General features: G+C 48.7%; 1 protein-coding gene across 5 annotated transcripts; it reads right to left on the minus strand.

The window, feature by feature from the left end:
• Positions 1–4,301: 4,301 nt before the first annotated feature.
• Positions 4,302–106,049, minus strand: ABLIM3 (actin binding LIM protein family member 3). Of its 5 annotated transcripts, XM_045821327.1 has the most exons (23): positions 105,337–105,885; positions 67,608–67,745; positions 59,987–60,170; positions 58,075–58,187; positions 52,236–52,362; positions 48,237–48,330; positions 41,722–41,809; positions 29,946–30,004; positions 27,608–27,679; positions 23,460–23,615; positions 21,907–21,936; positions 21,275–21,404; positions 20,475–20,573; positions 19,062–19,109; positions 17,040–17,174; positions 15,337–15,401; positions 13,904–14,051; positions 12,750–12,779; positions 12,094–12,152; positions 10,297–10,357; positions 9,612–9,619; positions 9,014–9,094; positions 4,302–6,426 (listed from the first exon to the last, which is right to left on the minus strand). In XM_045821327.1, the coding sequence occupies exons 1-23, from the start codon at positions 105,347–105,349 to the stop codon at positions 6,313–6,315; spliced, it is 2,052 nt and encodes a 683-aa protein (XP_045677283.1). In that variant the 5' UTR covers positions 105,350–105,885; the 3' UTR covers positions 4,302–6,312. The 5 variants fall into 5 exon arrangements, with proteins under 5 accessions (XP_045677283.1, XP_045677253.1, XP_045677243.1 ...); XM_045821297.1 differs by lacking the exons at positions 21,907–21,936; positions 23,460–23,615 and adding an exon at positions 105,892–106,049 and having other exon boundaries at positions 105,337–105,436; XM_045821287.1 differs by lacking the exons at positions 21,907–21,936; positions 23,460–23,615 and having other exon boundaries at positions 105,337–105,880.
• Between the last annotated feature and the right edge of the window lie 36,779 nt (positions 106,050–142,828).

Consider the following 142,828-nt stretch of genomic DNA (forward strand, 5'->3'; position numbering starts at 1 on the left):
TTTAATTTTCTTTTTCTTAGATAAATCCCTTTAACATTTCATAAAATAAGGGCTTGGTGATGATGAACTCCTTTAACTTGACTTTATCTGAGAAGCACTTTATCTGCCCTTCCATTCTAAATGAAAGCTTTGCTGGATAGAGCAATCTTGGATGTAGATCCTTGCCTTTCATGACTTGGAATATTTCTTTCCAGCCCCTTCTTGCCTGTAAGGTCTCTTCTGAGAAATCAGCTGACAGTCTGGTGGGAACTCCTTTGTAGGTAACTGTCTCCTTATCTCTTGCTGCTTCTGGGATTCTCTCCTTCATTTTAATCTTGGGTAATGTAATTATGATGTGCCTTGGTGTGTTCCTCTTTGGGTCCAACTTCTTTGGGACTGTCTGAGCTTCCTAGACTTCCTGGAAGTCTATTTCCTTTGTCAGATTGGGGAAGTTCTCCTTTATTATTTGTTCAGATAACTTTTCCTCTTGTTGCTCTTCCTCTTCCCCTTCTGGTACCCCTATAATTTGAATGTTGGAATGTTTAAAGATGTGCTGGAGGTTCCTAATTGCTCCTCATTTTCTTGAATTCTTGTTCCTTCATTCTTTTCTGGTTGGATGTTTCTTTCTTCCTTCTGGTCCACACCATTGATTTGAGTCCCAGTTTCCTTCCCATCACTATTGGTTCCCTGTATATTTTCCTTCATTTCACTTAGTGTAGCCTTCATTTTTTCATCTAATTTGCAACCAAATTCAACCAATTCAGCATCCTGATCACCAGTGCTTTGAACTGTGCATCTGATAGGTTGAGTATCTCTTGGTCACTTAGTTGTATTTGTTATGGAGCTCTGATCTGTTCTTCTGTTTGGACTATTATTTTACTATTATTTTTTTTTGTGTTGACGTGCCTGTTACATATGAGGGGCTGTAGGTGTTCACCAGGGCGGGGCAACCCAGTTGCTGGGTTGTGATGCTGTATGTGGGGGCGGGGTCCGACAGGGACTAGTGACGCCTGCTACGTTCTGTGTAGGATCCCAGTACCCTCTGCCACTTCCCCCAAGCAAACCGGGCCCTTCTGGTGCTGATTCCTGTGTGGGTGGGCCTGTGTACGTTCTGGGGGTGGGAACATACATCCACAGGGGTGGGTCTCTGGGTCTCTCCAACTCTCCGGTGAGGCTGGGAGTCTCTCCCTGTGCCTCAACTCCCACGGGTGTTTTCAATCAGTGTTTTGAGGCTTTATTTCATGCCGAGACTCTGTGCTGCAAGGTCTGTCTCACTCCCCAGTTTCACCTGGTTTATCTGTGCATGAGTGTGGAACACCCTGGTCAGCCAGCCACCTTGCGCGCAGTGCCTCACTTCACAATGGCCACGTCCCTGGGTCTGCCTGTTGCCACCCTGCGCCCAGGGTTCACCCGCTGCCCTCTTGCACACCTGGGGTGCCTTGCATGCCTGGTGCCACCGCTTTTTGTGCCATGACCCCTCTCCACCCTGCTGGCTGTCCGACTCCACCCCACCTACCAGTCTGGATGAATGTGTCTATTTTAACTCCTTGGTTGTCAGACTTCCATACAGTTCAATTTTCTATCAGTTCTGGTTGTTATTTTATTTCTAAATTGTTGTTGTCCTTATTTTGGTTGTACAAGGAGGCATGGTGTGTCTACCTATGCCTCCATCTTGGCCGGAAGTCTTGGATTTAATTTATTTAAAAAAGAGTCTTGCTTCAGGGTTCTGGATGGCTTGGCAGCAGCTCATAGCTGTGTGTATAAAGACAAGTGTTTTTCAATGTGCGGTCAAAATTTTCAGGAACTCAGAGTCTGATATGGAATGGAACACTTAAAACTTAATTCCATATGGAGCATTAGCAGAGTTGGCATAATTTTGCTGATAATTGCTATGAATTTTAGCCGTGCTTTGTTCTACTTAAATTTAAAGCCCTTGTGCTCCATGTTTGGCTCTGTTTGGTGACTAGCTGCAGCTGCTGACACCTTCCACAGGCGGTCCCCATTTTTTGCACCAGGTGCCTGGTGAGGACAAGCGTTTCCAGGTGAAGTAGCTCTGGCTGCTGCTCCTGGTCTGCTCAAACACTCAGTGAGCCTGTTTCCTTGGTTGCAAAGGTGGCTGTTGTATTGATGTTGTGCTCTAACCTCCTGTGATTTCTGTTCACCCCCCATGTGTTCTGCTTTATTAATGTAAGATTGCCCCCCAGTGTCCAAAAAGGTTATGTGCATGGGGAAAGGGTACCTTTCTACAACTTCAGAAAGTCTGACACAAAACAGTGTCGTGTTTGGTCATGAAAGGATGGTGGTTTACAGCAGTGCTTCTCAAACTTCACTGGGTGTGTGAGTCATTAAAGTATTAATGATTATTATCTTATTAAAATACAGAGGCAGACTGAATAGGTTGGGAGTAGGACAAAGCACTTCTCAAAAGTGCCCCAGTGACTCTAGTGCTGGGGGCCTGGGGAGCACACTTCAGTAGCGAGGCTTTGAGCACTTCTCTCCATATCTGTGTCCAGTGTGTTAACAGCCACAGTGCAAGTCCAACAATCTACACAAAGTCTGAGTGCGTAAGAAGAGACATCCTTCTAGACCCTTTGCACATTCTGGCCCCTGCTCGCCCTTCCACCTCTTCTAATCTCACTCCCTGCTTCCCTTGCTTCCCTTGCTCTGCTCTGTCCTCCCAGGCACTTTTAGATTCTCTAACACATCAAGTTCATCCCACCCCAGTGCCATTGCAGGTGCTGTTCTCGGTGCCTGGAGTGCTCTCACCCTCACTTTCCCCTCTTCACCCTTCAGTAAATATGTGAAGTGAGGTCCTTTCTGCTCCTCTCTCCAGCACCCTGTTTGTTGTCTCTGGATGGTTACCTTCATGTGCCATCTCTTGTTTTGTTTACTCATTTACAGCCTGTGTTTTCCTCTGGACCAGAGCTACATGAGCGCTCACTCCGCCTTACATGTTGCGGGATCCTCAGTGCTCCTGCCTGGCAGCTGCACCCCATAAGTGAACATGTGTTGGGTGCAGGCATAGGCGGGGAGCGAAGGAACACCCTTGAGCACCTTTCACACATTTGAGTCAGCTGTCTGGAGGCGCTGGGGTGGGGTGATACTTAGAAGACTCATAGAATGAGAGGTCAGGAAAAGAGCCACTTTTGAGCCACATTTCTTCTTCAGAGATGTCAAAGTATGAAAAAAGTGTCTATCTTAGACTAGACAAAATACAGTAAGTCTAACATTTCTTAGGCAGAGTTTTGGCAAAGTAGTATATGAATCACTGGATTAAACAAAGGAACACAGGACTTTTGGCCGTAAGCATTGTGAGTCTGTAAGGGGAGGGACAGTGGCTGTGGCAGAGACACTGTGAGGCACTTACCCCCTATAGGCTATTCCTTGCCTGCCCTGTTTCTCTTCTTTGTCAGCAGGACGCCTGCCTCCCACTAGAGAGGGTGGAAATGCCCAGTGCACAGTCTCCCAGCCTTCTCTGCAGCAAGGTCACAGGTCTACGCCCTAGTTCTGGCCAGTGGGAACTGTGGAGAAGTCTACTGAGGAGTTCTGGGAAAGTAAAATTTCTTTCCTGTTGGGTTTTTTTTTTTTTTTTTGATGTGGTTGTGTGAGGACATGATGGCTGGAGTTATAGCAGCTTTTTGTAAACATGAAGGGTCACACCAGAGGACACAATGAAGAGATGCAAAAGAAAACTTGGGCTCCTGATGGAATCACAAAGCTGCTTAATCCACCAGCCCTGCACCTTGGACTTCTGTTTGTGCAAGACAATCTGTTTTCTCATTGTTTACACCACTTTTAAGAAGGCATTCTTTACTTGGAGCTGAAAACATCCTGACTGATAAGAGTGGACAAGCTGGTCCTTCCAGTCGGGCGGACTGGACTTGGTTTCTGGCTTTACCATGGTAAGCATGCATCCTCTTCAAAACTGTTTCCTCATCTGTGAGCTAGAGATAAGAGTAATGGCTACCTCTTGGGCTGCTACAGAGGCTTAAATGAGATGGTGGGTGTAAATCCCTCTGCATAGAACTTGGCTCATTGTTGGTGCTTAACAATGAGGAACTATTACTATTATTGTTATCATTTTTTGATTACAGACTCTTATTTGTCATCAGAACATCCTCTACCATCTTGCAGGACCCCATTTTCTGCAGGAATCAATCTGGGTGATGCTAACCTTGTTGAGTTTTCTTATTCTACAGAAGGAGAAACTAAGGCCAAGGGAGACCCGCTGTCTGGACTCTTTTATTTTGAAAAAATGTGCATGGTTCAGCCTCTTCCCACTCATTTCCACTCCCACTACAAACAACAGAAGGACACAGGTCTGGGTTGAAATCATGTGCCTTTATGGGAAACAAAAATACCCAACAACAATAACAAAAGCCCTTCAAATCGTGCCAAGTTCTCAATCAGTGATAATGAGGCAGTTTCAATGATTGTGTCTGGCCAGGGACGTTTCTAAAGGGTCAGGAGAGTTGAAAGACATTGGCCATAAAGAGAAGTAACAGAGGGGGTTGATATTTTAAATGAGAACATAGTAGACCTCCTTTCTGGCCTGGCATCCTTTCACCCTTTTGATATGGTCTCCTCCTAGCTTACAAAGACATTTCCCAAAATTTGCTCAAATGCAGTCTCTTCCAGAAAGCTCTCCTTTATCTGTACCAACTGCATATGCCTTTTCAGTAATGTCACAACCATTTTCTCATGCCACCTCCCATCACTTCCGCCTCACATCCATTGTGTTTGAGTACATGCCTTCCGATACCCATTGTTGGCAGGCATGTCCCCCAGACCAGGGCCCACGCTGACCATCTCAGGGCTCCCACCTCCCTCCCCAACTCAGAGCTCAGTATACAGCAAGTGCTCAGCATCAGCAGGTACACAATGAGGGTTTATCGAAGTCAGTTCTACCTCTGCCATGTTACATCACCAGCCTCTTGAGAGTCATAATTGTCATTTCCACTTAGTCATCCTTCCTCCAAGACCTCAAAATTGCCTGACTCAAGGCATCTCCAGGAAGGTACAGACCCTACTGAACATCACCAACTCAGGGTAGAAGGTCTGAAAAGGGGAGGAGAGAAGGCTAAGCATTCGCTCCTGTTCCAGGAGGCAAGGAGGCAGGAAAAGCAGCCCCTGGGGAAATCCAGGATGATTGTGAGTGGTGTTGGCCAATGCTTAATTTTGGAATCTCATAGGCGGTCATTCTTCAGAAAGTTTTTGCAGTGAAACTTGACCAGCTTTGCAGTGGGCATCAGGGACTGGTTGAGTTACCCTGCTGGCCCCAGGACCAGCAGGCACAGACCAGGAACCTCACTTTGGAACATGGCCTATGTAACCTTGAGAGGGGTGTTAGAAGTCATCCGTCTAGTTGTTCAGTTAGAGCTATGGGGGGAACGTTAGCCCTGCGGTGTGTTGAGTTGTCAGGCACATAGATCATAGTAAGGCTGAAGAATACAGCGGCAGTGTGGACCTCCCCTCCAAAGCGGGAAGGGTCAGGAGGTGCTAGAAGCAGTGAGGGAGGGAGGAGGGTCCCAAGAGGTCCTGCAGCTCCAGTTCTAACAGGTGCCCTGCTCTGTTTTCTGCTCCCGGCTCCCACTCCTTCCCCTCTGGTTCTCCATGTCAGGGCCAAGCAAAGGGGCCAGCTGTAAGTGGTGGAAGAAAAGGAAGTGACTTTTCTTTTCCTACTGTGAGTCATAGACTTGGAGCAGGGAGAGGTCAGGATCAAGGACAGAAGAAGGATTGAAGAGCCGAGGCCCTACCCACTTCTGTTTACTGCCATGAGGAGTCAGTCTGAGCCCCACACTTCTAACTGCATCTCCCCCAGAGAGCACCAAGCTCCGAATTGTGGGTGCTGAGAAAATTCTACAAGGGCTCTGAAAGGTGCTCAGTGTCTTTGGGAGGGGGCTGTGGATCCTCCCATGGGAGGGCCCCTCTGGGGCCAACAGGATGTGAAAACCACAAGGTCAGCATCCACCCTAGAGACTGGGGAATAGAGCCAAATGACAGACAGAAGAGACTTCTTCAGGCACCTCCTTTAGGAAAGAGGCTTGGACCTAAGGGGACTCAAGTTAGACGTTAGATGTTTCAGTATAAAAAGGATCCCCAGTAAAAGGATGGGCGTCCCCTCAAATCCCTTCCCAAACCCCATTGCATTTAGAAAAGAGAAAGTAAGGAGCATAAAAATATCTTGATGATGCGGGCTTGCCTGACAGTCCAGAAAAGCAAGTCTCATGGCAGGCAGTGTGTCCCATTACACAAGGGGATTATACCGAGCTTCAGTATAGAGCTTTTACATATATCTTTATATAAACGCATATATATTTATAGAGCCTCTGCCTAGAACAGCCGGGCTTGCTTCTTCAGTTCATTCCTCTTCCAGAGGGCCAGCCGGTCAAACTCAGAGATGGTCATGCCGAAGACTTGGTAGAACTCTTCCTGGGATAAGTGGCGCTAAAATGAAGGGGACAGAGAAAAAACAGCTTGAGGACAGGAGGTGCAGGCTGGGGGCAGGTGAGGCAGGAGGGGTCACGGTGCCTGGCATGGTGTCTGACCCACGGCAGGTATGTGATGAATATTTGTTGAGTGGATGAATGCATGAATGAATGTTTCATCAGAGGGATCTCTGGAGCTGGTCTGGCTGCAGAGGCTGCTCCTGCTCCAGATTCAGGTGCGACTTATGCTTCACCTAAGTGCCCTAGCTGCATCCTGGTTGACCTCACCTTTCTGCATCCCTGCTCCATGCATTCATGCTGTGTTCAGGAGTGTGTGTGGATTAATGCAACTCCTCTGTCCTTCGGAGGAAAAAGGAGGTGTAGCCAAGATTTTAGGGTGGATTTCCTCTTATTAATATTTTTATAAATGATCTGGATGGCTGTTCCTCAGGCTGGTCAATGAAAAACCACTACTGTTCATATTTCTCCAAGCACTGAAATGGCCTTTCATCTCTTTCTTGTGTGAGAACAAACAGGCCATAAAACAAAACAAGGTTCTGAATTCCAGGCAGGTTCCCCGCCCCCACCTCCTGACTGCTCTGCCTATTCTCTCCCCCTTCCGAGCAGTCTAGAAAGTTGGTCTATTGTCAAAAGCTTTGAGATTTAGAAATACATGGCACTTAAAATGTTAACAATTGGTGCATTTAGGTGAAGGGTAGACGGATGTTCATTTTACTGTTGCAACTTTTCTGGAGTTCTGAAATTTTTCAAAATAAAATTTAAAATTATGTTTTGGGAGAGAAATAGATGGCATATATCCTGCCTGAAAACTCGCTGGAATTGCCGAGATGACCTGTGGGTAGCAATTATATTAGCTAATTGACTCAGTGCAGTCCGCTGGTGCAGGGGCCAGGGCAGTGTCCTTCACCCAATGGTCTCAGCTCAGGCAGCACGTGAGACATTCCTGTGAGCCTCTGAAAAACCCTGATGCCTGAGCTCCTTCCGCAGGCTGCAGTTTAATTGGTCTAGGGTGGAGCCCTGTGTTGGTATTTTAAAAAGCACCAGAATTGGTGATTCTGAAGCTTAGGGAGGCTGTGCTTCCCAGGTCTGAGCTTCTGGGTGTCCTGGAGGGTGTAGGAGAGCAATTGGTCTTCCAGGATGAACATTTCCATCCCTTAATGCAGGCGCTCCCCTGAGCTGCCACGGGAGCTGTCCCCTTCAGCACTGCCAGGCTCTCACTGCCAGACCCTGGAAGGAGGCCCCAGTTCCACATGTGGGTGGAATCATCTGCTTCCTTGCTGTTACCCCAGCATGCTAGAGCAGCAAGGACTCATGCAGCTTCCTGAGCCACTGACATCCCCCTCCTACTGCCCCAGCCCTCCCTCTAGGCTGGGTGAATTCCTCGGCTGTCAGGTTAAGGTGGTGCTTGTCCTGCCCCTAGGAGCGCTGAGCCTCCTCTCAGAACTAAGCCTGCATTTGATTTTGCACACATTTCCTGACACCTCTCCCAGTCCAGGCCATGTGGTAGATGACAGACGATCTTTGGCAGGCAGAGGAAATGGATCTGCACACTAGACAGAGGGCTGGGGGAGGCTGGAGGAAGAGATGAGTGACACATCCTGGGGAAGGCACGGGGAGGTTTGGGGCACAGGCATCGCTAACTAGAAGGCAGCCCTGGGGAGGGAGGAGGCTGGCGAGATGGGAAGGTCATTCCGGGGAGAGGTGGGGAGAGGCCCTGGCCTGGGAAGGACAAAGTGTGCTCCTGCGTCAGAAATGACCAGGGACTGGAACTACATGCCAAATATACTGGGCGGCTCAAAAGCCCAATGCTACCACTGTGCCTTTATGTATGCTGTTCCCACTGCATGATGCTGTCTTCCCTCCCTCCATCCATCCAAACCTTCCCGCCTGCAAGTCCAGCTAAATCATTTCTCTTGGTGGAAGCTGGTCATCCAGCCCAGCCTTAGTGGTCTTCTCTGAATCAGAGTGATCCCACACTGGTGGGGTGTTTACTCCCCAGGACACTGCCTGACTCTTTGTGTATTGTTTCATTATGTCACTAGGCTATTGAGGGAAGCATGACAATCACCCCACTTTATAGAGGAGAGAACTAAGGTTTAGAGAGGTTGTCACTTGGTCAAGCTGCCCACCTAGGGACGGCAGGATCAGGGTGGGAAGCGAGGGTGTCTAACTCAAGACCTCCTTATCCTTTTACCTCTGCACAGGGCTGCCTCCTACACCCCTCATTGCAGCACTGGTTTTCTACACAATCCTGCCTGAAACCAGTGCTGAATGTCTTCTTATCAACCAGACGACAGGCCTCTGAGCAGGGACCAAATCTAGCTCTCCCATGTCTGCAGAAGCATCACCTCAGGTGGGACACATTGGACCCGTGCAGCACAGATGCTAACTGAATTGAGGAGAGAGCACAGAGCAACATGGGACAGTCCTGGGCTAAGGACACTGTGGGGGAGCCTCTGCTTTTTCAACAAGCCGTGTGACCCTAAAGCCATTCATATTGCTGGCCCCTCCTGAGCTGGGTTAGACCAGGCAAGGGCTGGAGTCCCTTTGAACCCAAAGGCTCCTTATCAGTTTTCTCCACTGACCTCCAAACGTGTCCGGTCCACATCCTTGGGCAGTCGGTTTCTTCCTCTCGTGGTCACCAGCAGCAGCTCATAAGGGTAGATCTAGGAGAGAGGAAGTGGGTGGGGTTTGCTGGTTGGGTGAGGGTGGTGGGCTCATCCCTTCACCCACATTTTATGTCTGGGCTCCCTCCTCTACCCAAAAAGGGCCAGTGGTTAAAGACTGAAGGGACGGCTGGGTTTGACTTCCTTGGGGTTGCCTGGCAGCCTCAAGCTACCTTTTCCCAAAAGGCAAGGCCCCAGAGTCCCTTGATATGCTAGGGATAAGCTTGGTGGCATTTGGTATGAATGTGGGCAAATATCTCAAATCTGGTGATTTGGAAGCCTCCAGAAAGTCTCTGAGGCCCATGGGGGAACTATGTGATTTTAGGAGGCAAGAGTCATGGGGAAGGACTTAGGGAAAGTGGGCCTCGGAACTGGATATGCTGGCTTTAAGAGGAACCCCGGGGCTGTTTATCGATGTCCCCGTTCCTGCATAGACAGTGCTGTTATTCTCCTGCTGGTCCCCAGTGCGGCAGCTCCCAGTGTCTCAGAGACCTCCCGGGCCTGTGGATCCCTTTACCTTATACTCTGTAAAGAGAAAAGACACACACACAAATGGAAACACATTGGTCTTTGCTTTGCATCACTGTACTGGCCTCTGTCTTAGAGACCCTGTCTTTGCTGAATTTGTCCCAAATCAAGGCTGGTAGGAGTACCATGGGTGGCTGGAGAGAGGGGTTGGGCTGATCTAGAGATACGGTTTTAGGGAAAAAATGACCTTTGAGATATTTAGAGGAGATGAATCTAAGCCACATAGGCAAGACCCTCCATATTCTGGGGGTCCTCCAAGGTGAGCTGCCCTGCCACCCCAGCCTGCTGGTCAGATGGGGGAGGCTGGCAGGAGACCAGAGCTCATGGAACGTTTGCTAGGAAGAATGTGCGTTTGGCTCTGAGTGTTTCCCTGCACCCAAAGCTGACTGGCAACTCTAGCTCAGCAGTACCGGGACAGCAGTGCTCTAGATGGTTCTGGGAACCCAGATGGGACAGCTGGCCTGGAGATCACCCAAGGCCAGGGATTTGAAAGGATGAGGGGTGAGGAGTGGAAAAGGGAGGGTCTGGGAAGTGAAAGGGAGGGGAACTCCCTTCAGGGTTTGGATGGAGCCCAGTGTGGGGCCTGAGTGTGTAGCAGTCATTTGTTGAGGGTCACGCTGCAGCCGTGAGCAGGGCACCTGATGCCCCATGAGTTCTGGGGGGCCCGCACTCACCTCGCATGCCCCAGTTGACGGCGTTCATGCTGTCATAGTGGAAGAGGTCGGCACTGGGTGTCTGCAGGGGAGACAGAGCGGGGCTGGCCTGAGGCAGGCTCACCGCTGCCTCCTGGGGGCACTCACCTGTCTCCAGGAAATGGCCCCGGGCATGTGGGACAGGCGGCCCTCGCAGAAGCCTCAGTCTCAAGCTGGGGTGATTTACCTCACTGCCCAATTTCTAGTGCCCAGGCCAGGCACACAATAAGCACTCAGTAAATGTTTACTTATTGGCGAATTTTATCTCGTGCTTTCTTTCATGAGACCTGCCCTGGTCTCATGACCCTGTTTAAAAATGCAAGTTGCCCTCTCCTCAAATTCCCAATCTCCTTTATCTGGCTCAACATTTTCCTCCTTGTCCCCATAGCACTTACTACTTTCTACATTCTATTTAATTTGACTTGTTTACTATTTACCACTTGTTTCCTGTTTCCCCTGTAAAAGCAGAAGCTCCAAGGGGCAGGGGTTTTTGTCTTCCTTGGTCACCGATGTACTCCAGGCACCTGGAGTGCTGCCTGGTGTGTATAAAATACTGACAATGAGTGACTGCTGTGTGAACGACCGTCCAGGCCTGGAGTGTGCTGGGGACGGGGCCTGTGTGTCCTGCGGCAGGGCAGGCTTATTAACACCAGCCGCCGTCCCCCAGTGGTGCTCACACCCCTTTTGTGTGCTTGACACGGCCACAGAGCAACGGGTCTCTGGCTTCCACTCTGTCCTTCTGTGGTCTCTAGTCCACACAGCGGTGGAGGGACCCGTCACACGTCCGAGTCAGGTCACACGGCGCAGTTACTGGAAGCCCTCCGACGTCCTTACCGGCGTGCAGGGCCCTACTGACCCTCCTGTCAGGCTTCATCCCCACGCTCACTCCATGCCACCAGCCACGCGTCCTCCCCGCCCAGGGCCTTTGACACTGTCCTCCCCTCTCCAGACGGCTCTTGCTGGTATTCAAGCAGTGAGGTCCTTCTGAGCCCTCAGGCCTTGCTTAAATCTATCCCCTGCTGACTGTCTCCTCTCCCTGCCCCGAAGCTTTGAGTTCTGTCTCAGCACTTAGGATCGCCTGACTGCAAATCACACTTTCTTTTGCTGGTTGCCTGTCTCCCCAGCTAGAACTCAAGCTCCCTGGGAGCAGCAACTTTATTCACCGCAGGATCCCCAGCACCTAGAACAGTGCCTGGCACTTAGTAGGTGCTCAGTTAATAAATATTTATTTACCTCAATGTTTATGCTTTCCCCCATCACCTGTCCAGTCACGCAGCCCCTCCTCTTACCAATAAGATATTTTTTATTCCCTTTTGGTCCCTAAACCAGCTCACTGTTTCCGTGAGTTTCATGTTGCAGGCCACTGAAGAGCTCAGAGGGCTCCAAGCCATGGCAGGCAAGTGAAGCAGGCAGATGGGTGTGGCTATCGGCTTGAGTCCTGGCTCTTCATGTACTGGGTGTGGGACAGAGCTAGCCAACCCCCACCCCCCCCGGCCCGCTCCATGCCTCCATAGTAACTACCTCGCAGGGTAAATGAGTTAGCACTTGTAAACTGCTTAGCACAGCGCCAGGCATCCACCAGCCCCTCCCATGGGGGCACCTGAACATTACAGGGAGGAGAGCCACCGTTGCCTTGGGTTCCTTCAGTTAGTCCACCTCTATCCCCAAGGCCTTGGCCAGGGTTCCACCCCTTAGTAATCACCGTAAGTGCCACAGCAGCGAACTAATGCTGGAATCGCCAACACTGTGGGGACAATGGCCCCGCATGGCCTCTCTTACCCTGTGCAGCCCGTTTCTTCTGTAGGCAGGCAGGGAGGCAGACTTGGAGATGAGGGGATCTGAAGAGAAGGAGCAAAACAGTTACTAGGGGCCCCAGGCCATGGGACCCTCTCCCTAAGCTCATCTGGCTGCAAATGGCCAATATTACCCCCTAACTCCGGGGTGAGGCGGCTGTAGCTGGGGGCCTCCAGATCCTTCCACCACTGCTCTCCAGGCTTACAACTGACCATCTTCGGGGTGCCTCCCCCTGGCAGAATTCTAGGGCCACCCCAAGCACCCATTCACACAGTCTTCTGGCCTTGTCTTGCACACAGCTAGCCTTTTATGAGGCACTCCTCTCCTGGCCACAGGGTGGCTCTGGACAAAGGCTCTGAATTGGAGTTGAGCTTGAAACCCAGACAGGTAAGCTCTCACATGGGCGGAAGAGGTGCACACTCTTTGTTTCCTGCTGGGAGCTGTTGGGCACGCCAATCCTGGTTCTAGAACCAAAAGTGGAGGCCTACCAACTGACAAACACAATGGGGTGGACTGCTTGGGAGGGGGACTGTGCTGGGGTATCCACACTCTCTGCTTATCACAGCTATGGGAGACCTGTGCAGGTTCAGTCTGGCCCTCACAGGACACCCTGGGCTGAAGGTAGGGCAGGCAGAACATACCACTGTCAGCCAGGTAGTGGGACCGAGGGGCTGCAAGAGAGAAGAGCCAGAGATCAGTGTGCATGGGGACAGACCGACATGTGGATAGTTCATGGGGCAAACAGACATGACTCCCACACCTGGGCCACCCTGGCTGGAGGGGAGGAGGAGCCTCTTTTATTATCTCCTTTCCCACGGGTCATTTTCCAATCATTGTCCTTGCACCCCATCCCCGAGCCCCCTCTCAGCTCCTAGCCCAGAACCTGGCGCATAGCAGGAGCTCTGTGGTATCTGCTGCACTGGTGCCACCGAGGGGAGCTGCATTTTGAGCAGCACCGGTGGCGCACTGCAGAGAGCCCAGAGGCAGGGATTAAAAACAGCGCCTCAGTGGCCAAACAGGGAACTGGGCTCCTGGGTTCACCCTGGCTCTGCTTTTAGTAGATGCCTAACTTCTACAAGTTGCTTAATCATGCTTCTGTTTCCTCATCTGTAAAGTGGGGAGGGAAGATGAATCCCTTATAAGGTGGTTGTGAAGAATACATGACATAGTACAGAAAGGTACCAGCACAGTGTCTGGCACATGGGAAACACTGAATAAAACTGGATTTATCATCATTGAAGCCCCATCATCTTTAATCTCACCCAGAGTCAGGGTGATTATCCTTGATTAAGTTACTGTCCATTAAGTATTGGTCTGTATCCGCCAAGTATTGACAAGTATGTCAAGGTGCTTTTATTCTTGACCAGGTTATTATCCACCAAGTATTGACTGAGACAGGATTTCCTGGCGGGACTGGATCCCACAGGGGTAAGAGGGAGAGGAGGCAGATGGCACATGAATGTGCCCAGGAACAGGGAGGAGATTATAGTGAGAGACTCTCAGGGCAAAGTGCTTCACCCAATGCTGTGCTTGTGTACCTCCAGTGATAGGAGGCTCACTACCTCAAGAGGTAGTGCCTTATATCTTCGAGCCATTCAAACGATTAGAAGATGATTGGAAGTCACTGCTTCAGAGGCCCAAGAAGCAGAATCGACTGCTCAGGGCAGAGCATGGTCTTACTTAGTGTCCCACACAGCCCCTTGCCAAGTCTGTATTCCAGAACCAGGTGAGACTGAAGGAGTTCAGATTCATTGATGGAGAGGGGAGGTAAAAGCCCCCACCCAGCGGTGCTTACAGCCATTGAGAGACATGTCATAGCCAGCCGTGTGCAGGGCCTCCCGGCTGCTGGTGGAGCTCCTGGGCGGGGTCCAGGGATCTGCGTAGGAGCTGGACCGGGCCTTCATCTCCTCTTTCAGAATCAGCCGGCCAATTCCACTCTGCAGCTGGGAGTGAAGGAGAAGCCAGAGGAAGTCAGAAGGAGGCAGAGTGCACTGGGGGGGAACAGGCTTAGGAATGGCTGAGTGATTGGACTCCCTCTGGTGGCCCTGTCATTTTTCCTTCCCAGTGTCCCTCCCTCCTTGCAGGACCCATGTTTCCTTTTGGGAGTTCATCTCTCTTTCATGAGTGGCCCTCTGGCCTGGCTGGGACTCTGACAGTGGGCACAAAAAGCAGGTCTGGCCAGCGACAGGACTGCATTGCCTCGGCCACAGTGATTGGTGGAGTGATGGGCAGTCGGCCCCATCTGGGCCGGGAGTGCCTTCCCTGAGACTCTGGTTGGAATCACTAGCACCTGTCTTTCGAAAGAAGTTTTGTTTTAGAGAGGTGGAATTCATATAGTATAAACTTAACTACTTTAAAGTGAACAATTCAGTGGCATTTAGTACAACTACCACCTCTCTAGTTCTAAAACATTTTTATCACCCCCCAAAAAGACCCTGTACCATTAAGCAGTCACTTCTTACTTCCCTCTCCTCCTGGTCCCCAGTCATCACCAATCTAGGTTATGTCTTTACAAGTTTATCTATTCTGGATATTTCATGTAAATGAGATTGTACAATGCATCGTAGGCTTTTGTGTCTGGGTTCTTTCACAAATAATGTTTTCAAGGTTTATCCATATTGTCGTATATATCAGGACTTCATTCCTTTTTATGGCTGACTAGTATTCCATTATATGGATATATCACATTTAAAACCATTTGTGAGCTGATGGACATTCAGCTTACTCCCACCTTTTGGCTGGTGTGAACTTTGGCTGGTTATGAACAGGTGTGCACATATGTTTGAAAATCAGTTTTCAGTTCTTCTGGGCATATACCTAGAGATGAAATTGCTGGACCACACGCTAACTCTACATTTAGCTTTCTGAGGAGCCACAAAACCATTCCCCTTTTCTGAGGGGCAGTGGCACCACCTTCCACTCCCAAGAGCCGTGCACGAGAGGCGCTGGCACCCACTTTCCATGAAGTGAGAAGAACCTGCCTGAGCACGAGGCCAATGCAGGGGCAAGCCCGCAAAAGCGCAGAGAGAGACAATGTCCCCATGGCAGTTTCTTGAGCAGCTGGATCTAGTTATACATGAAGATAATCTGACCATTTCACTTTTTGGCTCTGCCATTTCTTCTTTCCATCAAAGCGTGAGTTTGAATTTGGTTTCTGTTACTTGCAAATGAAAATGTCCTCAGTAGTGAACCCTTTAAGCATCTCATTCAGTGATGTGGCTGGCTCACCTTGTGCATACTGCGGTCAAAGTCGTCCTCCTCTCCTCCGGATGAGAACCTTCGGGCTCGGGGCACTGCCAAAAGACAGCTAGGGTCAGCTCCTGCGTGTGCGCCCCTCTCGGCCTGCTCTGGGGGGAGGGCACAAGGGGCAGTAGAGGAGCTGGGACAGGTGGGGGTTTCCTCCACGCGCTACCACTTTCGAGCTGAGTGACCCTGCACAGGTGCACTTGGTGAATGACCTGCCACGACCTGCCACTCCCTGCCCACGGGCCTCCCTGAATGGAGATGCCCAGCACCCCTTCCCATCCTTGGGCTGTGAGGTGCACATGAAGCTGCTGCCCAAACAGAGCTAACCAGCCACCATGCTGGGACTCTGTCTGATGCTGGTGGGAGAGAGAAGCCCTTTTTCTGCCCAGCAGGAGGTAAGCCTGGACCTGCTGGAGCTCACTTGGCTATGACGAGGACAGAGTCAGCTTGAGAATGGAGCGACCCAATGCAGGGGACAGGACACGTCCTGATGATGTCCACTCACCTCTGGGTCCTGTCGTGCCACAAACACTTTCAGTCACATGATCAAGAACGTCCCTAATTTGGCCTCAGCCATTTGGAATTGGTCTTTCTTTCTTTCTTTTCTCTCTCTCTCTCTCTCTCTTTCTTTCTCTCTTTCTCTCTCTCCTTCCTTCCTTCCTTCCTTCCTTCCTTCCTTCCTTCCTTCCTTCCGTATGTTTGTGATTGAAACAGCATCATCTAGGATTGCCCCTCTCCCCCCATGCCTGCTGGGTGTGGTCTTTCCTGCCTGTGTAGCCTCTGAACACTCATCACTTATGGACATTTGTCACTGTCCACTTTGGGTTACAGTTGGGCTGGTGTCTTATCTCCTTTCTAAATGGAGACTTTGTTGAGGGTAGGGAAGGGGTAGTGTCATCTCAACTCCTCAGAAACTTTGCTTAGAATGGACAATTGATAAAGGTATGTATTGAATCAAAATGGCACTTGATGAAAATTCCTCGCCATACTGGAAAGAAACAGCTTGGGATACCTGATTGGTAGGGGTTGCACCTTGAGGACCACTAGGTCCTCTTGTCAGGGCTCCCACAAGCACCTCCCATCTGCCTACATTCTCTCTTTTCAGTCCTCTAAACCAGTGTCCACCCCACAGCCGAAGCGGTGTCTTACAAACACAAGTCTTATCATGTTGTCACTTTGAATGGCTTCCTGCTGTTTAGGGTAAAGACCAGAACCCACAAGGCCTGGTGGGACCTGGCCCCTCATCACCTCCCCCACCCCACTGTAAGCTCGAGGTTAGCTGACAGTCTTTTCTTTCCCATCCTGGGTCTTTGCAGATGCGTTTCTACACTCAGTGGGCTTGTCTCCTCCTTACTCCTCCTGTAGCAGCAGAGTCTGCATCTGGGCAGGCTTTGTCGTCTCTAGGCTGGACTGCATGCGCCTGTCATCAGCTCTCCTACCTCCTGTTTATCCCCTTATATATCACCTCCCTCTCTAGTTAGGACCCAAGTCTTTTCCACAAGGGCAAGGACATGGCCTGGTCTGTTTGTCAGTGCCTTCTTAGGGCCCATGGCTGGCCCTCAAAACATGTTTGCTGAATGAATAAATGACTGATAAAGTGAAGGAGTAGGTGACTGTCCTGGCCCCTTGCATCCCTGGTGTAGGTGACAGGGCTCTGGCCTTGTCTCCCCCATGGGGCACACTACCTTTGGGGGAGCCATGGTAGGTCCAATACTCAGACTCTGTAGCATAGTAGGGGTCTGGCGAGTAGGCTGGACTGTATTTAGAGGCCTGGCTGATGTCTTCACTTGTTTTGCTCTTGGTTGTTGTTGACAAATCACCTGCAAAGGACCAAAAAGAGAGAGCTTCAGGGAGGCAGAGCATTCTAGACTAGCATCCTCTACACTCTTTCCCATGTCTCAGCCGGCCTCTAGCCCAGGGGAGTGAGGCCACTCTGAGGCCAGGGTCTGGGGTGTGGAGCACTGGAGCTGGAAAGGCACTGAGTCCATGGCTCACACTTGCCACTTGGAAAGCTGAACACCATAGAGGGGAAGGTGCTTGCTCAGGACCACAGAGCAAGTAAGACCAGAACTGGACCAGACTCCTAGCTTAGGACTCCTTCTACCGCATTCCATGGACTTCCCAGTGTACTCCTAAGTGAACAAATACTAAGGCCGTGGCTTCTCCAAGTAAGACTAGACGTGTCCCAGGTGAGCCCTTGCCCTAGGCTTCCTTCCCCTCTGGAAGCCTGCCTTGCTGTGGACTGGAGCTACATCTGTGGTGGGAGTTGGCCAGCAGGGCCGTGCAGCATGTTGAGTCAGGTCAGCCTTCTCAGCCTGAAATGCCAGATCCTTCCTGAGGAGATTATGTGGCCTGAATGAGGGAGCACTGGACAGGGAGTCAGCAACACTAGGTTCTGCTCCCTGCTCTGCCACTTAACTCACTTGTAACACCAGGAAAACCCTGCCCCTCTCTGCCTCAGTTTCCCCTTCTGTGAGCATTAGAATTGGTCTGTTGGCTCAGGTGCCATCCAGCTTCAAGCTTCCATGTGAATTCCATAGCATGGGGTGAACATCAAACCTATCAAAGCCACAAAACCTTCTGGACGGTGACTTCAGCATGTGCCGAAGACTGGCAAGAGGCTGACCTGGGCAGAGAGAGGCCTGGGGAAATGAGCGCGGCTTCAAGATAATTCCTCAGGGGACAAGCTATAGGGACAAACTCTACACTCCAGGCAGCCAGGGCTGCAGAGTCCTGGGATTGCCCTCAGCCAGCTCCGGCTACACGCCTCCCCCTGCCCCAGCAGCACTTGCTCCCAAAGCTCCCATTCTCTTTGATGTGGGTCCCACCCCAGCTAATCTCACTCAGCTCTTTCATCTGCCCTCTAATCCATCCAAACCACCTCCACCCCAGACTCCCTGCTTTGGTGCTGCCCCTCAGGGCCATCTGGGAAGTCCCACGCAGTCCTGAGGGGTTTGGATCTGGGGGCCTTTTCTGGATATAAAGTCAAACTAACTGTCAGGGTTGGTGACTTTCTGTGTCCACTTGGGGCACATGGTATGACCTCTACACCCACACATAGATATGCACATGTTCACAGACCCTCCTCGATCCCTGTTCAGCCCCTCCAAAATCAAGGACATTTGTCTAAATTATCAGTACCCAGAGCTGCTATTAATACTTGTATTGCCCCTTCCATCAGGTTGGTGAGTTCAGATCTCAACACATAGCTGCTTCTGATGGCTCATGCTCCACTAACTCTGTTATCCAGTGGACCCATAGGCACACAAAGGTGACAGGGTGGCTGCTGTGCCTCTGCATCCTCAACTAAGAGATGCGCTTATTCAAATGAGGCTCAATAAATGCTTCTGCAAGAGCCATCAGTTTTCAGTGCTGAGTGACTGGGTGTCAGCGCCCTGGGTGCGCCTCTCCCAGGGGTATGCTGAACAGGGATTTAGGACACTAGAAGCCATGGGACTTAGGGAAGGGTAGGAGGTTGGGGAGATGGTAGCAAAGGATTTAGGGGATATGAGATCTTTCTTGTCCTTTTAAAATGTCACCAAACTCTTCTCTAATGTCACTTGGAGTGATGGGAGGGCAGTCAACAAGAAGGACCAAGGTGCAGCCTTGCATGTGTCCCTCCTGGTGACCCATGCAGATCCATCTGCACACACGGTAACTGCCCCACATCCCTTGCCTGGCCATGCCCTCTCTGCCTCCAACCGTACCATGCCGTTTGTAGATCGGGGGTTTCCGGTAGATGTTACTTTCTCCAGCTGCCAGACAGACCCAGAAGGGACAGGAGGGAGGAGAGAGAGAGAGACAGGAAAAAAGGAGACAGCAGTTGGTCAGTTGATCTCAGAAGAGAGAGATGGTCAGCAAGTTTTCCCAAGTGTCCACCATCTTTTCCCCGGTGGACTTCCTCTTCCAAAGCTGAACTTCCAACCTCATACCATTGGGTTCCAAGAAGGGTGAGAGGAAAGGAATGGGTAGATTCAGATGGTCCTGAGGAAGGGATTTGGGGCTTGAATGGTGGGCATGCAGGCAAAAGGTGGGCATGTGCTCAGCAGGACCCCATGCAGGAAGGTGTTCAACGCCTCCACCCAGCGGCCACGCATCATTCCACGTGAAAGTGCCCAGAATGCTACAGCCATGGTTCAGCATGATCCCCCTCACTTCCTCAAAAACAGACAGGATGGGACCTCTCTGGGCAGCTGAGAAAGGCACAGATGAAACAGCAGGACGAGCTCCTGGGGAAAAGTGGGAGAGGAGGGAAAACCTGGGCCCGGAGTTGGGAGACTAGTCTAGGCCCAGCTCTGCTGTAATTCAGAACGAGATCTTGTCCAAATCACACCTGCAGGGTCACCCATCACTGTCCCTCGTGCTCATTACCTCTAGCCACACTGGCCTGCAGCCAGTTCAGTGTGTCAGGGCCCTTGTCCTTGCTCCACCAGGATGTTTTCCCCTGGGATCTTCACAAAATGCTTCCTCCTCATCTTTTGGCTTCAATGTCACTGCCTCCAAGAAGCCCTTCCTGACTACCTCACCTAGCCCAGCCTCCCCCACCCCAGTCTGTCACATACTCTGTTTTCTTATGTTTACAGAGCCTGTCATTGCCTGAAATCACCCTTTCACGCATTTGTTTACTCATTGATGACCTCCCTCCCCACACTGGAACATAAACACCATGAAGGCAGGATCTGGGCTGGTTTAAGCACAACTGCAGCCTCAGGTTCCAGAGGAGTGCCTGGCTGTAAAGAAGGAGTAACAGGCTTACAGAAGCTGAGTAACTGGCCTGAGGTCACCAGCTTACACATAAGAAGCAGGAAGGAGATTCGGTTCCAAGAGTTTTGATGCAGAAACCCCTTATTTGCAGCCTGATCACAGCTGTGTCCCACCACGGCCCCTAGACATCCCAGACACTTCCCTGGGATGCTTCCTGGCAGCTTTCTGACCAAGACGGATTCTATCAAGTGAGTGGACCAAAGACTGTAGGTATGTTGGGGCCAGAGGGTGGACTACTTAGAGTGACTGGTTAGGGACGGTCCCTAGGACCCGGATTCTCCTCGGTGCCAGTTCAGGGTGCCTGGAGATCCCATGAAGCATGCACCCATGCCGGGCATTCCGGGCTGGCAGCCTACCTGGGATGTGAAAGTGCTTGGGAGCCTGGTAAGAGGTTGGAGTGGAGGACCTCACATCTAACTGGCTATGGTATGGAGAGCTCCGGCCGCTCTCGGGCCCTGGAGCACGCAGGCAGTGGTCCCCAGAGAGAAGAGAGGCAGAGAAAACAGGCATTAACGTGGCGGTGGTTCAGGCAGCAGTGAGGTGGTGAGGGCCGGGATGGCAGGGAGACGGCTGTGCGCTCATGCACTGTCGGCAGGAACAGGCTCAGCACTGTTTTCTTGCTCCACCCCAAAGTCAGGATTTGTGGGTTGCAAGAGTCAACCCCACCAAGCTTCAGGAAGGCATTTTCACCCCACCCTCCCCACCTGCCTCCTCCCTTCATTGTTCTACTTGCTTCACCTGCAACCTCAGGGCTGGCTGTGGACAGCCTGACTGGCCTGGGTGGGGCTGGGCTGTTGAGTGAAGGCCAGGCCACAACCCCACTTCTGGTCCTCTGGTTCCATCCTCTGGACGGACAGGCCTAAGGATGAGGACTGAAGTGTCTTCTCCCAGCTAGGGCCATTGGGCTGCCTGCCACTCCCCTCCCCTAGCAGCTCACCACCCATTTTCCTACAGCCTGCCTTCCTCTCCCCTGCCCAGGGCATCTGCAGGGCCTCAGCAAGGCCCAGCTGGTCACCAGGGTGACCACAGGCCTGTGGAGGCCATTCTGCGATGAGATCTCGGGCAAGCCCTGTTCTGTCTCTGCAGCTGGGGACATCAAGCCACTGTGTTGTCCCCTGGCTCTTCCTGTCCCTTTGGGGGCTTCCCCCTTCCTTACCAGAGCGGTAGTAGTGGTGAGGTGAGCGGGAGAAGGTGGGGGACATGCCCTGGCGGCTGTAGGTGGGGGAATCGATGTATCCTGGGCTGGAGGCCCGCCTCTGCCGGAGGTCCAAGTTCTCGTAGATGTCCTGGGGGAGGAAGTGGGGCTGTGAGCAAGGCCACCAATGAGGTGGGCCTATGGCCCAAGGGTCTATTAGGCAGATGAGGGAGTGACAGGGAATCCAGGATTCTAGGGGCGTGGTGCTGCCCTTCTGAATACACAGGCCCCCACCCTGGGTTACATGCACAGCCCAAGGAAGGGTGCAGAGAGTTTTCAGGGCCTTCACCCATCGCTCAGAGGCCCTTGAATGGAACCTGTGGGCCAGGTCCCTGGAATCCTGGCCAAGGTTCTCAGAAGCACTGGGGGTCATCTTTGGGTAGAAAGGGCACATCAGGTTCACTCCAAATTGTTTCTGCCCTTTATGCCACCACCACTTCCTCCAGGTCATGCTCCTGTCTGCCTATCGCTGCCCTGGTCGGGTCAAGGGCTCAGGTCCCTGGGAGGGCTAGGGAGGGGTGAACCAGGGGCCTGTTTGGTCAGCATAGAGGGACACCATTATATAAAAGGTCTTCCCATGCTGGCTTAATTACCTGGGAGTAGGGAGATAATGTTCCCAGCGACTTAGAAGCAGAAAGTTTGAAGGCAGTCATGAAAGAAGAGAGAAGAGGGCGGGAGAGAGGGACAGACAGCAGTTAAATGGTTCAGCAAAGAGAGGTTCTCCGCCGCCCCTCGGCCTCCCTCTCCAGGCAATGCCCTCAGAGTTCCAGGATATCGGCAGTGCTGACAGGTAGTAGGAAACCTTGAGACTGTGCCTTCCTTTTGCACATGGGAAACCCACGGCCCAGAGGGGGAGTGGGATAGCTCGGGACCCCTCAGGGAGGAAGTGGGGTGGTCTTTCCCCAGATCCAGGCTTCTCCACTGCAAGCTCGGAATCATTCTGACACTTCTTTGTTTCTTTACCAGTTCATGCCCCCTCTGTGGTTCATGAGGGCAGTGCCCAGGGCAGCGGATACAAAGGTAGGGCCAAGCAAGGGCCAGCATGGTGCCATCGACACAGGAGTTGGCCCAGTGGGTGGTGTGGCAAGCTGGAGATGGAACGTCCCATCTACAGAGGGCAGCTCAGCCCCAGCACCTCAGGGCCATGCTGGGATGCCAGCCCTACGTTAACACAGCTCCTTAAGTTTCCAAGACAAGTTGGAAAGGCAAATTCTTATGTGAAATCTCCCAATGTTGAAATGTTGGAAACTAATTTACATTTTTAAAAGGTATTTTGTGAGTGAAACAAAACAAATTTCAGGGCTGGGTGGGGCTTGTGGGGCCTAATGTGCCATCTCTGCGCTCAGGAGAATCAGCTTCCACCAAATGTGCAGTCCCCTTTCCTGGTCCAGAACCCAGAGAGTCTCGGCACTGGCTCTCAAACCAGATGTGAGCCAGTCCCTTTAGAGAGGAAGGGGACAGTGGTGGAACAGGGACAGGAACCCGGGTCTGTGCCCCCCAGGCCTGGGATCCTTTGGCTGCAAACAGTCTCAGCTCAGGAGTCTGGGATGGAGGAGGCCGCTCTGCCTTCTTCAGAGAACATGCTTTCATCCAGCAACCACTTATTTATTTCAAAAGGCAGCCGATGCCGAGCTTTTATAAGAGTTTCTCTTGTGTCCTGAGCACAGGGACTTAAGGCCAGGTGCAGAAACCAGAGAACCTACTAACCAGGGATCACCAGTCCAAATGATCACTGAGTGTGGCAGAGGACAAGAGCCATGGGCTGTGTGTAAAACTTCTCCGGTGTGAGAAAAACAATCGTTCCAGTGATGAGTAGTCACAGGTTCTCGGCTTCAAGGCCGGGCTCTCAGGGAGTGGTGGGCACTCGGGAGAACTGGAAGCCCACCTCCAGTCTATAAAGCAGGGCACTGCTCCCCACCTCTGGATGGCGGAAATACTGGTTGATGTCATCACCTCTAATGTTTCAAAAAAAGCCCAATTTTTGGATGAAATCACCTTATTTTTAAATGTTGATTGTAAGCTCCAGCTCAAAAGAGTCCCAGGAGCAACACTGGGGAAGGCAAGGTGTCTGCGATAGAGGGGACCGGGGACCCCATGGGCCCTCCTCTCCTCCGACGGCCCCAGAGAGAGGGGCAAGATGCCATACCTCTCCATAGCCACATCTCTCCAGCATCTCATCAGACGTGTATCTGGAATGAGGCTCGTAGGAAATGAGGTCGGGGCGTTGTACCTCGTAGATGGATTTAACCTTGGGGAGAGCTGCCAGGTCTTTGTAATTAAGGATCTCATTATCCACTTTAGCCTGGGGAAGAAGGAAATGGATAGGAAAGAAGCAGAAAGATAAGAGGGAAAGGAGAGAGGAAACAAAACCCAGGCACAGGGAGAAGGAGCTTCTTCAGTTTCCACTAAAAACAAAGCTTTAGGATGGAAGACTCGCAGAGTGTTAGAATAAGGCAGGTCTGAGAGGCCATCCATTCCAACAGGGCTAACACTGCTTGTGTGCATTTGATGCATGACTCTGTGAAGTGTCAGTATTATTTCTATTTTCCAGATGAGGAAACTGAGGCCCCAAGGGTTCTGCAGCTCTCAGCACTTAGCCATTAGGTTTGAATCTAGTCTGAACTGCACAGCCAGGTGCTGACAGTCTTCTGACCCCCCAGAGTGAAGACACCCCATTCACAGAGTCCTTAAAGAAGACAGTGATGATGGTAAAGACAGAAACAATCATGATGGAAAACTCTAGCTAACATTTGGTGAGAACTTACTATGAGCCAGACACTGTTCTAAGTCCCTTATATGGACTAACTGTTAGTCCATACAACTCACAACTCTAACAGCAGGTACTAATATTATCTGCACTTTTGAACAAGGAAACAGGCACGGAGAAATCAATGAACTTGCCCAAGGTCACATAGCTAATGAGTGGCCAAACCAGAATTCAAACCCAGCCAGTCTAACCTGAGAACCTGCCCTCCCTGGTGGCCTCTTCTAGTTCTCCAGGGCGGGGCGTTCACTGGCTCACAGCTGTCAAGGGGCTGCGCCCAGAAAGCTGCTCCTTACGCCGAACTGAACTGAGCCTCTAACTCCTTCCTGGCTTCGCCTGAGTTCAGTTCTCTAGAACCGCATGGATGAGGAGGCCACTTCCTCTAGCGTGGGTCAGCGTGTCTCGTGGTTCTTGAAGCCGTGTTCTTTCCATGTCTGCATCCTCCTGTGGTTCCTTCCGTGGCCTGGTTTCCTCTATGGTTAACCAGGGTCACTCCCCCCAGAACTACTGTGGCTCCCAATGTCCTGACGCGAGGAAGGTTAAGAGAGGCCATGACACAGGGAATCCAAGGGGACTATGTTATCCTCATAATGTTCTCTCAATGCTTTGAGGGCCAGGTAAGTCTGAGGGCCAAGACTACTTAGAAAGCAATTTTTATAAAGACCTTAGAAGCGCTGGTATTTCAAACACTCTCAAAGCCCTTCACGGTTCCATCCCTGTCCCATCCCACAGCTGTTTGGGCACTGCGCCATTCACTCCCCTTTGCCCCAGGCCTCCTCCTTGCCCCGACCCGGGCTCTGAGGCCCTGCGGACTGTACCACAGGCTCCTGTGGTTCAGTTGGGTTTGGCCAAAGTGGGGCATCTGCAGAGTGAGAGGTGAGTGAAGAGGCTGTGTACCTGGCCCCCTTGCACCTGCTCTGCCTGGTGGTGACTGGGCACGACTCCTGTCTGGGGCTGCTCTTCCACAGCTCCAGCTCTTACCCACCTTTCCCTTTGCACTGAGGGTGGTGATAGCTCCCCACTCCCGCAGTCCCTGGTGCCGCCCTCCGTCGGCATCCTCTGCAGATGCATCTGTGCCAATTTGGGGTGTGGGTGTAGAGGGCACCTTATTGGGAGAGTCTACTGGCTGAAGTAGCTGCTGCCTTTCATTCTGGGATGTTAGATCTTGACCTTGAGAGCTCTTGGCATCTTGCAAACTTGTTTCAACCCATCAATATTCATCTCAGCACTTTACTACACACGTCAGAACCACTAAATTTACATTTCTTCCTCCAGCTGCCTTGCTGACAGGTTATAAATGAGTTTGCAGCAACTGGACACAGGTGTCCTAACACAATTGGCCAGAAAGGAAGGAAGAGACCAGTGCAGCAGGTCCAAGTCCAGTCACCTGGAGATGATTCTGGTAGTCAGCAGGGTACGGAGCCAGGTTTGGAACCTGTCCCCTCCAGGTGCATTAACAATTCTATTTTAATACCAAACCTCAGTATCTGTGAAAGTTAAACCAATACTCTATCTTTCTGCCTGTTATTACCTGTCCCAGAAGTGGTCGGATGGCTTCTTCCCTAAATTTGGAAGCCATGTTTGGAATGGTCTGACTTAAAACATGGCTCGCAGGACATGTGCACTTGTCCCCCAGGGTAGCTGGAGATGAGGTGCTATTAAGGGGAGAGCAGAAGAATACAGACAGGTAGACACATGCCTGTGCTCGGATGTGGGGGTGGCTGATCTCAGTGTACAAGCCCCCAGCTGGAGGGCACAGTGGCAGGTGTCCCTGTTGCTGTTCATCTGGAGTGGAGGTGCTTCTCTCAGGGGCAGCCCTACAAGCTCCCCCCCAGGCCTCCAGGGTGAACAGCATCAGTGCTGAACCTACTTCACAAAGGTTAGCAAGGCTCCTCCGCAGCCCAGGGGAGACCAGCCAGGGATGCAAGGCACTGCAGTGCAGCCTCAGCATATCCTGAGCTCACATCCCTTGGCAACTCTCTCCTGGAGACAGCCCCACTCTGGTCAGTAATCTTCTCACGGTGGAGGCCCTGAAACTAAGCCTGGTAATCCCGCTGTGGTCTGGCCCCATCCATAACACCAGGGGGATGATCATCTCCCCTGTTCTGGACGGGAATCTTCAATGAGGACAGCCCATGATCAAAATCACTTGCCTTTGTGGGAGCCACATGGCAGCATTGACCCATATTGAAGTTACAGTCAATGACTACTGTTACATCTTTTTCTTTCTTTCATTTGAACAGAGGAAGAAAGGAAAGGAAACAGTTCCATCAATAGTATTATCCAGTGATGAAGGAGGACACTGGATGTGCATTTGGAGCAAAACAATGATCTCCCAATGACGGGCAGGGCCCACCTGGGGCTGGCGGGGTTGAGGACTGTCTCCAGGGCTTTTCATCAGGGCTTCCTGCTCCAGACACCTCCCTCCCCGCCTTCTGGTCTCCTTGGCTCCTTCGGCTTGAGAAGGGCTGAAACAGTCTGGAGTCAGCCAGCCTGAGGTTCGTTTACTCTCAGGACCCTCCTCTGCTCTTCGTGGTCCTCTGGCTCTGCCTCCCCCACCTCCTTTATCTTACTTCTGTTTATCCCTCATGTTTGAGCTTAAATGTTTCTTCTTCCGATTCTTCTCCCAACTGGTCCTAGATTGTCAGGTCGCTCTGTTCATCTGCGGCATCGTCAGAGCACCCTGTACCTTTTCTTCCTAGCACTTTATCAGAACTGCCCCTGATTATCTGTGGAATTACGAACTCAGTGTTATGTTGCAGGTCGGTGCAGTTCACCACCATCAACGCAGTGCAGAGCACAGCATGCAGGGGAGTAGACGCTCACTCAGCATACATTTGCTGAGCGAATGAAGGAAAAATGAATGAATAAATTACATATCCAAGGGACCTCTGAGGTCCTCTGACTCAACTCTTGCCCCTTTTGCCACACCCCTGGCAATGAAGAGTGTCTGTGTTTGAATGCCTCTAGGGATGAGAGTTCAGACTCACGCCCAAAGGGGACTCCATCCCTGGACTTCTTATATGATTAGGAAGCTGTTCTTTATGTTTGCCAAATCCTTCACAGCCTCATTTCCACATTCATGTGGCTCCTTCCTCCTTTCTGCCTCTCTATCACACACCACTGTCTCCACATTGACATCCCATCCAATACCCACTCTGGATAGAGCTCTGATCCCAAATTTTTCCCTGGCCCTTCTGTCAGGCAAGTAATGGGGGAAGGATGTGCTGTTTCAGAGCTTGCCAAGGGCTCCTGCTGTTGCTGCAGTTGTTCGTGTTCCTACTGATCCCAACGTTATCCCTGTAAGTCTGTGTTTACTAAGCTGTGTGCTCCCCAAGGGCAGGAGCCGTGTCTCTCCCTGCCCCCCACTGTATCCTCAGGACCCAGCACAGAGCCCAGCATGTGACAGGCCACAATAGATAACGGTAGTTGTCATTTGGATGAAAACCTGACAGCTGCCCTTGGAACCTCTTTAGATTCCAGGCTGGGGGATAAGGAAATCCTTTCAGTGGCTGCAAAGCGATACATACGCAGATGACTCTGTTGGGTGACCCAATGCTGGACCCAGGGGGTGAGATGGAAGTTTCAGACGTCCGTCGGTGCTGTGGGGGAGACGAAGGCAGAAGGGTGAGAAGCTGTGCCCTGACCCGGTGGGAAGGGGAGGCAGGGTATATGCATGCAGCTTTTCAGGGGGTGTTAGCAATGCTATTAAAGCACTCTCTGCCTATTTCTGCACTTATTCTTTATCTTCTGCCTTTTAAAGTGATGTCTGTGTGAATGTAATCAGAAGTGCACAAGATTTTAGGCTGTTGGACTGAATATGAATTTGTTTGAATTTGTCTTGTGTGTGTGTGTGTGTGTGTGTGTGTGTGTGTGTGTGTGTGTGTGATTGCCCTCTTAGATAGGAAGTTACTCATAAAACTTTTTATTCGGGTTAATCCCAGTCAATAATGTATTTACTTTAAATGAATACAATTGGTTAGTTCTCATTCCTTAGTAGTTTGCTTGTATTGTACAAAATATAAAGGTAGGTTAAACTTCATGTAATTGCCTAATATACTGATTATTTATGGTATATCCACTGCAAATTGACATCAACCTAGTGATAAGCTTAAAAAATCTCTCTCCAAACAATGGAAATGATGGACTAATGGCTTCTTTAGCAGAACAATGCTATGTCAATCCTAGTGCCTCTCAGAGAGTGGCAGCATGTTGTGGTTAAAAAGTAAACAGACTGGACAGCAAGGACAAATAGTGTACTGTGTGGTTTTAGGAGTCTCGAATTCCTGGCCTGTACAATGAAGGGGCCGATCTAAACTCCTTTTCAGATCTCTCGTCCTACCATTTAAAGCATCCTAAGCAGGGCTACATAGCAACGTTTCCCAAAGTGTGGATTGTGAACAAGTGTGTCTCTGGGGAGATACATTTAGGTGGAACATTTGATAATACAGAGTCCTAGAGTGAGAGAGTAAAATGTAAAATTCTATTCAATCCTCTCAGATCAAGAAGGAAGTCTTAGTTTGATGCTAATACATTTCAGCTCTGCCTTAACAATTGCTAATGCCCCAGCGTGCCACCCTTTTCTTTTGTTAACAAAGAGATCACAGGCAACAGGATCTAGCTAGACTTTCCAAGATGTATTCCTAAGAATTGTTTCATTTTCATTGAATTTATTTTATGGTTACCTTCTATTTACAACAAGTAATACTGGTTTTCCACTTGGTGATATAAAGTTGTATTTTAAAATAAATTTAGTTAAGTAAAAAGCAGCGAGTTGATTTAAAGAAGGAGAAAAATATTAAGTATATAATGATACAGGTAGTACATAGACATGGCAAAAAGCATCAGGGCTATAGAGGGATGACTGAAATTTGAGAAATGCCACCAAAGAGGAGGAAATTGAGGAAGAAAGGGATGATCAGGAGTTCTTACACCTTAAAAGGGAGAGAAGCCTTGGAAGAAACAAGAAAAAAACCCCTCATGGTTCAAAAAATTATCTATCAATAAACTGGCTCTTTCCCAAAATTTACAGTAGATGGATGAGATGGCAAAGGAGACGACATTTCACCAGCTGGTCAGACATTGTACACATGTGGTTTTAGCTGAGACTCTAGAAGGTAACTTTTAATATAGTCCCAAGGGACCAAGTTGCTATCTGGGGGCCAGAGTGTAGGGGCACCTTAGAGGTCTCTGAGAGTCCTCCAACCCACACTTCAGGTGTCTCCTCCACAGCACCAAGGACCCAGGAACTCCGTGAGCCCCTCCTTGCAGTTCTTGGATCAAGAATCCGGACTCACAGGACCCTCTGGTGCTTGTCAGAGCAGAGTAATTCTGAGGGATGCGGGACCTCTGCTGGCCCAGCGTGTGCCTGGGGACTCTGGCTGTGTTTCCGCCTGGTTGCATTACTGTGGGCAAATCGCTGCCTTCCTTAGACCTTGGTTTTCTCACAAGCAAAGCAAAGATAAAATTCCTTGCCCCACCTACCCCACATGGCTAAAGAAATCAAATCAGACAGTGACTGTGAAGATCTTTTGCAGACTCTCAATCCCTGGGACAATATTAACCATCACTGTTAATAAATGACCTTAGGTTGGGGCACATCAGGGAGGCTGCCATCTTGGGAAGCCACGGTTAGGGTATAGCCTCGCCCCAGGAATACTTAAAAACTCACATTAAGACATTGTTGTACAGTTTTCACAGTGTTATCACATCCATATTAACTCCCTCAAAAGCCCCCTGAGGTGGATGTTACCATTAAGGAAATCTGAGGATATAGGCACACATTGTGGGAGCGTGCACACTGAAGAATGAGTTCCTACTAAGCACAGTGCCCCCAAACCATGGCAAAAAGTAGGCGGGCTTGCTTACCTTTAACTTCTTCTCTGCTCGGGCTGCCTGTTTGCAGATTGGGTGCCAAACCTCAGAACCTAGGGGCCAGAGAAATAACAGAGGCTCAGACCTGTCACGCCTATCAGCACTCTCCTCACCTCCCCCACCTCCGTTTACTCCCTCAACAGCCTGTGTGTCCTACGCAGCAATCAGAAGTGTCCCTGGTTTTCCTGGCTCTCTGCTGCTGCATGGATTCAACCACCCATGCAGTCTTTCTGCCCGTGAAAATCCTACTCATTCCTTAGGGGTCACGTCTCCTGTGACATCTTCTTGCAAACTTTCTTACCTGCCAGCTGAGAGTGACTTCTCTCTCCTCTGTGATCCATAGTTCTTTTGTATCTGTCTCAACACATCTGGCCTTAAATCATAGTAGCCTGTGAATTTATCACCCCCACTAAATTAAGAGCTCCTTCTAGACAGGAGCTGGGCTTTATTCATTGCTGGGTCTCCCGCAGCATCCAGCACAGGACGTCTCTGATGGAGGAGTCTGCGTAAATGTTTGTGGGTGAACAGAAGAGTGGACGACTGGCAGTGAGTGACACACAGCAGGTGGTCAGTAAATGCATGCTGAATGAATGAATGGCAGTGGAGGTGAAATAAAGTGACAGACTGTGGTGAATTCCAGCCATCCCTCTTCTTCAAAGACTTCTGACAGTCTCCCAGAGCTATCACATTTAAGGGGAAGAAGTGTCAGGATGTACATTCTGCTTAAGAGCATTGCCTTGACCTGCTAATTCCTAAGAGACTCCAGACTCTTTAAATTTAGTATATTGCATTTTGTTGTGGGTGAGAAGCCAGTTGGCCAGCCCCAAACTGAGAGGCCAATTTGGGAAGGCATGAACAACAGGTGGCCAGTCACATGTTGGGAAGGAGCCCCAAATATTACACATTCCCCAAAGAAGGAACAGGTGTCCTGGATTAGAAGAAAAAAATAGGAACATATTATCCCATTGGTGCCATTCCTTTTGTAACCAGCCCTCGAAGGAAAGGAGCCAGCAAATGGCTAGATTCCTGAGCACCCAGATGGCATTTGTTTGTCTGACTGTTTTAGGGTACACTCACCATTGTGGTTTGTTGCCTGGAGCCCCAGGACTGGAGTACTGGTTGAGTGACAGCGGGTGGTTTAAGGCTGAACAATCAGACCCGAGAGTGCAGTGCAGGGAAGATGGGCCTGGAGTCGGGAGCCCTGGGTTCCTGTTTCTGCTCTGCCCCAACACCTCCTCCTTATGGGTCCCAGGTTTTTCATTTGAATAACAATGAGGTGGGGTTTGGATGGTCTTGGAGATTATCTTTATCTCTAAAATTCTAATTTCCAGGCCATTTTGTCGTTTGCGGGATAGGGATCTTAGATTCTTGTTTGCTGGCGTTCTTGGGTGTTCCCTAATGATTCCACTTGAGTTGAATTCCTTCCACGTGAAATGCAGTGGCTCCCAGAGCCCAGTAGGGGGACTCTGAGTCTGCAGCTCGACCCAGAACCTCAGGGTGTGTCTACTACAAAGCAGTGGGTGGGGACCCTTGCTTCGGGGAGTTATCAGAGAGAGCATTTCCGGCCCTCTCAGAGTTGCGGCTGAAACCAGGAGTGGTTGTTTACACTGGGGCTCCGGCAGGAAGCACATGTTTCAGGTCACTGTAGGAAGTGTACGAGGTGGACACAGATGTCTGAGGTCATGAGATTAAGGAAAGAGGCATAGGAAAGGTAAAGGGTCAGGCACGAGTTCTCACGGGGGGTGGGGGGAAATCACGTGGGAAGGGAGGGTCAGATGAGATGGTCTCTCCAAGTCACGGGCATCTCTGCTCTGCAATAAAGCTGAGCCACAAATGGCTTCAGCACTCTGCACATGGGAAAGCAGGTTAGTAAGATGTGAGGGCTGAGAATCGAAAGGGAGAAAGAAAATATAATTGAATATGAAAAAAAAAAGAAGTTTGGGAGTTGGCAGACTATCATTTAAATTAAAGAGGGGAGGAATTGGTTGGTAGTTAGCAATAAACTTCGATAAATGAAAGTAAGAAAAGACGATTTGTTCACGAAGACTCCTACGAATTGCAGTCTGCTGACTTCTGCCTTTGGTTAATAGCTCTCCAGTGTGGCATTGACAGAAGGGAACATCCAGGGTGAAGGGGAGGTTCTTCTCTTCTAGGGGCTTTATCCCCGCAGCCTAAATCAGTGTCTGGCCCACGCGGGTTTAATGAAGAACCAGATGAATGACTGATTGGTTCCCACTTTGTGTTTTAAAAAAAGAGTGATGTGTACCCAGAATATGATGTAACCATAACAGAAGAGTTAAAAGGATTTTTAAAAAATATTTTAATGCTTCTCTGTGGGAAGAGGGATGAATTAATTCACCATGTCTTGTAAAGGAGAACAAGGAGCAAAGGCAAAAGTTTCGGGGAAAGAAAATTTAACACCTGAAGTTTGAATGGGCTCACGCCGCAAGTGGGCTTCCTGCCCCTGGAAGTATTAGCGCGCACTGGGTGTGCAAGTGCTCAGCAGGGGCGTTGTTGAAGAGATGCATCACGTGGTGCTTACTCTCATGGACGTTTACAATCCCTCCCAACCACGGACATTTCATGTTTCCGTCTTAACAGGCTTCTCTGTATAGAAAGATAATTATTTACCCCATCTAGTGACCTTGACTAGAATATAAGTTCTATAAGCAGCAGGATTCATATCTATCTTATCTACAGATATACCTGCAGGGACAGCAGATCTTTAATTAACAGACACTGAGTGAATGAACAAACAAAAGAAACCTAATATACTGTTTTGGGCCAGTTGAATTCGCTAAGCTGGGCTCAGAGATTTGGACAAGTGGTAGAATCTGGACTCTGATTCAACAGCTACGATTTCAGACTGAGTGTCTACAAGAATATTCACTAGCTTGGGGTGTGTTGCAGCGTGACTCGTGGACTACCTGTCCAAGGCAGCCTGGTAAAATGCAGATTCCTGAGTCGCCAGAGGTGCCCCTATAGCCAATTTCCTGAAGGTGGGCCCCGGGAATCTGTGACTTTGCATAAGCTCCCCAGATGATTTATCACTGTAAATTGGAGAGCTGCAGGGTTACATAGTGGTTAAGACTCCAAATTTGTTCCCTTGGGATGCCATGGGATAAAGAAATCAATTTTACAAGACAGGACTCTTTAACTTCCTGTAAAAACTCAACACTTTTTTTGCTTGTTTGACTCCTGGTTCCATGAGTCACTGAGACTGTCACCCACATTTCCAGGTTCTGCAGTTAAAACCGTCTGTAAAGGTTGTGGATGTGAAGGATTAGCCATTTCTGCATCAGCTGAATCGGAGATAGAGATCTCATTCTCTGAAACCGTCCCTGCACCAGGTCCTCAGGCTGCTCATGATCCCCAGCAGCATCAGCACGCAGCCTTATCTGACTGGCTACAGCGCCTGTGACATTTGGGACTTGCTTCATGTTTGGGAACCCACGCACCTCTCTGTTGGACACTGAAATTCCATTTGCCAACTCTTCCATTTTTTTGCATTAGTGGATATTTCATGCCCAAACTGAAGCTGGTGCCATGGTCTCCCAGAATGCCTCTCTGCGGTTACACACAGAGCAGTGACTGAAGCTGGCCCACTGAGGGTTCTGTTTGGGCCACACAGTGTTTTCTTGAGTATCTTTTAATGTAAATGCTCTGAGATCCTGCAGGTGGCCAGGGACCCTCCCTGCTGGCTGCCCCCCAGCCCTGATCCCTCACTTAAGCAGTTTAAAGCAGGCGGTTGAATGTTTAACCCCTAATCCTCGTCGGCTTGTTCCCTTCCAGCAGGTTTCTTCTCTGGATTTCTCTTGGCCATAGTAGGGTGAAATTTCTGAGTTTTGCTTCCTGTGGGCAGCACCACCTTTGTGCATAGACTTGCTAGGACTTTGGGATGGCTCCTTTAAAATCCCTGCCCAGATAAACAAGTGTGGTATATCCATAGAGTCAAATATTATTCCACCATAAAAAGGAATGAAGCATTGAGACATGCTACAATGTGGATGAACTTAGAAAACATCATGCAAAGTAAAAGACGCCAGATAAGAAAGGCCACGTATTATATGATTCCATAGATATGAAATACCCCAAATCGGTAAATGTATAGAAACAGGAAGCAGATTGGTGGTTGCCAGGTGTTAGGGTGAAAGCAATTGCATGATGGGTATGGGTTTCCTTTTGGGGTGAGGGAAATGTTTTTGGGACTAGCTAGTGGTGGTAGTTCACAGCACTGTGAATATACTAAATATCACTGACCTACACACTTTAAAATGGTTAATTTTATGTTTCATGAATTTTTCATAGGTATGTATGCATAGAAAAATAGTATATATAGGTTTCCACACTACCCGCAGTTTCAGACACCCACAGAGTGTCTGGACGCATGCCTGGCAGATAAGAGTGGACCACTGCACACGCAGAGCACTTAGAATGGTGCCTGCCTTTGGGTGGGCACGATGGAAGAGTTAGTTGTTTTTGTTGCTATTACTTTCTCTCCCCTACCGAAAATCTGTTTGCCAGGATCCAGTGTGGGGAAGGGGAAAGCAGTAAGGAAAGGCTGCTTTCCTGTGGTGGGTAGTGTTTCTTCTCCGACTCCAGGAGCTGGGGCCTGGGTGAGTGAGGGGCTTGTAGCAAGCTGTGCAGGTGGAGTCACTAAGCAGAAGCCTGACTTGGCTGCCAGCGTGCCCTTCTGGGAGGTTGGGCTTGTGCCCAGGGATGAGGGCACCTCGGGAGAAGTGGAGAAGACCAGCTTGCCTGCAGCTGACATGATCAAGAGGGCTTGAAGCTTAATGAAGAGGCTGAGGGGCAAACCTGCTTAGCTACAATGAAGCTGGTTACCATGGAGGACATGAAGTGGGACGAGGAAAGGAGAATGGCGGCACCGAGTAACTCACAGGAAACAGTAATTGCTGAAAATACCCATTAGGACAGTCAGCAAAATGTATCGAGTGCTTAGTATGGTCAGGCACTCAGTATTTTTATTATTCTTATTGTTATTATTATAACTAATATTTAGAGAGAGCCTATGCCAGCCCTTATGCTATATACTTTATAACAACAGTACTTAATTAAAAAACAATAATGTTAATTAACATGATAATAATGATAAAAATAATCTTGATAAATAATAGCAACATTTATGAGCACATATGCTGAGCGTTATTAATAATGGTGATACTATTAAAAAGCCAGCATTTATTAGTGCATGGTACCATGGGGAATCGCCATTTCGGCATTCCTGGCTGTTGATCATGAGCTCAGACTGGCAGGGCTGGTGGGGCCGGGCTCTGTGCTAAGCCTCCACCGTGCATTCACTCCTTAAACCCTCCCAGCAGTTCAGTGACACGGGGCCTGGGATTGCTCCTGTTCTCAGATGGGCAAATTGGGGTTCAGGGGGCTGAGATGCTTGGCTGCCCTGTCCCTTGCTCTGTCCCTTGCTCTGTCCCTGCCCTGCCTGGGTGTGAGTGTATGACCGAAGTCAGGCTTCTTGGAGTCTCTCTGGCGTGTCTCTGTTGAAGCTTGCAGGGAACGCTGCCCCTGTGCACCCACTGTGGCTGGGGCTGGCCAAGCCGTTCGTCCCCCCACATGGAGGCAGCCAGTCTGGGGCAGGAGAGCGTGAGGCCACACACAAAAAGCGGCAGGGAGAGCCACCACCTGCTGACCCCATGGGCCTCTCGACCCAGCTGTGCCGCTGCTTTGGGCTTCTCGGTTCTGTGAGCTGTTTAGTCCTCTGTTTCCTAATATTGTTTGCGTTGGGTTTCTGCCACCTAAAAAGTCCAGACTAATAAAACATCTCATTGAGCCAAAACGCCAGTATCTGACAGGTTCTTGACTTGCCCAGCAGGCAATTTCGTTTCCCAGAAAAGAGAGGAAGCAACCAGGGAAATTGCTACTCTGGACCTAATTTTGATCAACATGGACAAACTGGCTGGTGAAGTGGATGTGACATGTAACTGGTAAGAAAACGGTCACATCATCCTGAGTCAGGGGCAGCTCGGGAGGGGCGAGTTGGACACAGACTTTAAAATACAAACCTAAAACTACTGTGCTATAATATTATAGGATTCAAGATGTTTGGTAACCCTAAAAATAAAAAATGCAGCTCATTAAAAATTAAAATATACCCTGTCTAAAATGAAATATGCTTAATTAGTAGAGTCAGACTTTAGGAAATACCACTTTAGCATAGTAGCAGGATATATTTGAAGAATCTTAAATTATTGCAGGATTGGGAAAACATAAGATTTAAAGTTTTTAAGCATAACTCCTACAACCTAAGCTGTCAGTAGAGAGATCCAATTCAAAATAACAATGCTAAATTAGTCAATTATTGCAACCAATATTACGCTAGTGCCTTTTAAAGTGTGGTGGGACGCATAGGTTATGACTGAGGGCTGGCACCTCACGATCCCTAACAATGGGCGACACCACTCCTGAACGCCTGCAGCTCCCTGAGCCTCCTCTGCTGTGCTTGTCAGAGGACGATGAGGCCCCAGCAAAACACCGATCCGACTGTGCTGGAGAGACACACCTCCTGGTGCCAGGACCTTGCACTATCTGAACTGTTAAAAAAACATGCGGTGTGAAACAGGCTCAGTTATGCAAGAGCAGGGTTTGGTGTACTTATCAAAGAAGGCTTTCAGAGCACCGTTTGGGATTCGCATTAACACAGAACTAAGGCCCTTCACTTTATTTTGGGCTGTAGACACCCAAAAATTGGATGAAAGCTAGGACCCTCTGCTTAAAGAAACACGCCTACATGCAAACTTTGGCAAGTTATTTCGGGGGATTCATCGAGTTCAGAAGGCCAACTGTGAAACAGGTTAAGGATTTTAATAATAAATAAAAGAAAACTGACTTAAACAAAGCCTAGCAAAATAGGCTAGCTCACCTTGGCCCAGGGACATGAACCTCTCTAAACTTTCTTATTCTCTAAAATGCAGATACTGCTGTTTGGTTCACACAGTTGAGATGATAAAATGGGATATTGCATTTAAAACTTAGTGTGGCACATAGTAAGTGATCAGCAAATATCAGCTGATGGCATTTTACCTATTATTATTCTTAGCAGGACCTATAATTTGTTATAACACTTCCTTTAGCAGAACACAGTTTGCCCCTGGATTTCATAAAAGACTTTCTGGCTGGTGTGATGAATTAACTACACAAATGATAAAAGGGACCTGTTTAAATGGGCAGCTGACTGCCTGTTTCCAGTGTCACTCTTTTCTCCGGTCTCTGGAACAGGGGCATTTAGTGTGGACAGGAGGAGGGAAAAAAATCCTACCTCCCCTTTCTCCTGTGTACAGGCACATTTAGCAGAGGAGAAAAGTCTCTCATGAACCACGTTTTGGGTTTAGAAAAACTGCCACTGGCCCAGCCACTGTAACCTTTGTGACTCCATGTAAGCGTTGCCCGGAACCTGCAGCATTCGGCTGTTATTTTGCTGCACTAAATTAGGGACTTAATTCCCTGGTCAAGCCCAGATGAAGGGTTTGGACAACAAACAGATTAGAAATTTGGCATCTTTACAAAAGATGGAATGCACAACAGAATTTAAATCAGGGGAAACTTGCTCTCGTCTCCTGGGGCCTTGGAGGTGCTCACCCAGACAGATGCCAGACTTTTCCCAACCAGAGCCCTTCAGAAAGCCATTGCACATCAAGCAGAGCACAACAAAGTGGCCAAGAGAACCTCCCGAGGCCCAGTTGCCAGCGCCGTACATTCGGTGTCTGGCTGTGGAACCGGCAAGGCTGGGCTTATGTGCCCTACAGACTTCCTTGCACGGCCTCTCCCGTGTCAGCACTCTCACAGTCATCTCCCCGAGTGTTCGCGAGGACTCTGTGGAGTGTGCTTGTTCTCGGAGCACTGGGTGTGTGGGCCTGCCTCAGTTTCTCTTCTATGCAATGCTCCCGCCCACCTTGGGCCTTTGCACCTGCTATTCTCTCTGTCTCTACAATCTTCCTTCCCCTCTTCACCATCCCACCTCCTACTCACTTTCAAGATCTTGACTGGATCAGGAGCCTTAAAACACGCTCCATTGTTCCCAGATTCCCCCTTCACAGCACTTGTCACAGCTTGTCACTGAATATTTGCACTGTTGTTTGAGTCAAGTCTGTCTCCCCTTCCTGACAGGACATTTCACCCTGGAAGCAAGTACACCTGCCTTGTTCACCTCTGAGCACCCAGCACGTCACGGAGAGCTTGTCACATGGCAGGGCCTCAGTATGAACGAAAGACTGTAATTACCCTCATTTTATAGGTGAAGGAAGAGACCCAGAGAAAGAAGTTACTTCTTAAGGTCACAGGCCATTAGCAAAAGTGCTGACCCTTGAACCCAAGAATCCTGGCTCTAAGCCAGTTTGCACCACTCCTGTGCTGCCTAGGAGGACAGTTTTCTTGCCATTTCTGGGGAATATCATTTCAGGTCCTGGGGCCCCACCGAGGGAGAGTGTCCATGCCAATCACAGGCCCAGCTCTCAGGAGCAGCAGAACCTGCCCTCCCCCCTCCCCCGCCTGTGGCTGACACCCCTCCCCCAAACGCCCACAGCCCAAGGAGCACAACTCTAGCATTGGACAGCCTCGCTCCCCTCATCCCAGGACCACTCAGCATCTCTCAAGTCAGGTCCTTGAAGGCCCTGCAATTACTCCCACTCTCCCCAGAGCCAGGAAGGTAGGGATGGGGATAATTAAGGGGGAGGGTGACAGGCCTTCTTCCTCACCAAGAATATCTCCTGCCTCCTGGAGGCATTATGCCCGAGGCTTTGTGATCTCTCTCATGATCACAAAGCTGTTCACTGCACCACTTAACTCTTTCAGCATTCCGTGAAGCTCTGGTCAGAAGCAGGGCCTGGAAGGCGCCGATTCCTGAAGCCAGGAGCTCCAGGAGTGCAGGGAGCTCGCCTGACTTGCTCACTGCTGCAGTGCTGGGCGCTCAGGCGATGCTCGATAGGTATTTGTTCCATGAATGAACTAAGAGGTTACCACGGGTCAGGAGCTCAGCAGACCTCTCTATGCAGGGACTGTTAAAAGCTGATTTGACAGGCTAGGAAGCCTAGGTTCGGAGAGTTAAGAGACTTGCTGAAGGTCAAGACTTAGGAAGCAGTGGAGCTGGGGTTGAAAGCACCAAATGGGGAAAGACTAGGAAAGATGGGAAATTCAGGCAGGAAGGTAACGACGTTAATTCTCTGCAGATGTAGATGGGGAGGCAGTCTCAACCCTAGGAAATACGTTCACCAGGGAAGGGGGAGAGGCATACCACGCAACAAATTTTCAAGCCAAGTGCAAAGTCCAGATTCCCAAAGTGGTCAGGGTCCATAAACATATCATGCTGTTTGTGGAGACTCAGATGGGCTTCCTAGCATGTAGCACAGGGTCCTGCAGCAGAAACCATTCAGGGACCCACGCACTGAGGATCGATGCTCACGGGAAGGGGGAGGTCTAGCCCTTGCAGGGACCTGAGAGAGCAGACAGGACCTGGGTCCCAGGAGGCGAGATACAGAGACCCCTGGAGGGGGAGTTATAAGGCCAATCTGGCTCTGCCCCTGTGTGCTCTGGTTCTCACATAGCTGTCTTCCTCCCTTGGGGCCTCACTTTCCCGTTTAAATAATGGGGGTTGTTACCTTACAGTCTCAAGTGACCTCTCGGATCCTCCCACCTCTAACACCTGTGTGACTATACATACAAGTGCTGGTAAGCCGTAGAGTCACAGCGTTTTAGGGATGGCCACCTAGCCCAATTCAACACAGGAATTTCTGCTCCAGCCTTTGAGCAGATGGTAAGAGATTCTGTTGAATAGCTCCAGGCCTGCAGTTCCTAACAGGACAATTTTGCCTCTGGGGGACACTTAGCAACATCTGAGATGTTTTTGGTTCTCACAGTGGGAGGGGGTACATTATTGGCATCTCATCGGTAGAGGCCAGGGGTACTACAAAATGCCCTGCAATGCACAGGACAATTCCCATACCAAATAATTATCTGGCCCAAAATGTCAACCGTGCTATGGTTAGAAACCCTGCCCTAGGCAAAGGGACTCATTCCATCTTGCAGGAACTCCCAGATCTGAGTGCTTGCAGTTACAAGCAGCTTGGTAGGAAGACACACTCTGCGATCGCCTGCCCGGCCTTAGGTCTGCACTGTAGGGAAACGGGAAAGAGGGGCCCTCACTCCTTCCCAAGACAGCTACTTGCACATCTGGAGATGGCTAATCATAGCGGTTCAGCCAACAATGAATACCTGAAGAGCTTGTGGGGCCACTGTCAGGGCTGAGGGGCCCATGTCAGGAGCAAGGACTCTGGGGGAGCTGCCAAGACTCTAATGCAAGCTGGAGGGGACCAGGTGTGAACAAAGGGGTGTGGGGAGTCAGGAAAGAGGGAGCGTGTTAGGTTGTGGGTGGGGTTGGGGGCACCTTGGGGTTTATGAAGTACATAGTGACTAAACTGGGTCTAGAATGGTAGGGTTCTCAAAGCGGGCATGGGAAGACAACTGTTCTATTGAAGACAAGGCATGCAAGCAAAACCCAGAGGCATGTGGGCTGTGAGTTCATTAAGGGGCTGAACACCAGGCCAGTCGCAGAGACAGGCCTGGTGCACCCCTGCCCACCTACCTCTGCACCCCAGCCACACTGGCTCCCCTAGGGCTCCAACACTTCTTTACCCACCTCAGAGCCTGGTGCATTCTGTCCCCATATGTCGGCACACCCCATCCCTCCCCTCTTTGCCCAGTTAACACCCACTCACCCTTCAGATCCCAGGTCCCAGCTCTTCCTCTGGGAGCCTTTCCTGACACCCCTCCTCACCCCTGTGCTGTGCTCTCATTGTCCCATACTTCTCCCCTCCATAACACTTTTCCAGGGTGACACTTACTTGTGTGATGATGGACTGTGACTCACCCCCACTGGACTGCAGGGCAGTGGGTGCAGGGTTGTGGGTGGAACTCACTATGCACCCAGCACAGAGCCTGCACGTGGTGGTGGGGGCTCAGGAAATAGTTGTTGAATGGATGAAGAAACTATTGAAGTTTGGCAGCTTAAGTGTTGGGTTAGTTCAAGGCTAGACAGGCAGTTCGAGACCTCATGAGAAGGTCCTAAATGCGAGGTTAAACTGGTGGGTGAGGAGGGGCCCCGCAGACCTTCGGACAGGGCTGGGCGAATAACACTGTGATGTCCCCCAGTGATGGACTGGGCAGAGGATGGAGGACTGAACAGAGCCTGGAGACTCGTTAGGAGACTGTTGCAAGAATCTTGGAGCCAGAGGGCTGGACCCTGGGAAGGGGTGGAGGGAAAACAGCCCAAATTTACTTCCAAGAGACTGCTGTTTTTCTCCCATTCCTTTCTGTACCTCCTGAGAGTCCATGGAAAGAGCAGGCAGCGGCCTGGTGTGAGATACCCAGGGGTGTGAGGAGAAGGGAGGGGAGATGCTGCAGATGCTCTGCAGCTCGGGCATCCCTCTGAGGTTTTCTGACCCCTTGGCCTTGTTCAGCGCAACCTCCCACCCCCAGGCAGAGCCGGCAGAGCCTGCTCAGAGCGCTGCCAGGGAAGCAGGCCAGCCAAGCAGCTGGTGGAGGCGCGCAGCGATGGAAGGCAGATTACATGTCACTTCACATTAGCCACACCGGCACCTTTCCCGAGCCACCCAGAGAGGGGCGAGTTAATCGCACATTTGAGGATAAGCCAAAAGCAAAGGTAACACTGAAACAAAAGGAGATTGTATCTCCTTTCCAGTCACGTGTGGGTCGGAATGCCTTACAGAGTGCCAGGTTTGCTTACCCGTGAGGTACATCTCCTCCCCTTCAGTGAACATTTGGTGGCAGCGTACGCATCTGGCACAGGTTGGGTGGTAGTGCTTCCCTCCTGCCTATGGAAGTAAAGAGGAGAAGTAGGAGGTCAGACCTGGGGCTGTTGCCCGCTGGGGCAGGTTGGGTTTGAACATTTCCTGGGCACGTTAGTGTGGTGTCTTCATGGCCCTGCGGTTGGATGGGAGTCTGCCCAGGGGAGTCCAGCGCTATCTAAAAGTCCACCCTAGAAACTTGGTAATTCTACCCCATGGGTCCCTTATGGCAGTTCAGGGGACTTCCCTGGACGCCTGCAGCACTGTTCTTGCTGCAGAAAGGCCCTTGGGAGGCCACTGGTCCTACCTCCTTTCCAGATAAGGGAACGATCTTGCTTTGAGGACATCCCAGGATGGGCCCCTTCTTGGGGCCCGTACCACTAGTGGGACAGCAGATGATTTTAAAGAGCACATGAACCCAGGATTTAATAACACTGGATCAATGTAAAAAAAAAACCCTTTTTTTTCCCCTCAAGGAGAAAGTACCAGTTTGGTGCAGTATGCCTTTAACATCTATCCCAAATTTACTAATGTACCTTTTTAAAAATGAGAACAGGTGTGAGACTTGGAGCCTCCACAGCAATAGAATCTAGCTAGAACTATATTTGGTTTTTTTGGTTATAAGCAACAAGGTAAGCGATCCTGGTTTTCTTGTTATGCTATATAAGTTCAAGTTTTCTTACATGCAAGGAGCCGACTTAAAGACAAGTTGAAGTGTTCATTAAGCAAGAATACCTGGGGTCCACAGGCATGACATACATGGTGAGAGTGGCGTGAGAAGGACAGACTTGGAGCACGCAGTGGACAGATAAAGGGACCTGCAGAGTCAGGGCCTGCTGGGAGTCTCTGACCCACAGGTCGCTCCCGTGATCGCTGTGCCTGGGTGCCTCCACCCCCGTCCTCTGTGCACCCCAGGCTGGCCTCCCTTCCCTATTCCCACTTTCCTTCTCTGCTCTCATTTAAAGCAAAAATGAAAATGACTTGCAGGTGCAGGTTCTCCTACAGGAGAAGGAATAGCTTCGGAGAAGGCTGTGACTCGAGGTGACCCCGAAGCCAGTAGCCGTGGTGGAGCCGGACTCTTGCGGCCCAGTCGCCAGCCCAGCCCTCGCTTCTGGCAGAAGGTTGTGGCACTGCCGTCCCAGCCAAGAGGGCTGGGTGGGCCTGGGGCCTTTCAGGGGCAGCTCCAGGATTTCCACAGGGGAGGGGCTTGGTGCCGTGGTTGGGTTACAAGGTGGGGCTTGTTTTGAAGGTATGTTTTGCATGTTGGTGCAAGGGTTTTTTTGGTGGGGAAATTGATGGCTGTTGGGGGAGGTTGTTAAGTCACCTCCCTAACACCCAAGACATCACTTGGTCTGATACTAATGAGTTCTTCCAATTCAAAAATTGTAATTGCGTAATGCTGAAATGAAGGCCTATTTCCAAACCTTTTTTGGGTGGGGGGGGCGGTGCTTGGGCATAGGCTTGCCTATTCTGGAAATACTTGGTTTAGTCTAAATACTTAGCAAGAATGTGAAAAGGGCAGATTTTTAAAAAAGAAAAAAGACCCTCCAGTATTCCTTGTTTTAGTCTCGGCGGTTTGTGTGGCCCTGGCAATGGGAGAGCGTCTCCGTCGTCATCACAGCAGACAGCGCGCATACTCCGGAGGGAGCCTGCTGCTCCCCGCAGCTGGGACGTCGCGGCACTGGCTGCCCCGCACCACGGCAGGGGGAATCGGCTTAAGTGGTGGCCTCTTCCCACTTTCTGTCTCTTTTTCACTTGAATAACAGACCTGTTTCTCCAGGGTGGCAAGAGCACATTGGCAAAACTGAAGCTTGGCATTTTCCTAAATGTCATGCCCGGCCACCCAGCCCCCAGGAAGGAGGCTTTGCGCCCATCTCAGCGTGGAAACAACTTGAGGTGGGGGGAGGGGCGGCTGTGGGGCGGGGCAGGGGCTGCCAGAGCAGCTGGCTCCAGCACAGGGAGACCAAGTTGGTGAGACAAGACGAGATCTTGTCTGTTAACAAACTGAAGTCATGAACACAGTGAAGAAACAGGGTGAAGATCTAGCACCTGAAAAATGGGGCCATGTCAGAGAGGATGCAGAACCACCCTCAAAGTCAGGAAAAGCAGCACACGGGCACAGGTGTGTGGTTCTCCTTGGCGAGGGCACAGACTAGGAGGGAAGGAGTGGGACAGGCGCTCAGCGCACGCAGCTCTGTCACTGAGGAAGGGATTGTGGGGGTGGCCTGGGGAGGGCATGGGAAGGGGAAACGGAATTTAATTAAGTGCCTATTGTGTACCTGGCAATGTGCTGGGCCCTGTAGTGGGCAACTGTTGTTTTTTTCCTGGCCAACATCCTTCCTCCTTCCAGAAATAGCAGCAGGCCTTTCCTGGATGGGACTTCCCATTCCCCATGTCAGGCCCTGGGGTTACATGGGGCTGGCCCCACCAGTAAGTCTGTTCCAACTCTGGTCCCAGATATGGTTCAGGGATGAGCCTGGGATTGTCTAATAAGAGTCAGCCCCAGGGTGTTTGTCGAGCTATTAGGAAAGAGAAGCTCTCCGTCCACTGGGGATGCTGGCTAACGGGAAGGAGGTAAGCCTGGAGTGCCTGATTGGTGTTCCAGCTTCCCCATCATGAAGGAGAGCCTTCCTGAGAATAAAGCCAACAGGGAAGAAAGTGGAGCCAAGATGGGGAGGTGGTCCAAATGCATTTGTTTGAGCCCTGGATCCAGCTGTGCCTGAAGGCAGAACTACTCCTGGGCTCTTTATTATGGGAGCTGATAAATTTCCTTTTCTTGCTTGAGCCATTTGAGTATATTTCTGCACTTGCAACAACAAAAAAGTCCTGACTATCTATAAAGGAAAAACACACTTGTGTGTGTCTCCTTTACTCTCACACTGCTACCACACTCATAGATGTGTGAGGTATTTTTTCTCTCCATAGAGCAATTCTTTGTGACATCAGCCAGGTGTCCTACAATTAAACTCAATTCTGACACTATCTACCTGGAGAGGGAATCAGACCCCACAGGTTAAGGGCTCAGTCCCACAAACCTGACCCCCCACCCCTGACACACACTTCTGACACCATTCTCAAGTCCTAGGTCATCCCCTGTGCTTTTGACTATAAATAGGGGTGCTCACAACCCCCGACTTGGGTTTTATAATTTGCTGGTATGGCTCACAGAACCCATGGGTATGTTCACCAATCTATTATAGAAGGACAGGATAAAGGGTGCAGGTGAACATCCAGATGGAAGAGATACCTAGGGCAAGGTCTGTGAAAGAGCTTCAGTGCCCTCTGTGGGCCCCACTCCCCCAGCACCCCCACGTGCTCACTGCCCTGCACGCTCTGGGCCCTGTACTTGGGGGACACTGGAGGCTTCATTGCTTAGGCAAGGCCACTGAGTTAGGGACGATTAACTTCATCTCCAGACCCTCTCCCCTTCTGGGAGGAGGTGGGGTGGGGCTGAGAGTTCCAAGTGTCAAATCATGGCTTAGTCTTTCCGGTGGCTGGACCCCGTCTGAAGTCCAGTCAGGGGCCTCCAACTGGGGGCCCACCAAGAGTCACCTCATTGGAACAAAGCCCTTCCTATCTCCCAGGGAATTACAAGGGGTTTAGGAGCTTGGTGTCAGGAATCAAAGACCAAATATTAGAACAAAAGCTGCTTCTAGTGCTCTTATCACTTAGAAAATAACAAGGGTTTCAGGTGTTCTGTGCCAGGAATCAGAAGCAGATATACATGTATTTTCTGCTGTTTCACACTAACATATACATTATGTTAATGTGAAATAATATATATATATATTGCCATTAAGAGTTACATAACTATAGTATTCTCCATCGATTGATAAAGGCTCTAAGACTCAGAGAGAATGACTTGCTTAAGGTTTCATGGCTACACATGGTGAAATTGGGATCTAAGTCTGTTTCACTCCAACGATGTATTTTTCATGACACAACGTCACTCCACAGACCCCCGAGAGGCTGAGAGCTGCGGGCTGCGGTGTGGGACACAGGGGCCTGGGGTGCCAGATTTTGCTCTCTCTCTGCCAGAAACACTGCCTATGACCTTGGAAAAGCAGCACATGTATCGGGGGCTCACTTTTCTCATCTGTAAAATGAAGAGGGTGAACTGTTGATTGCTAAAAGTCTCTTCCAGCTCCAAGAAAAAAAATCAATATGTCCAAGGTGCTAATGGAGCCTCAGACAAGTGGAATCAATGGAAACACAGTCACAGCCGCTTCCTGAGAAGAGGTGGCTGCCATGGCGCTGAAAGACAGCAACAGGCAGGGAAGGGGACACCGCTGACAGTTTCAGAGCAGCCTGGAAGTGCTGGGACGAACCCCCATGTGTGGCCCTGCGTGTAATCAAAGTTTCCTTCCTCCTTGAAAGGAAAGTCTGCTTTGATGGTCTCCCATCCCACTGACCCTTGACCCCACTACCATCTGGACGCCTCTCTGCACACCCTGCACACCCAGCACATGGTCCTCCCACAGGCAGCTTTCCCCACAACCACAGCTTTTCTGAGCCTGCACAGCCCTTCACTGCTTTGTAGAATCTGACCACCACGCAGAATGGCCTTGAGTGGCCTCTCATTGCCCCTGCCCAGTTCTCCACCCCCAACCCCTGACTGCTCTCCCTCTTTGTCCGATAACTCCTCAGTCTCCTTCTGCCACCTGTAAGCCGCTAACTCCCACGGCTGCCTTCAGCCCCCTCCCTCTCTCTCCAAAATCCTGATGACTCCCATGGTGCAAATCCAAACCTTTTTCGATTGGTCCCTCCTGGCCTGAACTTTGTCTCTGAGCTCTGATCCACATTTCTGACTGCCCTCTTGAAACCCTCCTGGAATTTTGATCACAACTGGTCCCGAATGAACTCACTGTGCTTCTGCCCAGACCAGCTTCTTTCCCTGCTGCTCCCCCGGTTCTGCAGAGGGCAAACCACACTTCCTCTCATCCAGGCTTGACACTTTGGTGCAACTATTGGCCTCTTCTCTTTCCATCTTCATGTCTACCAATTGCTTCACAGTTGCAGAGTTATTGGAATTCAACTTCCGTCATCTTGGAGGCAGGGTGGTTGGCCTTTCCACCGTCACTATGCCTCCTGAGTCCTTCCTGTGGGGTCACAGCCTCCCCACTGGTCTCCCATATCCAGTTTCTTTCCTTCAGACTTAGCACATGTCCATCCTCTCCAAGGTGCAGCTCTAAGTAGGTCACTTCTGCTAGGTCTTTTCACAGTCCCCTGTGGCCAAGTGATTTGTGCACAAACTCCCCACCCTGATACTGAGACTTCAGAAACCTGTGCTCCTGTTTCATGGCTTATCTTCCATGTTGCACTCCTGTGCCTCTTGGAAATGCTCAGTATCAGCTCTGTGCATTTGTTTGTCGTATGCTCTCTGACTCCCTACAGTCTTTAAAAAACACAATCTTACCATGTTGCTCCTTAGGTTAAAACTCTCCCAGTGGCTTTCCATAGCACACTGTCCTTTCCCCCTGTTCCCTGAATGGCCCAAGCTCATCCTCCCTCTAGTTTTGCACATGGTGGCCCCCTCATCCTTGGGGCTCAGCTCCAGTGCATCTCTTCAGAGAGTCCTGTCCTGGTCATCCGTCTTACTGAGCCCAGATGGGGCCGTAGAGTCCTCCCTCACACAATGCTGACTCCACATAACCACAGCCAGCTGGCCACATCTATCAGAATGCTCGCAAGGGCTGACCCAGTGTGCTGTCCCCCAGCCACTGTCAGATGAGAAAACTGAGGCCTAAAAAAGCAAAGATGTTCACCCACAACCTGAGCATGAGTTAGCGGTTGAGTGAATATTAGAACCCAACTGTTCCTGCTATTAGGCTATTGTTTTTCCTTTATACCAAACTCTTTCCTGTTTCTAATTCATTAAGGTAGGTGGTCCCAAAGCACAGATGACTCCTGGGCCCACAGGTATGGGGAGGAAGGCCAGGAAGGCCAGTGGACAGGGAGCTCAGACAGGGGCCCAGCAAGGGTGATGCAGGTTGTCTCTCACTGGCAGAGCAAGCTGTGCATTGGAGGCAGAAGAGAGCTGTTGCCATGGTGATGGACCAGCCAGAGAAGGGCTTAGGGAGCAGGCTGCTAGACAAACTGGTTCTTAAATCAGCACATTTACCAAGTGCTTAAAAAAAAATGCTCCCATCCTCTAGCACAGTTGGGAAGAAAATAATTTTCACTCCGTAGTAATCTACCTGTGTCTCATAGATTACTCATATTCTCATCACAGTATTTTTGAACTAGGAATAATTTTGTCCAGTTTCTCATTTTGGGGATGCCCACAGAAGTAAAGTTATATGCTCAAGGTCAAGTGGCAAGCTTACCTGGGGCAGAGGAAGTGGGGGAGGGGGGAGAAGGGGGTGGAGTGACTTTCCTCACCCTCAGTGATGACATTTTCGGAGCCACAGGCCATCCTGCTCAGACATCTGCACAGTTACTTGTACCCACTCACCTCTAAGACCCTGCCGCTGATGTATCGGTCACACGTCTCGCATTTAATGCCAAACTGGGAGTGGTAGTCGGACTCGCAGTATGGAACACCATCCCTGCAAGAGGAAATCCACACAAGAAGAGGAGGTTGGGGGGCCTGGGGGTGATGTGGAGATTCCAAGGCCTGTACCTGAGGGGGACTGGGCCAAGATTAGAAGCACTGGAGAGCTCATTGAGAGTGCGAACTCCCCAGACACCCCTCAGATCTATGGAATCAGATAACCACAGGGACCCAGGCATCTGCGTTTTGACAGCCCCCCTGAGTGTGCCTGGGAACCGCTGGTCTGCTGCTGGCCAGGCGCTCCTCTTTCACTCTCCCTCCTCCCCCTCCCCATCCGTTCTCCTGACCCATTCTCTTCCCTTGGCCCCAAAGGGCTCTTCTAAAAATTATTTAAAAATTTATTAAGAATTATTTTATTTACCTTAGATAATACTCGTATTTGCCTTCGGTACATTACAAAGGCATACAAGAAAACGTCTTGGCCCTCCTACCAGCCCCTCCCAGTTTCTCTTCCAGGAAAACCAGGAGGTAATCAATGTGATCAATATTTTGCATATCCTTAAGGGCTCTTCATATCAAGGATTTCACCTGTGATGAAAGAACCATGTGACTGCGCTCCTGGGTCAGTAGGTAATGGGAACCTCCCACCCACCTCCTCTGCGCTCCGTTTTTGCCCCGTGCTTATTATAACTTGTCAGGCCGTAACAAGACTGTTGTTAATTATTCTTATACTACCCACCCCCCACCCACGACTAATAGCCACTGGCGTGTATCGCTTGGTGTGTGGCGGGCCCTCTGATGGTGTTTTACAGAGGTTATTGCATGTGATCCTTAAGGCAGCCCTGTGAGGTCGGAACGGTCAGTCCCTCCATTGTGCAGAGGAGAAGAGCCAACTCGTTGGGCCTACAGCTGGATTCGTACCCAGGTGGTCTGATTTCTCAGCTGGATTTTCATGAGGATCAAAGGACACGACTCCAGTGTGTCCTAGGGCTCAGCACAATGCCGGCCTGTAGTGAACACTCGGCAAGTGGCAGAGGAACCCCCGTGGTGGTGACAGAAAGGGGTCTCAAGGAGGACGTGTGGGGCTCAGCTCTCAAGGGCCAACATGGAGGTGGTTGGGCACATCCGGTGTTCAGTTCAGCTCCGGGCCCTCCCTGGCTCCAAGGACTGGACCTGCTGACATCTCTGAAGCGCTATGAGAAGAGAGGGACATTCTCCCACTTTGGGTGTAACAGTACTGGCTCACACACGGAAACACCTAAGGGACAAGCGTGCCATTGTTCCATCTCCAAGTTGCTGCCCTGTCAGGGTGGCTGGGAGCCCGCCCTGGGCAGCAGGGCAGTTGGGGTTTTCCTGAAAGAGAGGCAGCAGGGAGGACCGGTACCCAGCAAGGCCTGGAGGTGAGGCTGTTGCTTGCGGGTCCGTGAGACAAGCCTCCGTCATCCCCTCCAGCCCTTCTACCCTCCGTGGGCGTGGGAGGTGACCCTGCAGGGGGATAAAGTCATTCGTCAGGAGGTAGGAACAAAGGGCCAGCCAACTTTGGGTGTAAATGCCAGCACCACCTCATTTGGGTTGGTAAAGCCTTGGGGAATTTGAAATATACATAATTCTAAAAAGAAGCAGCAACTAAAAATAATATTACTAGGTTCTTATTAGGTATGAAGCACAGATCTCTGAGCCTTTGCACAACACTACCCTATGAGGTAGGTCATGTTCTTATCTCCATTTTTCATAAATGAGGAAACTGAGACTCAGATTAAGTGTCTGGCTGAGGTCATGCAGGCGGGGCTTCGAACCTGGGCAGCAATGCCAGAGTCAGTGTCTCTAACTCCCTGCTGCTCTGCTGGCGGACGGATGAAGGGCCCCGAGCCAGGCTGCAGAGGCCCGAGGTGTGGTGGCCAGTCCAGGCTGGGCCTCCTTGAGAGGAGCTCTGAGCAAACCCTTACTCCCCCAGAGAATTCTGACTTAGGCTCCTGGACTCAAGGACGACTGGCTCGCGACTCACTAAGGGCACTCCTTACTTGGCAAGCACAGAGGGGAATGCTAAAATCTTACTAACATGGCATTCAATATGGTCTCAGCGATGCCACCTCAGTTTACCTCTGCAGCCTTGGACCCTGCTGCACCTGAGCACTCGCCTGAGCTCCAGCAAACAGGATGGGTGTGTCTCCCACCGCCCCATCCTTGCCTGGGCTGGCCTTCCTGCCTACAAGCTTTTTGTTCTTTCACATTTTATCCCCTTTTCCAAGGTTCAGCTCAGACACCACCATCTTTCATGAAGCTCTCACAGACTCTCGATTCCACTTCCTGCTAGTTAGAAGTGACCCCTCCTTTCCCTGAACATTCCCAGCCCTTCCCTTGGAGCTCTGACACAGACCAGTGCTGTCTGGCCAGCATCCGTCTCCCCTTCTGCTGGTAGCAGTGCCTCGCCAAACCTCTCCACTTGCAGTTGCTGGGGCCACAGAGGGGCTGCCTTCTGGCTCTCGGGGTCACATCCTCCTGGACAGTGATTGGTCAGAAATGGGAGTGTGGCCCAAGGGTGGCCAAGTAAGAGACAGCTGTGGGACTTTTGCTGGAGCTCTTGTGAAAGAGAGCTCTCTGTGCTGGGCTAGCGAAACTGATAGAAAGAAAGCTTAGAGTTGCTGCTGGTCATCTTACCACTTGGGGAGGGCCTGCTTGAGAATAAATTCAACACAGAGGAAAGCGGAGAAGAGAGAGAGAGACAAAGAGACACAGACAGACAGACAGACAGACACAGAGAGAGAGAGAGACAACGAATGAGCGCTGAAGTGCTGATGCCATCTCATAAGGCCCTGGACTCGGCCATGCTGGAAGCTAGTATGCCTCTGGCCTTCCCATTGCTATGAGTCAGTGAACTTCAATTTTTGCTTTTAAGTGAATTTGAGTTAGGTTTCCTGTCACTTTTGAGCAAAAAGGTCACCAAGAATACAACTTCTCTTGAGTGCTCCCTACTACACATCCCCTGGGGTCCTAGTTCTTTACGTATGTATCTTGTCTCCCCTGTTAGATGCCAGCTCTCCTGACAGCAGAAAGCGTGTACGCTGGACTTGACTTGCTCGCTATGTCCTGGCATCGGGCCAGAGACTGGTATCTAGGAAGTGTCTGGGCTGTAAAGTATCAAAGCTGTGAGTGTCTGTGGCCATAATTTCTTTTAGGTACTTGAGTGTATAAATGTGGTCACTAGGCCTCACAGGGAGGGGACTTGTCCAGTGCTGGAGGTCACTAGGAGCTGGGCCCTCTCTCCTGAAAACTTGGTGTGCCCATCATCTCTCGTCTTGATTAAATCCCCTCAACAGCTGCATTATTGACTGTGGACTGGGCCCTGAGCTAAAAGTGGCAGTGAACAAAATGAAGTCCCTGCCCTGGTGAGCACACACATTAAATATCATTACTGGGGCCAGTTACTTACTCCCCTGAGCCTCAGTTTCTGCAGCCTTTAAATGGGGGTAAGTACCTCATAAGGGCAGATATGGGGTTTAATGTGATAATTCATAGACAGCAGTGAGTAAGTTCCCAGTACATAATAAAAACTCCATCAATGGTAGCTAGTATTATTATCACCATTGAGAAGTTGATGTGGATAAAATATAATTGCAAATGGTGTTATCCTGGATGAAGGAAAAAAACAGGGTGCTGTGAGGGCCAGCACTGGGGGGCTGGAGGTGGTGAGAGATGGTAAGAGGCCACCTCTGAGGAGAAGGCGGGTCCCGAGACCAGAGGGAAGGAAGGAACATGAGAAGAAGGGAGAAGAGCATCTCAGGCAAGGGAAACATGGTGGGAGGGCCCAAGGGTGGGTGAGGTGCTGTTTGTGGCTGAAACGCGGTAGCTGGATGGAAATGAAAGGGGCTGCTATGAGAGATTCAGGCGAGGGCCAGATGGGGCAGTCTGGCGGGCAGCAGAGGCCCAGGAAGCCAGGCGGGGTGGGGGAGAGAGACCCACTTGCTGATGTACTCCCCGGTGAGGATCACGCTGCAGGTCTGGCATTTGAAACAGCTGACGTGCCACTGCTTATCCAGTGCCAGGAGTGACTGGCCGTGCTTGATCTCCTCCTTGCATCCAGCACAGTCTGCAAACACAAGAGGACGCTGCTGAGCAAAGCATCCCGGGCTCCTTGACCACTGCCATCATCTAAGCCCGAGTCAAGGGCACCTCTCTATGAACACGTTTTCCCATGACACTCCCACCCTGGCACTGGCACCTGTCCACAGCACCCCTGGGTGAGAGAAAAGGCCCCTGGAGCCCTGGCCTCTCTACAGTAGTATGAGGGTTCCTCCAGAAAGTTCCCTGCTTGTCATCCTGATCTCTGTTCATCCAAAGAGGACCCTGCGCTACTTCTGGCCTGCTCTTATGTAGCTAACGAAGCTCCTGCTGCTGCCCGGGACTTGGGGCCCTGCAGCACCTGCAGCACCTGGGAGCCTGCACATGCACAGCAGCGAAGGCCCACCCAGACCTGCTGCCTCTTGTCAAGATCTCAGTTCACAATGAAGTCTGAGAAGCACTGCTCCAGGAGACAAGCTTAGCATCTCTTTTTCCTCTTCCTTAGGCTGGATGCTCAATGGCAAGAACTCTGTCTAAGTTTTGTGGTTCAATCTATTCTCTTGCCTAGCACCATGCTCAGCATGAGGATAAATGAGTGGGGCTTACAGTACCCAGGCAAAGGATAGAATTTACCATGCCCGCCCCTCTCCCATGTACTTCCAAATAGCATACATTTGTCTGCCCGAGCAGCAAAGGTGAAAAAGTCCGATGGGACTGTCCCAAAACAAACAGGTGCCCTTACTCTTTATTCCTATCACCCTGGAACGTGTCCTGGGGCCAAAGAATGTGGGGAGCCCAGTGGCTGTCTGTGGATCAACCAACGTCTGGGAAGGGGCAGGGAATGGAGCCAGCATCCAGGGTACTGGGGAGATGCTGGGAATCAGGGCCTAGCCAATCGGATGGCCTGCTCTGGAGGAGGAAAGGGTCATGGGGCAAAGTTTACCGGAGGACAAGCCTCCCTTTTGGCGCCACAAGACAAGAGCGTGCTTCGGAGCAGCGGGGAGAAGACTGCACACCATGTTGGGAGAGCCTGGCTGGAAGCCTCACATCCAGCTGGGAGCCAGTCCTGGGAGAAAGGGTGATGAGTTGGCGTGTCCAGGAAGCGGGGGTGTGCCGCTGCAGGCTGCGGGTCGGTCTGGCCCTGATGAAGTGGTGGGTGAGGCAGCTCCCACAGCACCTGCCTTTTGGCTACTTAGCCCCTTTCTAACGTTTCTTAGTGGGACCATCTTAAGTTGCAAAAGGCTTCAAGTCCCAGGCTTTCAGAGGGGAGCTGGGAAAATATTTGGGGTTTATTTGTTTTCCTTCCTTTTCTCCTGGGATAAATCTACTCCTCTATCCCCATTCCAGTAATTACAGGTTTCAGAATGTAAGAGTTTAGAGAGGTTAGGCACCCCTTCTCCTTTTAAGGACACACAGGAGTCTGAAGTGACTTGCCCACACTTGGCGTAGAAGAACCTGAGGGTTCAGGTGTCTGGTCTAGCTTTCTAGGCCACAAATACTGTACGGTGTCTCCAGAGGCTCCTCAATAGGGTAAATAATTCCATAGGGGCTCAGAGTTCACAGCCCTTTGGTCTCAGTTTCACCCAATGCAGGAATCTACAGAATTCTTGACAGGTGGGCACCACCCTCTGCTTAGATCACCTCCAGGGGAGGGCAGCTCAGCCCTTTCGAGAAAGTCTACTTTGCCTCTGGACAAGCAAGATGGTCAGGACCACCTTCTTCATATGGAGCCGAGACCCAACCCCTTGTGACACCCTCTATTTCATGACCAAGAGTAATCTACCTCTTTTCCCACATGACATTTCCTTCAAATATTTAAAGACAACTATAATTCCTCTCTTATTCTCCATTTCTCACACTTCACTTTTCCTTGCTTGAAATGGCCATCCACCAATCAAGTCACTGGTGGATCCCATGGATGTAGGCATGTTATTGGCTGATAAGACAATTCTCTCTCTCTCCAAAAAAAAGAACTTATTTGAAGAGCTCCATCATTTCATGGCTGCATTCTAGCAACGAGTCCCACCTCTCTAAATTGAAGAGATCTATCTGGGATGAACTGAGCACCTCAAGGTAAAATTTAGGAGGAAGCACAGTGTAGTGGTTAGAGGTTGGGTTGAGAGTTTAGACTGAGGGGTTCACAGGCAGAGGGGGGAATCCCAGCTCCCGCACTTACTAATAGTTGTGTGCCTGCTAGGCCCAGCTTCCTCACCTGAATGTTTTCCTTGTAACACTGGTGTGAAGGTGAGCTGAAATTAGGCCTGTAAGGACTGAGCAGTGTGTGGACAAATGTGCTCAGTATGCGGCTGCTCTCATTATTATTATTCCACGTCCTCATGTCTGTAAGCCAGAGTGTCTGCCTTCTCCAACCTCTGACCTGGGGCCAGGACCCCTGCTGCAGAGAAGGCCCGCGGACCCCGCTGAGAACTCTGGGGCAGCTCTTCCACGCAGTTTTTCTTTTCATGTTAAACTACTTGTTCTCCATTGTCTGGCTTCCTATTTATCAGAACCTCTCCCCCCTTTTCTTTTTCCGTTCATTCTTGGCCATAGGCGGAGCCTCAGGCACCCCATGCAGGAGCCCACAAGTCTCATGTCATCACCACACCCTCTCCCTGGCTGGTTTCTGCAGAATCAGCTGTCCACCCCTCAGATGTTAACTCAGTACTCCAAAATTACAGCCTCCGGCTGGCAGAAGGTGTGATGCTGCCACCTGTTCCTCCCAAACCTCTCAGTTTATTGAGGTCTCTAAAGACCCCAGCCAGCCATTTTTAGTTTTTTTTTTTATTACTTCATTCATTTCGCTTAGATCAGTAAAAATGACTGGGTGATGTGAGTCGTAGCAAGCTCCCCACCTCGTTTGAGGCAACAGATCCAGGGGCAGACCCCTTCCCAGTCACAAATCGTGTCTTCGGTCGAGGTGTTAAGGGAATAGGCTCCAGGACCACACTGCCTGGGCTCCCCTCCCAGTTTCGTTACTTACTGTCTGTGTGACTTTGGGCAAGTTACTTAGGCTCTTTGAGTCTCATTTCTGTCATCTGTAAAACAATTACTCTTATTTCCCTCATGGAGTTGTAATGGTTAACTGAGATGTTATATGTAGAAAACTTAGTGCATTGTCTGACAACAGTAACAGTTGATCGGCATTAACAGTGGGGATGGTGGTATTGGTGGTGAGGGCGGTAGTGCTATTGGTGGTGATGTTGGTGGTTGTGCTGGTGTTGGTGATGTTGGTAGTGGTGGTGGTGATGGTGGTGCTGCTATTGCCACCGATTTTTCTCAGTGAGATCTGTGCAGGGCCCGACAGGAATAACAGCCCACTGATGTGAGCAGTGGTGATGCCGTTCATGATGGTGTCAGTGATGGTGGCGATGGTTACAGCAATGATGGTGGTGGTGGTTGTGGTGGATCAGGATGGCTGTGATGGTGTTGGTGGTGATGGTGGTGATGTTGGTGATGTTGGTGGTGATGCTGCTATTGTTGCTGATTCTTGTCAGTGAAGTCTGTGGAAAGTTACACGATTTTTCCCTTAACAGTTCCTGAGTATTCTTCTTAACCACTTTTGAGTAGATACTACTCCTGCTTTCCCAGAAAGTCTTTATTCACTTTCCAGAGAGAAGACTTCACATTCCTGTACATCAAAAATATACCCTGTTTTTTTCTCCTTTTTCCTTTCCTGTGATATACTCCTCATCTTAGCACTGTCTAGAATCTGATTTTTGTTCCCTCTGTCCTTTGGGAACTCAGCAGACCTCCCAACATGCCCTCTAGTGATGTGCAGCATGGACCGTGACAACTTTCGGGCAGAAAACGTTTCTGCGAAGTATGTGCTCAGTAGATCCACAAATTGATGTCTTGACTTCGTGAGTAACAAGATGAGCCATGGTCCTGGGTACTCCTCCCAGGGTAGTGCCCATGGGCTCTCTTGTTTCCCACTATTCGTTCTCCTTCACCTTCCTCTGCCCCTGATTTGCAGAATTACGGTGGAGGCACCGAGTAGCCAGCCTCTGCTGGAGCACACTCTCACATACAAGGCTCCCACCTCAGCTGGGGCATCTCCCACCTGCCTGGAATCTGATGCATACAGCACACACAACACAAGCTGAGAGAAATAAGGACAGACTCGGGAATCTTCTTCTTAGCTCTCCTTGACATGTTTCTAGATTAAACCTCTAAGTCAACAGCATACCTCATTTTATATTGAGAGAGCATTTTACACACTGTGATGTATGTTAGTCTGATTCCTGTATACTAATACATTTGCTTTCTACAAAGATGAGCCTCGGGGAGGCCCCGTAACTGCTTTGCATCTCCCAGAAGGTTGGCAGGCCCCTGACTCCCAGCTTCCATCCACTGCCTCACAAGCGGTTCCATTGGTCTCTAGGCACCTCAGCAGCATCAGTCACGGGGCTGTGGTCCTGCCTCCCAGCATCCCGGCTTTGCTGTCATTCTGCATGATGCTTTCAAGTAGTTAAGAAACATAACAGTGTGTGCACTCAGCCCTTGAAATGAAAACCTGCTCAGAGCAGCACCTGCTTTGAGCATCACCAAGGACATCAGAGGAAGGGCTGGCCATATGGATCCGATCTGACTGAGAAGAAGGAGGGGTGGGGCGGAGTCCTTCCCACGGTCTTTCTCCCCAGCTCACAGCACTGGGGGGACTCCAGTGGGGCCCCCGGGAGCCAGCCCTGCTGCCACAGGGTGTTCTATGCCCACCCACCGCAGCAGGAGGTGGCCCCAGCATGTTAACTCTGCTGGTGCTGTGGCTGACAGCCCCCTGCGCCGACACAGTGATGCAGCACGGGAGGCTAATGGGTTTTCATTGATTCTGCTGACAAGGCCAAGGAATATCATGTAACATGGAAGAACACTGGAGCTGAGCGTGGTTTACTGATGCTGGGGGCCGGGGCTGTGTGTGTGTGTGTGTGCGCGTGCATGGGCGCATGCCATCAGCAGCCTGACAAGTGCCTGGGAACAGTGATTTAGACATCTTACTGCCAGACACACTTGAGTGGAATGGACATTCCCCAAATTAGAATGACTGTTCCAAGGCACACTCCTGATCCTCAGTTTTCCCGCAAATCTCTGGTTCAGTGACAAAACATAATGTTACCACAGCATGGCAGATGTCTCCCTAATCCCGAGATGGTGACTCTGAATCTTAGGAACAGGGAACGAATCACCCAGGAAGCATGTTAGGAATGAAGATTTCTAGGTTCTTTCCTATAAGTTCAAGGTGGGCCTGGAAATCTGTGTCCTTACCAGTTCTGCAGTGAAGCTGATGGTGATCCACAGAACCTGCTCTAAGAGACGCTAGCACAGCCCTTGTGGTTTGCTCCCATATTTTCTCTTTTGTAAGACATGTCTGAGTATTCTTTTTTAGTGGATTTTATAAAAATGGAGAACGACTGGTGGCAAACACTTGGTCAGCTCTGTTGGGGTGCCCTTGGGCACGTGGATCCAAAGGGGAGATAAGATTGGGGCCCAGCCTGGCGCAGAAAAGCCCCACCCAGTGGCACAGGCCATCACTCTTTATAGTCAGGCAGCTGCTCTCCCTGCATTTGTGCTTAGGGAAGCTTGTCAGTCTGGGCTGTGTGCCAACTGGGTCATGATTCAGAAGTCCTCCAGGGTGGGAACCTCCCCCACTTCCCTCCAGGCCTGCAGGAGCCATGGACGGAGCTGGGACAGGGAGCCCTGGGAGGCAGTGCCTGCAGACAGGGAGGTGCCCAGGGGGAGGACTCACGGCTTGGTCCTCGGATCTTGATGGGCTTACTGCTGGTCATGGACTGGGAGCACGTCTGACACACACATTCCTTCCCGCTGAAGGTCACTTTGTCTCCGATGGGGAAAGGCTTCCTGCAAGGGGACGGGGGACAAATTCAATACCTCTTCTCAGGAGGGGCTCTGTGCCCACCACCGGTGACCTGAGGACACATGTGCTCACCGCACCAGCAAGTCAAGCGCAGTCATAGGCCAGGCTGACTGACCACCCAGTTAGGGCCAGGACCAGGACCAGGACCAGAGGCCCGCCGGGGCTGTTTGCATGGTTTTAATGCTGGGAGAATCATGGCACTTTGTTGAGCTTACATTTTTCCTCAGTAGAACAAAGTGGTTAGAGCTGTTCCTTCTCCCCAGAAGGACTTTTTTCTATTCCAACCTGATTTATCCATGTATGTCTAAGACAACTCATTCAACACTCGAACTTCCCACCATCCAGGAAGTTCAGAAGTCATCAGATAACGTCTCCCTCCCCTCCTCTGCCTCTGTGCTGTTTGAGTTCCAGCTCATACGTGGCCTGCCTCCCTAACTAAGTAGAACTGCATTCAGAATCCCTACACTGTCGGTCCCATCGCTCAGCTGCTCTTGCACATGAAGTTTGGGATGCCTGTGATATAGACTCTGAACATAACCCCTGATATGAGCTGCCAGTAGCTCCACTGCCCCTATCTTAGCAACGTGGGCCAACGGAGGGTGTGCTGGGGGCAGGAGTCAGGGCAGTGTTTGCCTCATAGTTCAGGCACTGACTCATGATAAAAGGACCTGGCATGACCTTGGGGAGGCACTGAATCTCTATGGGGCTTGACAGAATTTTATACTTTACGGACCCTACTGTGCTAACCTCTGGTGAATCTGCGAATACAGGACGCAGGGCTCAGGTTTTAGGAGGTGGATGAATGAATGAATGAACGAATTCCACTTCTTACACACTGTGCTATTGGGCTCAGTCAGAAACTCTAATTGATAACTAACAGGTGGTTATTTTATGGGGAGAATAATTAATCTATAAATTCCCTGTCCATTTAGAAATACATATTATATATATTCCAATCATGTTTTGCTTAGGACTTATCACTTAACCAAAGCAGTACATTAAACTTTAACATATTTGTGGGCAGGGTTGAGGTTTTGTTTATCTTTTTATCTCCTTAATGTGGTACTTGGCATACAGTGGACCCTTAATGTACATTAGGTAAGTTAACAAGTGAGTGGGATGCTGAGGGTGGGAAGGAGGGAAGGGTTGAGCTGTTCACCTATCAGATACTTTGAGAGGCTAGATGATTATCATTATGATAATGAAAAGAATAATAAAAGCAGACACTATCATGTCCCAGTCATTGAGCTAAGACCTTTGCATGCATCATCCCATTGATCTTCATGAAAATCCAATGAGGTTGGGATGGTTTTGATGCCCATTTTACTGATGAAAAAGCTGAGGCTTAGGGAGGTGGGGTCACTTGCCAGGGTCATGGAGGAAGGCTATAAATAGATATTCCCGTAGCTCACATGGCTGAGGTGTGGGAGCCTGAGCCAGAGGCGTGGTTTCCAGACTGAGTACTGAGAGGCCAGGCTGCTCAGTGGTTCCTTTGGGCCTTTTGCTGGGAGACGGGAGGCTGGGTGTAGGGGCTCAGGTCCTCACTATGCCTTCACTGCAGGACAAACTGGTGTTTTACATTAGATCACATTTGACAGAAAGGGTTCAGCTGTTAAAAGGTTTGAAAACCACTGGCCTGTTGGATCCTTCTGCCCCTGAGATTCTAGATATCCAAGTGTCCAGCATAAAGCCCTGGAAGCCCCAGAACTGTCTGGGAAAGACCATTTGTTCCCTCCCCTGGGGTTTTAGGCAGAGGACCCGGCTTGGCTGCCCACCCACTCACCTGCACAAGCTGCACACGAAGCACTTGGGGTGGTAGGTACGGCCCAGGGCGGAGATGACCTCACCCGTGATGAAGTCCCGGCAGCTGTCGCAGCGGGTGCCATAAAGTTGCTGGTAGTCCTGGGTGCAGATGTACTCCTGGTTTTTAAAGAAGAAGCCAGACTGGGCCAGGCCACAGCCACACACTGGAGGAAACGAGGAGGGAAACAAGAGCAGACCAAGTCCAGGGTTGGTTTGCAAGCATGAGGTTCTTGTTCGATCAAGATCAGTGTCTCCCTTGGTCATGAGTGGCCAGAGAATGGTGGCACATCAGACTCATGGGTCTTTGGGACCAATGTTCTTTAAAGTGTGGCCTGAAGACTACTTGCATCAGTATTGCCTGGTGGGCTTCTTAAAATGCAGATACCTGGGCCTAAATCAGACCCCTTGGGGCTGGGGCCTGTGCATCTGCATTTTAACATACTCCTCAGCTTATTCTGATGCACACCAACTGAGACCACTGATGTTGTACAGTTCTCTCAATACATGGATGAAAATTTAAGGCCAGGGGGCTCACACTATGTGACATGGCCGGTGGTATCATGAATTGGATAAAGAATCATTCAGTCAAAAATTCCCTGGGCACTTCTTACATGCATGACTCTGTGCTAGGTGAAGGGCAGTATGGGGACCATGTACCCTGAATCCCAAACTGGACTCAATTTAAAATGGCAAGGGGGTGGATGATTTGAAGATTATAATCTGTACTTGTCATAGCTACAAAGGGCACATCTGGTCCCAAATACAAATGACAAAACACAATCCCCAAACTGAGAAGCACTAATAATGTATGTTGAGAGAAGACCGTGTTGAACATAAATCAATGGATGACAGGCCATGGGCCGGTGCAGGCAGTAAACTCCGCAAGTGGGGAGGAGCCCTGTCCTCGGGGGAGGGATCACGAGAAGATACTTGGAGGCAGCAGCATTTGAGTTGAACTTTAAAGGAACAGAGTGAGCTAAAGCAGAGAGGCAGGAAGTTAGAAGTGATTTTTGTGTGGAGATAGGGCTGGGCCAGGGGTGGTGATTTTAGGGATTGGAGGGCAGTAAATACAGGAAAATATTGCCAGGCCAGTTGAAGGAGGGCCTAGGTCTAGCTGAAGAAGTTCAGGCTCTGTGGGATACTGGGAAGCCATGACTGGTTTTCTACCCAGGTTTTAAAAACCTTAAAAAATCATTAAAAACAACTTAGACATATATAAAAGTAGAGAGAAGATTATAATGATTCTTCACCATTTAGTTGCAAAAATGATCAACTGCCTTGACTGCTTTTGAATAGAGAGGCAATGTGATTTTATGAGGTATTTCATTAGGTCTTTTGGGATATCCTTGGTGGACAATGTGAAGATGTATAGGACAGATAATAGAAGAGCAGGTGGATATAATCATAGGTGTCTGAAGAACTGAATCATGTGCGACTCTCTTCCCCCAAAGGGCTTAGAAGTGTGGGAAATGAGATTTCCTCCTGAGAGTGGAGTTATGAAATCAACACATCAGGAGCAGAGCAGAGAGAGGCAAAGTTCCTTTCAAGAGACTGAATGGCTCTCACAGCCAACAGAACTGCTGAGTGTATTGATCCGGCAGCTAAAGCGAGGAGGGAGCAGCCAGGAAGGGGCTGGTCAACAATCAAAGGATGGCCACTGGAGAGCCCGTTGGAATGAATCTGTGCCTGGCTCTCTTTTCTGAGTGCACTCACCAAGTGGCTGTCTGATAGTTTGACTTTCTACATGGATTGCCTTTGGGAGAGAAGCAGCTGGTTAAAGCAACATGTATAGTACAATGGAGAGTTACAGCTCTTGTTTCCATCAATAAACAGGCATTCTGGTTTTCTGCATTGGTTTCCTAATGACTTTGTTAGCACGAGTCAGCTTTCTTGAGCGTGATTAATGGTGGGGAAACCAATGAGACAGAGTTTCCAAGCCTGTAACTGTGAGGATCTGGCCTGGAAAGGGTGACATCATGCCAGTAAATACCACCTCATCTTGAATAAGGAAAGTTGTTCTGCAAAAGCAGCCAGGTTAAAATAGAAGGGACTTCCAGGTTGTTGCCAGAAATCTTTCGCAAGTGTTTGTTCACCTTGCCGGCTAGAGGAAGGCTTAAAGGGCCAGGGTGAGTGAGGAGGAGGGCAGCCCCAGGTGTCACAGTTACCAGGGGACCATGTAGCACAGCAGGAGATATGGTGGTCTGGGAGTCAGCCCATCCGAGCTTTGGTCTTATCACTGCCACTAACTCTCTGGTGACAATGAACTTGGCCTTCTCTTATCTGGGGCCTCTGTTTACTTATATGTAAAATGACCTGAGCTCTTTGACACTACACCCTGTGAGTCTAGGGAGAAGGAGAGCTTCCTTCAGGGCTTACCATGTGCCTCAACATTTTAAACTCAATGTGAGGTAGAGCTGAAGGCCCCTGGTGCCCACCCCCGCAGAGACGCAGGGCAAATGGGTGGAAGTAGTGGTAGAGGTGGGAGATGGGGAAGGGTTCTTCTCCCATCAGCTTCATGAAAATTCCTCACATCAAACAATGCTGGGTCTGGAGGGCAGGCAAGGCCAGAGTACAGGCTGTTCTGAGGTGTGCAGGTGGTGGATCAATTGACTTCATGGCTGTGGAATTAGTTAGGTCATGGCCTACGACCTCATTGGAAACAGTGCCTGTTTTTTCCCTTCTTTTCTCTCCTTTGTTTCCCCTGCCAACTCCACCCCCAGAGCCACCTCTCCCCGTGGAAACCAGGAGGCCACAAGAAAACCTGGAACAGTCAGTTCCTCCTTTTCCCCCAAGGAGCTGAAGGAGGAAGTTTTTGGTAGAAAGGATGTTAAGATTGATAAGAGTCTCAGAGGCTCCTGGAAATACTTTACAGTGGGGATCATGGGGATGGAAGGCAAGCTGGCCCCATGACAGATGTCTCTGAGGCTGAACAGAGCCCTGTATCCAAGTAATAGGAAAGGCCACGGAGAGAGTCTGCCATGTGGAAATGAGGTAGATCCAACATACCCAGGAAGGTCATTGTTACTCTGTGAGTCAAAAACAAAAAGTCTACTAATTTAAAAGAAAAGCAGGTCATATGGTTTGACAGTGGGACTGAATGTGGAAAGTTGTATGTGCTCTGAGGAAATCCAGAATGAGTGCTCACTGTAAATACAGCGCCTACAAGGGGGACCTGCACACAGTCCTAGCATGTTTCAGTGGAAAATGGGCTGGCCTGCGGGTCACTGGACTCTGCCCATGTTCCTATCCTACCACTCAGGTGCTGCGTGACTTTGAAAAAGTTGCCTTGCCTCTCTGGAGTGGGGTTGCCTCATTTGTAAAATTAGGGGGCTAAATGGTAACTGAGGATACATCCAGATCTGAGAGTCCAGGATTGTTATAGAATTCTGTTCATGTTCAACTTTGCAAACAAGACTGAGTTTTACGAAATTTCAAAATCTAAGCATTAGAAGGGCACCTGAGGGTGATCTAGCTTAGTATTTTAAATATTTAAATTGTGAACTATGTTATGCATGCAGAAAACACATAAAATATGTATGTACAGTTTAAAGAAGAATAATAAAATACACTCTCAGGTGTCCACTGTCAAGTTTATGAAATAGAACATTACTAGCACCTTGGAAGCCCGTTTGCCTCTCCCTAAAGCAGCCCCTTCCCGCACTGTCCCAAACTGTGAGTTGTCATAACTGTGCTTTTCTTTAGACTTTTACCACCTGAGATGCATCTATAAACAATTTAGGGTGGATTATGGGTGGACATTTTGATACAAGTTTTATTTTCCTCTACCCAGTGCCAGAGTTGGTACAGGAGTGTTTCAGTGGCGTCTCCTTCCCCAGAGCCAGTTTATTTCTCACCCATCTATACTTTGGGAGTGAGGCTTTTTAAGGGGAAATCTCAGGCCTCCTGTTAGAGTCCCACTTTGGCCAGGATCTCCATGATCCATATACCCATTAAGGTAAAAGCTCAAGGTCTTCAAGGTTTAGCATAAACCGTGAGAATTAAAGCTGGCATTGGCAGTCACAGTGGGATTTCTGCTTTTGCTTTTGCTTTTCATCTCTTCAGATTCCTTCCTTTCATTTCAGCACAGTGGTGTGTATTAGAAGAGTTGTAAAAGACATTCATAGAGATTTTGGATTTTTCAAATGAGCAGGTTATTTAGGGCAACTAATCCCTGGAACAAACCCCCCTCATTTGTTTTATCTCTAACTAAGCAAGTTGACATTGAAAATAATAGTCTCTTTTTTCCCTCCTCAAAATCCTCATTAAAAAAGATTCTACCACCTCCCTATGATAGGCTGTAAAAATGGCCAAATTCTCCCCTTCTCTGCACTCACACCCTTTAAAATTCGGTGCTGCAGACCCTCCCAGAAAAAGCAGTTTATTTCTCTGTTATTGTGAATCTGGGTTGGCCACTTGACTTATTTTGGCCAATAAGATGTGAACAAGCTGAGTCTTGAGAAGGTCTTGCTTATGCACTTGAATTCTGAGACCACCACGCAAAGTCGTGCAAGCAGCCTGTTGGAGGGTGAAAAGCCATCTGGAGCCACTCAGGTCAACAGCCTGCCAGCCACAGCCAGCTGGCCCGCCATGTCATCATGATGAGGCAGGGACAGGCAAGCAGAGCCAGCTCTGACAAGGAGAACTGCCCAGTTAACCCAGAGAATCATGAGCTCAAAGATTGAATTATTGAATCCTGGCATAAATAAAAGGTAGTAAATATACTCCCTTAAGACTAAAATTACAGACTTCTGGTCAAGATGGAGGTGTAGGTAGACACACTGTGATTCCTTGCACAACCAAAAGAAGGACAACAACAGTTTAAAAACAAAAAACAACCAGAACTGACAGAAAATCGAACTGTATGGAAGTCTGACAACCAAGGCGTTAAAGAAGACACATTCATCTAGACCGGTAGGAGGGGTGGAGATGGGTGCACGGAGTGGACTCGTGGTAAGGCGGTGGCTGGAGGACCAGGGCAGGCAAGGTGCGGATGGCAGACCCAACTCCGGATTGTGGAGCTCGGCATGCAAGGTTGCAGCTGGCCGGCAAGGCTATAGCGGCAGCTGGTGGAGCAGGTGGTCCCACATTCACATGCAGATAAATTGGGGGGAACAATGGGGGAGTAAAACAGACTTCGCAACCCAGAGCTCTAGTGCAGGGAAATGAAGCTTCAAACTACTGATTGAAAACACTCGTGGGTGTTGAGCCAGCAGTGGGAGAAACTCCCAGCCACAGGAGAGTTCATTGGAGAGACCCACAGGGTCCTAGAATGTACACAAACCCACCCACCTGGGAGTCAGCACCAGAAGGGCCCAATTTGCTTGTGGGAAGCAGGGGAAGTGACTGAAAGCTGGCAGAGACTGGAGCAAGTGCCATTGTTCCCTCTTAGACCCCTCTCCCACATACAGCATCACAAAGCAGTGATGTGGGTTACCCCTCCCAGGTGAATACCTCAGGCTCTGCCCCTCACTATGTAACAGGTGCGTCAAGACAAAAAAATGGCCAAAATCAAAGAACAAGTCAAAGCTTCAGAAAAAATACAACTAAGCAACAAAGAGATAGCCAACCTACCAGATGCACTGGTTATCAGGATGCTCACAGAACTGGTTGAATTTGGTTGCAAATTAAATGAAAAAAAAATGAAGGCTATGCTAAGTGAAATAAACAAAAATGTACAGGGAACAAATAGTGATGGGAAGGAAACTGGGACTCAAATCAATGGTGTGGACCAGAAGGAAGAAAGAAATATCCAACCAGAAAAGAATGAAGAAACAAGAATTCAAAAAAATGAGGAGAGGCTTAGGAACCTCCAGGACATCTTTAAAGGTTCCAACACTTGAATTACAGGGGTACCAGAAGGAGAAAAGGAAGAGCAACAAGAGGAAAAGTTATTTGAAGAAATAATAAAGGAGAACTTCCCAATCTGGCAAAGGAAATAGACTTACAGGAAGTCCAGGAAGCTCAGAGAGTCCCAAAGAAGTTGGACCCAAGGAGGAACACACCAAAGCACATCAGAATTACTTACCCAAGATTAAAATGAAGGAGAGAACCCTAGAAGCAGCAAGAGAAAAGGAGACAGTTACCTAAAAAGGAGTTCCCATCAGACTGTTAGCTGATTTCTTAAAAGAGACCTTACAGGCAAGAAGGGACTAGAAAGAAGTATTCTAAGTCATGAAAGGCAAGGACCTAGATCCAAGGGTGATGTAAAGGACCTACATTCCAGGTGATGTAAAAATGGTCACTCACCAAGATACTCTTGTAGGTTAATTTGCATTAAAGGGGTTTGCAAATTCTCAATGTAAAATTGAAATCACAGCAATTAAAATATATCCCATATTTGCTTCCACAAACAAATTAAGGAAGCTCAGTGCTGAGTCCAGTTAGATCTCGAGGAAAGAAATTTTTCTCAATGGCGCAGGAAGTCAATCACAAATTGGATTTTGCTCAATGGCAGAGGAAGTCAATCTCAGATACATGAGGCGTGGCTGGCAGCAGTTACTAAAATGAAAAGATCTGGGGATTTTAATTGACCTTAAATTCAATATACATCAATGGTGTGGAGTGGTTCCTCAGGAAGTATCAGTCACATCAGTGCAGTGCTTGCTGTACTGCAGACCTTGAGTGCTGTGGTCTGCTTTGGGCAGAATGGATCAAGGAAGATTCTGGAATGATGATATAAACTGGAATCATTTCAAATGAGCCCCAATTTAAGGACATGCAACATAATGGGGCATGAGGAAGATCTGGCTATCAGTATACGAAGGGCAGTGATAGGGAAAAGCACACCCAAAGTGCTCATCAAACTTCATGAGGACAAAACTAGAACCATCAGGTGGAAGTTACAGATTTGGGGTCAAACCCAGAGGACAGTCCAACATCAGAATGGCTGCTCTGTGGAATAAGAAGCTTGGAAATGAATTCAAGACAGGGAGGTGGAGAGCCATTTGTCAGGGACACTGAGGAAGGGCCAGAGGTATCTCTGGGCTCTTTCAGCTGAGTCTCTCTTTCTTCCTGCTGCTAGCTAACCCACTTCTTTAGGAATTCTTAGCTCAGTTTTGTCTAGGACTCTGGAAATTAGCCACAGGTAAGGTGTAAAGATCAGAGGTAACCCGATCTCCATCTGCTCCCAAATTACAAACCTTACTGAAGTCAAGATGAACCTTCTTTCCTGTTAAACTTAACCTTTGAGGACTGTCACACTGTCATAGAACAGGTGTTCACCTCAGAGCCATGTCTAATTTTAGGCAGGACAGCTTGCTCTTTCATTCACTCTCAAACTGATTTTTAGGCTTAGGGCAGGATTCTTCAGAGAGGCCTTAGGTAAGCTTGCAGGATTGCCTTTTGCCTTCTGGGTCAGCACTTCTACCCTGGGATCATCAGGCTCCTTTCTTCCATATCCCAACACTTCCTGCCCCCTTCCCTCCCTCTTCACACCACACCACTTAAGGGAGAATTATCATAATGGGCTCAAGGAAAGTCTCTTTCAGTCTTTACAAATAACTCAATTGCCTCTGTTTGTTCTGCCTACCTCTATGGCATGTCCCTGGGGCGGGAGCATGGCCAGGAATCTGAGAAGGGAGCTAGGAAATCGAGCCTCCTACCTTGACAGGTGAAGCATCTGATGTGGAAGTGGTTATTGTGGACACGAACCACTTCCCCTTTGCAGGTGTCTCCGCATCGGTAGCACTGGATGACGTTGGAGCTGCCCCGGGGATTGTAAGGACTCTGCTGATAAGGAACTGCAGAAAGAAATAAAGAGACTCACCATCCAGAAGGCTCTCATTCTTTAAAAAGTCTTCCATAAGACAGTATTATAATCTTAACTTGAAGAAAAAGCAGAAAAGGTGCAAAGGATTAGCAAAGTACCTTCACTCTATCACCACGCTGAATATGGCAATCTGAGGCATCATGAGAAGGGGGGTGGCATTAAGATGTGAGTCCCTAAATCTCCTTAGGTGGGCAGAGACTTATGAGTGAGCATACACTTTCCTTGCAATGAGAGAAGCCAAATTCAAAGTGAAGAAAAAACAGGCAGTAGAGCACTTCAAGGGAAATAATCCAGAAACACCATATCTTGGGTGATCTCTGGATCAAGGCCAGGCCCCTGACATCTCAAAGAGGGTTTGGGTCCTGCAATTGACTTGTGGGTCTCTAAGAACTGGGTAGCTGATGCTACCTCCAGCGGGCCTTTTTGTTAGGCAAGTTACACCCAATCTCTGCACCCCAGTCTTCACACCTAGGAAACGAGTGTGGTCAATGGCAGTATCAACTTCCCAGAAAAGGCACTCTGGTTGGAAGGAGGTTAGCAAGGGGACTCATCTTAAAGGTGCCTTTGAACAGCACTTTCCATAACATTGAGAAAACGTCAACAGAGGAAGAAGAGGTGGTGGAGATGTGAGGGGCTGAAGCCACACGGGGTGAGCTCAGTGGGCGGCATCTCTCTATGTATAAGAGCTCTCCTGGCCCGTTGAGTCTGTTGTGCTTTTGCTTTGACCTTCTCGTGGCTGCTTTTCTAACTCTCCCTTCCCTGAGGTAATACTTTGCTTGACTATTCTAAAATATGGTCATCTGGGATTTAATCGTGGTAGGTACCTGCCTAGAACTCAAAAATCTTAGCATTGGGAGGGACATTGGCATCTGTGTGGTTCAACCTCACCATGTGTAAGCTGTTGGGACAGCCATGCCGGTAAGGAATCACGTTTTCTCTCTTGCAGGCAGACCCCAGTGGCTCCACGGAGAGAATGCCTCCGTGACTCCATTCTCACTCAGAGTGGAAGTAACGGCCCCAGAACTTCTGCTCATACTCTGTTAGGGGAAGGCTCACTATTGTTCTGGCTATAAAGATGACCACCTGATCAAAGGGGAATTGCTGTTTGTTTGTTTGTTCATTTATAGAAAAGCAAAGGCTATTTATTCAGAGCTCTCAATAGCCGGGAGCTGGCCCCTACGGCTGGCATTTTGGTAGAGACTGAAAGGCAGGTGGAGGAGTGAGCAAGCTTTCTGGTGGGAAGAGGGAAGGACCCAGGTTTTCCCTGGCTGGTGGATATGGGCCTGGGGAGTTCTAGGTGGCCAAATACAAGTGGGGTATCCTGTGTGACTGGTGAGGGGTGCACATTTGGCTCTCTCTAGTTGGCCTAAGTTGAAGCATAGACAAAAATTAGGAATGAGACCTGGGTGTTTCACTGATTTTTTGACATTCAATATTATTTTATATTAGTTTCAGACATACAGCATAGTGATTAGGCATTTATACAGTTTATGAAGTGATCCTCCTGATAATTCTAGTACCCACCTGGCAATACAAAGTTTACAATATTATTGACTATATTCCTTATGCTGTACTTTGCATCCCTATGACTATTTTGTAACTACTAATCTTTACTTTTTAATCCCTTCATAGTGTCTATCATTTAGACATGTAGACTTACTGGCTAAACTCTCGTATTAAAAGTTACTCTGGACCCACAGGAACCTTGAACTGCAAAGGAACTTAGAGATCACCTGGTTCAGGGGCTCTTGGCCTGGTGTGGTAGTTGTTATGTCTGTTCACTGAAATTTGAATCTGTTATTCTAGGCACGTGAAGCATTGCACACAGTGACTTGCTTGGCAATGACATGTAAACAGCAGTTGTGTGTCACGTCCAGTTAAAGCCCTATGCACCAGCATGTGATGTGCCATATAGCCTTCCCCGTGGCCCGGCATCCAGTGATACCCAAGGTGGTGTGCAGGACGCATCAGCTTACATCCCTGACAAGGAATCAGAGTCTAACCCATGATGAACATCTATCATGAGCAAGGAAAAATTTCTAAGATTTTTTTTTTTTACTGCAGCATATCCTGACTGATACACCTGGGGTTTAATACTTCTCTTTAATTAAATATAAAATTTGGTGTTGTGTACATTTTCCTGTAGCTTTCTTCAGGTTTTCAAAGATGACCCCTGTGACCGACTTAATCCATCCTCATTTTTTAAAAGACAAGGAACAGGAAAGCAGGACTTTCGATTATCTTCCACTTATAGGGACCTTGAGTCACACATGTGCTGTAGGGCAAAGAGCCACTTCCTTAGCCCTGACTGCTGCTTCTGATGCTTCCAATGACTGTGCTGTCTGAGCTGAGAGAATAATATCTGCACAGTCTTTCTCTCACGGGGTTCCTGCCCCTTAGTCAACTCAGTTTTCCTGCTTTAAATTTAAGACAAAAGTTAAATGAGTCAGCTAGTTAACTAAATCATGAGTTAACTAAATGGATTAATACACATAAAGCATTTCAAAACGTGCTTTAAGTGGTCCACAGGTACCCTGACCATCCCGCCCTCCCCACAGCCCTGAGCAATCCTTCCTGGCTCCCCAGAATGTCCACAAGCGCTCTCTTTAGTCCTATCTCCTCTTCTTCTTTGCCTGGTTCCTGCTCAACATCCTTGGAAAATATTTCATTCTCCCTTCTCCCCCTAATTTGTGGGAAAAATATGACCCTGTTTATGTGGGCAGGGCAGCGATCTTCTATTGCTGAGGGAAACAAAGCTGCAGGTCTGAAAGTAAAACAAGAACAAATAGTACAATCATCATCAGTGATCAGAGCTCTCGAAAGTATCCAAAAGTCTTCCCAGAATCACTCCACAAGTTTTCATCTACCTCTTCTAACTCAACTGTCTTATTGCTCAAGAACCAACTTCCAAGATCAGTTAGATTTTTCCCTGATTTGATTTTCTGGGGAAATGAATTGTGTTCATGGTCTTCATGTGAGACCATGTTCATGGTCTTCAGTGAAAACTCAGCCTTTGAACCATGCAGACAACAAGGCAAGAGATTAGAGTGAGGGGATGGATTGGGAAAATGGGCTTTCTCGGGCCATTTACTGATGGGGTCCCTGGCCTTGACTTTGTTGCGTTCCTCAGGATGAGGGCACTGCTTTGGTGATGCTGACTATGACCGGAAACCCACAAGTGCCTGGTGAGTGTGAAAAGTCCCATGGACAGAAACACACACATCGTTGGTGTGAGCTCTTTCGCACTGCTGATGGAAGCTGTGATTACATAAGGGCAGCAGCGCAGCAGCGTGAGCGCTCAGCCACCTGAAGACCTTTCCCTCTCCAGACAGCACAGACAGGAACTGTGGGGGCAAGGGAAGCCATGCTGAGGGATGGCACCTCTGCTCCTGCCCGGGAAGCCACCTCCTTTCCAGTAAGATTTTGTATCCTTGGCTAATTAAATCAGCCACTTAATTCTGTGTGTGTAGGTATGTATGGAAGATGTCTTTCTTCCCACCAATCGATATCCTTCCCCCACCCCAAAACACTAAAGTTTTATTGTTGATTTTCTGCTGGCTATTATTTCTACTAATTTTTAATCTCAGAAGGTATTAAGTGATTCATCTCAGAAAGGCATGTGATTTATGACATTTGTCTTATGGGCAAACATCTTTTGAATTTTAAGTTGACTTACACATGAATGTTCAAACTGCCTCGTGTTAGGATCTGCCTGTCCTCGAGAGCAACACCTCGGGGCAGCCACAGGCTCAGGGGACATTAGCTCTGCTCACCCGTGAAACAATCCATGCAGTGAAACAGTTCAGACACATGGATCCTGTGGTGTATTTATAAAACGTGTGCAGGGAATCTCCGGCTTCTGTTACTTGGCCAATAAAGGGCAGCTAGGAGAGACACTCCGGTCACTAGTCCATGAGCAGTGCTGTCCAATAGGACTTCCCGAGTTATGGAAACGTTCTACATCTGCGTTGTCCGGTGTAACAATCACATGTTACCGTTGTGGCCACTGGGTACTTCAAATTTGCCCAGTGTGATTGAGGCACGTAACTTTACATTTTATTTAATTTTAATTAATGCAAATTTACACTTAAGAAGCTGCATGTGGCCAGTGGCCGCCATAGCGAACACCGAAGCCTTAGAGTTTCGCAGGTGGAGCACCATGCCCCGAGAACAGGCGATGAAATTACACCTGCTGGAATTCTATTTGCAGAAAGATAACAAGCACATATTAATTCAGGAATTTAGTAATTTTTTGACCCCTGAAGAGTTTAAAAAAATAATGTGCAGTGGAAACCACTACACAGACACTCCCCCATCCTGAATTCGATCTGGAAACAAAAGGTTCTGAGCAGTGAAATAAATACTGATTTTTTTTTAAATCACAAAATTTTAGGCACTGCAGGACTGAACAATCTTAATCTTTCCAAGAATAAAAGCGAGAAGACCAGTCAGCAATAGCTGTCAGTATAATTTTTTAAGGCAGAATATCAGCTGGTCAATGCCTGAGATTAAAAATTAAAGGTCTGAAACACAGTCCTCTTTCACACGCCTATCTAATCTTTAGCATTCTAAAAGCAAATACAGTTTAATTCCATAACTGATTTGCAAGCAAAGCTCTCCCCAAATGCTGCAAAGGTAATTTAAAATTGCCGGAGCACAGCAACATATTGGAAGGGGAGGGCGGCCGGGCCTCCTGTTGGGTTGAGCAGGAGGCGAGTGCGGCATCCAGTTCCTCCACCTGGTCCTTCCTGCTCTTCCTCCGTCACTCGGTCCTTCATCTCCTGTGTCTCTCTCATGGTAGAGCTGGGGGTGACCTGGGTTCCAATTCTCTCTCTGCTGTCACCTAGTTTTACAACCCTGGGCAAATTGTCAAACTTCTCCTGGACTCAATTTCCTCTGCAATCACCGAGGAGCTTGGACACAATGATTTATAAAATTCCCTCCAGTTAAAAATTGATTCTGGCTCTGGAAGTCCTTTCCCTGTGCCTCTTTCTCTCCCTCCACACTCTCTTCTCTCCACTAACTGATCTCACTTTTAAACTAACTGTGTTGTATGTTATCAGATTTATTAGTCACTTTTAAAAGCAGATAATGGCATACTTTCTCTCTCCGAAACAATATGACCTAAGTTACATTCTCTTTACTGATGTGGTGCCTGCACAATACTTTTTCCTCCCCTGAGGATCATTGACCTTGAGATAAAAATGTTCCCACATTCTAATAGAGCTTTCTTTAAACGAGTCTTTAAAAGGTAGAAGCATCTATGCTATGCTGGGGTATAATTAAAAGAGTGACGAAACTGACTTGGAGACAGTATAAAAACTGTGAATAATTGGCTCGAAGTGTAATAAAAACAGTGGGGCTCCTGGTTGAACCGTGAAAGTCAAGCAGAGAATGAACTGATTCAGCAACGAGTGCACGACAGCCTGGGGCCCAGGAAAACACGCACGTGCGGCTGCTGCCACACGTCAGCTTCCCACCGCTTCATTAGAGCCCCAAGTAGCCTGGGTGTGTTCACAGGGGTTCGGCAAACACAGAGGAGGAGACTGCAGTGTGGACCCAGGCATCTCGCAGGTAGAAAGCTGCCTGCCGGGAAGGTTAGGGCGGGGTCTGTGTATACAAGTAGTTACCGACAGCGACCTTGGGTTTGACTTTGGAATTGAATCATGGCCCGTGACCCTGATCCTGTTTGCTGTAGTAAGAACACAGAGACGTGGGACCCCGCACTGGGCGGGGTGAGAAGCACGAGCACAAAGGTTAATGGTGTGGATGCTGCAGCCAGGAGGGCTGGGTGTGTGTTCCACGCCTGCTCCTTGCTGGTTATGTGACCCTGAGCAAATTAAGTGTGTAGTACCCATCTCAACTTGCCCATGTCTGGAGTGGGAATAACTCAGGTCATTTGTGAGTACTACATTAATTAAATTACACAAAAGTGCTTCGTACCCTGCCTGCCATGTAGCTCGGCCTTAAATATTAGCAATAATTAAGTAAAGGACCTCTGAAGCTGTGCATTCCTACCTCCAATGCAGTGTAGGGATTCTTTTCATATTACCCCCACCACTTGCTACTGAGCTTGGCTTGAACACTGTCAAATCCATTTTTGGACCAGTCCATCTTGGGCAAATGTTCTTTTGGTTTTCCCTCCTTGGTGACCGGCAGGAAAACGCCCCCCTTGGCTGGTTGCAGCTCATTCGCCACCTTAAGCCACTTCTTCCCCTCTCTCTGAACGCTCTCTGTTTATGGGTTTCTGTGGGCCGCAGAGGTGGGCGGCTGACATGCTGCTGATATAGCCGGCAGAGGAATGTGTGATGCGTGTTTCCTGTTGTGGGGATGAGAGGCTATGATTTATGTTGTCCCGGGTGGTGTATTTTGGGCACATCTGCTGTTTCCAGAGAGACATGCTCGAGTGTTTGTTGTTTGTGCTTACTTATACCAAGTGAGTAATCTTTTCTGAAAACTCTGATAGGGAGACACTGAGAGCTGCTTTTGGTAACCTCGAAGGGTCATACACGTGTCATTGTGTCATTACATCTATGTTTGTCCTGTGCGTACCTAGAACCAGGCTTTTAGAGCAGCGAGGGACTAGGAGCTTCTCTACACGCTGGACTATGATCGACAGGAGGGCAGGAACCATGTTTGTCTTGTTTGCTGCTGCACCCGCAGTACCAGGCATACAATAAGTGCTCAATAAGTACTTGATGAGTAAATTAAAAAATGAATTAAACAAGTCCAATGGTTTCACTTAACAAATGAGAAAGCTGAGGCCCGGGAGGGAGAAGGAGTTCATCTGAGCACACACAGAAATTTCCGTTTGCATCAGTGCATGAGGGCACCTGTTCTAGAACAACAGGGTGAAAGACAGGGCAGACCTAGAGGGCAGCTGGGCTGGCACAGGGTCCCAAGGCCGTGGAAGGGTGGAGAGAGCATCCATGAGAGACTACATCACCGTAGATCTGGAGTCACGCAAGGTTTAACATTAGAGTAGGTGGGCTGGGGAGTCAGCGTTTCAAGATGCAGAAGCAGAGTAGGGTTTAATGAGGCCATACATGAAGAAGTAGGAGGGGTACATGCTTAAGGAAATGTCTGGAAGGATAAGACATAGTATTTAGAGAGTGGTTACTGTCAGGAACTGTGCCAAGCCATTTGCATGTGTCATCTCATTGAGTGCTCGTAACTCCTGAGGGGATATTATTATTAGCCTTATTTCACGGAGGAAACCGAGGCCCAGAGAGCTGAGGTCACTCGGGCAAGGCCCCAGTCAGTGAAGGGCAGAGGTGGGATCTGAGCCCAGGCAGCCTGACTCCAGAACCTGTGTTCTCGCTGCTAGGCACCACTGTCTGCCACACAAAAGTGCCTCTGGGGAGGAAGTAGGCGTGGGGGAGGCTCGAGGGGGTATCTAATTTTTCTGCCAACAGTAATCCTCCATCCATTATCCAGATGATTAAAAATGTGTGTGTGTATATACTTCACAAAGATATAGGATAATGATGGAGGGCACTACAGTGCAGACCAGGAAACTGGGAATGGCCATTTGGCATCTACGGCAGATGGTGGAGAGGCAGTGATTGCCGCCCCCAGGCCCTGCCCCGAGCAGCTTCCCTGGCACCGGCAGGTACAGCCTGACAGGTGTGCATGCTGGGTCCCTGGGAGAGGTGGGCTCTGCAGGTGCTGGCACCTGCAGCAAAGCAGAGGTAGGAGCACCCTGGGAATCCCCTGGTCCTCGCACAGATGGCCCCGGCCTGGCCACAGTTTCCTGTGTCAGCAGGTCACTAACACAGTCTGTCACCCCAAGACAACATCGTGAAACCTTTGCTGCAACAGAAGCTCCTCCACAGCCGCTGTCTGCCAGGCTCATCAGCCTGTTCCATGGCATGGCGTGCGGCTGGCAACATGGCTTACGCTCCCTTCTCCAGAAGTGTGTTGTCAGGACATGTGTCAGAACGGCACGCTCTTGGCCAGACAGACTGCTGTTGCCTGACAGCCAGCTGCCACGCTGCGGCTCCAGCAAGAAGGCTATCTGGGCTAGACCCAAACAGCCCTTCACCACCACGGGCATCGCAGGCAAGGAAGCCGAGCTGCCTTCCATGACAGGAGTGATGCAGTCTTCGCTTGTGTGAAGTCACTTTGCTTGATAAAAGGAGAACTGCATTTTGCTGTCCAGATACAATGCCATAGAATTAATTTTTCACTTATTTCTGTATCAATCTTATGATTGTAAAAAAGAAAGGTATATATGCCTGATTGCATCCAGTGAAAGACTTTAAGATGAAAAAAACCCATTTCTTTCATATAACTTAACTATTCATTCCTACTTTGAGACCAGCAGAAAGAAAGTTTCAGCCGGCCTGCCCTGCCCGCCCGCCCTGCTGCAGCTCCCTGGGGGCAGGTCCGGCTCAGCGCAGGGCTGCCTTCTCCAGACCCACACAGACCCGCGTTCTATCTTTCTTCCCCCAGGCTCCCCTCCCCGCCTCTGGGCCAGGGAATCATTTCTGTTAGCCGGGGTCAAGGAGCCCTTTCTGCCTTCTCTACTTAAGGCTGTCTCTAGAATATTAGCTTGTAATAAATCCTTCCTGTTCTGAGGGCACAGACTTTGGAAACTGAAAAGCCAGGAAGCGACCCCGCTTGTCCCTGTCCTCCTCTGCTGCCCGTCCGGCCCTCAGGCCCCACTCACTGAATAGAGGGAAGGCGGCAAGAGGGGTGGGTGAAGGAAATACCAGCTAACATTTCAAAAATATCATCGTCATGGTCATTGCTGCACTTCGTCATGGGGCTTTCAGAGTCTGATACACAGGACTGTGTAAGAATGACGGGGGAACAGGCAAGGTCTGATGGGGCAGTCCCCAGGGTATTCTCTTGTCTCTGTTCTGTCCTTACTGCCCTTACAGAGCCCCCGGGCAGGGACCCTGAGGGGCTGTAAAAGCAGCTAAAGACCGCTACCGTGGACGTGGCGACGACTGCATGCCAGGCCCCGTGCTAAGTGCTTCCTACCTATCATCTCGCTTCATTCTGACGACAACTCCGGGGTCAGCCACCAAGTGACCCCTATTTTAGAGACGGGGAATCTGAGTCACAGAGAGGTTAATTCATTTTCCTGGAGTCACACCTCAAGCCCCTGTTAGAATGAGGGTTCGGCTGGGCACCAGTGAGCCTAGGAGAGATCCTTTCCTCCCTCCCTTCTCCGCAGGGGCCCTCCCAGCAGGTCCTCCTCTCGCCCAGCAGGTCGTGAGGTAACACAGGGGAGCTGCCCGAGCACCCCAGCAGCGAGAACAGGGCTGCCTCGCGTGGGGCTTGTGGCGCCCTTTCCAACATCTCTGCAGCTTATCAGAAAAACACTATTTGGGTTTCGTCTGGGGTCCTGGAAACCGTGCTGGAAATAAAGGAACTTCAGGAAACCAGCAATTGTCTTCACGCTGCAAGTGACTCAGTCCCTTGGCCTCTGCGCCAGAGGTTTTAATACTTATACAGTGTTTGCTCCCTGAGACGCTGCCAGGCCATCAAGCCCTGCTATGTCATGGGGAAGTCCAAGGCCACCAGTTGTCTGTCACCTGGGCTCCCCTTGGCTTACAGGTTTTCGGTATCAGAGTGGAGGGCATAGAACAAACATCTAGTCTAGAGGTTTCCACTTTTTTTTTGTAAAGCTATGAACTTTTTCTTGAAATGATGAAACGGCCTCCAGGTTATATCGATTCCACTGCGAACCATGCACGGAATGCACACACACACACGATGACATTCAGGGAAATCCCCTAGACCGGCTGCTTCCATTGGAGGTGGCTCCCAGTCATTCTTTATTCGGGCGGCCTGGTGTTTGTTTTTAAATCCTTCCAGATCGCCATGGTTCCTGCCTCTTCCACCGGCCTCACCCCTGGCTGGCTTCTCTCCTGCACTGCCAGGTGCTTGAAGGCACTGGAGCTGTGATCCCAACACCGAGAGCTCAGAGAGCTGCAGTGGGTAGGGCCTGGCATGTCACTGACTTGTGACCCCCTCTTTCCCCAAAGCAGGAATCCAGGCACCTTCTGCCCCATGTCATCTACATCCCCACCTTTACGGATACAGCCCTGAGGCTCGGTGAGGGGAGGAACTCGGTCAGGGTCCCCTTCATGCTTGCCACACCAGGACCAGGAGGAAGCCACCTTCTTTTCACAACAGGGACAGTTTGCCTGGGGGCAGCCCGAAGTGAGGGGTAGGTGACACAAGTCTGGGAATGCTCAAAGCTGTCCCAAGCAGCCTCAGTTCCTGGAAGCCCCCTCTTTGGTGTCTAAAGTACTTGTCCCACTGCTCAAAGTTCTTCCGAGCTCTTCTCGCTGGCCTCTGCCGTCACCCACTCCCTGGGAGCTCCTACAGCAGGACTACAGCGCAGTAGAGGCTCCCCTCCCAGCAATCTGACCTGACAGCCAGGCCCAGGCCTGAGAGGGTAGCTTACCATCATCCTGCTACATCCCATCGCCCTCTTCTCCTCCTCCGAGCCTCCCTCCTTTCCTTGCCTTTGCCTGCCTTCCTTCCTTCCTTCCTCCCATCCTTCCCCCTCTGTCCTACTAAGATTTCTATTAATATCTGGTTCTTCCTGGTTCCCTGAGAGGGAACCAGTTCCTTCTTGTCTTTACTCTGCTATCAGCTTCTTATGAGACCTCAGGCAGGACACTCCCTATTTTGGAGCCGCTGTTTTCTTATCTATAAAGTAAAAGGGTTGCATTCTGTGATCTTTCAATTTCCTTTCAAATCCAATAGTCTATGTATCTTAAACACGGTTTTGACACAAAATACTTTCAGGGGCCAGGCAGATAACGTCAGTGGAAAATTGAGCCAAGGGGACCAAACTGGCAAGTCTGGTCTACTTAAAGAAGAAGCTACTGCGCCCCAGCAGATTATTGTCTTGCAAAAACATGTCAAGGTCCCCAAAGGCCTGTCTCTGGGGACTAGATTCTGCCTGTGGGCCACCAGTGGGGGATCTCTGCATCCAGACAGATAGATGACCACACAGTCACTTCCAATTACCGTCAGAGAGAAGTCACATGCTCCCCACATGCCTGTAGGGTCTGGAAGAACAGAAGACTCCTGAAATGAGGCCTTGCGGAGCCCCAGGCTGGATAAGAGAGCGCCATGTCAGCATGTCACTCTTAAGGCCTCCGTGCCATTACTCAGGGACCGAGTTTTTTAAACTTGTTTTTGGACCGTGACCCACTGGAAGAAATTAGCTTTGCCAAATGGCCCTGCACACAAACATGTGAAATAAAAGTTTCACAAACGAAACTTATTCTAGGTACACATGATATGTCCTGATATTTTTTCGATTCCACTCCATTGCAATACTTTATGCCATATCATTAGAAATGTTTGTAACCCAGAGGTGAAAAGAATGATAAAAATTATTCTAAGTTTATACTGTCCAATGTGGTACCCATTAGTTATATGTGGCTATTCAAATTAAAATTAACATTAAATAGAATTTAAAATCCAGTTCCTCAGTCATACTAGCCACGTTTCAAGTACTCAGTAGCCACATGTGGCTAGTGGCAGCTGTATTGGGTAGCACAGAAATAAAACGTTTTCATCAATGTAGAAAGTTCTAGTAGACAGCCCTGATTTACAATTTGCCAAGGAAGAACCCAAGGCCCCAAGTCCCTCAGAAAGATGTACTTGAAATTGTGAGTGTATGGGTTGGGAACAAAGGGATGTAGCCTCAGAGGTGCCTGCCAGTGTCCCCAGGGGGAATAAGGAGAGAGGATGGGCTCATGCAGATTTATGCCCCCCGCAGGATTCACAGCTCAAAGCCTGCGTCCTGCATTCCGTACGCAAGGCGGTGGGTCACCCTCCTCGGAAAAACGGGAGCAAACTTTAATTGTGCTGTGGGGTATGTGCAGAGTAGTTTCTGTGGGCTGGTGGGAGACCAGATATGAAACCTCTTAGATCTGGATTCAGATCCACTCCGTGCCTCTCACGGGCTTTGCGGGATTGAGCGAGGAGCTGTGTCACTGAGCTTTAGTTTCCCCACAGGTAGAATGGGGGTAATGGTATTTACCTTTCAGAATTTCTGAAAGGATCAGAAGTTACATTCCTACAGCACCTAGCCCACAGTCTGGTATATTGTCAGTGCTATGCCAAAGATTGCTATAATAATGATAACAACAATAACAACAACAGTAAAATGAATCAAAATATCACAGAGATATAAAGATAAACATGCCTCCTACTTCAAAGGAATTCCAGGACGGAGTAGGGAGATTGTTTTTTACTGTATATTTAATGCTGAGCCCAGTACATGGTGCTGGCAGGCAATCAATTGATACTTTCCAATAGAATGAATGATGAATATGTCCCTAAATGCAATAGTCTAAGGCAGAGTTTGGTAAAGGAACCAGAGCAGTCAAAACATGGAGTGCTAAGATTTCTGTGAATTATTCCTGATTAGGAAGGGGAAGGAGAGAAAGAAAAAAAATAGGGAAAGCACCGTGGAGAGATGGCGTTTTAGTATTTTTTAGTAGGTTGTCCATACATGATATGTGAGACCAAGAAGTCAGGACACGATGCCACCAAGAAAGGATAAAAAGACCGAACAACTATAGGAAGATGAAAAATACTTCTTTTGAAATAAAAGATTTTATAAAAACAAAGGTCCTCCCAAAAACCAAAGGACAAAAGTTAGTCGTTATTTTTTTATCTTTAGGAGACAAAGCATCATTCAGTTTCAGATTGAATTTATATAGTCTGGGGGAGCAGGGGAAAATATTTACTTTCTTGTTTGGCCCATGTATGAGGCCCTGCAAACAGCTTTTTTTCATCCATAAATGCAGTAGACATCTGTTGTTTTGCTTGTTCAGCATCTGCTTTCTGCTTCTTCTGGCAAAAGAACCTCTCTTTCCCGTGGGGAGCCCATTCCATGGGGCTTGGGTGGGCTGACTTTGTTTCAGCACAGGACTGGAAAGCAGCCCGTGCCTAGCCCATGAGAGAACCCCAACCCCGATGTGATTGGCAGGCATGTGACCTAGTCCTCTCTGGGGTTTTTCTGCAGGAGCTTTTGGAGAAGCCTTATGGGTTGCTAAGCCAGAAGAAGGTAGTCTGGGGTGCCAGGTGCCACATTGTGCCCCCACGATGAGAGAGCCTGCTACAGGCGGAAAGAATGAACAGGTCCCTGAATGCAACACTTCAGTCTGTGGATCCTGACTGGCCTGAAGCCCTTGCGCTTATGAACTTCCCAATTATACCAACCAATATAGAGTGGTCCCTTTCTAAAGAAATGAGTTAGTTTGACTTAGGGTTTTGTCACTTGCAACCAACTACTTACATCTTAACTAATCACAGTTTTCTATCTAAATCACACTTTATCAATTTAAATTAAACAAATATTCATGGACCACTTTATGCTGGACCTCATGGATCTAACATGACCCAGAGCATCTGGGTGAGGACACAGCCGTGGATGAGGTGCACGGGCCCCTGCCTTCATGTGACTCACACTCCAGCAGAGGAGAGGGTGGGAAAGAGCTAGGAGAAAGGAAGGGGAGAAAGGCAGGGGATGCTATTGCTTCCTTTCCAGCAGACATTCATGTCTTCATCTGCTAACCTCTCTCCTGGGGGGAGCCCATTCTTATTTATCCTCCCCCGAGCAACCATATCTCCCGAGAAAGGCTGTGACCTCTCCCAGACTTCGGGAGGGCATCTTGATTGGTGAAACAGATTCTAACAGTCTCATTCTTTGACAACTGTTGACTTAGACAAAGGCATGTGATATACTCCTGGTCAGTGAGGCACAAGGAAGGGAATGGAAGGTTTTCTTTCCTTTTCTTGGCTCCTGGAGGTTGCTGTTCACCTGGAGTGCTGTAACTGCAGCCTTACTGCAGGTCTCTAAGGGGAGCCACCTGAACTGGAGAGGATTCAGGTGCTTGAGGACGACACTGAGCCTCTGAATTAAGCTTCCTTGGATCTGTCCCTCTGCGGACTTTCTGATTTGTAGACTAGACCTGTCTAGATTGTTCAAGTCACTCTTAGTCAACTGTGGCTGCAGGCACTCTATGAACCAAGGGGACTACGCTATGGGAGCATCCCGGAAGTTAGGGAAAGCTTCCTGGAGCTTGGAGATGAACAAGGTCAGACAAACTGAGGTGGGTGAGACGGAGTGGTCCATTAGCAGAAGTCAGTGGTGGAAGTGAAATGGGAATAAACTCCTCCATAGGGGCGCTTTTTGATGCATGAATGTTTCTCGAAGTCATCAGCTAACTCTCTATTCCAGAATCACCTGGGGAGGAGGTGTGGACGGTCAACGTGCAGATTTCTGGGACCCACCCTAGACCTATCGAATTGGACTTTAGATTTTAAAGAAGCTCCCATGGAGGGTCTTTTGTTCTCTAAAGGCTGGGAACCCTTGTGTGAGTGATCCACAAACTCACATAATCTTTGGCAATGAGATGAGAATTTTAGAGATCTTGATATCTTATACTAATGTGTGTTAAAGTGCTGTTGGAAAACATGCCAAAATCCTGAGTATTAAAGTATATTTTCACTGATGTCTTTGCCAGCCTTCAGAAATGTTTGAAAAAGTCGCCTGGCACTGAAATAATGTACTAATAAGGTAATTAAACACACATTTAATTCACTCAACCCTGGCAGATGGTTTTTGTTTTCTAAAAGTTAGTCTTTTTCTCCATCTCCACCAGCCTGGTCCCAGCCACAAGCATCTCTCACGGGGTCTACCACAGTGGCCTTCCTACCACATGGCATTTCTAGATCAGCAGCTCTCAGCAAGGGTCAGTTTCCCAATCCCCTCTGGCCCCACCCACCGGGGTCATTTGGCAATGACTGGAGATGTTTTGGTTGTCACAACCGAGGTGTGTGTGTGTATTACTGGCACTAGTGGGTAGAGGCCAGGGATGCTACCAAACACCTTAAAATGCACACAATAGCCCCTCCCCACTCCCCAGAAAGAACAATCTGCTCCAAGATGTCGGTGGTGCCAAGGCTGAGAATTCCTGCTTTAAATGGGTCCCTGCACCCCACAGATCTCAGGCCAAAGGCCCTTCCCAGACTCCCCCGCTGTGTCTGGTTCGCACAGTCCTGAGCACTGTCCCTTGGTTGCATTTTTCAGTAAGTACTGATATCATCAGTTGTGATGATTTGTTGAGTCTCCATTTCCTTCATTAGACTCTAAGCTTGATGAAGGCAGGGATGGCATCTTTGAGCTCACTTCTCTAGTCCTAATGCCAAGCATGATGTCTGGCCGACAGCAGGTTTACAATAAACATTTTTAATAAATGAAACTCTGTTGTATAAATTCCTGTGCAATCATAAAACACATTAGTTAGCACAGCTCCTGTCTACAAGAAAATTACAGACTTGCAGGGAATATTGGAAAGGTCCATATTACAACAGAAGCGTCCTGTAGGGCAAGAAAAGCACAGTAGCAGCAGTTCAGAAACTGTCTGGTCTTAAGACTCCTCTACACACTTTACATTTACTGTGAACTTCAAAGAACTTTTGTTTACGTGAGTTGCATCTATTGATGTTTACCCTATTAGAAGTCATATCTGAGAATTAAAAATTAACAAGAATGCAGACATTCCATTGGCTGTCAGAATGACGACTTCACCATCCATCAGCTCTGGCAGACCCCGCTCTACCCTCATGAGAGAATGGGAGCAAAAGAAGAAAAAAGTTCTTAGGATTGTTACAAAAATAGCATTGATCCTGTGGACCACTCAACGGGTCTCAGGGATTCTCAGGGGTCCCTGGAACAACTTTGAACATTTTGTACTAAAGTAATTCTAATGCCACAGAGATAACTTCCTACAGAGGAATCAGGGCAAGCCACTTGGAAAGGCCACATGTGAACTGGCCCTTGCAAGATGGGTGTCATCAGGACACCCAGTGCGCTTGTGCACGCACACACACACACACACACACACACACACACACACTCTCCTGCTGGCCCACTGCAGGGCTACACAGCAGGAGTGGACACACTGTGGCTGGAGAATCAATTCTGGTCCATTGCCTGTCTTTTTAAATAAAGCTTTATTAGAAAATAGCCATGGCCATTCATTAATGTATTAACTATGGCTACTTTTCTGCTAAAATTACAGAGTTAAGTAGTTGACCTGCAAAGCCTAAGGTATTCACTATTTGGCCCTTTTCAGAAGTTTGTGTTAACTCCTATTCTTTAGAATATGTATAAATGTAAATATTTCAGTAAAAAATAAACTTGATTTCGAATGACTATTTTTTAAAAATGCACCTCCCCACTCTTCATCAGGTGGGGTAAAAGCTCATTTAGCTTGGTGAGCCATACTGACACCTTTGATTCCTAACCCTCCAACACGATAGGATACTTAGGGCAGGCCACTTACCCATTTTGGGATGCTAAGGAGGATGGACTATGCAGGGAAACTCTCCCAACAGTCAGGGCTACCCAGAGAGGAAATGGGGTGCCTTTCTAGGTAGCAAGCTTCCCATATGTGGGAAGCTGGCTGGGGCTGCATGATCGCCAGGCTCTCCAGAGAGGAATCAGATCCTTGGGAATCAGATGGAAACTGTATTAAATTAGGGAGTGCAAACTCAGTGCTTAAGAGGGTAGGTAGGTCATGCAAATGAGCGAGTGGGCTGGGAAAAGATGAAGGGAGTGGGAGATGTGACCAAACAGGCAGGGACAGCCCCACCTTGGTTTCATCTGGTTCCTGTTGCATGGGGACGTGAGCTCAGTGAAACCAGAAATCTGGATTTTAAAGTAAAATCTCCCAGTTTTTATAGCATGGCTCAAATATTAAACAAACAACAAAGAACACTATGTGAGTCAAATAAAACACATTTATAGATCATTTTGTCACCCAGACCACCAGGATGAGATGAACTTTTGTGCCTTTGCCAGCTTAAATGTGCTTTGATTCTAAAATAAAAGCAATCCCCTGTATTTATGGAGGGCTTTTTGATTGTCAGTGTCTTGACATCTTACCTCGTGTTTTTGTATTTAATAGCACAGTAAGGACTAGAACCCAGGACTTCTGATGCCCAGTCTAGTGTCATATTATGGGTGCAGGACCCACCACACCAGAACAAAGATCTGAACTCCGCAGAGTGGACTCAGTGCAGTGAAATGGAAGTGGGCAGCGAAGGCCGAAGGGATGGTCAGACTGAGTGGGCAGGAGGAGAGCTCGGAAACACCAGGTGCAGTGGACATGACAGAGCAGCGTGCTCAGAGAGAAGACAGCCCTTGGATCTCAAGAGCCGCTGCTCCACCCGGACCTTCCCTCGACTTCAAAGGTCCAGAAGCCAATAGATTCTTATTTAACTTGAGTAGTTTGAACTGCGTTTTGGTCACTTGCAATTTAAGAGTTTTTATAAATACAAAGTCTTAAGGCAGGGGTTAAAATTTTGTACTTTCGTTAGTACAAATGCAGCCATAGACAATATGTAAATGAATGTGCTTGACTATGTTCCAATAAAACTTTACTTACAAAGACAGGCAGTGGCCAGAATTGACCTTTGAGACATAGTTTGCCCACCTGTCCCATAGAATTATTCACTGGGCTGGCAAAGAAGCGTGTATCTATGCCGAGTGTCCTGATGCCACCCTGATTTCAAGGCCACCTCAGAGGTTATGTGGTAGAGGGTTATCAGACTACATGATCCCTCCCTACCGTGAGCTTTCAAGATGCTTTGGCCTGATTTGTCAGGCCATAGGATATAGAGGTAGAATCTCCACCTCCAATTCAAGCAATGTTTTGAATGGAACATACCCTCCAATAAAATTCCTCCAACCACAATTGCCAGTTCTATAACTGAGCATATGTTGGTGAAAGCCTCAACTCACACTGAGCCAGTTAAAATGCAAGAAGGACAGCTAGCAGATCTTTCAAGTTAGAGTCCAGGCTGTTAATTACTTTCGCAAAAGAAATACATAAACACACAGATGGCAATTATAGTAAACATAATAATCTACGTATAAATATGAAAATCCAACCCAGTTCTCAAGGCCTATCTTCTATGAAACATACTTCTAGAAATATTTCCAGATCCCCCTCTCCTCACTCCCCTCCGAATATGAGCTTTCTTTCTTTAAAACCTCTGGGCGTGTACTTGTTATGCCTAAGCAGTGGATCTCAGACTTGAGCATGCATCTGAATCCTGGGATATCTCGTCAAAACAGGGTGCTGGGCCCCACGCCCAGAGTTCCTGATTCAGTAGGTTTGAGTGGGGGCTGAGCTCTCAGGTGATCCACTGGCTTCGAGCCTAGTGTACCCTTTAATATCTCACTTTTGTGCTTGCTTTATTGCCCAGGCAGACTGGAAGTTACTTCAGGAGGGATGCTACCCATGTCTATATACTCTGGAGTGTTCTCGTGGCCATTAAACAAACATTTAGACATACCATGGGATGACATGAGGAGTAAAGTTTTGGTCAGGATGAACTTGACAGCTGTTTCCTACAACAAGAACTTCTTGAGCCCACAAGGAAGGCAAATGCAACAGATATGTTCCCAAGACTTGTAACCAGTAACCAGTACAGGAAATTTCTGTGGCTAACCCACGCTGTAATAGAATCACAACACAGTCAAGTTCAACAATCTGGTGGAAGACCAAAACCGAAATGAAATCCATCAAGTGGTTATGTAGCTTTTCCTATCCGTAATATGGTTACTGGGTGTATGTGAGTATGTGTATGGGGAAATAACAGAAAACAGAAATGCTAAAGGTTATCCAAATGCCTTTTGTAGGGAATCCAAGAAAAAAAGTGTGTTGGGGACCAGAATGTCACTGTATTTGGAGACAAAGTCTTTAAAGAGATGACTAAGTTAAAGTAAGGGCATTAGGGTTTAGGGTGAGTGCCAATCCCACACAACTGCTGTCTTTATAAGAAGTGGAGATGAGACATGCACAGAGGGAAGACCCTGTGAAGACACAGGGCGAAGATGGCCATCTATTCTACAAGCCAAGGAGAGAGGCCTCAGAAAGATCCAGCCCTGCTGACATCTTGTTCTCAGGCTTCCAGCCTCAAGAATTATCATAAAGTAAGTTGCTGTTGTTTAAGCCACCCTTGAGTGGGATTTTGTTATGGTAGCCCTAGCAAAATGATACAGATGCCAGATTATTATTTTAAATAGTACAAAGGGTATAAAGGCTATCAGAGGATCAAGACCGTGGCATACCTCTGGAGCAGAAGATGTGCTGTACCATCTACCCTTGGCCTCAGCCCTATCATGTTATGCCTGGAGGATCCCAACAGGTCCTAACTGGCCTCTTTCCCCACCCATTCTCCACACAGGAGCCTGAGTGACGCTTTCAAAGGCAGATCTGATGATGCAAATGCGATGCTGCTTAATCCTGCTCCCACCTCCTCCAGCAGCATTTAACAATATTCAGTGCCTTCCTTTTGGTCTTGGGGCAAAGCAGACTCCTTGTCAAGGTCTGTGAGGCCCTGCAAGGCCTCTCCCTGCCAGCCTCTCCCATCTTATCTCAGACCCACCTCCCCTCCGGCAAGATGACAGCCATACTGGCTTCCTTTCTTCTCCCTCGGATACGTCCTGCTCCCTCTCAACGCTGGGAGATTCCCACTTCAAAACGTACACATGTGTTGCACCTGGAAAATGCACGTTGAGGCAGATGGCTTTGGCAGGAAGAAGTCCTGGGGGCTCCTGTCCCACTGCCTCTGCCACGTTAGTCACTGGTAGAAACTGTCTAAGGGGCAGCTGAAGTGTCAGGGCATTGAATGAGGGGAGCAGTAAGGAGCGAGGCCCACCGAGCTGTGCGCAGGCTATTCTTCCCAAACTAGACCTGGCGGGTCCTGGTGATGGGCACTATTCACCCGGGAATTGTAAAAGGAGCTGAGGGGTGAAACTCTGGGCCTGTCAGCCAGAACGAGTCACCTGCTCTGATGGGCATGATGAAAGGGCTCTTTCTTTTTGTCTGGGTTGCTCACTGTCCTTCCAGACTCAAAGGAGGGAGAAGAGCCTCTATCCTGTGCTCACTGCCCTACCTGTCTTTCATCACCATTTAATTATAGAGACAACACTTTCTGGGCGAGATACTGAAGTACACGGGTGAACACATGACCTAACAATGGGGTGAAATACTTGAAATGAGGACGACTGCATGTAAGGATACTCGATTCACAATGAACTGACCCTTTTTACCTCGCCCTGCTGACCTATAACCCAGATAAAGCTGGATTTGCCTTGTGCTCAATTTTTTGCCTAGAGCTATATTAACTTTTAATGAAGAAACATAGCCAGCAACCAAAAGCAATAAAAAAACCCCAATTCAAATATATGCTGGCTTCTCTCTCAAAGAATAACCAAGTGAAGAACACATCTACTTAATAACTAGCAAAACAGAGGCTAACTCAAAGGCTTTTTCATTCATTGCCTCATTTGATTATCATTAAACATAGGAGTGGGACAAGAGGACCTTCTTCCTGTCTTACAGATGAGAAAACTGAGGCTTAGGGAAGGGAAGAGAAGCGTCCAGACTCCAACCCACGCCTTCTGACACCTAGGTCAGGAGCTTTCTTTCCTACACTTACACACACCCCTCCCCCCACTAGACTTCCCACCATTCTGCATCCTAAAATATTGTTTCTATTTCCTGGAATGAATGTCAGCAAAAAAAAAATTATTGCCAATATAAGTTCACAAAATCCCAAGAGAGTCATTAACATTTTGATTTTCAAGCCCTAGTTAAGAGCTCAGAAAAGAAGAAGCAAACATCAATGAAGCATATAAGCATTTTCACTCTCTCAGCCTCTCTAAGCTAGATTAATGCTAAAAAAAACAACAACAACCTACCAGAATACCACTCTCCTAGCCAAAGAGGCGTTCTGTCCCCATTCGACTCCCAGAACCCTGGTACAATAATTAACGTGGGCCAGAGGCCCGAACTCATTGGCACAGGGCAGATTCTCAGATGAGAAACAGAGTAGACCCAAATCCCACTCACATAAAGGGCTTATTGACATTATCTGTTGAAAAGAATACAGATTTCAAGGGAGACAGCAAGGCAGAGAGAAAGCAGAAGTTTGGCTGTGGAGGAAGTAGGAGGGAGAAGGGGTGCCTGTCTCCCCTATCTCAAAGCCCCTACATTTTCACCGGAGCATTCCCTAAGTTCATACCCTCAAGTGGACTTTGCTGCCACCAAAGAGCATTTCCTCAAAGTGCTGACGTCACGGAAGCCAAAATGATCCAGGTCAGCCAGCACATTCCAGTTTTAAAACAGAAGGTTTCAGAGAGTTCCTGCAGGCAGATTAGCTGTGGGTGACGCCCGGGAGCCCTGGACTCAGGGGCAACTGCTTGGCCTGGGGCTGACTCCATGGAGAGAAGTGGCCTCAGTGAGGGAAACGGCTTACAGATCCAGAACCTCCTCCCCAAAAGGTGGTGTGATTATTAGAGGTAGAGAGAGGGAGGGGATTAGGCCAAAAAGCTCCCCAGGGTGGGTCAGAGGTCTGCAAAGTGCCAAAGAAGAAGGTGGATGTGGGCACAGGCATTCATTCTGCTTGCTCCCGGGCCTGTGCTGGGCATAGGTGTGGAGGGCCCTAGAGACAGAGGAGACTCTGGTATGTTAGATAGCTGGCCTGTTTGTGCTGCAGAGTCTTCTTGACCTAGAGGAAGATGCAGAGCCCCAAAGGAGCCATACAGTGCAGCTACGTAAGACGTCCTTGCCTTCCTGAGGACAAGGTACCCTAAAGTTTCCCTGGACACAGAGGCTCTTCCCGAGTGGGCACACTACCTGAGACTAGCAGTACCCGAGCGTCACTTTTCTGGCGCCCACCAAGCCCCAGGCAAGACCTGGCTGCAAGCAGAAAGTACCAAGGCAGCACAAACAGGTAGAGTCCACGCAGTAAAGCTCATGCCTGGTGGCACAGTTATTTATTTGGCAACGTTTACTGGCTAATTTCTATGTGCTGAGAACTGGGGATGCGCGTCATTTGTTGAAAAGAATGTGGATTTCAAGGGAGACAGCAAAGCAGAGAGGAAGCAGGTTTGGCTGTGGAGAAAGTAGGTGGGAGAAGAGGTACACATCTCTCTATTTCAAATAAAACAAGCATGTTTCCTCTCTGGGAGTTTACAGTTCTGTGGGAAAGATCCATAGTAAGTGTATAAACAAATAAACAGGTAATTACAAACTGTGACAAGTGCAATGAAGGAATAGAGTAAGGGCTGGGGACAGGCAATCTGAAAGTAAAACGTTTCAGCCGAAATGTTAGTTTTGCAAGGAAGCTATGGAAGACCAGGGGCAAGAACAGTGCAGGCAAAGAAAGAGCATGTGCAAGGGCCCTGAGGCTAGAAGGCACGGGTGAGTTCAAGGAGGCCAGGGCAGCTGGAGTTTCAGGGCCAGGGAGACACCTGAACAAAATAGGTTGGAGAGGAATCTCTTGAAATGAACAATGATTAAACATTTACCAAGCATTTCCCCAGTTATTATAGTTATTATAATAGTTATAGTGTTATTATAGTTGAAATAGCCATTTGAGGTAAGCAAGGCCCATCAGATGGGCCCCTAGACTTGATGAGGATACTAGCAGAGGTCACAGAGCTAGCAGGAGCGCTGAGACTTAAATGGAGTCAGTTCTTCTGTTTCCACGCCTAGGAGTCTCTCAAAGGCCACCCCTCCCCACCCCACCGTCTCTGTGTATGTGTGTGTTTAATTTACTAATAATGAAATATATAGATTATAATTACAATAAGTTTTGACAAGTATATAAACCCATGTAAACAGCACCTCAGTCAAGATAGGATGCATTTCCATCACTCCAGAGAATTTGCTGCCATGTTTTGCAATTAATCACTCCTCCCCCAACCAGAGGTAAACTCTTACGGTGTCTATCCACAGATCAGTTTTGTCTGTTCTTGAACTTCATGCAGTGGAATCATATCGTATGTGCTCTTTTATGTCTAGCTTCTTTCACTCAGCATACTTTTGTGACTCATTCATGCTGTGGCATGTACCAACAGTTGGTTCGTAGTATTCCATTGTGCAAATGCATCACAATTGGTTTATCCATTTGTCTATAGAGGAACATCTGGGTTGTTTCCAGCTGCAGGATATTATGGGTTAAGCTGCCAGGGACATTCCAGCACAGATCATTTTGCAGGATCTATGTTTTCATTTCTCGTGGGTAAATAGCCTAAGAGAATAGTCACTGGATCACAGGTGGGTTTGTGTTGCGTTGTGAAGAGACTCATGGTTTCCCAAAGCTGTGCCACTTTCCATTCCCACCACAGTGTATGAGGAATTTTGGCCCTTTTGGTGGGTGTAAAAAGGTGCTTTTAATTTGCATTTCTCTGATGACTAATGACATTGAGCACTTTCCATGTGCTTATTGAGCATTTGCTTGTGTTCTTTTGTGAAGTAGCCCTTAGAATTTCTCACCCATTTTTGGTGCTTTAAGTGTGCTAAGAGGTCATTGCCTCCCTGAAGGTTCTAAGATATTCTGTATTTTTTTCTAGAAGTTGCATAGTTTTTGCTTTAGCTTACTTAGGTCTATGATCTATCTCAAATTAATGTTTGTACATTGACATGAGGGACAGGCTTATCAAGGATGAGGACTCCTTTATTTTTATTTCAATTTTTACTTTTTATTGTGGCATAACTTGCATAGAGTCAAGTATGCAAATCTTAAGGGTAAAATTCAAAATTTTTTACATAGGCACACGTCCCTGTAGCCACATCCGTGTCATCTGAGGACTCTATTTAATTTCATAGATATTTGTTAACCTCTTTATATTGGTGTTACATTTAAGTCATAGTTATGGCAGCTTTTTGTGGTGTTGAATTTTCTCAAACCCATGCATTTGACAGAATATTATGCGTTTGAACTTGGTGCACATGTGGACTTGTAAGCTCCGGCAATAATTCTCCGGCTCTCCAGTGGTCTGTGGCTTGCAGGTGGGGAGCAAATACAGTATACCCTGTGCTAGGGAAGCACATGAATAAACCATGTTGACTTACAGCAAATGACCTTGACGGTAAGAATGTTTTCAATGAGGGCCAGGGACTGCAGAAGAGGGAATAAAATCGCTTCAGGAGTGGATATGAGAAAGCTGGAGTAGGAGAGCCTTTTAGCAGGAAGATGGCTGGGACTTTGATAAATGGGGGTGGTTGTAGGAGGTAATTGCCTATGGGTAGAAGAGCCGTCCTTAGAATCCAGCCGAAGCTAGTTTAAGCAAAAAGGGAATGTTTTTAGTTCTTGCAGCCGGGAGGTCTTAGGGTGGGGTGTGGTGGGTCGCGTCTGGCCTCAGGTCAGGCTGGGTGCAGGGGCTTTACTACATCATCAGAGAGATGATGTTCTCTACTTTCAGACAGTCCCTTCTCACATACTGGACAAGTATGGTCACTAGTGTCCCCCGACCCTCATCTTCTCAGCTCAACAACCTTAATCGAATGACTAGTTCTCTTCCTCAGTATCTCCTCATCCAATTTCAGGAGATACTCTGGCGGGTCTTTCTTGGGCCAAATGTCCACTAATGAACAAATCCCTGTGGCTAAGGTAGAGAGGAAGCATGGATTGGCTAGTCTAGGTCATATGCTACCCCCTGGGGGAGGCGCAGAACACCACAATTGACAGCCCATTAGTATTACATGGAATTGGGGTGGGAGGGGCGTTCTTGCAAAGAACCAGAAGGAGGGATGATAAAACATGCTGGACTGACAATATGGCTACTGTCTTTCATTACAAGGGAATGCGGGCTTCGAGTCGGAAATGTGAATGGGGAGCAAAGCAGGAGGAGGCACTAGCCTGGAATGTCTGTACTTTCCCAACTGGGAGAGTTTCAGGCCTGAGTATCATTCTCTGCAGCCCAAGCACTGTCTACTGAACAGATCGATCCCAGGGCAGCCTGCATCGCCTGGCATTTAGTGACCGCTTGAGAAGAGTCATGTAACACTAGAGTGTGACTTATGGGCGTGCTGAACATGAGGGCAGCAGACACAGAAACAGAGACAGCTCTGTACAGCCTTTCCATGCCTGCATTTCCAGTGCACCTTCTCTATCGTATTTGAGGTAGACTCCCCTTGTAGTTACAAAGATGAACTAAATAAGAATTAGGCATTTCCGTGTCATCATTTTGGACTGGAATGTCGAAGTTGCAAGAGATTGTAGAGGTCACCTAGCATGGGGCTCAGCAAATTTGGGCTCATGGACCAAATCATTTTCCATCTTCATTTTTATAAGTAAGTTCTGTTAATATTGCAGCTTCCTCCATTTGAGGACACACCGTCTAGGGCTGCTTTCATTCTATAGAGACTGTACAGCCTACAAAGCTCAAAATACTTACTACTAGGCCCTTTCCTGAAAAACCATGTCAGCTCTGGTCTAGTATAACATGCTTCCTACTTCAATTAAAAATGTCCTCTACGACATTATTTTCACCTCTCACTTATGCCTAGGACCACAAGAGACAATTCATGGGGAGTTTAGAATATAGTCTGATATATAAGTACTTCTTAATACATACCTCTATTCCCCTCTCCCAATGGAATGATCAAGAAGTGACTGTTTCCTATGTGCCAAGTATTGAGCTAAGCATTTTATGTCCAGCCCCTCACTCAGGGCCCCCCAATAATACCCTCTTGAGAGGAAACTGAAGCTCTGGGGGTACAGCGAGTCTCTGGAGGCTGCATAGCTAGTCCGTGGCTGAGCTGGAATTTGAACCCAGGCAGCCTGACTCCACAGCTCTCGGGCTTATCAAACACACTATGTAGGCGTCTCGATTTGGTCGGTAACCTAGTTTTCAAAGTATCAGTTCGCACAGTCCCAGAAATCAGATAACAGGCCCACCTGGGGGCATGCGCGGCAGTACAGACATTAATGCACAGTGGGCTGTGGAACCACTGCCATCCTCTCCGCAGGCCACGCCTTCCCCTCTTCCACTCACACCTGCACCACTGCACTTAGCCTGCCTCTCCCTGCCTCTGGGCTCTCTCATCCATCAGGTATGTGTTGCCGGGGAGATGGTCCTAAATAATGCACAGCTCTGGTGAGGTCACTGCTCAGCTCAAAACCTCTCACGGCTCCTCATTGGCCATAGACTGTAACAAACACTCTCTAGCCTGGCATTTAAAACTCTCAATGATCTGATCCTCCCCAACTCCCCAGCCTTACTTCCTCGCGCTCCACCTACTCATACCCCACAGAATGTCGGCAAGCTGGACTTCCTGACATTTCCCCAAACACTCTGTGTCTGTTTATTTCACCTTCCACCCAAGCCAAGAGCCCAGGATATAGAAGTTGTGCAACAAGGGGTCGTGGAATGCTCGCTGGGAGAACGAGCGAGTAAACCCATCTGGAACGCCCCTTCCTGCCCTTCTACTCCACCTACCGCAAGTTTATTCACTTCCCAGGGTCTTTTCCATGCAGCACCCCCCAGGCTCCCCAAAGGCATCTGGCCTGTCTTCCTCTTCATTCTCCCCTCACGACACCCATGACAGTTCCTTCTGTCCCTCGGGGACACTGGAAGGAGGTGGTCTGAGGTCACACCCCCTGTCCTGGGCATCTCCCATCCCACAGTGACTGGCACATTGCCATACATGGGGCAGGGATTTGTGTCATTGCACCAGTGAGTGGGAGAGCAGTGCCGGGACATCCAACAGCCACCTCAAATCACAGTAAAATGGGGAAAGACAGTGAAAAGGAGGAAGCAGGATGGGGTGAAAGGAGGCCTCAGAGTCAGATCCACACGGTTGCAGTCACCTGCCCCACCACTTCCCAGCTCATGTGACCAGGACCAGGTGACTTCACCTTTGAATCTCATTTCCCTTTTATGCAAAATGGGGATATAAATATTCCTCATTAACTTCATCTAGTCATATATTCATTCAAGGCTTCAGTACCTATTAAATGTGAGATTTGGGGCCAATGACCTCTTCTCTGAGCCTCCGTTTCTTCTTTTGTAAAATGAAGTTAATATTAGTGTCTACCCCCTAGGACTTTTGTGAGGGTTAAGTGGGTTTATGTCTGTGAAAAGATTAGCAGGGCATTGGATACACAGTAAATGCTCAACAAACATAAACTCTTATTAGCAATCATCACTGCGCCAAGCGCTGTGATGCATTTGGAGGACTCAGCAACGAACAAAAATGACAGACATGTCACAGAGTCATTATGTGGCTCATTATCAAACGGGGATAATAGACAGAAATGAATAAAACAAGCTATTGGGTGAAACAGTTACTGACTGTGGAAGGTTCTTCGAAGGATGGTGCAACACAACATAACATAGGGGCCTTCCTTAGCTACGAATGCGGGCGATGCCCAGGTAGGATTGTTGGAAGCATTTTAAAAAATATGTCAAACATTTACACTCAGACAGGTTATAGCTGGAAAAGAATGTCTCCTGATTAGCAGGAGGAGAAAAAATTGATCTGAGGCTAAGGCATCCGGGATGTGGGTTGAGCTTCTCTTTGTTCCTAAAATGCTCCCTCCCATGTCCCTTCTCCCTACACATAATGGGCCCAGGCTCTGTCTCTGCCTTTGAAAGAGGGATTTGTGGTCACTTGAGGTTCTTGTACCATATAATGCTGGCATCACAGGCAATTCTCCTTCCAGAACAGCACACGCTGACTGTGAAATTATCTATTTTTATGGTTGCCTTAGATCGTCCTTGGACTGGCAGGGTCTGGATCCCTGGGCTGTTTCCCCAGATTTCAAAACGTAGACACAGGCCTCTGGCGGCCCCTGCTCCTGCATGCTGCGAGTAGCCTGCTGGGGGAAGACTGGCACTCGGTGGAGGGTGCTTCAGGTGCTTAAAATAGATCCACTGCGTCATTTGACTATTGCAACGCGGTTGTTTCATTGGTGCTGCTGGTGCTGGTGAGAGCAAGAGATAACAGCGCTTGAAGAAAGACCTGTGCTTTGTACAAAATTAAACAGATGCGAGGAAGAAGCTTTGGAAATGATACAGGCAGTAGCGTGTGGAATTCTGCCAGGAGAGGGAGTGGGGCGGTTGCAGGAGCACGCAGCAGTAACCACAGCACTGGGAGCAACAGGGCAGCCAAGTGGAGCCTGTCTGGACCCCTTGTTTGCCTGGTGATACACTTATGAAGGAGGCTAGAGACTTCGGGGTTGCAGGACTCATTCCAAAAGCATTGTGTGAAATTGTCACGATGCTACTGGACTCTCAGGCAAACACAAAACCAACAAGAGGGCTGATCTGGCATCTCCCTACTGCTCCTTCAGTGCCCTGTGCCTGCCACGTTCAAGTCCTTCCACCATCCTGGCCACTCTTTCCTGGGCATGCTCCACTTGATCACTGTCTGCTCTGAACACAATGCTTCGGATGCACCCTAATCAGGGTTCTGTGGAGCAGTGCCACAGCCTCTTCCTGTCCACGCAGCCTGGAATCACACTGTACAGCAGCCCACACGGCTCTGTTCCCTCCTACTGAACTCCCGATCAACCCGCCCCTCCCCCACCCACACTTTCACTCCAATGGCTGCCGCGCCTGTTGTCACAGACACTGAGAAGTCACGGCAGTTGAGGAGGGGAAGAGTTCAGGTAGTGTCTGAGAGGCATGACCAGGTGTGGACACACACTGGACACAGGAGAGTGAAGGAAAGGAAATGTAGACAAGAATTATTTTCTGATTACTAACTTAGGTGACTGGGTCGATGGAGGTTCGAGCAATCAAGTGGAATCAGAAAGTTGAAGCAGTTTTTCCCCCCTTTATTCTCTTTAAAGGGAATGAGTTTATTAAATTGTAGGTTTATTTAAGTTTATTATAATTTGGGGTGAAAGGCCTTGGAATATCCAGGTGGGAGACTTAGCAGATGGTCTAGAAAACAAACCTAGAGCTTAGTAGGGAGGTCTGTATTGTAAAGGAAAAGACAGCGAGCTTTTCATGAATAAATTAACTCATAAAACATCTTTTGAGCACCTACTATGTGCCAGACACTGTGCATGGCTTTCTATGAATATTTGCTACCCTGATTTCGTCCAGAGGAATGAAGAAAATCTGCCCTCCACTGAAGCAATGGTGTTGGCATTATCCACCTTCTCACCTCTCTTTCTCAACAGGGGAACGCCATATTGACAGAGAAGAGGTCTTGAGTAGCTGTAAGAGGTCAATGTGTGGTCTTTCAGTAACCACTCCTTAGCTGGGTGGGTACAGAAACTGACCTCACTGTTATGGCACTCATGCTGCTGACTAGATTGTCCTCAACTGAACCAGGCTGTCTGACACCAGAACAATCTCTGGAACAGTTCAGCCTCCCACGGTACCTTCCTGTGGGCTGGAAAAGGAGCCCAGAGCTAGAACCAGTTATCCAGAATTTCCTTCCTTTGGTCTGTGCCTAACCCAACCCCCGACCAGCTTCCCCTGGAAATAAAACTGACCTCTAGGACATGGGGTGGGACTTTGTTTGCCCAACTGTATCCAACAGGATATGATATCTCCCTTCTGGGAATAGCTCAGCTGGGGAAATACGGACATGCAGTAAGGCTTTGAGTGCTTCAAGAGGACTTTAGTAACGTGGCAGTGTTAATCAATTGCTAACTCCAAGCCGGACTTTCTTTCATAATAATTAACAGATATGCTGCAGTTGCCACTTCTCAGTGTAAAGAATCACTTCCCCATGTTTGATGTTATATGGATCATCTACTAGACAGGGGTTTAAAAATTCAAATGCTTAACATAAAAATATGAAGCTGTTCTTGTGCAACTACATAGGAAGTGGTGGCAACCATGGCACACTAGAGACCATTATGAGCCCCACTGAGAACAGGCAATCCTCCTGACTGCTGTCACACAGCAAAACAGGGCCAGGGATGGGAGATCCTCCAGCTGTTTCTTTAAGAGAAGCTGTAAATCCTAATTTTGGTTTCGCAATATCCCAATGTTGGCAAATGATTCAAATTCACTGAAAACCCGGAATGGGGCAGATAAAATATGTCCTGTCATGCTCTTCACCAGCTGGCCTGTTTGATCCATGAAGGCAAGAGCTGTGTCTGCTACATTCACTGCTGTGTGCCCAGCATCAGGTCTGGGATGGAGTTTGGGGGCAGTAAATACTTGTCGAGGGAACACATGAGCAATCCAATTCTTACTCCCCATGTTGGATATTTCCAGGGACTAGGCAGATTGAAAACCAATACCATGATTGTACATTCCATTACACTACTGACAAGTGACAGTTGTGTATAATGACCTGAATGGGGGTCCGGTGGGGAGTGTGGACTACTTAGCCACGGCACTCCTCCCTTCTGGGGACCTCCTGCATGTGAACTCTTCCCCTCAGGTTCTCAGAGGTGGTGAAATTAGGGTTTAAACATCAAAACTGGGCAGATAACCTTTGCAACTTGCGTGTTTAATAATCAACTATCAGCACCCTACACTAGCCCTGGGGAATGGCTTAAATTCAGGGGAAACCAATCCATAGCAATGTCTTCTCCTATGGGAAGACTTCTCCTGGGGGAAGACTTCTCCTGGGGTCATTTACTTAAGAAATGCTATGCTATGGATTGAATTGTGTTCCCCCAAATTTGTACACTGGAGTCCTGATCCCAGGTGCTCCAGAATGTGATCTCATTTGGAAATTGGGTCCTTACAGAGGTAAGCGAGTTAAAACGAGTTCATTAGGGTGGGCCCTACTCCAGTACCACTGATATCCTAATCAAAAGGGGGGATATGGACATAGTCACACACTTAGAGGGAAGGTAATGTGAAGACTCAAAGGGGCAGGACTGAGGAAGGGGCCCGAGGGCTGAGGGAGCTGATGGAATAAGGGAGGATGGATCTTGGTACCGCTGTATGTGGTGTGTGTGATATCCCTAACCTCGAGGATGAGCCAGTGCTGGGTTTTGTGCCTAGGAAAGCCACTGCTTTCCAGAGCTCTGGGAGTTCTGACCTGTTGGGAACCGCCCTCCCTGGTATCAGAAGCTGTAACCCCTGCCAAGGCTAAGGCTGAGGGAACGACCTTGGACCGTAAGCCAGCAAGGAGACAAAAGCTTATCTCCCTGGCAGGGGTGCTGCTTCTGCTCCTTTTACTTCACCCTGCCTGGCCCTTGTTGCTTAGTCGGTCAGCCAATGATGGGTAAGATTCCCCAAGGAGGGAACGACCTAAGACAGGCACAATCGTGTGAGAGGCCCCCCAAGGAAGGACTTTGGGGGCTACAGCAAAAGAGGGTGATGGACCCCCGCCCCTCGGCTTTGACAAAATCTGAGTCCTCATTGTCTGCGAGAAAAATCTCCTAATCTCTTGGCTGCCTTACTTCCCTTTCTCCACCTAAGCCTGAAACAATGAAAGAGGGTACTGCAGCCCTGTGCTGGAAAGGGCGGGTTCCCCGGGTGATCAGGCCTAAGAAAGGATATGTAAAATTCTGTGAAACCTGCTTTGTTTAGAATGCTCTCAATGAAATGATAAGGGTCCAAGAAGAAGTAAGTTTGTTCCTCAAAGTTTTACAGCTCTTTAGCTATTTGACCCTGACTGAAAATAGGCTCTCAGAGTTCTTTGTTATCTATTGTTTGATCCTTACTTCCTGGCAATGGTTAATGAGCTTTACCTGAATTCCTGTGTAAACGAACCCAATAAAAACCTGCTTGTGCAGGAGAATGGGACGCTCTCCACTAGAGAGAGTGGCCGTTTCGTGCCTATTTCCCCACAGGACTCGGTTGTCCATGTGTATGTTTTTCTCATGTTTCGATGAGCATCCGCAGCTGAGATGGATACCGCTGGCCCAGTATCCTCCTCACAGACCCAAGTGAGAAGCCCAGCATTTATGGGACACAGAACTGACTTTGGTGCTCAGGACCTCTGGCACTCTGGGGTCAACTGAGTCTCCCATGGACCAAGCAGAAAGGCCTGGAACAGAGTTTGTTTCCTCATGGCCCTCAGAGGGAACTGATCCTACTGAAACCTGGATTTTGGACTTCTAGCTTTCAGAACTGTGAGACAACACATTTCTGCTGTTTAAGGCACCCAGTTGTGGTACTTTGTTATGGCAGCTCTAGCAAACTAATACACACTATTTTATGCATTTTATAGACACTTGCTTCATGCCCGGCACTGTTTAGCAATCCACAACTATGAACTTATTTGTTCTCTGTAACAACTCTGTGAGAAAGCCTCTATTATTATACCCCCTGTGATTATTATTAGAGCTGAGGAGCTGAGGTACAGACAGAGAAGGTAGGTGACTTGCCCAAGGACACACAGCAAGGAAAAGGCAGAGCTGGAATTTTAATTCAGCTACTTAGTCCCACTCTGTGCCCTTAAGAACTACAGGAGAACAATTTAATTGGCAAAGGTGCTCACATACTTCTGGTTGTTTTCTGTTCTTTTACAATGATATCTGGCTAATGTTGGGTATCAGCCAGGTGCTGGCCATTCACCACAGCAGATGTTATCTGAGTGAGATAAAGCTTTGGCCAGACAGGAAAGTTGGAGTTCGGAATTGATATCACTTCCTCTGTCAGACATGAGCACTCTTGAAATCACATTGTGATTTGCAGAGCTGTGTTATACTCATCACCCCATTACATGGTTTTTCAATTGTTCCTTACATTATTCCTCTAACCCCCCTTTAGCCTCAAGTAATCATTAGTCAACAACTGTTTCATTTGGGAAGCACTGTTTTTTAAAAAAGTCTCTGTCCTTATAAAGTATACAATCATCTCTATTTTACCAGTTTTGCAAATTTAGAATTTCTTTAGAGGGCATCGTCCCGTGCTTGTGTTTGTAATAGCACCTTTCCTCAAGAGTCCCCACCTGGCAGTGACATTAGAAGAGGAAGGTCATCGTGCTCCTCGAGCTGCTGTGTGTCTTCAGTTCTTAACTCCCTGCCTCTCCAGACTCACTCCGCTCCCTTCCCTGCTCTGCAGGGTCCCCTAGGAGACAGACCACAGTGGACCCAGGTAGGATCTGGGATCCTACCTTCCTGTAATGCCCTTTCAACCCATGACAGATACAACACCAGGGTAATAGTCTTCCCGAAAACTATGGCTTTCCTATGTACAGAACCTGGTGCTGGCTACGATCCCAGCAAAACAGGCTAATTTTCAACCAGAGGGTTTGGCTCTTATGATGCCGTCACTACAGGACTTCGCTCCACTCAGTGGCCAGCTCAGCTCCGGGCTCAGTTCCATTCCCTGAGATCCGATGCTAGTGAGTTTCTCATGTTATTTCACTTAATCCTCACAACAACCCCACACATTGGCATTGCTGCTCACATTTTATATATGATAAAATCCAGGCTCAGAGACATGATCCGCCCTGTCCAAGATCACAGACAGAGTACACCACGGGTCTTATGTTTGAACTCAGGAATCCATACCCCAAAGCTCAGGCTTTTACTGGCCCAGTATGGTGTTGCTTATCTCATGACATCTTTGCGGGGTTGTATGACCCCCCAATACTCTCTGCAACAAAACTTGTTGGCATGCCCGCCCATGGTAGAGACCCAGGAAGGGGCCTGAGGGCAGGAAGAAGCTGACGAAATGAGGGAGGATGGCTCTAGGCATCATCGTACATGGTATGCATGATGCTCCAACCCCAAGAATAAGCAGCACTGTGTCTTGTCCCAAGAAAAGCCATAGCTTTCAGAGTTCTGGGAGCTCCGACCCAAGTAAGGAACATAGCAGTTTATGGGACACAGAGTTGACTCTAGTGCTCAGTGCCTCCGGCACTGTGGGTCAGCAGTCTCCCCTGGCTTTGGACCTGGAGGCTTGGAAAATCCTGGGGCCAACACAGGAATGGGAGACACAGGAAATAACCTAAAATGTATTGTTGCCTGAAAACGTGCACTTCAGGTGGTGGTGTCCCTCCCCATGGCTCTGGGATTGTGTGAGAGGAAGGGATCTGGGGGAAGCTCCCTCCTTGCTTTGTGGGTTCAGGAAAAGGTCTGTGGTCACATGGATGAGTGTGTGATGACAGAGAGGAGGCTCTGGAGGAACAGGGTCAAGGTGCATGGACAGCATATCTCAGGGGCATGTTTGCTGGCCTGGGGAACTGAGAGGCATCTGCCGCTCTGACAGGAGAGGAGGCCAGCCTGGTTGCAGGGGGTGGGAGTGGGCAGAGGGGCCGGTGCCGGAGCGGGAGGACTTTCCAGGAGGAAGGAATGGCACATGCCAAGTTGGCAGGAGCAGGCGCTTAGAGGGAATGGAGAGAGGCAAATGGGACGGGCACATGGAGAACGGTGCGGTGTGGATGAGATGGGGCTGTGAGCAAGGTCAGGCCAGGCCAGGCCACACCACTCGGGACCATGCAGGTCTCACTGAGGGGTTTCCTCTCACATCTCAGGAGCAATGGGGTCTGCGTGTCAAGCAGAGTGTGATGCAGAGGGTGGATGGGAGAAGGGAGGGGCTAGAGTGGGATGATGGGAAACCAGCTGGCGGGCTGCCTCAGTAGGCCAGGAGACAAATGCCAGATCCTTGGAGTTAAGTCGGGCACGGGCCGGGGGAGGAAAAGCTGGATGGTAGACCCTCCCAACAGAGGCCAAGGTAGAGAGGTTGCTCTTTTCCCTTCCATTCCCGGAAGCTCTTTGCCCTTGGGAGAGTGCTGTCTCAGCGTTAGCCGGGCTTCCTGAGCCCCGAGTGTCCCGCTCATGCCTCCGGTGTCTTGTTCTCCCCACAAGGAGCCATCCTTCCCCTCCCTGATTGGCTCCGAGGGCCAAGCGCCACCTGTTACATTCTGCCAAGTCTGAACCACCAGCCCATTCCGTCATCTCCAAAATTACTGCTTTCTCCCAAATTCCTGCTTTGTGGTGTCCTGGAGCTCAGCTAGATTTCAGAGGAAAGGATTCTGATGAAACAAAAACACGCACTGAGGTGTCTCTGACCAAGGACTCCGCTGTTCTTGCCATCTGAGACATGCACTTCTTATTAATAAAAACAATATACACATGTTTGCAAAGCATTTTCCCATAATCCAGTTTAATCCTGAAAATCACACTTCTGGAATTCCTCTCAATTTATGATGAAGGCATGACGTTCAAGAGGTTGAGTGGTGTCCTAATACCATAATACTTGCTGGTGCTGTGAAGTCAACAGCCAAACAATAACCGCAGTGAGATGATGGTCTGACTGCCATCAGCAACACGATGCCAGCTATATCCAAGGTGCCACGTTCCAAATTTTACACAGCACATCACATGTGTCTCCCTCCCCCACGGAGGGAGGTCCCATCATTCCCATTTTGCAGATGGGACAATTGTGCTGAAGACCACACAGCTAATAAATGAGGAAAGGAGAACTAGAACCCAGGACCACCTGATTCCAGGGACCAAGCTCTGTCTACTCTTACACGTTGTCCCAAGACTTCAGCCCCTCGCTCCTCTTCTCCAGAGGAAGTGATTAGGGACTCAGTAATAAGCTCATGCTTTGCCCCCACTTCAAAGGTGACATTTGAACCCTGGACTGGGAATGGCATGCACTGTCAAAACGTCACGCATCCGAGAACCTTTCATAATCCAGCTATTAATTCCATGACTTGCAGAAGTTATTGTAAACCTTTCGACAATTCGCCTGTAAAACTGGAGTACTAACGCCAGTCTCACACGCTGGGTGTGACAGTCGGGGTGATCGTGCAGGTGGAAGGCTTGGCCCAGTGGCTGGTGGGGAGTGAGGACTCAGTCAAGGAAAGTAGAAGAAAAACTAAGTAAGAGTCTCTCTTAGGCCCAATTTCAGGCATGAGGATTAAGTTAAGAAATTCACATCCCAAAGCGGAGAGCCGTTTTGCTTAGATCAGGTCACCTCAGAGGTATCCCGCCAACACCCTGTTCCCACGCCCTTCTGGCCTGTCACACCTTCACTGCGGTGAGGTCTGATGTCCACTCTGTCCGTCTGCAGGGACCCCGGGTCGGGAGGGGCCTCCGCGATGATGGAGCCCCACCCCTGAGCCCCGAGAGAGCCTCCCCGATGTTGCCCCAGGCAGCACTTCCTGTAATGGGGACCGCAGGGACCCCCATTATATTCCACTTATTTCCCACCATTCCTGGAAAATAAACACATTCCCCCTATTCAGAAAAAGTGTATGAGGCTGGAACGACTCACTTTTGTCAGTGCTCAACTTCTGCAGTATTTAATTCTATTAGTTGTTATTTCTTAAAAAAAAGGTAAAAATGTCTATTTTGTTCTTTCAAGAATACCCAATGTTGCTAACAGGAGGAGAATTCCTTACAAGTCCAGAGAGAGAAGAGGGCAGGGTAGTATCTTATTTCTTAGCTCCTTGAAAAAAAGATAAACCACCCTTTTCTTCTGTCACTTAGTGAGAAAGGACTCCAACAAATACAGTTTTCACTAGAGACAGTGAGAAGTGACAGGCTGCTCCCATCTTTATTTGTCTGAAAGCACCCGATGCAAACATGTGGCCCACTAAGCGATCGGGTCGGCAGCATTTTGCTCTTTGCCTGAGCCTGGTGTGAAGCCAGAGCACTGTGCCAGACTGGCAAAACCAAGACGCGAATTCTTTGGCTAAAGGAGGCAAAGGGAGTCCAGCTTGCTTAGCAGAGCTGTGCACTACACAAAGGAAGGCAGCGAGAGAAGCCACACAAATACGTAGTGAATAAATACGGTTCATTGCCTGTCAGTGGCTTGCGTTCTGTTTCCTGTCCTCCGTGCCTTGAAATGGAGGGAAGGTGAAGGAAGAGTGGGTTTGGCCTGGATGTAGCCTCAGCAGGTGCTGATTTTTCTGGTCTCGCTGCTCAGCTCTAGTCCCCCCCATCCCCCCCGGAGAAACTTGTAGATTCTTAGGTTAGAAGGGTCTCTAATCAATCCCTCTCATTTCACAGAGGAGCAATCTGGGACCCAGAAAGGAGACTGATAGGGAAGTCATAGACCCGAAGAAGCGATGTTCCTAGAGGCCCCTGGTTCAGTGACCCCACCTGCTGCCGACAACCCAGACAAGCTCAGCTGATGAGGGAGCAGGAGGGGGCACCTGACCCAGACCTCCGGTCCAGGGCGATGCCACCGCAGGTGCCCATGGACACAGGGACTACACCGACAAGAAACAGACGGAGCCTCCTTGTATTTCTGACTGCATTTCTCCACCGCTGGGGCCCAGCCCAGTGGCAAAATGTCTGGCCCTGGCTCTGCAAAGCAGTAGTGGCTTCTGGCACGTTAGAGACCTTGGCCAAAGGGCTTGTCTCTTTTTCTCTCCTTCTGGGGACAGCCTATAGCTATGTAGCTAAATTAGCTCGGGCCCATGGGGCTGCAAGAACTCAGGAGAGGGCTATATTACAGTCCCCATACCCACCCACTGGGGGGCCAGTCTCCTGCTCCTCCCAGCTCCAGGGCAAGGGGAGCTCTCCTTGGCTTTCCAGCTGTGTGCAGAGAGGTCTCCTCAGAGCCCCCACAGCCAGACAATGGCCACACTACTGCTTCCGAGGCCTTCCCAGGCATTGCTGGAAGGAGACAGGCAGTCTTTCCTTACAGAGGCAAGTGGCGCTGCCGATAAAACATTAGCAAAATTATCATGAAAAGCCAGACCCCCTAGTCCTCTGCCGGTGAGCACAGAAAGGACCGAGCAGGAGTCTGGGGGCCATGTGTCCACCCAGATGCCAGGTTTCCTTCCTCCTTCCAGGCAACCCGGGCGCAGGCTCCTGCACCTCCCGCCCCCACCCTGTTCCCATGGCAAAGGAGAGGAGGACCCACTTACTGCTCGTGTTCATGGTGATGCCTTTGCACTGGGTCTTTCATTCAATACGGAGGCTCTGGTTGCTTGTAAAATCTTCCGATCTTCTGACCTCACTCATCACCTGGGGGGTTGAAAAGGCAGTCCAGCGCCAGCTCTGTATCCTCAGGTGCTCGCTCTCTCTCTCTCTCTCTCTCTCTCTCTCTCTCTCTCTCTCTCTCTCTCTCTCTCTCTCTCTCTCTCTCTCTCTGCGTTCCCCTCTCAGTCTGGGCTGTAGCCACTGGCCTTGAAGGCGAGTGGACTAATATGCGCAGGTGAGAGCGAGGAGGAGGAGGAGGAGGAGGCGGGGAGAACACGGTCGCCCGGGTCTTGCTCCCCTCAGACTTGAATCAGAAGCAGAAGCGGGCTGGCAGCGCCTGCTCGCGCGCTCCCCCAGCTACTCCAGCCCAGCGGCTCCGGAGCCCAAAGGGGGTGTGGACCACAGGGAGGCAGGGCGGGGGCAGCGCGCAGGGCGCCGGCTCCTCTGGGCAGCGTGTCCCCGCCCGGCTTCGGAGAGCAGTGACCCGCCCTGGGACCCACCTCTCGGCCAGCGTCGGGAGCCAGAGGCCCCTGCCCGGGCCCCTGCGACCGGTTCATGAATCCTGGTCCTCGTCTGGGGTCTCGAATACCAAAGCGAGCAAAGCGAAATAGGAGAACTCGACATCCATGATGCGGGCTCGCTGGGTGGCAGCGCGAGGGGGCGCGGCTGCTCCCTGCTGCCACCTGCTGGACGCGGCGGCGCGTGTCCAGGCCCCGCCCCACCCTGACTTCTCCGAGTCCTAAGTTGTGATCCCGGTTGGAGGGGCGGGAAGACCCTTGTGCATTGGGGCCAACAAGTGGGTGTTTGAGGTCTAGTTTCCCTCCCTTGATCTTAGGGTTTAAGGGCTGGACGATGACGGGGAAATAAAGTAATACTGGGAGAGGCTGTGAGGAAAGGACTGGCTCTGTAGGAAGACCGTTTTCACATCCAACTCTGCTTCTAACCAGGTTGGTCTGCTAACCAGGTCACTGCTGTTTCTGGCTACTCTTCCTCGTGTATAGGAGGGGGCAGCTGGACAAGCCGGTGAGACACTGGGGGATTCTCCCAGCCTCCTAACTTATGTTCCTATCTCTCCCTTGGTGCCCCTCACCACTGATTCATTTGTTACCATTGTATATTATCTATCTTCCCCACTTCAAGTGGGGAAGTATGGGTCTTGTCACATAGTAGCGTTCACTATGGGAGCCCTCAATACCTAGAACAGTGCCTGGCACACAGTAGGTATCAATAAACATTTGTTGACAGAACGCCCCAGGTCTTCTCTAGACCTAATATTGTGCAGCCCTCAGAGCAGCAGGTCAAGGCATCCCCGCCTTGAAACTCTTCCCTATCTGGGGAAAACAGCAGGCACGTGGCCTCGTGACTCAGTCTCACAGGTCCACCCAGTTTTTGTAGGGCCGACCAGCTCTTGTCCAAAGTGTTTTGTTTTTGAAATTAGTTCTCCTGGGTGTGTATTATAGAAACCTATGATCTGATTTTTGGGGTTGTGATTAATTCAATGGGGTGGGGTTCCTTACATTCCCCTGACTACTTACCTTGTCCTCTGAACCTAATTCATGGTTACAGAAGCATGACTTTTGAGTCCAGAAAAACAGGACTGAGAAGACCCATGATCCTTGTCTACAGAGTGACTCTGGTTATAGCATGTGTCTAATCAGAAAGCTGTGAACACTCAAGCCCCCAAGTTACAGACAAGGCAACAGTAGGTCAGAGAGGCTGAGATACCTGCCCTAGGATGCACAGCACCTCGAGATAGAACTGGACCAGGTCTTCTCATTTCCAGCTTGGTGCCGTGAGAGAGTGGCTTAGTGTGAACCAGAGTCTAGGATGACAGGGTAGGGGTAGGTAACTACCCTAAACTTGGAAAGAACACTTTTTAGGTAAATATTAGGTTTCTGAGTTCCATAGTGTTAAAAAAAAACCCTCATATGGCCATGACCCCAAAATATGATTGTGATTAAATACTCTTCATAGAAGCCGAAATGTCATTGGATTTGAAATACCTTGTGAAAGCTTAATAGGATTTGTTTCCAATAGAGGGGGAATAAGCCTGAACTTCCTCACAGTGGTTCTCAAAGTTTTGCTTTTGCAACAACCACCTGAGATTGCTGCAAAAACGCAGCTTCTGATGACTTGCTCTGCATTTTAAACAAGCATCCAAGGTGACTCACAGACCACTGTTTGCTGCTGAAGAGGGCAGAGGCCTAGAATAGCTGTGAGAACAGAGTAAGTAATTAACAAGTATTAAATCACTCCAAAAGATTTCTTCAGAGACCCCGTACATTTGCAGATTGGGATTCCTCATTCGATTCTCCTGTTGAATGCAACTTGCTAGGTTCTAATGCTTGGGAAAAGATACAGCTTTTTTTTTTCCCTAGGAGGAAGTTTAGGTAAGTTGTACATAAATATGTAAAATTAACAAGACTGTTCAGTGACCATGTTTAGTTGCCACTCAAAGTTTCAGGGCCCAGAAATATTCCAGTCATAGTCAAATAAGAGTGTGGTGTTCATTTGTTAATTCATTCGCTCAACAGTCATTTACTGAAGATCTACCTTGTGCTAAGCCCCTGGTAGCTACTGGGGACAGAGTGGTGAATGGTACAGACAAGAACCATGCCCTCCTGGAGAGTAAGTTTTATTTTGGGTGGGGAGGGGTGGACAGTGGTTAACTAAGTGAAGCATGTATATCAGGTAAACCCGATAATGGCTTGGCTGAGAGGTCAGGAACTGATTTTCAGTCCCAACTACAACACTTACTAGCTCTGTGAACTTGGATGAGATACTCAGCCTCTATGAGCCTCAAATTCTTCATCTGTAAAATGGGTCGAAATGACACCTACCTCATGAGTTGCTGGGTGTGTTCAAATTGTTGGGTGTCATGGTGAATGACAATGTGGATGGTAACTGTATGATTCCTCACTTAACCTGCCCTCAGAGATGGTCCTGTCATACGTACACCCATGGGTCTCTCCACAAAGTGGAGGCCATGAAAATATGCCTCAGAATTTTCCAACTACAGGGAGCTTAACTGACTAGTTTTTTTTGTCTAGGGTGCTCTTTAAGTGATAAATCCAGCTGGCTGCTGATGAATTCAGCTCTTTGGAGAGACGGTTGAGTCTTGGGCCACTCTAAATGCCCCAAATAGCTTCTGTTGGGGAAACTCTCTGCATAATCATACAGGCAGAAAGAAAAGGGTTAACAGAAGCTGAAAAAGCTGCACCGGTGAGGATGTGCACAACAATCGGAGGCAGGCGGGAAAGACGCAGGAGGAAGCCGAGGGTGGGATTCTCGGTGGAACTGCCTGTGAAAGTCATCAGGAAAGCAGAATCTTGGCTCTGTCCTTGCAGGAGAATGGAGCTCAGAGCGCAGAGCAGAGGGACCCTTTGTTTGGAAGTTTGTTTTAAACTTCAAGACACCAGAGTGCAGATAAACAAGTCTCACTTGGAAACAGGCAAATAGACCAGGTGGCAAAACCATCTGGAGGCAAATCTTCCACCGTCTTCAAGGGGAAGGGGGGAACCTTTGAGGGCCAGCTTCACCCAGGCTGCCCCTGGGCTGACTCCACGGTGCTTCTCTTCTTTCCAAAGGGCCCCCGTCTTTCCTGACTTCCTGCCCCTACCTGCATCATCTCCAGAGCCCCTCCCCACATTCGCCCCCTCAGTGTTATGACTTACTGACGCAGGCCTAGGCACCCAACTCTTCTTTCTCCTTGCCTGTCTCTGGTCCCCACACAGCTCCATCCTGCGCTCTGTTTCCCACACGGGCTGCTCCGCGCTCGCCCTGCTCCTGCGCGGCCCCTGCCCATTCGTGAGTGCGCTCTCCTTCTCCCTCGCCTTCAGCACAGAACTGCCGGGCGAGGAAACATGGGCATGGTGGGAGAGGTGCTCGTGTCCCCACGTTTCTGCTGGCCTTCCCTAGACTACTGAGTGTCCCATCAAGGATGAGTACTTTTATTTCTGAAAAATGATATGTGGTTGTTAACATGAGACAGAACTACATGTGGCGATTGAGGGGAGATTTTCATGGTATGTGATTAAATAAGAAAAGAAAATTCCAGAAAATTATATATAGGATATTCTTCTTCAGGATCATGTATATTTGTGGGCATACGTATTTATGCAACATAACCCATTTAATATATGATATGTAGAACCTATAGAATATGCACAATGTAATATATAAAATAGTTAAATCATTTTTCCGTAGAGGGGACCCCATATACAGATACACAGGCACTGCACATACAGGTAACTGTAACGCACAGAAGGAGGCCTGGTAGGGCGCACTTCCGACTACCTCGGATCAGGGTAAACTTTTGGATTATGCAGGTTTAGCGAAATCACTTGGACAAGGTCAAGATGTGAGAGATTTTGGCAGACATTTATTTGAAGAAGAATTAAGGTTTTTTAGGTCATTCTTTCATTGATCCATTTATTGAAAGATTTTTAATTGGATGTTTATTCCCTGCCAAATGCGTACCTTGCAGAAACATGGGGAAGGAGACCATAAGGAAATAAACACATAGATGTATGATTGCAGTCTGTAAAGTTAGCAAAAAGAGAGCAGCAATAGACACTAAAAGAGGGATGTCTCACTCAACAGGTGACCTGGGAGCTGAGGCTGAGGAAGAAGGAACAGCCAGCCCGAGCTGGTGCAGGGTCGGGGAGCGGGGGTGGAGGGAGCCCGGGACTAAGTGGCAAAAGGGAAAATCACAAGCACACATGTGAGGGCAAGCAAGACCGGCTGCCCATGATGGGTGTCGCGGTTTCTTTTTCTTTGTGGAGGAGCTCAGTGGGGCCCCAATGACGGCCAGAGTGGAAGTGGCGCACTGGGCTGGGAGGCCACACTGCTTACAGTCTTGATGCAGCAGGATATGACGTAGCCCAGGGGCTCTGGGATAAAATGGTCTTGATCAGAGACCTGGCTCTACTCTATATAGGTGTGTGACCTTAGGCAAGAGACTTAACCTTTCTGGGCCATAGGTTCCTGATGTACAACAGGAATCACAGCAGTACCTACCTCACTATGAGTGTCAGCAGCAATGACAGAGACAGCAGCTTAGCGCAGCGCCTAGTAAGTGCTCATACATATTAAGTGCTAATAGTAAGTGCTATTACATGCTTTGGAACAGCCTGACTGACTTGCAAGGTGAGCCTCTCTGGGCCTGAGTTTCCACCTTTACAAGGAAGGATTAGACTCTCGAGGTTCCTTTCATTTTAATGTTCTTGGTTCTGAGTGTCCTGAGGTTGGAGTTTGGCAGAAGGTCTGACCACCAGCTGGGCTGGTGCAGGGTCCTTTGATCCCTCAGGGGGCACCACTGGTTTGTGCCGAGACCCAGGTCCTGGGCAAGGAGTGGACTTCCCACCAGGAGATGGAGCTTCATGGTGCGACACTCCCTAATGCCAGGCCCGCGCCGCGCCCTCCCTGGAGAGCCCTGACACCTGGATGGGGTTAGCAGGACAGGCGCCTGTTTTTCTCAGTGTGGCGGCTTTGTGATGGGGCCGTGCTTTTCCTCCTGTTCCTCACATTGTTCTGTGGAGAAAGGTTTCTAAAAAAAAAAAATCAAAGAGGTTCCTGAGGTCTTTGCGAAGCTTCTGGGGGAACAAAGGAAGTGGCTTTAAGATCAGAGTGCTGGGGGCAGACGGTGCTCGGGGTTCTGCTGAGGCCTCGGACTCACACCCACCCGCAGTCCCAGCCTCCTTCCTGACAGTGAGCAGGGAGGGGGTGGGGCGGAGGGTGGGGGGCATGGAGCCAGCTCCAGCTGGGAACCCGGGAGGTCTTGGAGCCTTCCCTTGGCCAAGACAGGCTGCTCTTGGCTGGGTGTCCATACTGGCATCTAAGCAGGACCTCAGGGAGCCAGAGATCCTGTCCTTCGATTTTGCAGATGAGGAGACTGAGTCTTACTCATTAAGCACCAATAATTTCCCTTCTGCCTACAGGTCTGTGGATAGTGCCCTTCTTTGCTGTGCTTCTGAGTAAGGCCAGTTTTTTCCCGTCGCTTCCTCAAGATCACCTCAAGCCCCTCCCCTCCTGGGAGCCGTCCTCTGAGCTCCTCTAACGCCTGCCCAGTCCAGATATTAGGGGCCACCCGGTCTCATGCCCCCTCTCCCGCTGGCTCCCTGCACACGGGGATTCCCTGGCCTCCCAGAGACTTTGCCCATCTTGGGAATTCTACACACGCTGCTCCCTGCACCGGGTTTCTCTTCTCTGTGAAGCTGGAATCTCCTCATCCTCCAGGTTTAGCTTAATTGCCACCTCCCTAGAGAGGCCTCCCATGACCCGCTGACTGAAGCATCCCAGAGAGTATGTTTAATCCATGGCTGGAGTGCCAGCCTTTCAGACACCCCAGGTTTCTTCCTCTCTTCTTAGAGGTCAGTCCAATGAGCTCCCGTGCCCTCTTCCCCCAGACTTGGCTCTCTTCCCTCTTTATTCATTGGCTCTTTAAGACCTAAGTTTCATCTCTGGATCTGGTCTTCCACCAAATGCTTTAGACTCACAGCTGAAAACTCATGTCTCTCTCAGTTGTTAAGCTACACAGCTGGGAAGCCCAGTGTTGCCGTGTGCAAGAGGAAAGGACTGGGGGTCAGGAGACCCGGGTTCCAGGTTTGACCTCACTTCCTTGCTCTGTGACCTTGGGTAGCCAATGACTTCTTGTGTCTCAGTCTCCTCAGCTGCAATGAATAACGGTGTCTATTAAGCATCATTAGAATATGTATTACAATTACCCCTTTTCCATTTGTATCTTGGGGTTGTTCCAGGAATGAAATGAGAAACTGTGTGCTCTGTAAAACTAAAATCTTTGCAAAGTAGGAGGTAATTATTTTCTCTCATCTCATTATAAACTAGGGATCTGAACTCAGGCATTTACACAGCATTTACAGAGGGCGACATCATAGCCCCTGATGTCCAGGCAGGCCATGGAGAAGGGCAGACAGAAGGCAGCGGTGATTATGGGATGGGGGGGGGCCTGCACAGTTGACACAGAGCCTTAAACACTGTGAGCCTGGGGCCCCAGCCTGAACCTCAGCCCTGCTTCCACCTTCCGGGGGCCCCGGGCAAGTGCCTGAGGCCCCAGCACGCTGCCCTGCCCCCGGCTACGGCCTCCTCTGTTGGCGTCTCCCCCTTGCCCGCTCGGGTCCAGCCACGCAGACTTCCTTTCTCGTCGTTCCGCCTCCCGCACTTGCCTTGGGAGTTCGTGCCTGTGGTTCCTTCTGACTTGAGCCCTCTTTCCTCTGACATCCATGGGACTGGCTCCTTCGCGTAGTTCGGATCTCACCTCTAGGGAGTGTTGCCTCCTAGCGAGGCCTTCAAAGGTGTCCTCCCCCCCGTCAGTCCCTCTCCGTCACAGTGCACTGTTGTATCTCCCCCGGAGCAGGGGACACCTCCAGAAGTTACGTTGTACAATTCGTGCACTTTTATGGCCTGTGTGGCCCGCTGGGTGGTATGTGCATTACTGGTACACACAGGCGCACTTGGGAAAGGACTGCAAGTTCCCTGCCAGCCCCTGACAGTCAGGGGTCACATCCCGGAGTCCGGCAGGACTGGGTGAAGAAACAGGCCCCGAGGCGCCTCTTCCCAAGTTGGGCACCACGGGGCTGAAGGTGTGCCACCTGTCCAGGTGCCCACTTAATGCCCAGGTGCTCCAGTTTGCTCATCTCAAAGGTGAAAGGATTGGACTTGATGCTTCTTTCCAGCTCCAAGCTTTCACTATGTTATAAAATACAAATGGCTTGGGTCTACATGCACACGTCAAGATACTTGCTCGAATCCACGTTCTTTCCTGTGCTCCTCGTCTCAGCTCTCTCCTCCCCCGCTCTCCGCTCTTCCATAAAATATGGAACGAGGAGGGGGAGGCACTCTGTTCCCCGCGCACGGTGACACGGAGCCTTTATGCAAAATTCATCACCAAATCAAAGGCTGCGCTTTCCTCTGCTCATTTGTTTCTCTGCTCTCCAAACAATTCTCAGCTTTGACATCTTTATTGGTGTCTCTTGGCCCTTTAGCAGAATGAGAATGCTGTGTACCTAGTCGCTGGGGCTGGATTCTGGATGTGGCTGAGCGGGCACGCAGGAGAGTGTGGAATGCTCGCCCGGGCTCTCCTCGTGCAGGCACTCGGCGTGGGAAGCAAGAGGGGAGACGCTGGTCTTCCACCCAGCGGGAGGGAGCCTGGTCAGCTTGGCCTCTGGGGCCAGGTTCTGATTTCAGAGCTGTGTCTCGACTTCTTTTTGCAGCGGTAACAGAGCAGGCGCCCTTGATTTGGAGGCTTGGGGCCAAAAGCATAATAAAGCCTCTTTTTACTGGGAGTTTGCCGTGTGCCAGGCACTCTGCTAAGGACTCTGCGTCCATCACCTCATTCAACTTGAACTCTTCCAAGAGCCCTGTGAGGTAGAAATCGTTATTACCTTTGTTTATCAAATGAGGAAAGTAGGCTTAGAGAGAGTAAATCAAATATCTAAGCTCACGTAGCGGTGGGCTAACATTTAAACTCTGGTGGTCTGATACTAGAGCCTACAGTTTTCATGCTACCAGCACTGTGCATGCGCAGTAAGGACACTGCACACAGCCTGCAGTGCCAGTTGGCTTTGCCAGGACAAGGTGCAGCCAATAGTAGTAATCCCTAACGCTCAAGTCTCTAATCAGATTTTAAAAGTAGCAACCAATGCCAGAACAAAGAAGATTGTTATAAGGCAGTAAAATCCTATGCATTTCTTCAATAAACATACAAGGATTTACTATGTGCCCGGAGAATGTATATACCTTGCTGCCCCAAACAGAGGCAGTCCCTGCTCTCGTGGGGCTTATGGCCATTTGATGTCTGAGGAAGTTCAAGTTGAGACGTTTTGTGTAACCTGTCTAGTCCACCCCGCTTGGCAGTAGCAGAACAGGCATTCACACCCCACTGTGGGACCCATTAGCCACTAACCTTCCCTGCCCAAGGGAAAGGTGTCTGATTTGAGTGGCTACCTTCATTATTTTTTTTCCCCTGATCTATTCAAATAATTATTCAATAAGTTGCGAAAGATTTGGATCAGTATGAGCCGCACAGAGTAGGGTTTCTTGACAGCAGCAGCACTGAAATTCTGGGCTGGATAGTTCTTTCTCGTGGGCGCTGCCCTGCGCACTGTGGGATGTGAGCAGCCTCCCTGGCCTCCACCCGCTAGATGGTAGTAGCTACTGTGACAACCAAAAATGTCTCCAGATATTGTCAAATGTCCCCACGGAGCCAAAATTGCCCCTGGTTGAAAACTACTGGAATTGAGTGACAAAAAAACTAAAATAAAACACCCACAAAGAGTTTCTTTTGCCACTATAGTGTTTCATGCATGGGACTCACATCATATCAGAGGTTAACGCCTCAGAACCTCACTTAGTTAGGAAACTATGCCCATAGTGTCCTCAGGTGAGTTCAAGGTTAATTGATGGGCTTAGTTTAGGGAGCACGTATGAACAATATGTGTCTTTCAACACTAGAGTTACTCTCGGTGTTTGCTCACACAGTGAAAGGCAAGGAGCTAGGAGGGTGGCAGGTCCACCGCTCCCGTCTCGGCCTGAGGCCTCCATCCATGGCAAGGAGTGACAGTGGGTGTCATCGGCTGCTACGACTTAACATGGGGTCCATGCACCAGCAGCCACGGCATCACCTGGGAGCCTGGTAGAAAATGCAAAACTCAGGCTCTGCCTCAGTCCCGTGGAATCACAATACCCAACTAGGTAAGGTTTTCAGGTGGCTTGTTTTCACTTTAGTGATTGAGATGTAGCGGCGTATGGCATTAAAGCATACTTCAAGAATTCAGAACTAGCCTGTGCATTTAAATGGTTCTCTTCCACTCACTCTTACTTCAGCTGACTGTGCATATATAAGTATGTGGATGAGTTTGTTCCACTCGTTTGCTTAAGTGCCAGAGGAATGTGGTTTGTGTAGTTTCGAAGCACCTGGACTTTATTATCAGGCAGAATCATTGAGGGTGGAGCTGAGGTTTGGGAGTGAAGATTGTGCTGTGTGTGTGGGTGTGTTTCTGGCGCATGCTCTCTTATAAGTTTTAAACGATGAACCTGCTCTCCATGATTCCGTCCCTCTGTCCCCCTCCCCGCAGTGAGTGTGTGAGAAAACCCGCCCCTACCCATCGTTGGAAATGAGGCCTTAGGGAAGCCGCCCGACTTCTCCGACACAAAGGCCTGCTGCTCCGCGGGCATGGAAAAGGACTTAAGGAGTCGGTGACTTTGGAGGGGTTGCACAAACAGAGACTTCCTGTACACTTTTAGGTTGTTATTTGTGATCATTGTACCAGTGAAGAATCAAAAAGGTTACCGCAGGTTATTTTCTCCGTACCTCAAACGCCCTACCTGTGCTGCCCCCTGCTGGTTAAGGCTTAAATTAATGTTTCATGGAAGTCAAAATGTTGGAGTGGGCTGCAACAGCAGGACAGTGAGTGACACGAGGAAGGGGCCGGTGCCTCCGGGCTGCTTATCGGACAGGACACGCGGGGACTCCTGGATGCAGATTTGGGAATGCTTCTTCCAGGTGGACATGGCCGAAGTCCCCAGGAACACGGGCGGCGTGGTGTGGGCACTCAGCTATGTCACGTAAGGTCCAGGAGAAGGGACTGAGAGAGGACATTTTTCACTCACTCAAGGTCACCCTCTGAAATGTATCAATAACAACATTCAGGGAAAGAACAAGACAGCCGCTCGTATTTTCCTCATCACTAAAATAGATCCATTAGTCTGTGAAGCCAAAAATCATAATGATGAAAATAACCGAGGATAGAACTTCATTCTTTATTTCTAAGTAAAGAGCTTTCAAAACTGAAGTCTCCTGGAGAGCCCAGCCAGCTGAAGAGCGAGGGGAGAGGAATGCAGTCAGGGTGCACTGGGTCTGAGGCAACGGAATGGAATCTTCCTGGTCCTCTCCCAGGACAGCCGGGTCTGGCCTTACTTGGAGGCGTTTCCTTGCAGGCATTCTGGTTGGAACCGAGATTTTACCTCTGCCACGATGTCCAGGCACACCGTGCTCGCCGGGGCCTCTGCCTCCAGCTCTGCACGTTCCAGGCGTGCGGGAAGCACCCGGCACTGGCAGACCAGGGCTGAAACATGCATGCACACACGTGTGTGGGTGAGCTTTGCACAAGTGAAAAGCTCAAACACCTTAAATACCGCTTTTAACCTGCACAGCTATTCTGTGAGGTAGGCCTTTTTATCACTGCATTGAATAATAATATTAATAGCAATAAATTTTTTTATGGAACAGTAAACATGCCCAAGAGAATATAGCTTAAAGCTGATAAAGCCAGGATCTGAATGGAGGGCTCTGACTCCAAGTCTGGTCCTGATCCAATTCCATACTGAGAAGTACGAGGGCATCAAACTAGGAGCAACATTAAAAACAAACAAACAAAAATAACAGGGAGCAACAGTTTCAACTATCCGTTGGCTAATAGGCATCTAGTTGCTTTTTTCTGTGTAGACCAGAAAACAAGTGCAAGGACAGAGTTGGGGTCAGGGTGGCAGTGTTCGTCCTGCTGTGAATCTGTGCCACTCTCTGCAGTTCGCTCTTGCCCGGCCCGTGTGGGCAGCAGAGCGTACCTCCAGGAAGGGAGAGCAGGCAGCAGCTCTCTACTGAGGACGGGGCCGGAAGGAGACACAGGATCAGGCAGAGGACAGTGTAGAGACCATGTCCGAGGGGAGCATGTTCACAGAAGACAATGCGAGTGTCATGAGAGGGGCCCACGGAGCCCCTCTGGGCTGTCACTGGCCACAGGCAGCACTCCGTGTGGGCCTCTGGAACCCACACGAGGTGGGGGGTCTTCAGTTACTGAAATCTGCCTGTCGCAGAGCATACAACTTTACTTCCTTTGCTTCCTCTCCTCTCCAAGACACTGTGGGCCTCGTGGTTGGGAATTGGAGTTGCCTGTGGTGGTGCAACAGTCGAAGCAGTCAGCCCAGGCCTCCTCTCCACGTGTACCCGCGTACACACGAAATCAGCCATGAATTTTTACTCCTTCTCTCCTCACTCCCCCTTCTTTGTTTGTTTATGTATTTACGTATGTATAAGGACACATCAACAAGAAATTATTGTGAAAAATGTCAGATAGTACAGAGAACTTTAAACAAAGAGGTAGCACTCTTGTTCCCTTACCTCCTCCCCCACCCCCACACTTACCCAGCTACCTGAGGAGCTCAGGGTGTTGCCTGCTCTGCTCTCTGCTGATCCCTGCTCCCCGCCCAGTACTGGCCTGGAGAGGGCACTCGACATGTGGGGGGAAGAATCGGGTCGCCATCATCAGGCTGATGGGATCCTTTTCCTCCACAGTCACACTCACAGTCGTGGTTTGGTTCTGTACAAAAATTCAACCATGCTGTACAGACTGCATGCATGCTGCTTTAGACTTGGCTTCATGACACGTTTTAGACCCTCCCTGGACTCTCTATCCAGACTTACTCCCTTCGTTTTCACTGCTGACTAGATGCACCGGCTGTCATGACTCGACCCCTCCCACACTGCTGAGCATTTCAGTTCCTGCCCTTTCTCACTGTTTGCAGCCCTGCTGCCTGCCCAGGCCTCCTGGTGCCCAGGTGAGAGGAAAGGCCTCTGAGGTGGACTCCTCGGGTGGGCAGAAGGGCTCCTCCTGACTGTCCCTCTCCCTGGGTCAGATGCCTGAAAACCTGGATTTCCCAGAAAGATAAGCTGGGCTGAGAGAAATTCCTTTCCCTGGGAGTGGTGGGGGAGGGTCAGCCCTGGGCTCGCATCCTGCACTTGGGGTGCATGCACAGCCTGCCCCCCATCCCCACCTCTCCCCAGGGACCTGACTTTTAGAACATGAGCTGCTTCATGTTAGCACGGTTTGTGGAAGCACGCAGACCCCAGAGTCCTGGGGTTTGAGTTCTAATGCAGGCTTTTCCTCAAAATTGCCTGAAAGTGTTGACAAACATTTTCATCTTCACGACCCTCAGTTTCTTTATCTTTAGAACGGGTTGGGGCGAGAACAAGTCATAGAGGAGCAAACCCATCACTGTTTAAGGACACGTGCCCTCCTAACCTCCCAGGTGGAGGCTTTGGTTGCCTGCTCCTGACCCCGGGTTTGCTGTGGGACCAAGAACGGGAAACTGATGTGTTGGAAAGAATAGTCAGCTCTTCTGGGTGAGGTCAGAGCCAGCAGCGTGGTGACCTCTTCCTGGTTCAGCAGGTCGGCAGCCCCACCTCCTCCTCTGGGGCTGCTGGGCCAGTTCCTCTGCTGACCCTTGGTGAGGGCGTGAGTCCCCTCCCTTGCTGAGGAAAGTCTGGGGAACACCTGGCCTGTGGCCTGGTCACCCACACCTTCTGCTGGCTGCTGGGTCTGTGCCCCAGACACTGGCTGGGCCTTCCTGACAGGGCGTCAGGCACCAACCAGTGGCAAGGACCACGGTCCTGGAGTCGTGCTGCCCTGCCTTGAACCCTGACTCCACTGTGTCAGCTGAGGGAGCTGGGGTGGGTCACCAGACTGAGTTTCCTTATCTGTAAACTGGAGATGATTTTAGTATGACTGTTGTGGGGTGTTGTGAAGAATAAATGAAGTTCTTTTTCTTCTTTTGTACTTTGTTGACAGAATATTTATTCCAGTGATGTAAAAAGAAGATTCATTATGAAAATAGAACATTTGGAATAAAGCATTAGTTATTAAAAGCCAGAGAATTGGCATCTGTGAGTCCTGAGGTGCAGGGTGGAGCAGAAAGCAGGGTGAGAGTCAGAGCCTCTTGGACCGGGGTGGCCGCTGAGTCTCGAGCAAGGACATTGACCCGCCAGGTGAGTCTTTGCCAAGCTGGACAGACGTCCTTCTGAAAGTCCCACGAGAGCAGGAGTCTCACTGTTTCACTCATCCTTCTGTCCCTGGGTCTGGAGCAGTGTCACGCACAAGGCAGGTGTTTACAGGTATTTGTCTTTTTTTGGGAGGGGCGTTCACTATTCTTACATTTTTTATCTCTTCTATTACTTTTCTTTCCAGTTTTATTGAGATATAATTGACATTGTGTTAGCTTAAGGTGTACAGCATAATTATTCGGTAGGTGTATATGTAGCCAAACGATGACCACAGTGAGTCGAGTTAACATCCATCCCCTTACATAGCTGGTTTACTTTTTTCTTGTGATGAGAACTTTTAGGATCTATTATTTTAGCAAGTTTCAAATACACAACACAGTATTGGGAACTACAGTCGCCACACTGTGCGTTACATTCCTGTGACCAGTTCATTGGAACTGTGAGCTCCTACTTTTTGACCACCGTCACCCATTTCACGCACTGCCATCCCCTGTCTCTGGCAACCACCAGTCTGTGTCTACGAATTTGGGGTTTGTTTAGATTCCACATACAAGGGAGGTCATGTGGTATTTGTCTGACTCATTGCACTTAGCATAATGCCCTCAAAGCCCATCCATATTATTGTTGCAGAACAGACCGGGGGATGGGGCTGAACAATATAAAAGACACCCCCCCCCCTTTTTCTCTGGGGATTCCTCCCCCGTACTAGGTTCACTTTGCCCGCCACCAGAAGAAAGACGTCTCTCAATGGCAGAAATCAGTGAAAAGGAAAGGACTTATTATTTATTTAAAAGTTATACAGACTGAAGTTCTTTAGAATACCCACAAATACACGCAGTCCTTCCTTCCCCCTCTGCCCAGTCCGGGGTACTGTATCTCAGGAAAGAAGTAGAAGTCCGTGATTCAGGCTCCCGGCACCATCCACGTGGCAAAAAGGGAGCACTTCCAAAGCCTCGCGATCACTGAAAAGATGCGTGATCCCAAAAAGAGATGCCAAATAGCTGCCTCACCTGAGTTTAAATCCCAGTGCCAATCTTCCTCTGCAGCCTCCTTTCTGGCTCCTCCCACAACTGGCCACTGCTGGCAGCATTCTGGGCAGGTGTGGCCCTGTGGTGAGGAGCCATCTTCTCCAAGCTCTTCTGGACCCTATTACAAATCCCTGTTTGGGGCCCCCCTCTTGGCTGCATCCTGTTACATTATCACAAATGGCAGGATTTCATTCTTTTTTGTGGCTGAGTAATATTCTATTATAGTTATATTCCACAACTTCTTTATCCATTTATCCGTCAGTGGGCATTTAAACTTTTTCCATGTCTTGGTGATTGCAGGTAATGCTGCAATGAACATGGGAAATACTGATTTTACTTACTTCAGATGTATACCCAGAAGTAGAACGTATGAATCACATGGTAGTTCTGATTTTGATTGAGGGGCCTCCATACAGATTTCCATAGTGGCTGCACCAATGTAGTTCCCACCAACAGTGCAAAAGGTTCCCTTTTCTCCACATCCCTGCCAACACTAACCTCCTGTCTTGCTGATGACAGCTGTTCTAGCAGGTGTGTGTGTGCTGATATTTCAGAGTGGTTTGGTTTGCATTTCCCTGATGATTATTGATGTTGAGCACCTTTCAGTTACATGGTGGCCCTTTGTATGCCTTCTTTGGAAAAATGTCTATTCAGTTCCTCTGCACATTTTTTGAAAAATATATTTTATTGATTATGCTATTACAGTTGTCCCATTTTCCCCTCTTTGTTCCCCTCCACCCTGCACACTCCCTCCCACCTTCATTTCCCCGCTTTAGTTCATGTCCATGTGTCGTACATATAAGTTCTTTGGCTCTACATTTCCTATACTATTCTTACCCTACCCCTGTTTATTTTCTACCTACCATCTATGCTACTTATTCTCTGTACCTTTCCCCCTCTCACTTCCCCACTCATAACCCTCCATGTGATCTCTATTTCTGTGGTTCTCTTCCTGTTCTAGTTGTTTGCTTAGTTTGTTTTTGTTTTTTGTTTTAGGTTTGGTTGTCAATAGCTGTGAGTTTGTTGTCATTTTACTGTTCATATTTTTATCTTATTTTTCTTAGATAAGTCCCTTTAACATGTCATGTAATAAGGGTTGGGTGATGATGAACTGCTTTAACTTGACCTAATCTGGAAAGCACTTTATCTGCCCTTCTATTATAAATAATAGCCTTGCTGGGTAGAGTAATTTTGGATGTAGGTCCTAGCCTTTCATAATTTGAATACTTCTTTTCAGCCTCTTCTTGCCTGCAATATTTCTTTTGAGAAGTCAGCTGATAGCCTAATGGGAACTCTGTAGGTAACTCTCTCCTTTTCTCTTGCTGCTTTTAAGAGGCTCTACTTATCTTTAATCTTGGGTAATGTAATTTAAGAGGCCTTGGTGTGTTCCTCCTTGGGTCCAAGTTCTTTGGGACTCTCTGAGCTTCTTGGACTTCCTGAAAATCTATTTTCTTTGCCAGATTGGGGAAGTTCTCCTTCATTATTTGTTCAAATAAGTTTTCAATTTGTTGCTCTTCCTCTTCTCCTTCTGACACCCCTATGATTCAGATGTTGGAACATTTAAAGATGTCCTAGAGGTTCTTAAGCCTCTCCTCATTTTTTTGAATTCTTGTTTCTTCATTCTGTTCTGGTTGAATGTTTCTTTCTTCCTTCTGCTCCAAACCATCAATTTGAGTCCTGATTTCCTTCTTGTCACTGTTGGTTCCCTGTAGATTTTTTGTGGTGAGTTCCTGGAGCATCTTGATAACCAGTGTTTTGAACTGTGCCTCTGATAGGTTGGCTATCTCTTTGTGGCTTAATTGTATTTTTTTCTGGAGCTTTGATCTGTTTTTTCATTTGGGGCATTTTTTTTTCTGTCTCAGCATGCCTGTTACATAGTAAGGGGAGGAACCTTAGGGTTCACCAGGGTGGGACAACCCACATGGCTGCGTTGTGATGCTGTGTGTGGGGGAGGGGTCCAAGAGGGAACAGTGCCACTTGTTCCTCTCTCTGTCAGTTTTCAGTCACTTCCTCTGCTATCCACAATCAAATTGGGCCCTTCTGGTGCTGATTCCTGAGTGGATGGGTTTGGGTATGCTCTGGGACCCTGTGGGTCTTTCCAATGAACTCTCCTGTGAGGTTGGGAGTTTCTCCCACTGCTGCCTCAACCCCCACAGGAGTTTTCAGTCAGAGGTTTTGAGGCTTTATTTCCCCGTCCTGGGGCCCTGGGTTGCGTGGTCTGTCTAGCTCTCTAGTTATTCCTCCCAGTTTATCTGCACGTGAATGTGGGACCACCCAGTCCTCCAGCTGCCACTTGCCATGAGTCCTCTCTACCCAGCTGCTCATCTCCGCTCCTCCTACCGGTCTGGATGAATGTTTCTTCTTTAACTCCTTGGTGGTCGGACTTCCATACAGTTCAATTTTCTGTCAGTCTGGTTGTTTTTGCTTTTAGATTTGTTGTTGTCCTTCTTTTGGTTGTGTGAGGAGGCACAGTGTGTCTGCCTGTGCATCCATCTTGGCTGGAAGTCTCTCCTCTGCACATTTTTAATTGGATTATTGTGGGGTTTTTTTCACTATTGAGTTGTATGTGCTCTTTATGTATTTTGGATATTAACCCCTTATCAGATACGTGATTTTCAAACATTTTCTCCCATTCAGTAAGTTGCTTTTTTATTTTGCTGATGGCAAAGTTTTTTCATTGAAGGCATAATTATCGCTCAATAAGTGTTTTTTAAATCTTTTTCTATTTTTTAAGTTTTTATTTATTTTTTTAGAGAGATGAAGGGAGGGGGAGAGAGAGGGAGAGAAATAGAAATATTGATTGGTTGCCTTTTGCACGCTCCCAGCTAGGGACTTGGTCCACTACCCAGGCATGTGCCCAGACTGGAAGTTGAACTGGTGACCTTTGGATTCCCAGGCTAGCACTCCACCCACTGAGCCACACCATCCAGGGCTCAATAGGTGTTTTTATTATTAATATTCAGACCATAGTATAGACCTTAGACCAATTAGGAGGTTAAAAAATATTTGATGAGTCAATGACAAATGCGTGAATGAACTGAAAGCAAGGAACCATGCTCTAATTTCATTTCTGCCTCCGACTTTCCTTAATAGCAAGCCCACAGCCCTGCCCAACCCAACTGATCTTCTCCAACTCCTCTCTGCTTTCCTACCTCTGCATTTGTACTGGTTGCTTTCCTCCATCTGGAGTGCTCTTCTCACATTTCTGCTGTTAAATTCTATCTTTCAACGTGCAAATTATATGCCACCTCCTCCATGGAGCTTTCTATATTTCCCCAACTGGAAGCACTTCTTCCTTTTCATATTTCAAATATATTTCTCTGTTGATGATTAGTCCTAATCTTATGAAATCCAAACTAGTACATCCAACTATCTATCTACTCAGTATCTCCATTTGGAGATTTAATAGACTGAAATTTAATGTCTCCACCACCCACCCACTTAGCTCCACTTGTGGGCTTTCTCACCTCAGCTAAAGGCACCTTCCTTTTTCCCTGTGCTGACGCCAAAGCATTAGTCATCCTTGATGCTTCTCTTTCTCCAGTATCCTGCCCTTCATTCACCCAGAAATCCTCCAGCATCTGGTTGGATAGATCCAGAATCAACACATCTCTTGCCACCTCCATTGCTGCCATCGTGGTCCCTGCCCTTGTCTCATGCACAGTCCATTTCTGCAGGGGAGCCAGAGTAACACTTTGTAAAATATGGGTCAAATCATGTCAATCTTCTGCTAAAAATCCAGCAGTGGCTCCATATTTCACCGAGAGTGAAAGTCAGTGTTCTTAGAATGGTCAAGTAGGCCTCAAAAACTGCATGCTTCTCTGACCTCGTGTCCCACTAGTCTTTCTGTCCTGACGTCTCCTTTTTGTCCCTGCAGCGTCTTCTCCACACTGCTCCTTTCCCCGGGAGCCTGGCTACAGGAATCTTCAAGCGTGCCCCTCTGCTTTTTGTCCTGTAGTTGGATTAGTGGATGGCAGGTATGGTGTGAGGTGGGGAGATGGGAGCTGAGAGAGGCTGGGGCACATAGTCCTCTGCTATCTTCCCTGCTCAGCCTGCTGGTGGCCCAGGATGTGTTCCTTTACCAAGGACCACACCTCGCCCCAGCAGCTCCCTTTCCTTCAGCCAGCTCTCTCTGGGCTCCCCTAACCCTGCTCTCTGCTGGCCCCTGCTGGCTCAAGCCTGCTCAAGACAGCTAGCTCTCACAACCTCTTCAGAGCCTGACCTTGCTGGTTTACCTAACTCTGTCCACAGCTTTGTTAACAGGCTCTTTTACACACTTCAGTTACTCATTTTTAAGGTACTCTCTGCTTCCTGCCCAACCTTGATGGCTTCCTTACCCTGGCCTACTCAGTTCCAGCAATACTTGGCACTCTAATTGCCCTCTGACATGCTGGGCACCCTCTGCCTCAGGGCCTTTGCTCTGGTCTCCCTCTTCCTGGCATGCTCATCTCCTGGGTGTCCTGGTTTCCTCCCTGAAATATTTCCTCAGTTGTCGTGTTCTTAGTGACCACATCACTCTCTGCCTTAATAAAAATTGTGGGTCCTCTACCCTCCCTGGCAATTTCAATCTTTTTAAAAAAAACTACTACTTATCATCTTTATAACTTACTATATTATTAATTTATTTGTGATTTTCACTATCTTTATCCCCTCACTAGACTATAAGATTCTTGAGGGCAAGGATTTCATCTGTTTTTCTCATTATGAGTCTCCACAATCTAAAACAATGCCTGGCATGTGGTAGCGGATCAACACATGTTTGTTGAATGAATAAACGTTTGAGTATATCCCACTTTGTTCTTACTTCTCAATGGATCCCATCACATTTTCCCTTGAAATGTATAACCCAGGTGCATGTCTTATTACTCCAACTGAAGTGTGAGATCTTCAAGAGGAAAAATTAGCATTAACACCTAAAGTTACAAAGCAGAAGCCCTCGGGATGCACTTGGCCTGCATGTGGAATTTTTTGTTTGTTTGTTTTGCACTAACTGTAGTGGCCTGCACTACTTTATTATTTTGAATTACCTTTTGACATAAAAAATGGTGATATTTCACTTGAAGATGCCAAATCAAAAGGTCTGGTCATATTTGACGACCTGCTTCTCATTCTCTGACAGCTGAGCAGGGGCTTGCCCCGTCCTGTGCACCAGAGCTCACCTCTTCCTACTGCTCCCTGGCCCCGTCTAAGTCTGGGAATTGCCCAGCCAACTCCACTTGTGTTCTCACCTGCAGGGCCCTTGTAGACTTAGGAATTTGCAGCCTCTGATGCTCAAGTGTGTATCAGGAAAGCAATAAATTTTTGATGATGATGATATGATATTGATGATAAGTAAGTATGGATTGAATTTCTATTGTACTTCTTGTATTCCTTTCTCTTGTAATTTCTTTATCTACTTGATCTATCAATTAGTCTTGATATCTCAAAAATAATTATGGATTTGGTTTTTCTTTTTAAAGTTATGTTGGTTTTGCTTTGTGCATTCTCAAATTCTATTATTAGGTATATACATAGTTATGATGGCATGACTCCTGAAGAAGACCAGAAGGACACTACCAGACAATCTGAGGCTGAAACCTGAAGGACACCATCACCCCTGTCAACTTAGTTAGCATGCTCAGAGCTTTCTACTTACTGAGAGCAAAATAGATATCCTTTTCAAAAACATACAGAACATACACCAAAATATGTCACATTCCTGTCTGCAAAACTGATCTCTGCTAATTTATAAGGACTGAAATAATACAAAGCATGTTCTCTGACCACAATAGCATTAAACTAGAAATGAATAAGAGAAAAATACAGCAAATATTCAAAATAGCTAGAAAAGTAAAAAATATACTGCATCAAAGAAGGAATCATAAAGGAAATTCTAAAGTTTTTTGAATGAAAACACAACATATAAAAATATGCCTTCAGTAGCAAAAGAGATGCCTAGAGGAAAATATATAGCATTAATTACAAAAGAAGAAATATCTCATGACAATCACCTTAGCCATCTCTTTAAGAAATTATGAAGAGGAAAGCAAGTTAGACACAAAGCAAGCAGAAGGAAGGAAATAAAATAAGAGCAGAAATCAAGAAATAGAAAACAAAAGCAATAGAGGGAAATTAATGAAATATAATTTGTAAATTTCTAGCTATTCTGATCAAGAAAAGGGAGATGCAGTTAACTACCAATATTAGAAATGAAAGAAAAAACTTTACTGCAGAGTTTATAGAATTGAAAGGTTAGTAAGGGATATTATGAACAACTTATGCCGATAAATTTGAGAACCTACATGAAATAAATTGCTTGAAAGACCCAAACTCCAAAAGCTCACTCAAGAAGATATAATCGTCCAAGAATGCTGTATTTCTTGACAAATTAAACTTGTAGCTAATAACTTTTGAACAAAGAAAGCTCCTAGATCATATAAATTTCACTGGTGAATTTTACCAAACACTTCCATTAGAAAGAATATCAATTCTGTGGAAAATTTTCCAAATAATGGAAGCAGGTGAGTACTTTCTAATTCCTTTATTAAGGACAGTATTAACCTGTTACCAAAACCAGACAAAGATATTATATGAAAAGAAATCTATAGCCCAGGTATCTCTCATGGACATAGATGCAAAAGTCCTTAGCAAAATATTAGCAAATCAAATCCAGCAATATATAAAAAGGACAGCACATAATGAACAATGGGTTTACCCTGGGAATGCAAGGTCAGTTCAATTTTTAAAAATCAATTAATGTAATTCATTATACCAACAGAAAAGAAAAAACCTCATGATTATCTCAATATATGTAGAAAGAACATTTTAGCAAAATTCAATATCTGTTAATAATAAAATCTCTCAAGAGACTGGAAACAATAGGGAGCTTCTTCAACCTAATAAAGGTCAAATATGAAAATATTATGTTGAAAAAGTGCTTTATCCCTAAGATCAGAAACAAGGCAAGGATATCCATTCTCACTGTTGTTCAAAATTATACTGAAGAAAGGAGCAGGAAATAAAGAGTGTACAGACTGGAAAGGAAAAAATAAAAATTGTCTTTATTTGCAGATGATATGATTATATATATAGAAAATCCTAAAGAATCTACAAACAATACATTACAACAGCACCGAAAACATAGAAGTAAGTCTAACAAAATACATGCAAGAATTGTACGCTCACATTTACAAAACATTGACAGGAGAAATCAAACTAGACCTAAATATATGGAGAGAGGAAGTCTTCCTAAATAGATAGGAAGACTCAATATTGTCAAGATATCAATTCTTTCCAAATTCATCTATAGATTCAATGCAATCCCAATCAACCTAGATATGAGCTGGTGGCTGCTGTGGCCACTCCTGACCACTCTGCTGAGGCCAACGCCCAGGCTACACTCAACACTGGAGAGATCCTCCTAGAAGATGCACCAAGCCAGGCCGCCGTCCTCCTTAAAGTGCTCACGGGCTTCCACACAGCTTTGAGGATCAAGTGCAGTCCCTAAGCAGCCGGGAACTCGGGCCCTGTGTTTCATGACCTGGCCCTGACTTCTCTTGGCCTTCTCTGCTTTCTCTCCCCAAGGAAGGCTCCAAGCTTGCTGAGACTTCTATTTTGGGAGAGATTGATTTAGAAAATGCATTCTGTCACTGAGTGGAAATTTTTGTCCCTGTAACACCCACTGTGGGTTAGGCTCCCATAGGCCGTAGAAGTACGATCTCTCCCTCTCCTGAGAGCCTTGAAACACTTAAATGTGACTGCTCCCTCTGAGTTTTCTCATGTGTTTGCTAAATGTCCTCCGTTAACTCAGGTATTCCTTCACGTACTTTCTTTCCTGTGTTATCAGTAGCCCTTTTCTCAGTGAGTTCTAGTCAATACATGTCTATTTTAATACCTGTCACCTAGAGCTGAATGCATGGTCCCATCAGCCAGGCCAGAGGCCGGCAGGATTTGCCCTCTTGTTATCTTGCACAGAAATTCTCCTTGTGGGGCTTATATTGCACCAGTGTGTGGTAGCCTTGTTTGTGGGGCATTCACGATTAGAGCTAGAAGGTGCCAGGAACTCCGACATGTTTCTTACATGTCTTATTTTCAGCCATTTTCCCTTCTTTCACTCGTGCCATTGTATTTTTGAGTGTGTTTTGAGTTGATTTTTACATTTATATAATTCACTTGCTAACTTACTGTGGCATTTCCTTCAAGCTTTTGAGATTATATGAGTTCAGGTTCTACTTTCCTATGTACCCTCCGGGCTCCCTCACCGATGACTCTGAGCAGTTTGTGTCCAGGAACCCCTCACCACGTCCCTTAAACATCCCTCGACACTCCTCACTTTGCACTCTCTGCAGGACCAGAGCTTAGTTTGAGTTGTCTCCATCCGAAAAAGGAACACTTATCTTAGCTGGTCCCCCACATTTATTCCTGCCTCCTCCAGCATTTTCACTACACTGACACCAAGCTAATGTCTGCAAAACAGAGAAATCTCTTTGCAACATTCCATTATCTAAAACCCTTCAAAGTGTCTGTTGTTCCTATCCCTCTATGTACTTTTAATTCATACATCATGTTCATTCATTCATTCATTCATTCAATATTTCTGAATACCTACTATGTGCTGGGCACAGCTCTAGGCACTGGGGACACAGCTGCAAGCAAAGTAATGAAAATTCCCTGCCCTCATGGAGCTTCCATTCTAGCAGATGAATGCAGCTCCCCATGGCTTCCTGCACCCTCCACTCACTGGCCTTTTGTTCCCTCTCACTATGCATGGTTTCCCGCCCCCCGGCACAGGACCTCCGAGGGCCATGCTGGCCTCTTTCTCTGGAATTCTTTTCCCTCCCATCTTTGGCTATGTAACTCTTACTTACCTTTCCAAGTTTAGCTTAAGAGTCACTTCCGCAGTGAAGCCTTTCCTGATTTCCCTGCCTACAGGAAACGCTCCTTTATATGCTCCAATAGTACTTACCTCCTCCCTGTCACAACCCTTACTGCACAATCGTTGGCACGACACTTGGATTGACACCTAACTCCCCAGAGGGTTTGTGGGTTTGTAAGGGCAGGGACTCTGTTTTCATTCACAGTGTTTTCGTTCACTACTCCAGTGCTCACTACAGAGTAGATGCTCATTCAGTGTTATTTAAAAGAGTGAATTTGTGACTTCATTCAAGACTTTAATAAATTTTGGCCTGAGCTGGAATGAGAACTCAGACTGCCCAGAAAATAGGAACCTGCTCAGAAAGTGGCATCCAAGGGAGCATGAATGAACATATTCTCAGTCAAGTTTGGTCATTCCTTTATCTAACCTTATTTGCACTCAGCACATATTTTGCCCCATCTCCCTTGGGAAATCTAAAGGTCAGCTCACTGTGTCAGCCGTGTTCCCCCACTCTGCTGATTATCCGAAGTGGAAAAGCATCGGTCTTTGTGGCCAGTTTTGTGTGCATACTTGTAGCCTTCACATAACTCGTCCTCCATCCTCTCACCTGCAAGACCAACCTTAGATCCAGCTCCTCTGTGTCCTCTTTCCCACTAGGCCCCAGCCATGGGCTCTGTCCCTGGAGCACTCAGCCCACTTGTAGCAACAGTACTGATGAGTCAGCGTAGCCAAAGTTCTCCATTCAGTATCTGGTCATCTCAAATTCCTCATCCCCTATCCTTAACATGTGATCACCCTTGCTTCCCTCCAGCAAGAATCCTCCTAAGCAGTTCTAGCAAGAAACCTACGATCCCTGAAGTTTCCTCTGTGTGATTTCCCATTTCCTGACCCCCACCCTCTTATTGGTCATAATCTTCACTTGTCCTGTGTTTGGAGTTGAGTCTGATCTCTCTACCCTATTGAAACTACCCCCCACCCCCGCAACAGTAGTCTCTACTTGGATAAAGTCTTCCTCATCTTTAGCAAGTGTCATGAGTGGTTTTTCTTTTAAAAAAATCAATTTCAAATATCTTTGACTTCTCATCACAAGTCTTGGGGTTCAGAAGACCATAAAATCACTTTAATTAAAAGGGAGAGATTGTCCGAATTGATCTTAAAAAATAATGAAGCCCAATTGCATACTTATTCGTCAGATATATATTTTAAAGGTAGGTTGAAAGCAAATGGATTGAAAAAGATACCATGAAAACGAGGCACAAGAGGGGCAGGGAGACTGTCCTGGCACACGAAAAGACATGCACTCATTTGTGTGTGTGCTGAGTGATAGATCTTTAAAATATACACAGAATCACTGGAGAGAATTAAAGGGAGAAACAGAAATTCTACAGTCACAGCCAGGGATTTTAATGCCTTCTCTCAACAACTAAAGGAGCAAACAAAGATCACATGCAATTGGAAGAACAAAAAAGTCAGTGAAAATAAAGAGGACCTAAAAACACCCAACCATCTTGACACAGTTGATATTTATGGAACACTATATCCTATAATTATAAAGTTATTTTCTATGCATGTGGCACATTTACCAAGATAGCCCAAGTTTATGGAAGAATATAACCCAAGTTCAAACATATACCTTGTCTGAACACCACAGCCAAACACATCTCTGTAAGGACATTAACCTTGACTATGACATTAAATTGCTTACAAATTTTCCATCACTCTCTGTTGCCTACAAGGTCACGTTAAATCTCTTCAGATTGACACAAAAAGGCTTCCTAATCCAGCTGCCATCCCACCCCCACCCCCGCCCCACTGTCATGACTCACAGTGCTCCATTCCCTATAATTGGGCGGGGGGTGGGCATAGTTACATATGGGCTTTGCATTATCTGCCAAACACACGTAGCAGGTTTGACTGCCAAGTCTTCGTCCGTCTCTTCCCCACTACCTGTCTGCCCTCCATCAAGTCTTCACTTGGGATCTTCTGCATCCTCCAAAGCTCAGCTTAGCAATCTTTCCCTTCATGGTAGCGCTGTGGCTAAAGGCCTCTTCTTTCTCTCTCTCTCTGTCTCTCTCTCCACCACCCCCCCCCCGCCCCAAGTGCCACTGAACTGCATTTCCAAGTCACCTATTATCACATGCTGGTTTTATTAGCTGATTCTTGATCTGGCCTTGAGGAGAAAGGACATTCGGACCACGGCTAGTGACAGTCAAAAGCAGACGTTTGGGAAAGCATGGAGTGGGCAAGCAGAGAGACCCCTCCCCAGCTCAGCCAGTCTGCAGCGCTTGACATGAAGGAATTAATCTGGCTCTAAAATTGCAAGAAGTAAATCCCTGAAGAGGATGTGGATGGTTGGCTTTTGAAATATCTCAAATTACCCATAAATAAGTCTTAAAGAAATAGTAACCATTCCTCTGGAATGCCATGTGAAAAATTTGGCTTCTTCGTCTCCAGGGAGAACCTTCTTTATTAGAAAAATCAAACAAAACTGACAAACAGTTATTGATCACCTACTAAATATAAGGTACTGAGACAGATGTACAATTGATGGATTTTTAAAAATAAAGAACTAGTCCTGCATACGAGCAAAGAAGCAGTCCAAAGTGTAAAAGTTCCAGATCCCTGTGCCCTGGCTTTGGGGAGGAGACGGGGAAACTGTCTGTACTGCAAGCTGGGGCTGCAGGGCTTCTCCACAGAGGTCTTGGGGCATGTGTTGCACACAGCCGAGTACTGCTACAGTGGGAAATGGGTCACCTGCCTTCTGCAACGCATCAATGACCTCAAGTAACTAAGGTAACTTATCCCATTTCAGCTGCTTAGTTGTAAGGGGCACACTGTTACCCTGAAGAACAGCAGCGCCTATACTGCAGTGGCGGCCTGAAGTACTGTCTCCTGTCCTGCAGCTGGTCAGCTAGAGGTTGTGTAATATGTATTTCTTCCTGGTCAGCTGCAGGACTCGAGAGATTGCACACTCGGCAGGGAAGGTGAAAGTGAGCCAGGACACAGGGCAGGGTGGGAGAAGGAGAGGAGAAGGCAACGGGCTCAGTGCGTCCTCACAAAGCACTTTCTAGATGACAGACACCCTGGGACACAGCAGTTGGGAAAACGCCACAGACGTCCTGGACACAAGCAGCCGCTAGGTTATAGAAGTCCTGGGGAGCGTTCCTGTGTGCTGTGCTGGTGGTTGGCCACTGGGTGTCATGCTTAGTCCATGTTTGGTCACGGGTTTCTGCAGCTGGTCCTGCATTTGTTGAAGTTGCCATCTCTTCCGACGGGTTCTCCCACTCTCTGGGATATATCCCCTGGAAGACTTTATTGACTGAGAGGAAGGCTTTATTGGCCCCAGAAGCAGAGTTCTGATCTGCACACAGGAAAGTTGCCTGTTTGTCATGGAAGCCAGCAGAGGCCAGCATTAGTAACTAACTCCACAGCAGCAACTGGAAAACAAGCTCTTAATGCATAGAGCGATTTCATTGATTTTACCATTCAGCATTATTTCATTCTTTCTATAGATTCTGATTTTTTATTTTTTAGATGTATGTCCTTAATTTTTATTTATTTCTTTCATTCTACAACACTGAATATTTAGATGAAATAGAAATTAAACTCAGAAAGGATTAGGAGAAAAACCTGAACAGACAAAAGCTTTAAAGAAATGCAGATAATTTTCTAAAAAATCGATTATTTTACTTTAGCTTCTTTTTAATTTGGTGCATTTTTAAAATCTGAATATCAGTGCCTTCACTTACGGAATAGTCGCAGCTATCTCCCTGTGGATGCTGACCCCCAGCCCCTCCTTCTGGCAGCTCTGCTGGATGGATTGGGCGGGGGCATCTCCCTCCATCTCCCATCTTGGCTAATTCTGTCACAGCTCCTGCCCGTTCCCCTCTGCCGCGTTTTGTGTGATTTCTGCAGGTCTGTGTTCAGGTTCACTATTATTTTTTTCCTCTGCTGTGTTGAATCTTGTGTTTAACCTATCCAGCGAGTCCTTAACTACAACGCCTTTGTTTTCTTCTTTGTTTGTTTTCAGGAGTTTTGTTTGGTTATTGGTCAAATCTGTCCGTAATAGTCTATTCCTTCATTATGCTTCTTAAATTCTCTTAAGTCCCTTTACCGTGCTTGTTCTAGTTCTATTTCGTTTTCAGGTCTTTCATCTCCCACCATCTCCAGGCTAACTCGCCGGCTGGTGGCATCTGCCAGTTTGCTCCCTCAGTAATTAGTTTTGTTGTGTAATTTGTATCTCTTTAACTATAAACTACTCTGAACTACTCTTTAAAATTAAAAAGGGGGTGGGGCTTCTCATGAGCCCTGCACTGTGAAAGTAATCTTACAGAGCCGTTCTGTGACTGTTTCTGCTGTTTTCCTAGAGAGGTGATGTCGCTGCCGCCCCAGTGGGGATTCCTGCAGAGTGCGCAGTGGATTCAGGCCCTGTTCCTTCTCAAGCTGCCGGCCTGGGTGTTTGAGTTCTGCATACAAGGCCTCAGACAGATGCCCACCTTCTTCAGGGTGTCCTTGGAAGGCGGAAGGAGGCTTCCTAATTCTTTTTTGATAGAATAAGCATCACTTCCAGGCTGCAGGCTTTATGCAGGAAGCAAATTTCCCGCTTCCCTGCTGTGCAGAGGCCCAAGGTCATCTGTAGCAAGGGGGCGGGCATTAAAGAGCCAGTCCCAGCTCTGCGGACCAATATTCTGACTCCAACCTGGGGGAACCCCCTGGCACCTGCTCCCACTTACCCACAGAACTTTGAGTTCTGTGCTTGTTCCTGGGCCCCAGGAATTTCCTGTTCTTTCTTTAAATCTAAATATATATTAAAATATTTATGTTTGTCACGTTTTATCCTACCTTGGTCTTGAGTAATTCAGTTTACCTTCTAATTTTCTAATCAGAGGTTTTCAAACAGGGTCATCTGGGATGAGGGGGAGAAGGCGAGGTGACCGGGCTCCTGGCCCCGCCCCCACGGTGAACCCTGCCCTCTGCCCTGCAGCAGCCTGGCTGTGCAGCCTGGACTTCACCTTTCTGGGCCTGTGTCTCCATTGGTAAAATTGGGACAATAACAGTGCTGCCTCCCAGGACTGTCTGAGGGTTAAATGAGAGAATGCACACAGAGCGCCCAGGTCAGTGCCTGGTTCAAAATACACGCTCGGCAAGCGATCTTCGTTGTGAATTACTGAACTCCATGCAATATTTACTTTTAAAAATGGTTCAGGATGGGGGATTTCATGACTCTCTAGACACTGTATACTTTGTAGAAGAACTTCTAGTTAGAGAAAATTCTATGTCATTCTACAGTAGGAAAGTGAGTTTTAGCCGAGCTTGGCTTATCCCTAGCGGGGTGGGCATAAAGATCTCGATTGTTTATGATGTTTTCCTACCAGCCCCTGACATTCCTTCAACCCCACCTCCCATCCTTTGGCAATTCCATTCTTTTCTTAACGACTCACAGTGGGCTTGTCATCACGGCTGTGCAAGCTTCCTTCTTCCTGGAGTCAGACTTGCTTCATGATTTCTCAGTGTTGTGTCCCCTGTCCCTAGATGTTTTGCTGAAATCTCCTCACTATAAAGACATTTTATTTAATGGCCCCTCTCTCACTTTTACATCTACAGTGACATTGTCTACATTTCCCATGACAATGGGGACCATGTGGTCTCAAGGAAAGGATGGGGTTAGGGGAAGGGCTGTGCTTGGTTCACGACACAGGTGCGATGGGGAGGGGCATGTCTAGGCCCACTTTGCTCAGCCTGGCTCTGGGTGGATAAGCCCGTGACAGCTCGTCCTCCTTGCGATCGTGGCTGCATGGTGAGCCAACAAGATGACAGTCAGGACTCAGCCATGGGCAACGAGGGTCAAGGGGCTCCTACCAGGCCCAGGGAAGTGCGGGAAGCAGCAGGTGTGCGCTCACGCGCTGCCTCTGTGTGCTCCTGCTGTCTTCTGAAGTCGTGTGAGGGTCCGCACGAACTTGCTTTCCTTCGATTTCAGGTTGAGATCAATTTTCCTTTTTGTGACCAGATGTTTTCCCTGTTTGCGGTGGCTTAATTTTGTGGGACACACCCAGTGCCTCCAGGCACCTCACAATGAACAAAATTCTCCCAGGGATATTTCTCATTTCCCCCTCACGACCACCCTGGAAAGCCAACAGGGCAGAGGTTGCATTCTCTTTGATGATAACCGATGAGCCTGCCCTTGGACGCGCGGCTCAGCCCCTCCCCCGACGCAGAGGCAGAGGCAGCAGCAGGCTTGAACATGGGGCCCCTTATCTTTCTTTGTCTGGGATCCTCGTCACCTTGTCCAGCTGGATGCAGGTGAATTAGGCTCTTAGGAGAGACGTGGGACCTTGGGACACTTCAAAGCCCCAAATAACTTCTATTGGGAAAACAGTCTTCTCTTCCCTGTACATTTATGAGGACACGAAGAGATGGGCCAATAGAAATAAAACGCTACACGCAGGAGGATGTGCACAACAATTGGTGGCTGTCAGCAACGTGCGAGAGGAAGTCTGGTGTGGGCTTCGGCTGGAAAAGTCGTCAGCGTGCTGGGACCTCGGCCCATTCCTCTGCGGGGCATGGCACCGAGGCCTGGGGAGCAGAGGAGCCCTTTGTTTAGAAGTGTGTTTTGAACTTTGTTTAGATTCCAGGAAGGAAGATGAACGACTCTCACCCAGAAACAGGAAAAGATTTCTAGATGTTGGAAAACCATGTGGCAAAACCTGTTCGGCCTCGTGGAGGGGGAAGGGGAGACGCCTGCGGGCCAGCTTCACCCGTGGCAGCGCCCCGCCCCCCACAGGGCACCGCAGCTGGGCAGCCCGCGCTAGGGCCCGCCTCTCCGCGGGAGCCCCGCCCTGCTTTGCGTGAAGGCGGAGCCACAAGTGAAGTGAACCCGGCCAAGTCAGCGCTGCCATTCTCCCACTGCGGGGCAAGCGTGAAGCAGTACAATTACATATATGCAAATTCATATACATAATAGGACCCTTTTTAGGAATATATACAGGGGAGGGCAAAGGTAGGTTTACTGTTGTTCTTATGGGAAGTAATACAATCATTAATAAATAATAATAAAAGAATAAACTGTGGTCCACATACTCACAACTGGAAACCTACTTTTGCCCACCCCGTGTATAGGTTTACATAATTCATGTCTATAACACACACATGCACATGTACACATGTGTATAGGTAACATTTTTCTTACGGAAATGGGGTCACATATACACGTGTCTGGAACGCAGTCAGGTTGCCAGTGGCTGCCTTCAGAGGGGCTGAGCTTTGGTGAGGGGTGAAGTGGTTTGACAGCTTGCATTTTTATTCAATATATGGTTGGAACTTCATGCATGTAATCCCACTATAACGGCACAGTTTTAAGCAGAATATCCGGCTTTCCAGAAAGACAGTACTTCCCTCTTCACTCTCCTCTTCGCCCTCCACCACTGTAAACAGGGCTCCTGAAATTCTCCTCTGCACCCTCTGCCTTGCGGCTCGCTCACGCCCCGAGTCCCCCCGAATCTGCTGGGCACTCCTGATGTGACCGGGTGTCATGCCTGCCCCTCTTCTCACAGCCGCTCCCACCCCACCCCACTGTCGGCCTCCTCACCCAGCTTGACTCTGAAGTCGCCCGTTTCAGTGACTCTCTCACCAGCCCCCTGGGTTCTCTCACTCTGGGGTCCCCCTGCCCCATTTGCTTTGCGGGCTCTGAACTGTCTGCTGTCCTGCTCCATTCCAGGCTACCGGGAGAAAGACATCCACTCCCCTGGCTGGGCCCTTGCAGACTCCCAACAGCCAGCCCAGCCGGGCCCTCACTGTGTCCAGCAGTGTTCTTACTCTTTTCTAATCGGCTTCTTCTTATGCCGCCCTCCTGTGCCCCTTCCCCCTTCTCCCTGTTTGTACTGCAGCCTTTGCCCATGGACTGCTCCGGTGCACACCTCCTTCCTCAGTCCTCTCCACGCTTTCACGCACCACGTTCTCCCGATGCCCCGTCTTGTCTCCCAGATGGGCTGTCTGTGTACGCCCCCAACTCATCTCAGTCTCCTCCCTCTGGACTCCTCCACGTCAGCACTCTTCTCTCCTGTATCTCTAGTCTATTCTGCTCTAGTTCATACTGGTGTGACCCAGAGCTCTCACCTGGGCTGAGTCCACTGTAATAGTTTCTTTTCTCCCAGTGCCTGAGGAAACCAAAGGCATGCCTGGAGTCTGCCTGGACTCCCACCTGTCTTGACCAGCCCACCCCTCCCCCCAGTGGCTGGAAGCTTTCCAGTGGACAGCTCTCAGCAGAGTCCTCCTCTGGGGCTCTCCTAGGACTGAAGGGTGCTGTCCCCAAGTCTGCTCCCCTCTGAGCCAGTCTGCCCTCAGTGACTGATCATTGCTGAGATGTAACCAGTCCAGTGGCTTGTTGTTACCTGATGCCCTCGCGCCCGGACAGCTCTCCAGGGCCATGCCTACTCCTGAACCCACTGCAGGAACCAGCTGAGGACTCTCCTGGGTCTGCACTGAGGCCCACCCCTCCCTCTGCCCACTCCTGTGCCCTCACTCCCCACCTGAGTGGGTCCTGTGAGCACGTCCTGTAAGCCTACTGCTCACAGATCTTTGTCTCCGAGTCTGCTTCTGGGGAACTGACCTGCTTCGGCAGGCTCTTCAAATTTGGGGAGAAATCTTGAACACGGACGGGAAAGATCAATCAATATTCCGATTGATATCATCTGCTCGGGACATGGAGCCGAGTCTGAGAGGAGAAAGCTCCTTGGATCAGCGTAAACTTCTGGATTACGTAGCTTAAAAAAATTCAGCTGTCCAAATACAAGATGGGAGAGATTTTGGCAGACATTGATTTAACAAAGAACTAAGAGATTCCTTAATTCTCCAGTTCATCCATTCACTCACACAGGAGTGCCCACCCCGCACCAGGCACTGTGCTGCGTGGTCAGTGGGGGTGGGGCAGCAGAAACAGAAGGAGGAGGACGGTAAACAAACACGATGACAATCTGTGATGTACACAAACTGGGCAGAGTTCGGGAATCGAAGGTGTGCCTCTCAGAAGAGGGGATGTTGGAAGTAAGACTGGTGAGAGGCCTGTACCCTTTTTTGTGGGAAAACGCTCGGTGCAGTCAGAGGCGGGGAACTCAGAGGCCGAGCGCCCACCCGTGCTCACCGGAGGCCCCCAGACACGGAAGGCCGACGGCTGCAGTGCCCCAGGTGTGCTTCAGGGACTGGCCCCAGGCAGCCCCGGCCGGCTCCCGGGAGAGCCTCTCGCTCCTAACCCTAGACCCAACTTGGGATCTGCATCTCACTGGCTCCTGGGTATATTGGTTTCCCACGGCTGCTGTAACAAATGACAAACTCGCTGGCCAACGACAACACCAATGTATTATTTTATAGTTCTGGATGTTGGAAGGGTGAAGTGGTCCTTACTGGGCCAGGCTTAGGCAAGGCATTGGCAGGGCTGGGTGCCTTTGGAAAGTCCTAGGGCAGAACCTGCTCACCGCTTTCTCTGACTTTTAGAGGCTTCCTACGCTCCTCGGCTCATGGCCCCCTCTTCCATCTAAAGCCAAGATCATAGCAGCATCTTCAAACCTCTTTCTCCGATCCTGACCTCTGCTTCCAGCTTAGTCAGCGCATCTTCTCACTCGACTCTCCTGCCTCCTGTTTGTGGGACCCCTGGGTCATATCTGGACAACCCCCCAAGTCTCCCCTTCTCAGATTTCTTTGTTACCTAAACAAAGTCCCTTTAGCCGAATTAAGTAACAAGCTCACAGGTTCTGGGGATGAGGACATACTTGGGGGGCCACATTCTGCCCACCACACCAGATTGTGCACCTCCCAGTTACAGTCTGGAAAGCCCTTGCCTCGGAATTTACATGGTTTACTTTCTTACTTCCCCCAGATGCTCATGTATTGTTGAAACATCGTAGGTGCCTGCACAATAATCTTGGTTTGCTCATTTGCTTGATCCATGCACCTATGTGGTTATGTGTAGTTTAAAATAATCCTGATTTTTAATGTTAGACCAACGTTGCTTGAGGAGGGAGCGGAGGGCTGGGGCCCTGTGTGTGTCTGGTTCCTGTCCTCCTGGATGTTTTAAGTGGTGAAAGCTATTGTATGTGCCGATGCAGGCTTGAATGTTCAAGGAAATCCACCTTTGCCAGTTACTAACAAATAGGACCTTAGGGAAGTCACCCGACTTCCCGCAGGCCACCCTTTCATCACCTGTGAAATGGCAGGTCCACCCCCTACGTCACGGATATGGTCTGAGGACACAGTGAAAGGAAGGCTTTCATCTGTAGGGAACTCCTCTATAATTCTGTCGTTATTTCATTATTTGCTGAACCTTGAGGAAGGAAAGGAAACTTCTCAGATTCTTTTCCCGGAGATGGGCTGTCCCTGCATGTGCTGCCCGCCCTGTGGCTAAGGTTCTTAATGACCTGTGGCATGGATCACGAGATGAAGAAAGGTGTGCTGGGCATTTAGATCCCTGAAATCTGCACCTGGGCCCGTCCCTCATCCCTGTGAAGGAAACCACTGGGGCACTGTTTGCAGAAATCTGTATGCATATTAGAGTCACCTGGAATGGGTCTAAAAGTAAACCTCCAAGGGTTCTGCCTCCAGAGGTTCTGACTTGCTGGGGCCGAGTGCCATCTAGGCATCTGATGGTGATAAATCTCTCCAAGTGACTAGGATGTGAGCCATTTCCTGACCCAGCAGGCTGTTACAGGCTTGGGATCTATCCTAGGAGTACAGTAAGTGGAACAAAGGAAGGGACAGTGCGTCAGAGCCGTGAACAAATCACAGAAATCACAGAGCAGTACTGGAAGGCTGGAGGGAGCTCCGGCACCCCCCTTCCAAACTTACAGACACACTTGGACAAAATCTTCACAGGGGCAAGACCCGGATGGTGTGGGGGCCCAAAGCTACACTGCATAAGGAAGAGTGGAAGGCCCGGAAGGCAAGCAGCTGGCTTGCCTCAGGTTGCCCCATGAAATTTATCAACGAAAACACCTAGAAAAGCAGAGAGACACTTTTCCTCTTGCTTTAAACCAATTTGTTTGATCACACAGCCTAATACTATAACAATGAAAATGGCTGAGCACCAGATTTCATCTTTCTTTCTTAGTAAACAGCTTGCAAATCCCATCTTCAAAGGGTTGCCCAGTTGAGGAGTCAGGACAGAAATGCGTGCGGGTGGTTTAGGCTGCATGCCTCTGCCCGGGGTCACCTACAGGAATCTGCCTGGTTGTCTCTGAGGACACTCAGGTCTGGTTTCACTGGGACGCGCTTCCGGGTAGGCTTTCTGCTCGGAAAAGAGACTGGGTCTCCGTGCCGCTGACAGGCACGTTCTGCGTGCCCTCCCTCCTCGGAATCCTCCCAGCTCTAGAAGGTTAGTGATTGCACACACGTGCACATGCACACACACACACACACACTTAAAAGATTTGCATGAGGAAACACCTATAAGCACTTTTAAGTTGAAGTCTATATAATTTTATTCACCAGTGTCACCCCAATAAATTCCAGAACTTTAAAAATATTTATAATATGTTAAATACTTAAAAATCTTCACAACCATTTTGTGAAGTAGAACTCTTTTTGTTATCTTCATTGAATAATAATAATAATTAATATTATTACTTACAAAGGGGGAAATATGTATAACAGTGTACGACTTAAAAATGGCAGAATCAGGATTTGAACTCTGGTCCGCTGATCACAAATCTATGCCCAGACTGACCACCGAGAGGTAGAAGCACATCAGAGTGGTAGATTTCTGTTACCCTATTGGCCAATAGCTAGCTTTGTTTATTCTTTTGCCTCGAGAAAACAGAGACGAACCCAGGACTGGGAGGTGCCAGGGTGGGAAAGGGTGTGTCCTTCGGTGTAATCCATCAAACATTCTAGCTGGAAAACCTGCCAAAACACAGAAGTACATAACATAAAAGGACATCATGTCCCTTCCCCACCCCACTACTCTCCCTCACCTACAGGAGCTCAGGGTGGTGCCTGCTCTGCTCTCTGCTGATCCCTGCTCCCTGCCCAGTGCTGGTGGCCTGGAGAGGGCACTCGACGTGTGGGGGGAAGAATCGGGTCGCCATCATCAGGCTGATGGGATCCTTTTCCTCCACAGTCACACTCACAGTCGTGGTTTGGTTCTGTACAAAAATTCAACCATGCTGTACAGACTGCATGCATGCTGCTTTAGACTTGGCTTCATGACACGTTTTAGACCCTCCCTGGACTCTCTATGTGGACCTGCTTCCTTCATTTTCACTGCTGACTAGATGCACCGGCTGTCATGACTCGACCCCTCCCACACTGCTGAGCGTTTCAGTTCCTGCCCTTCTCACTGTTTGCAGCCCTGCTGCCTGCCCAGGCCTCCTGGTGCCCAGGTGAGAGGAAAGGCCTCTGAGGTGGACTCCTCGGGTGGGCAGAAGGGCTCCTCCTGACTGTCCCTCTCCCTGGGTCAGATGCCTGAAAACCTGGATTTCCCAGAAAGATAAGCTGGGCTGAGAGAAATTCCTTTCCCTGGGAGTGGTGGGGAGGGTCAGCCCTGAGCTCGCATCCTGCACTTGGGGTGCATGCACAGCCTGCCTGCCATCCCCACCTCTCCCCAGGGACCTGACTTTTAGAACATGAGCTGCTTCGTGTTAGCACGGTTTGTGGAAGCACGCAGACCCCAGAGTCCTGGGGTTTGAGTTCTAATGCAGGCTTTTCCTCAAAATTGCCTGAAAGTGTTGACAAACGTTTTCATCTTCACGACCCTCAGTTTCTTTATCTTTCAAACGTGTTGGGGCGAGAACAAGTCATAGAGGAGCAAACCCATCACTGTTTTAAGGACACGTTCCCTCCTAACCTCCCAGGTGGAGGCTTTGGTTGCCTGCTCCTGACCCCGGGTTTGCTGTGGGACCAAGAACGGGAAACTGATGTGTTGGAAAGAATAGTCAGCTCTTCCGAGGGAGGTCAGAGCCAGCAGTGTGGTGACCTCTTCCTGGTTCAGCAGGTCGGCAGCCCCACCTCCTCCTCTGGGGCTGCTGGGCCAGTTCCTCTGCTGACCCTTGGTGAGGGCATGAGTCCCCTCCCTTGCTGAGGAAAGTCTGGGGAACACCTGGCCTGTGGCCTGGTCACCCACACCTTCTGCTGGCTGCTGGGTCTGTGCCCCAGACACTGGCTGGGCCTTCTTGACAGGGTGTCAGGCACCAACCAGTGCCAAGGACCACGGTCCTGGAGTCACGCTGCCCTGCCTTGAACCCTGACTCCACTGTGTCAGCTGAGGGAGCTGGGGCGGGTCACCAGACTGAGTTTCCTTATTTTTTAAGTAAGTGGGAGAAGGTTAAATGTGGACTTTTCACATGAGCATATAATAAAAACCCAGTAAGCATTTATTATTATAATTTTATTATTAATGTTTGATGAAAATGGGCAAATAATGAGTGGACCAGAAGTTAAGAGGCTCACATTTCCGCCCCTGGTTCCATCTGACATCTTTCTACAGCTCATTCAGGTGGAATGACTTCTCCCTGCACTTGCCTCCGATGCCGTCATAGCATCTTTGCTAATGGCTTTGCCTCAGTCTGGGATGCCCTTCCCACTGCCTGTCAAAGTTCCATGTTTCAAGGCCCTAGTCACATGCCACCTCCTCCACATGGATTTCTTTGCTTTTCCCTTTGGGAAGTGCTAACGTTCTCCTCACATTGCCAATATTATCTCTGCATACTGATGCTTCCCAAGTTTATGTTTCCAGTAGAGGATGAATAGGTGACATGTTTCCTTATCTCTCATGGGGT

This window comes from Phyllostomus hastatus, unplaced genomic scaffold (assembly GCF_019186645.2).
Source record: "Phyllostomus hastatus isolate PE091 unplaced genomic scaffold, TTU_PhHast_1.1 phas_contig_150, whole genome shotgun sequence".
In the NCBI taxonomy this organism is placed as follows: Eukaryota; Metazoa; Chordata; class Mammalia; order Chiroptera; family Phyllostomidae; genus Phyllostomus; species Phyllostomus hastatus.

Coding starts and splice junctions, on each gene's coding strand:
- ABLIM3 (XM_045821327.1), bottom strand. Junction 30,005..41,721: donor GGAGGAGATGTACCTCACGG/GTAAGCAAACCT, acceptor TCTGGCCCCTAG/GTTCTGAGGTTTGGCACCCA. Junction 23,616..27,607: donor CACCCAACAGAGTCATCTGC/GTATGTATCGCT, acceptor CTTCTTCCCCAG/GCTAAAGTGGATAATGAGAT.